The following is a 141,107-nucleotide window of genomic DNA, read 5'->3' on the forward strand; positions in this document are numbered from 1 at the left end:
AGGACTATAAAGATACCCATTTTACAGATGAGGAAGCTGAAGCCTGAGAGGCGAGTGGCCCAGCTCCCACGCAGATGGTGGACCCCTGTGTGGACTTGTTGGTCCCTAAATGGACATTGGTCACAGCAGCCCCCGAGCAGCTGGCACAGCAGGGTGGGGACCCAGATCGCCGTCCTCGTACAAGGGGAGAAAAAGCCCGAAGAATGTGTTCACGCGAACAAGATGTCAGAAAGACCTGGGTTTGTGTTCTAGTTGTGCCACTTCCTGGGTAAGAGACCTCAGGCAAGTCCCTTTACCTCTTGGGGCCTCAGTTTGCTCATCTTTGAAAGGGGAGAGAAACTACCTGCCTTTTAGGCTTGCGTGGCGTGAGCATGTGGTGGACAGAAAAACAACAGGTAAGCTGTAAAGTGCTGCTTACTCGTTCTAGAAATGAGCATCTGTAATGCACCTGCTTCCTGCTAGGCCCCTCTCCAGGGCTTGAGGGGAAGAGCAGTGAGCATGACAGACAAGGTCCTGGTCCCTGGAGGTGACTTTCCAGGGGCCAGAGCGGGACGGTCAGCCAGGAAGCCAGTGAGACAGTTTGGAGGGCGGAGGTGAGGGCGGGCTGTGGGACGCCGGTGTGGCTGGGCCCAAGAAGGCCTTTCTGTGGATGGTGACATCTGGAGAGAGACTGGGACGTGAAAGGTCAGTTGCTGGGGCTCTTTGGGGCACGTGTCATAAATAGATGGACAGCCCCAAAGAAGGGAAGAGCCGGTCTGGCCAGGGAGGCCAGAGCAGAGCAGGGGCGGGAGGCAGGGCCAGAGGGAAGACGGCCGGTGGCTTTTCCAAGGCTGCTGATGTGACTCTCAGTCCCCAACCTGGCCAAGAGTCTGTTGGGTGCTGCCTGCGTGCAAAGTCCCCCCTCAGGGCCAGATGAGGCATCTGCCTGAGCCCCTCATGCCTCTGGCCTGACGGGAAGATGAAGGGGAAGGGTTAATGGGCAGGAACCAGCAAGGGGGCAAGAGGGGCCCTGAGGTCCACAAGTGCCAGGGGTAGGGGGAGGGCGCTGGGGAGGGCACGGACAGGCCAGGCAGGTGCCTGGAGCTGGACCCACAGAGGCTCAGGGACACATTTCCAGAATGGCTCTCGAGGCTGCCCCCACCACCACACAGGCAGGGGTTGGCCTGGTCAACCCAGAAATCCTGCATCCTCAAAAAACCCCCAAAGGTCCAGTGCCCATTCACTGATCATGAGCCTTAGCAAGATGCGTCCTTCTAGAAATGTCATTTTCTCCCCACTGCAATTGGTCTGATTGAAGGTGTTTTTAATTTTAAGCTCCCCAAGTCGTTGGCTTTGTCCTTGTGATTCCGAGCTGGAGCGAGTCCTTTCTGGCTGTGCTGTGTTGGCAAGCGGCACCACCTCTCTGTGCCTCTGTTTCCTTAGCTGTGAAGCAGAGGCGAGCTAGAGGCAGGGGGCGCTGGACAAGGTCTGTGACTACGGTAAGGGATGCTCTGTTCGGGGTGTACACATTCATTCACAGACCAGATGCCTTTCCCCGACAGGGGTCTGGGTCTTGCCCGGAGGGCTGGAACCAGCCTTGCAGGTGCTAGCATGGCTCGGGGACAGAGAGACTCAGTGCTGGCCCCTGGAAACTGCAGTTTCAGTTAACCTCCTTGGTCACAGCGTCAGGGGTAGGGGGTGGGGAGTCTGCAGGGAGGGACAAGGGAGGCAGCAGAGCTTGGACCTCTGTCGGGGCCCAGACAAGGGACAGCTGTTGCAGAGCTCAGAGTGGCCCTGCTCTGTGACAATGAAGTCTGCGAGCTCCAAGACACAGCCATCGTGCTCCTGGTCTAGGAGCACCTCCCATTCCCCGCAAAAGCAAGCACCGGGACTTCACGGCTCCAAGAGGGGATTAGCAGCGTCAGCCTCTCCTGGGAGTGGGTCCAAAATGCCGATCTCCAGGCCCCACTGTCGTCCTATCGAACCAGACTCTGACCTCTCACTAGAGCCACAGGTCGGGCGCCTGGGTGGCTCAGTGGGTTAAGATTCTGCCTTTGGCTCAGGTCATGATCTCAGGGTCCTGGGCTCAAGCCCTGAATCGGTGTCTCTGCTCAGCAAGGAGCCTGCTTCCCCCTCCCCCTATGCCTGCCTCTCTGCCTACTTGTGATCTCTCTTGCTCTGTCAACTAAATAAATAAAATCTTAAAAAAAAAAAAAAAAAAGAGCCACAGGTCATTTGGGAGCAAAGTCTGAGCAGCCCTGGTCTAGGGGAGGGTAGGACAACGTCCAGCACAGCCTTGTCTGTGGCAGGGGTCCCTTGCTGGGGGACGGGGTTGGGGGGAAGCAGGGAGGGCATGCCACAGCTAGAGGCAAGGCAGCCGTGTGCTGCAGGGACACGCAGGGATCTCACTTCCTGGGCCGAGTGGAAGAAGTGGGAATGGGGAAAAGAACCCAAGTATTGGAAACACGCACATGGAAAAATGACAGCACAGGACGGTGTTGGGACAGTTGGTGGAAGGAATGCGGACTGTAATGTCAGGGAACGGATTTGTGCGTGTGAACTTTCCTGAATGCGATCACTGTCCTGGGATATGTAACACAATGTCCTTGTTCTCTGGAGGCACCCAGGACATCTGGGGTTAAGGGTCCTAATGTGTGCGTATGGGCCACCAAAATGAAGTGTAGTAGAGACATAGAGAGAGAGCACATGCAGCAAAATGTTAATAATTGGTGAAAGGGACATGGGAGTTTATTGTGCTTTTCTTGTCACCTTTTTGAGGGCTTCATTTTTTTTTTCTGATTTAAAGTAAGAATATGGAAATGCATGTGTGCTGATTTAAGACAATATGTATTTGATGAGGACAAAGAGAACCAGACAGACTGGCGAAGTGTCTTCTTGGGGAAGGGGAGACGAGTGAGAGGCAGGCCTTGCTGATTTGGGCACCTGCAGCTTAGGAGGGTGATGGGGGTGACACTGAAGGACCTGGTCCCCTGAGCCCTTTCCTCGTCTGTAGAACAGGGGAGCAGGGGCGCCCCGCTCTCGGCCTTGCTGCGAGGCTTGAGGGACCCTTGAGTTTGAAGGACCCTTCGCACAGCGCTGGGCCCATAGTGAGAACTCAGTGAACGGGGCTTTCTGCTGGGTCCTCCTGTCCCAGGATCGACTCTCAGGGTGGAAGGGACTCTGGACGTCAGAGAATCCACCTGTCCATCTGCAATTGAATCACCTCTACGGTGTCCTGCTGGCCAGAGCCCAGCCTCTGCTTGATCTCCTCCAATGACAGGACGCTCACTCTCAAGGCAGTTCATTCCATCTCGGGTTGGTCTATTGGCAGCTCGTTCTTTTATTTCTTTTTTAACTTTTTAAAATTTTACTCAGCATACCACATTATGTTCATTTCAGGTCTACAATGTAATGATTCGATCTTTGTGTAGACTGCAGACGATCACCTCAGTAAGTCTCGTGAGCAGCTGTCACCACACAGAGCCACCACGTTTTTCTTGTCATGAGAACTTTCAAGATCTAGTCTCTTGGCAACTTTCAAATGTGCAATCCTAATTATGCAAATATGCAATCCTAATATGCAAATATGCAATACTAATAATAATACTGCAAATATGCAGTATTATTAACGATAGTTGCCATAATGTACATTACATCCCCATGACTTGGTTATTTTATAACCGGAAGTTTGTCCCTTCTGACTCCCTTTACCCATTTCCCCCACTCCCACCCCCAACCTCTGGCACTGCAAATCTGTTCTCTGTAGATACGGGTTCGGTTGTTTTGGGTTTTGGGGTTTTTTTCTAGATTCCGTATATAAGAGAGATCATACGGTGTTTGTCTTTTTCTCTCTTGTTTATTTCACTTAACCTAATGTCCTCAAGGTCCATCCATGTTGTTGCAAATGGCAAGATTTCCCTCTTTGCTGTGGCTGAATAATATTCCCTTGTATTTAGAATCCACGTTTTCTTTAGCCATTCACCCATGGATGGACACTGGGCTTGTTTCCCATATCTTGGCTATTGTAAATCGTGCTGCAATGGACACGGAGTGCAGATGTCTTTTTAAACTAGCGTTTTCATTTTCTTCAGACAAATACCCAGAAGTGGAATTACTGGATCATGCGGTGGTTGTATTTTTAATTTTTTGAGGAACCTCCATACTGTTTTCCACGGTAACTGCACCAATTTACATTCCCACCAACAATGCACGAAAGTTCCCTTTTCTCCACATCCTCCCCCACACTTGTTATTTCCTGTCTTTTTGATAATAACCGTTCTGACAGGTGTAAAGCCATATCTCACTGTGGTCTTGATTTTGCATGTCCCTGACAATGAGGGACCTTGAGCGTATTTTCAGGAGCCTACTGGCCATCTGGATATCTTCTTTGGGAAAATACCTCTTCAGTTCCTCTGCCCACTTTTTTAAAGTTGGATTGTTTATTTGTTTGTTTTTTGCTATGGAGTTTTATGAGTTCTTTCTGTGATCTGGATATTAACCTCTTATCAGATATATGTTTTGCAAATATTTTCTTCTACTCGGTAGGTTGTCTTTTTATTTTGTTGGTGGTTTCTTATGCCCTACGGAAGCTTTTTAGTTTGATGTGTTCCCCTTGTTTATTTTTGCTCTTGTTGTTGTTGTTATTATGGTTTCAAGTCCAAAATATTACCACCAAGGCCAATGTTAGGGAGCTTCCCGTCTATGTTTTTTTCTAAGCATTTTATAGTTTCAGGTCTTGCATTCAAGCCTTTCATTCACTTGAGTTCATTTTTTTTTTTTAAAGACTTTATTTATTTATTTGTCAGAGAGAGCAAGCACAGGCAGACAGAGAGGCAGGCAGAGGCAGAGGGAGAAGCAGGCTCCCCGCTGAGCAGGGAGCCCAATGTGGGACTCGATCCCAGGACGCCGGGATCATGACCTGAGCCGAAGGCAGCTGCTTAACCCACTGAGCCACCCAGGCGTCCCCACTTGAGTTCATTTTTGTGTCGGGTGTGCGAGAGGGGTCCGGTTAGATTCTCTTGCGGGTGGCTCTCTAGTTTCCCTGCAGCACCACTGGTTGCAGAGCCCGCCCTTGCCCCAGTGTGTGTTCTTGGCTGCTTTGTCATAGATCTACCAACTATATATGTGTGGGTTTATTTCTGGGTTCCCCATTGTGTTCCATTGATCTGTTTTTATACCAATCACACACTGTTTTGATGATGACGGCTTTGAAATCAGTGCACGTGGTGCCTCCAGCTTTGTTGTTCTTTCTTAACAGCCAGTTCTTTCTGATGTGGAGTCTAGCTTCATGCACTGGGGGTCCCCTCCCATGGAGCCCAGTCCTTTCTCTTGGGACCGCATGGAGCACATGGCACATCTAATCCACTACCAAGTTGCAAGCACCTGGGTCTTCTCTTATCTCTCTAGCCATCCCTCAGGATGCTCCAGACCCCCCAGTCTTCTTGGATCCCACCTCCAACCTTCTTATTTGACCTTCCACCCTGCAGGCCTAAACACAGACTCTGGGTGCAGAAAGCAGATAAGACACAAGGGCCCTCACAGCTTCCTTTTGTGGGGTGGACTTAACTGATGACGCGGCCCCCCCTTTATTCTTATCTTTCTTTGGGTGTCCTAAAAGGCCCAGCCTTCTGCAACATAAAGGTAGGGCTCCTAGTTCTACCTCCCTTGCTCCCTCTAAGGCAGAGGAGGGTCAGGCTGAGTCTGCCACATGCCAGGAAGACCACAGGTGACCTCAGCCAACAGTAGGCATTTGTAACTGAAAATGTGATTTTTTTTCCTCTTTTCTTTTAATTACACAATAAAACAAGTTCATTGAAAAAAAAAAAGTGAAACAATTCAGAAGTCTATAAAGTAAAAAGCAGGATCGTTTTCTGCTCTCCCCCTCCCCAAATCTTAAGGTATGTTGACAGTTTGGTGTGGCCCCTTCTGGGCATTCCCCCCCACCTTATGTAAGTAATTTTTTTTTCCTCCCAAAGGGCACACTACACAAGTGATAGCTCATTGATTGGGCCCTGTTTCCACTTGGCACATAAAGCCCAAATCCAATTTTTTCTTATGTTTTAAGTGACATACTAAAGACAATTTTATTAACTATTCTTAGAACAATGGTGCGCCTGTGGCCGGCCCACAAGCAGCACGAAGGGTTTTAAGTGAAAAGCACATTATTCCCAGTGCAGAACCTCCTCTTATCCCAGCACTGACCCTGGCTCAGAGTTCTCTACGCACACCTGATCGTGGGCTCTGATGCAGAAATGCCACAGGCGGAGGTCATTCCGCATGCAGTCTCATGGCTGCCCAGGGACATAAAGGGAGGACAGGCCATGCTTGTGACCCACCTCTTGCTGATGACACTTAGGTCACCCTTAGCTTTTCACTCTCAGACAAGGCTACAGGCATCCCACGGCCCAGATGCCCTTGGGCCCCTGTAGGAAACATCCCCAAAGGGGCTGCTGGACCACAGCAACACCCAGATGAGATCAAGGGGCCACACAGTCTCGGCAGTGACCCCGAGGGCCCCTGTTTCCGAGAGGCAGGCTGGGAGAGGATAACACAGCGGGGGGCATAGAGCTCCGGGCCAGGAGCCCAGACACCTGATTCGTAGCCCCAGCTCCACTGCTCCCCTGCTGGGAATTCAAAAATTTCACTTTCCCTCTCTGGGCCCATTTTATCACCCTCAAATGGGGATGCTGGCCCAGGGCTACTGGAGGCCTTGCCTGCCTTGCAAGCAGGACGCAGTCTCTAAAACTGGAACGAGAAGGGCCCTTCTCCAGCGCTCTATGCAATTCTTCCCTGTGATCTAGAGCTGACTCTCTCCACTCTGGGTAACCATGGAAGGGCTCTTGGACTTTTCCGGTGGTTGGAGTTGGGGCTGGGGTTTGGTTTCTCTTCCAGGACCTGTCTGCATAGGGCTGGCCTGCTTGTGGCCCCATCAGACAGAAGTGGCACTGGGATGAGAGGGGGCCGTGGATGGCTGGGTGAGAGTCTCCTTCCGGATCAGCCTGCCCGCTATCACTTGCGGTCACGTGACCACAGGAGGGCTTCTGTCCTTTAGGGCCCAACAAGAAACAGGAACACTCTAGGTATTTCAGACAGAGACTTAATATAGGGAGTTAGTTACACAGGTCATGGGAGAGCTGAGAGCCTAAGAGGGGATGACGAGTCAGCCCAGAGATTAGCTGATGTGGGAAACCTGTCACTGCCCTGGGGATGGAGGGAGCTGGACAGGTGGCAGTGTCAGCAGAGCCTGGAACCCCGGGCGGAGATGCAGTTGCTGCTGGCGATCTCATCTGGGGAGAAAGATTCCAGCTTCTCTCTCTTTATCCCCTTCTCCTGTCTCCCCAGACTGTGCCTTGCCTGGCCGGAACCCAGCTGGAAACCCACTGGCAAGGGAGTCTGGGACATGCAGCCCACAGATACCGGCTACCCTGCAAAACAGGAAGGAAGGTGTTTGAGGCGAGAGAACTGGGACTGGCCTGGTGATGACTTGTCTTTGAATGCTTCAGGTGTTGGGGAGCTCACTCTCTAACTTTGGAGGGAGCAGCAACAGCCCATTTCATTGCCAGCTGAGTATGAATGTTGGCTCAGAATAAGGGAGAAATTTCCCTGGGTCTCCCCACCTAAACCAAGGGATCTGTCTTCAGAGCGTCAGCCCCTTTGTATAGTAGGACAGTTGGCTGCCTCAAGCCTCCAGGCTTTGCCCACACTCTCATGTCTGCCAGGAATGCCCTTCCCACCCTCCACTGCTTGGCTAATTTACCCATCTGATGAGTTTGAGCTCTTCTGGGAACCTTCGGGCACACCCTGTGCCTTTCTAGAGCACCTCATACTTCGTTCTCTGTTCAGCACTAACCGCGTCACAGTAAACGTGGACTTCCATGCTCGGCCCCCCTGACTCACCAGGGACGCGGAGTTTGATGGCCTTGGGCAGCACCATGTTGCAAAGACGCCTCCAGGATGCCTAGCCTATCAGGGCTTTGTGTACGTGATCTAACTTAATCCTCTCAATGACCCTGAAAGTAGCTTTGATTAATCCCCGGTTTTTGGCAGGAGGATCTGCGCAGAGTTGGGATTTGAACCCAGCTTCTGACTGGGAAGTCCACGTTCCTTAACGGTGGGCCACGTGGTCTTGTCACAGCACAGCTGGGCAGAGGGTGCAACGGCCTCACTGGGACACTTTCAGTTCAGCTTCTGGCGCCTTGGCCCCCACCCTCTGTCCCAGCCTCTACGTCAGCCCCTTACAGACGAGGATGCCGTTCCCATGGCCACTTCTCCATTCTGAGATGACCAAGCGGCCAGGCTGGGACAGCGGCTTTAACCACAGATTGACAGATGTTTCCATGTGTGGAAGTGGGGTTTGAGCCTTGAGGCGCTGTTTTCGCGGTTCCCTTTTTGGCTCTTTTCCTTGGGCGATGTGGCCCGTCCTGGTTTCGTGGCCCTGGTGTGTCTCCCATGTCCATTGCTCACAATCTCTAGAGTGTTCTTAAACGTGTTAGCTCAGTGGATCTTCCCAGCAAACCTAGGACGGGGCTTGTTTGACAGCTGAGGGTTCCGGGAGTCTATGAAATGACAGCAGGAACAGTTTGCAGTCCTTGGCTGAGCCCTTGGTCTGTGTCCCTGAGGCACCACGATGTGGGAGGCAGGTAACATTATTATTCCTATTCTAGAAGTAGGGAACTTGAAGCTCAGAGAGGGTAGCTGACTTGCCCAAGGTCACACAGCAGCAAATCCAGACCCATCTAGCCAACTCTTGAGAACAGCTGTAAAACTGAGCACAAATGCATTGCTCTATCTCAGCAAATCTACGACATGGATGCATATAGACACACTATTATTTTATATGCCATAGGAAACTAAAATGTTGTCAATGAGGCTAAGACCATGCTTTCTTATCACTTAGAATTTTTTAATTTCACACTTAATCAAAGAGCTCCTTCAGACTTAGGTGCATAACATATAGATAGAAGTCTTGTACACACATAAGAGAAAATGAAATGATATGAAATTTACACGAAGATAAACATCACATTCTGAGTCAGAGTGACCAATGCCTATGCTTTTTAAATTTTAATTTTTATTTATTTTTTCAAGATTTTATTTACTTATCAGAGAGAGAGCACAAGTAGGCAGAAAGGCAGGCAGAGGCAGAGAGAGAAGCAAGGAGCCTGATGAGGGACTCGATCCCAGGACCCTGGCATCATGACCTGAGCCGAAGGCAGCTGCTTAACCAACTGAGCCACCCAAGGGTCCCATCCTGTGCTTTTTTAAAAAAAAGATTGTTTATTTATTTGAAAGGGAGAGAGCGCAGAGAAGCAGGGGGAGCGGCAGGGAGAGGGAGAGGCAGACTCCATGTTGAGCAGGGAACCCGACTTGGGACTCGATCCCTGGACCCTGGGATTATGACCTGAGCTGAAGGCAGATGCTTAGCTGACTGAGCCACCCAGGCATCCCTACCTATGCATTTTCAAACAATATTGTCCTCCATGTCAGCAAGTGTTGGTGATTTCTCTCTCTCTCTCTCTTTATGTTTTTAAACGCATTTTATTCAGCAAAAGCTTACATATAATAGAGTGCACAAGTCATAAGTATGCCTGATGAGTTTTTATCCATGTGATATACATCTGGGATCAGTGGTGAGCTGATTGTTAAATACATAGGAATTTTGCAAACCGGCTTTTAAACTATTTATTGTCCAAAATCAGCCATCGTGAGAGTATTTACTCCATGGAAACTGGCAAATGCTACAATTCCTGGCTTTTCTCCCCCCTCGGGGTCCAGTTTACCAGCACAGTACTGAGCTACCACTGGGTTTAGAAGAGAGAGATTTCCAGCACCCCTAGAAGGCTAACATTATGCTCTCCCTATCCTCTTTGCCGCAAGCTATCCATTCGGAAGCAGCATTTCTTCCAAGAATCCATAGGTGGACAGATGGCCACTGGCTCTGGGCCCTCCGCTGGCTCTACATTGGGCGGTTCGCTCCACTTTTGACTCCCACAGGAAGAATGCTGTGAAACACGTCTGCTTGCCCACCTTCCCTGCCCTGTACCCACAGCCTTCTGGTTCCTAGAGGCAAAGAACGCTCCTGTATTGTCTCCAGGATTTTTTTTTTTCCCAAGCCACAGAAACCCACACTAGAGAAATGCCTGACTTAAGAACTCCATCCAGAGGGCCCCTGGCCAACAGCTATGGTAAGACACACCCCAGTTTTCAGAGATATTAAAATGTGAAACATGGAGCCTCTTAGAACAGCTGAAATACATTGCCCTATTACCCTTTTTAATATCTTCCTTTCCGGTTGCCTTTAAGAAGCATCTCGTCTCGGAGATTGAGGCCATAACAGGTGTGCCTGTGTTCCCTCACGGCCAGCGATCTCACGGGGCAGCCCGCCCCTGGATGAGCGGGATCCGCCAGCTTCTCTGGGGTCAGCCGGCTGTTACCGCCTCTGGCCCTGAGCTGGAAAGAGAACCAGAACCAGCCTGCTTTGCCACCAGCCTGCTTCTGGATGTCTCCGGGGATTGCTCCAAGTATCCCTTACGGATCTGCACCTCGGACACACCCCTGTGATGACGGTTTCAGGGTTAGCGTCATCTTCTCCACCTGGCAGTGACCTTCTGAGACTGGCTTTTAATCACCCTTGTGTTCCCACAGAGCCCAGCAGGCCCCTGACAGGGGGCAAGTGCTGGGATATATCTGGATCAATGAGCAGATGACAGAGCAGGGATGGAAACATTTCCTTCTGAAGCCTGCCTGTCTCGCTGTCCCCGAGAAAGCCTCTTCTCTGTCAAATCCCCAGGAGCACCTGAGATTTTGCCCATGCGAAATGGCTTCTTGGGAGCTCTGGGGGGGGGCTTAAGAACATGACTCATGTGAACCTCTTGGAGATGTCAGGACTCACATGCTATTTGGGTTTTTGCTGTGGGGCCAGACACAGAGCACTTGGCATAAATCCATTCACTTCTCAAACTGTGGTCCACAGACCAGCAGTGTCAGCATCCCCTAGGAACTTGCCAGAAATGCAAATTCTTGGGCTCCTGCTGGATCTGAGACCCTGGGGATGTGGCCAGCAGTTTGTCTTTTGAAAAGTTCTCCAGAAGATTCTACTGAAAGCTAACATTTGCAAATCACGGCATGAGTTCAGGAGTCTGCCCACCAGTCCTGTGAGGTAGGTATTGTTATCATAAAGAGAAAAGCCTCAGTCATGCTGGTTGGTCCCCAGCGTGTCCAGACGGGAAGACAATTGTGTTTAAAAAAGGTGTCATTCCTACACCATACAATTAACCCTTTTAAAAAGTGTACCATTCAGTGGTTTTTAGTATAGTCATGAGGTTATGCGACCATTATCACTCACTCCAGGATAAGTTCATTGCCCCCAAAGAAGTGTACCTTTTGTCAGTCACTGCTCATCTCCCCCTTCCTCTCCCTCCCCCTCCGCCAGCCTCTGGCAACCTCTCCACTCCTCTCCTCTCCATCTCTATGGATTTGCCTATTCTGGACATTTCATGTAAATGGAATCATATAATTTGTGATCTTTTGTTTCACTGAGCCTTATATTTGCAAGGTTTATCCATGTGGTGGCGTATCAGTCCTCCATTCCTTTTCGTGCCTGGGTAATTTCCCGCTGTATGGACAGACCACATTTGGTTTACCCATTCCACCATTGACAGGCTGGGGTTGTTTCCACCTTGTGGCTGTTGCAAAGAGTGCTACTGGGATTATTTGCATCCAAGTACTCGTTTGAACACCTATTTTCGATTCTTTTGGATATCTATCTAGGATCAGAATTGCTGGGTCATGTGGTAACTCTGTGTATAACTTTTTGAGGAACTGGCAGACTGATTTCCGAAGTGGTTGCACCATTTTACATTCCCACCAGCAGTGTATGAAGGTTCTAACTCCTTGACACGCTTGCCAACACTTGCTATTTCCTTATTTCTTCTCCTTTAATTGTAGTTGTTCTAGTGGACGTGAAGTGGTATCTCGTTGTACTTTTGATTTGCATTTCCCTCATAATTAGTGATGTTGAACATCTTCATATGCTTGCTGGTCATTTGCATATCACCTTCGGAGAGATGTCTATTTAAGTCCTTTATTTATTTTTGAATTGAATTTTTAATGTTTTTGTTATTGAGTTTAGGAGTTCTCTAAATATTCTGGATATCAATCTTATATATCAAATATATGATTTGCAACTATTTTCTCCCATTCTGTAGGTTGTCTTCAGATTCTGTCAATAGTGTCTTTTGCTGCACAATTTTTTAAAAAATTTTGATGAAATTAAAAAAAATTTTCATTCAACTTATCTCTTTTTTCTTTTGTTGTTTGTGCTTTTGTGTCATATCTAAGAATTCAAGGTCATGAAGATTGAACTCCTATGTTTTCTGTTTTCTTTTTTTAAAGATTTTATTTATGCATTTGAGAGAGAGAGAAAGAGAGCATGAGTGGGGGAAGGAGCAGAGGGAGCAGTACAAGCAGATTCCGTGTGGCGCGTGGAGTCCAGCACAGGGTTCGATGTCATGACCCTGAGATCATGACCTGAGCTGAAATCAAGGGTCGGATTCTCAACTTACTGAGCCACCCAGGTGCCCCAACCCCTTTGTTTTCTTCTGAGAGTTTTATTCCTTCGGTGTTTACATTTAGGTCTTTGATCCGTTTTGAGCTGATTTTTGTATATGGTGTGAGGTAAGGGTTGAAACTCATTTTTCGGCATGTGGATCTCCAATTGTCCCAGCACCATTTGTTGAAGAGACTAGAAAGAGGCAATGTTTTAAAGAAAAATGTCAAGTAAAATACTGGCATAGCTGATATGTACCAGATATGACAAAAAGTGGGAAGGTGGTACTTCAGTGAGATGCTCTTTCTAGGGGGTTCTTGCTCCTTAAGGACTTCCTCTGTCCTTGGGACATGCTCTATTCACTAAAAGATGCTAGCACTAAGGTGATATGGCCACTGGTCTCCTACCCAGAAAGGCAACTTGGCAAGACCCCTGCCAGGTTTCCCCTCCTCTGCTTTTCCTAAACCTATATCTATGAACAAGGGGTCTCTGGGAGCAAAGGGGAGTGATCTCCCTCCCTTGCTCACCCAGTACCCAGCTGCTCCCTCCTTTTCGCCTAACTGGATCTTGGTCCAGCTGCCAGGTCCAGCACCTCTCCTGTCTGGCCAAATGCAGTTCCAAAAACAACCTCAAGGGCATTTGGATATGTTTTCTTGCCTGGACTAATGACACTTCTGTCCACAGCCTGGACCCAAGTTCCCATTGGGTGGGGTGGCAGTCCTCACCTCCTGAAAGGTGGTGGAAGTGTGCGGTTTTTCCTTTTCTCATTTTGCTTTTAGAACCTAAGTACCTTTCCAAGTCTCTCTGGCCAAAAGATGACAAAAGGAGACGTTCTGGCCTCCCTGCCCCAGCCGAGAGACTCCATGTGCTGCCCATCTTCTCATCACCCACACAGTCTAGAAGTATTCGTTTCCTAGGACTATCATAGAAAAGTGCCTGACACTGAGTGGCATAAAATACCAGAAATGTATTCTCTCACAGATGAAAGACTGGAAGTCCAAGACTGAAGTGTCCTCAGAGTTGGTTCCTTCTGAGACTCTGAGGGAAAGTCTCTTCCAAGCCTTTCTCTTGGCTTCTGGTGGCAGCTGGGAATCTTTGGTGTCCCTTGTTTTGTAGAACGTCAGTCCATTCTCTGTCTCTGTATCTTTTCCTCATATAAGGACACCATTGGATTAAAAGCTCGCCTGACTCCCATATGACTTAATCTTAATTATATCTGTAGGGATCCCATTTCCAGATAGGATCACATTCTGAGGTTCCAGGAAGGACATGAATTTTGGAGGGGAGACAATGCCATCTGGGACACCAGGCAATGCCAAGGGCATAACTGGGAAAAGGCTGCAGCTGACACTCCGTTTCTGAGAGCCCCCTGTGTGGTTCTGCTTCTAACAGCCTGGATCTGATCCTGGGAGTTAGTGCCGACAGGAGCACTTCTTCCTCCATACGATGGGGGTGACCAGATGTCTCGCTCATAGTCCTGTGGGCCGGCCCATGAACCAAACCTGTCATTTGCTTCTCTGTCAGTTGACTGTAGGGAACTGTCACCATGAGGTCATAGGTGTATGTCTAGGGATAGAAATAGGGATGACAGAAGCAGGTGACATGGGGAGGGAGGGTCCAACACACCTCTTCACCTGCTTGGTTCCTCTGGATCTGCCCAGTCCCGAGTCCAAGCAGTATACAATTTCTATTCTACACAGGGTTGCTGCTATGCCCTCCTACTATTATGTCCTATGGATGTGATCATCCCTAGCTCCACACTGGAAGCTCAGGTAATAGACTTTCTTCGTGTCCCAAGTGCTCGGTCTTTCTTAGGACCCAGTAGCAGGCCAAACACTGTTTTTCAAAAGGAGAGTTGTTTTCTGCTGCTGACAACCCTAGGGGTCCGCACTAGCACACTTCTACCGGGTTCGCCAATGACTCCGCCCAATTTTCTTCTCTTGCTCTGTGGAATCTTCTCGATTGTGTGGCTTGAAGAGCAAGGCATCGTTGCTTGGACCTTGGCGGAGTTGTCTCTCTCTTTGTCTCAAAGCTGATAGCTTTCTCTAACAAAGGACAGTGAGGATGTGGAGAAGTTGGAAGCCTTGTGCTCTGTTGGTGGGGATGTGAAATGGGGCAGCCGTTGTGGAAAACAGTATGGCGCTCCTCAAACATTAAAAGTAGGACCACCGTATAATCCAGCCATTTCACTTCTGGGTATGTACCCCCGAGGATGAAACACAGGGTTTGAAGAGATATTTGCACACTCATGTTCATAGAAGCGTTACAATATCTAGAGCATGGAAGCAACCCAAGCGTCCACCGAGGGATAAATGAATGAGCCAGATGTAGTGCATCTGAATATAGAATAATATCTGTCCTTAAAGAAGAAGGAGATCCTGTCATATGTTACACCGTGGATGAATCTTTTTTTTTTTTAAGATTTTATTTATTTATTTGAGAGAGAGACAGTGAGAGAGAACATGAGAGGGGAGAAAGTCAGAGGGAGAAGCAGACTCTCCAAGGAGCAGAGAGCCCGATGTGGGACTTGATCCCAGGACTCTGGGATCATGACCTGAGCTGAAGGCAGTCGCTTAGCCAACTGAGCCACCCAGGCGCCGGCGTGGATGAATCTTAAGGACATTATGCTAAGTGAAACCAACCAGTCACAAAAGCACATGCACCGTATGAGTCCACTTAAATGAGGCACTTAGAATAGTCAAGATCACAGAGACAGAAAGTTGACCGCCAGGAGTTGGGTGGTTGTTGTTTAATGGGGATAGAGTTTCATTTGGACAAGATGTAGAGTTCTGGAGGTGAATGATGGCGATGGTTACATGACAGTGTGAATCTGTTTAATGCCACTTAGGATGGCTAATGTAGACTTAAAGTGATAAGATGGTAAATTGTATGTTTTGTGTATTTTAACACAATTAAAAACATCCACTAGTGGGGCACCTGGGTGGCTCAGTGGGTTAAAGAGACCAGAGTGAGGCCCATTTCTAGCCCAAAGACCTCACTGATTAGCTCTCTCCCCTTGCTCTGTCCCCCTGCCCTCATTCCACTCCTGAAAGCCCATGGCCCACAGAGCCCGCCCTCCGGATCTGCCTCTGGAAACGTGAGCTAAGACATTCCCCTGGCCATGATCTGATGGGGAACGGGGCAGGGCCAGGAAGGTGTACTGCGGCCCCTGCCTTATAAGGGTCAATGGCTCTGGCTCCTCGCTGTTGCCAGAAATCACGAAGAAAGTCCTGACTAAATCAGTAGCCGCGTACCCAATTCAGGCCGCTGTGCGTGTCTGCCCGCTGGAGAGACCACAGCAGGCCTGGCAGCTGAGATGGACAGGTCCCGAGCTCCAGGCTTCCTCCAGTTCCCTCTCCTATTTTATGTCTTACAGCCCTTATTACTATCGGAGATCAGGTGACAGATTCGACTGTGGCCTTCCTCTCTACTGAGGGCCGCTGCTGCGTGGGGCTGGGACTAGGGGCCTTCATAGCTGCCTCGTAGGCACCCAACGCTCCCAGGGGTGCTGAATCAGCACCCACCGAATGAATAAAAGAGCAGGCCATGTTCTTTCACTTGAAGTGGACAGAAGGGAAGAATTCGGGTTTTCTGTGGAGATTCTTTTTTTAAAATTTTTTTAAAAAAGATTTTATTTATTTATTTGACAGAGAAAGAGATCACAAGTAGGCAGAGAGGCAGACAGAGACAAGGGGAAAGCAGGCTCTCTGCTGAGCGGAGACCCCGATGCAGGGCTCGATCCCAGCACCCTGAGATCATGACCTGAGCCAAAGGCAGAGGCTTAACCCACTGAACCACCCAGGCACACTTCTGTGGAGATTCTAAATCGAAGACCATTTCTGGGGGTCACTGGGGCGGGAGAAATCAGGTCAAGGTAGGCTGTCTTTCAGGTGCTGAAAATCCCCTTGGCCCCGGCCAGCCCCTCACTGGCTGGTCTTCTTGTTGGGTCTGGCGCAGACCTCAAGGAAACATAACATTTTTAATAAAACCTCAGAGTCAATAAAGCCGAATGGTCTCGGTGCCTCTCTTGCCGGCCCCAGGTGTTGACTTTAGAAGTCAAGAGGTTGGGGTGTTGCCCAATCCCCGCGTAGTCCAGGGAGATATAAGCGAGGAGGGCCTGGCCCATTTTCTGTGAAAAAAACACAAAACAAAACAAAACTCACTGGGCCCTGGAAAGATTCCACCGCCAGCCAGAATCAAAGGTCCATTCAGAGCGACAGAACTCCTCACATTCGCTGCTAATGAAAACCAAATTTCGCGTCCCTCTGAGCATTTCCAGGGGCTGTGACTGGAAGGGGCCGCCATGGAGCTCTCGGCTACCCCTCCTGCCACCAGGAGGGCCCCACGGTGTTAAAATCGTTTTATGATAATATGGGCCTCGTATTTTTTCTAATTTCAGGCATTGGTGATTTAGGACTGAGTTGTTTTCATGGAAAAAGAAATAGAACTTGTGTGAGGCAGGGCGAGACCGCCACCTTGGCAGATAGGCCCCCCTGTGTGCGGATCTGGGGGGAGAGAGCCCTGCGGCCCACCTCCAGGGAAGCCTCGTTCATGGGGCGTCCTCTCAAATGGGGAAGGAGGGCCTGGGGGGTCACCAGAGGGTGCTGAGACACGGATTTCCGTCTTTTGATTTCCTGCTTCGTGACTCTGAGAATCACGACCCAGAAAGGCAGACACATCCCTCTCAGAAGCAGTGAAAGGGCCATGAAGCCTTGCATCCTTTCTGCTTCTGCTTTTTGTTTTATTTTTTAAGATTTCTTTGAGAGAGAGAGCACAAGCAGGGGGAGCAGCAGAGGGAGAGGGAGAAGCAGACTCCTTGCTGAGTAAGGAACCCGATGCGGGACTCCATCCCAGGAGCGAGGGTTCATGACCTGAGCCAGAGGCAGAGGCTTAACCAAGCCACCCAGGTGTCCCATCTGCTCCCAGTTTTTAAAACAAAAGATAAAAAATTAGAAAGCGATTTCTTTTTCCTTTTTTGACTTTTCCTTTTGACTTCTTTTGCCTTTTTCCTTTTCCAATTTAATGATCAGTCTTTATGCAAGTATGAGCCCTGGGGCACGAACTCACATGTGCAGGAAATAATGCCTTTTCCCTGAAGTCAGTTCTTACTTTTGAGTCCCTAATACCTTCAGCTGATGGGAAGCAAACAAACTTTTCAGGTATTGCTCCGCCCTCACTAGGATTGGGAGGGAATTTTGTTCTTGGTCCTCAGTTTCCTGATCTGTAAAATGGGGATAGTGATAGCATAAACCTCAAGGAGCTCAGTTAAAAATGACAAAATGTTGACAACAGTGCTTGGCAGGCAGTATCAGTTATTGCTGTGGTTGTTGTTCTTATTTCAAAGATAAATGCCCAGAGAAAGCATGGAGTTATCAAGGAAGGCTTCCTGGAAGAGGTGATGCCTCAGCTATTGTCAAAAGCATTGGTCCAAATCTGATCTTGAACTCCTCTGCTTGGATATTTATCAAGGTCTAGAAGTTTAGTATGTGATCTCACTGACAAATGTGCTCATTTTGGAGAACTTTGGAAAACACCAAAAAATGAAGAATATAGAAAACAGCTATAACCCCATCCTTCCAGTGAGTTCATTCTAGATTACTTTTGTTTCTATCTTTAAAATACATTATTTGATATACTGTTACACAATGTATATAAGGCTAAAAAATGGTTATCCCTAGAAAAGTGTTTAAATATTTAGAGAAAAGAGAGTTCTAGATGGGGGAAAAAACACTGAAAATATTAACAATGATTATCTTTGAAGGGGTGGAATTGTGGTAAATTTTTCTTGTGTTCTCCCATTACTATGTATTGTTTAGTGTGATTTTTTAAATTTTATTTTTATTTTTTTCGAGAGAGAATCTGAAGCAGTTTCCACACCTAGCACAGAGGCTGACACAGGGCTCGATCTCAGGACCGAGACCATGACCTGACCTGAAACCAAGAGTCAGATGCTTAACCGACTGAGCTACCCAGGTGCCCCATTATTTAGCGTAATTTTAAAATGTGATTTTACAATTTGTAATACAGAGAACTTGGGAACCTCAAACTCAGGGTCTTATAACTATTACATGTTCAGGTTTGGCGGAGAGTAGGATGGCTGGACGAGCCTCTGAACCTGAAAGCTTTAGTCTGAGAGGCTGCCTGTGGCCTTGGGTGTCATGGTCAGGGGGCTGTCACGAGGCAGGACAACTTGCGGAGTGGGAGGTCAGGGAGAGGTCAGGGCTGTTGTTTTTGCACAGGTGGTAATAACTAAAACTCTTATTGCAAACTATTATTGCAACCTTGTCTCCGGCGGCTCCATCAGCTGCTACAAACCCTGAGAAACCCAGAAAGACAGAGCTGAGGTTTGGGGCATGGGGTCCTTCCTGTGACTTCAGTGCTAAAAGTGCCTTCGGAACGCTTTCCTCCTCCTCCCGCCATTTTGCACAGGCTTTGCCCTCCTTTGCCTTGACTATTGCAGTAGTCTGTGAACAGGTCTCTTCACCAGCATGCAGCCCACATTCCATGCCACCACAGTGCTATCCCCTCCAACACACACCTATCTGCATGTGCCCCACACCTCAGATTGGCTCCCCAGTCCCTGCATAACCAAATCCCCTCCAACTGGCCTCAGGCCTCTGGGACCCAGGCCCACCTGTCTCCCCATCCTGTCGCTGTTACTCCACCTTTCCCACCGCCATGGTCCTGTCCTTCGGGCCTGTGTGCCGGCGATGCCCTCTGCTTAGAAGGCCCAGCTGCCACATCTCTGCTGGGTGAACTTCCCGATCTTTCCATCTTGTCTCATCCACTCACGTATTCCATGGGTTAGCACACCTGTTCTCCTGTCAGCCCTATGTGCTCCTCAAGAGCATGGCTGTGACTTATTTGCCTTTTCTTCTTGCTGTGTGGCAACTGGTGGTATGGTGGGGCTTGGGGCTCTGTTTGGCGAAAGAGTGAACAACCCTGGCCAAGGCCTTGCAGACATTAGGCCAAAAGAGCAGAGTGGCGTGGTGTGGCCCAGACAGCTGCCATCCATTAGGACGCCAGCGAGGCCACAACTGTTTCCAGCAGCCCGTGTGGGCACAAAGGAAGGGTGGCTCCAGAAAACTGGCTCTGGGGCCGCTCCACTCCCCTTCCCCTGGAGCCTTCCTCCCTGCCCGGCCTCAGGGCAGGCTTTCTCTGCGGGTGAATATAAATATATAAAACAGCACGAGTTTAGCTGCAAAACTAAAAATAGGAAGCCTGGAATCCGGCCCCCCAGGCTCCTCTAGCTGCTGGACCACACAGGTGTGGGTGCGGATGTTGGGGGGTGCGCCCCTCCCCCTTCCAACTCCCCGGCCCTCATGGGGGAGGAATGGGGGCACTCCGGGTTTCCGCAAGGAACAGTTCATTCTTTCACTCTGGCTGCCCCCACTCCCATTTGTTTGACAGCTCATTTCATTTACGACCCCAAAATGAACCGACCTGCTGAGGTGCCATTCCCTGCTCACGTGGCCAAGCGGGTGTCTGGTGTGGCTGAGAGCTGTCCCCTGGGCCATGCTGGGGGGAGGGGGGAGACCTGGGTGCCTGTGTTTATGGGGTCTGTGTCCAGCCCTGACCCTCCCCAGGATACCCCCTGCTGACCCCCCAGGAGTCTTCTAAGACCCTCACAATTTTCCCCTCGGGCACGTGTCACTATCTCGGGCCATAAAACCCCCTCCAGGATGTCCCTCTCAGAATAAAAGCCAGAGCCATGCCCATGGCCCGAAGCCCTGCATTTGCAGGCCTGCTGGGGGGGGGGGCAGTCCTCTGTCTGGGACCCACATCCCTTCTCAGGGGGTGCCAAGCACAGCCCCATGCCCAGGAGGCCACCCCTGGGAGTCCAAAAGCCTGCACTGCCACGCTCAGCCTGTGGCCAGGCCAGCACAGAGGCTGTGGGGCAGGCGTGGGGTTTGGTGACACTGTAGACACTCCTCAGCCCAGAGCAACTCCTGGAGCCTCCGAAATTGAATTCTGGAGGCCAAGGGGCTCCCAGACTCTGGGACAAAGTGACCTCCTCATCCTGAACGGGCTGCTTCCTGTCCTGAGCTCCTGATGGCTGCTCTGGGGACGTGGGGGCAACTGGCCAGGGCTCCAGGACTCGGGCTTGCTGAACTAGGGCTGTCAACCTCTCCTTCAAGCTGTGTACACCGGGCCTTTAGCCATCACAGACCTGTGATTCCACACGCCCACTGGGGCTCGGCAGTGTGTGCTCAGGTACTATTTGAATAGAAAAGGAAGTTCAGACAAGGCCAGGGACCACCCATTGCTGCACAGCTGAAGCGGGGAAAGCCAATTCTTCCAACCAAGACATTTTTCAGGCCCTTCTGAGGACGAACCTCCCAAGATTAGGAAGTCCCCGCAACAACTGCCCTGAGGAACCCCCGCAGGCTCCCTGTCTGCTGCCACCTGCAGGCCACTGTGGTTACTGCAGCGCTGCCCCCACAGCCCTCAAGCTCTTGGACTGCGCCCCTGCACCCCCCTCAACGAACCGCAAAGTCCCAGGACTTCTTCCTGCCTCAGTTTTCCCCCTTGGAAGCGCTGGGCGTGCTGGTCTGTGCCTGCTGGGGGAAGGCGATGGAGATTTGAGTCAGGGGCTCTAGAAGCCACAGCTCCTCTCCCATCAGCTGTGGCACCAAAGTGTGGTGGGGGTGGGGTGGGGTGGGCTTGAACTGTGGTCCCCTCCTAATGTCCAAGATTGCCTACAAAGTGGCCCCAGCTCAACGCACTCATGGAAGCAGAGTGTTGGCCTGTTCGGGACCAGCGGTGCTCATCCCTGGCAGACACCACCCGGAGCGCCCTCGCAGAAAAATTCTGCAGCTGTGGCTGGGGGCTTGCTGGGACACAACCTGCCGTCCCTTGGGCCCAAGGGGTGCCTTGGGGGCAGGGGCCTGGATCAAGGTTTTAGGCCAAAGAAATGGAAACTTCCTGTTGGGTGTTGGGTTTCAGGTAGACCAACCTAACGGAAAGGGGCAAAGTCTTGGGATTAGTGTTGAAGTATTCTCATTAGAGAATAAGGTCTGTTCTATGAAAATTCCCCTCGTCGGGTCCCACCTGGACAGGTACGGGGGGGGGCAAGGGCAGGTCTCTTTGGTGTCAGGGACCAGGCAGGTCCCCATGTAGTCACACACACAGTGCCTGCCGCCAACCACAAACAACTCTGGGGAGATGTGAAGCCAGGTGACACCCCCCTCTTTGCACCTTAACTGTCTCATCTGCAAACTGGGGGAGTTGACAGAGCTGCCTGCTTTGTAGTTCAGACCGCTGCTAAACTGTCCCTGTTCCAGTGAACACAGGCCCCAGAGGGGGCCCCTAGGCTGCACACCCTCCACCCGCCTCTGCCCCTGCCGCCCTTCGAGCTGGGGGAAAAACATGGGGTACACTGCTCCTCCGGTCTACTTATGAATAGTCACAGGCCACTTGCAAGGGGTAGTGGCACCCTGAAGACCTGTTCGAAACATGGGGTACCCTGCTCCTCCGGTCTACTTATGAATAGTCACAGGCCACTTGCAAGGGGCAGTGGCACCCTGAAGACCTGTTTGATGTTCCTCCGTTTTGGCCACACCAGGAGGGGGCCTCGCTTGCCCGGAGCGGTCGGAGCGGTCTCCGTGGGCATCACTGATGGAGCTGGATGCAGGGAGGCCGGGGTGCTGGAGGTCTCCTAAGCAGTGGGTTTAGTCCGATTCCTGTCCCCAGAGGCTGCCCTGTCCTTGGCCACGGTGGGAGGTCTCCCTGCCCCTCCCACCCCCCACACAGCTCTGAAGTCTGGCATTGGGATCCTTCAACACATCTCAGAGTTATATTATTGTAACAAATCAGTCAAAATTCCATTTTACAGTTAAATAGTACAGAGGACGGACAGTTTACCATACAGCAAGTTGTGCATCAAAAACAAACACCGTAAGCAAATTATAGTGCAAAGCAGTTCCCACCCCCCCCCCCCCCCCCCCAGCTCTGGGACGGTTTTACCGAAGATGTGCATGTGGCAGGTGTTAACACCTCGACATGACAATATGTCACCAAGGGTCTGTACCCGCCACCACCAAGTTTACAGTAATATGGTTATCAAAACTCCTCCATTTCCTTGTGCTTTCTAAATCAGTGTGTTCGCCTAAGACAACTTTAAAGCAGCCTTGTAAATAAGGACCCATTTCTAGCAGCCCGAGCTGTCTGCACCCACTATGGGCCTTAAAACCAGACTCGGCATGGCTGTCATCACTTTTAGTTGGGGGGGGCGGGCACGTGGGAGGAGGGATCCATTTATTTCCTGTCTCTGCCCCTACCAGGGCTTGGCTCTCAGGAAGGGCTAGTAATCTGGAGTGGGGCTACAAAGTGCTGGGCACTGGGAACCCCAGGGCACCTCCCATGCAGGCCTGGGGCCAGTCTGCAACCACGGAGAAGAGGCATGGCGGCGGGGGGGTGGGGGGCCAGGGCAATGGATTTGCAGCTGCTTCCTGAGAAGGGGTGGGGAGCCCCCCTGGGTGCGGGGAGTCAGCAGGACACCCCAGCAGCTATCTTGAGATGGAGACTGTTTTTTTCCAGTGAGGACAGGCCCAGAGAAACTGCAGTGGGCGGGGTGTGAGACCACCAGGACTTCCTAACTCGCCAGAGTGCATAGCCGCGCACATCACCTGCCCTCTGTTACAGGTTGGGGGCGGGGGTGGGATATGGCGTGGCTGGCAGAGAGCTCTCACAGAGATGACAATGGAGGAGGGAAGGTTGTCATATCCACAGAGGATGTGGCTGAAACAATGACTGAAAACCACACGCGACACGCTGTCTAGCCCTGACAGGTTTTCTTGTCCTTTTCGACTTGTGCCTTTTTTGAACTAAACTCAAGACTCGAGTATCTGTGTAGCCTGAAGGCCTGGGCAAGTCCTGCTTTCCTGTCTGCAAATTAAAGGGGCAACACTTTCCTCCCTGAGGCCAGGGGGTGTGCCGTGCTGAGGTGCTGGCCGGCCCTTCTGCCCAGCACCCCGGCACCCCACCTCTCTACTTCCTCTTGGATGGATATCTGAGAGCCGCAGATGTGAGTTCTAGTGTCACCTGGGGTTCCCTTGGGTCCCCACCAACCGTGGGCCCTTGGGTGGGAGTAGGTGGGATGCCGGAGGGCCTGACAATGCCACTCCCAGAAGGCAGACAGGATGCTGTTCGCTACGGCAGGGCTTTACCTCTAAGAGACCGTGGGTTTGAAAATATTTGATGTTTCTTATTCTAAAATCAGCTTTAAAAACTGGTTTTTGTTCAAGCCTGCTTTTGGAGCCCAGACCGGTTCAAGATAGAACGCTGTCAGAGGCTAGAAGATCTGGCCGGGCTGGCCCACAAGGCTGGGGTTTGGGAGTGTGCACAGCTTGGCGGGACCAAGGTGGGACAGGGATGCTGAAATCTGACCCCGTGACCTCTCACCAATGTCTTCTGCTAGGACCTCTCTGGGACCCACGCTCTTTCCACAAATGGTAATTCTGAGACCAGCCTGGGGGCAAGGGTGGGGGGGGATCTTTGGCCCTCCACCAAGAGAACAGAGGGCAAACGCCTTGGGCTGGTAAAGTGCACGGAGGACCTGTCTGCAGGTGTTTTTCCTGGTTTTAGGGACCTGCTCCCATTGGCTAGTCTCCTCTGGGGCCTGGGACCGGCAGACAGCTGGGACAGGGTGGGAGTTTTCGGCTGTTAGGAACTCTAGGGAAGCAGAGCTGGTGGGGGCGGGGGGTAGGTAGCGGGGCAGCGGGTTGGGAGCGGGGGCGGGGCGGGGGGAGACTGGCTTGAGGGTGTTCTCAACCCATCTCTGCCAGTTGACTTCCAGGAGCCCTTGGATGGACCCTGTCCCCATCTATACAATGAAGGGAAACCCTTTCAGGGGTGGAGAGACCTTCCAGTTCTGATTCAATTTGCATAAATGCTAAGGAAGGGCTGGGCCCATGGGTACAGGGTCTCTGAGGAAGGGGAGCGGGTGGGGGAGGTCTTTCCAGGGCCCCGTGGGTCAGAGGCCAAGCCGTGTGGGCAAAAGCCACCTCTCTCTGGAACAGAGATGGTCTCTGCCCCAGGGGACCTGGGCCCTGTGATAGCACCGGGCATGGCTGGGGACAGCCAGGTCATTCCGGGGGCGCAGCAGGAGGATAACCTTTCCCACAGGAACGTGGGATGAGATGACGAGGGTCTGGGCTAGGGGCAGCGTCCTGAGGGAGGTCCCTACCTATCTGTACAATGACGTGGCTGGACTGGATGCTCTCAGAGCCGCCCACCAGCTCTAGGCCCCAGGCCTTGTGGCCTCTGGGCCCATGGACTGGCCTGAGCGTAAGTCCCACTCCTGCCCGGAGCTTCGGAGCCGGGCCAGCCACTTGTCCGGAAGGTTCGTGGGGTCCCTGCCTCCGCCGGGAGCTGTCTGCTTGGACCCCGGGGGGGTCAGTAGGGCCGCCACACGGCCTCGTCCATGCGGCCCGGCGTGCTCAGGGCGGTAGGGGAGTTGCTGTGGCTGCCGTCCGCCTCCACACTGTCGCTCTGGCCGGCCAGGCTGGGGTTCATGAGGTTGCCCGTGGCGACAGAGGCGCTGCTGGTGCAGGAGGCCAGCATGCGGGTCGGGGAGCGCTCGCCCCCGCTGCTGCTGCTGCCCGCCACCATGGAGAACTGGTAGGAGCCGGAGGATGCGCCGTAGTACAGGTGGTAGGGGGATGGGTTGGCCTGGAAAGGCCCGCTCTGGTTCTGCGGGGCCCCCGGGTAGGGCGGCGGGAGGTAGGTGTGGTGGAAGCGGCCGGTGGCGGGCATGCTGGCCACGCTGAGGCTGCCCGAGGGCGTGGCGCTGTAGGGGAAGGCGGCCGGCATGGCCCCGGGGTAATGCATCCTGGGGTCGGGGAAGCGGCTCTCTGTGAACGTCTGCAGCGCTGGGAAGGAGCGGTCAAACTGGCGGGGGTCGGAGAACGGGTTCAAGTCCGAGGTGCCTGGGGGACAAGAAGGGGGACAGTCCGTCATGGCCTGGCAGCACCCCAGGAGGGCCTCTCAACGAAATGACCTGTGGAGGGGCGCCTGGGTGGTCCTGCTGGTGGGGTGCCTGACTCCGTTTCGGCGCAGGTTGTGATCTCAGGGCTGTGAGATTGAGCCCTGCGCGGGGCTCCGAGTTCAGCGGGGAATCTGCTTCAGACCCTCTCGCTGCCCCCTGCGCTGAGCACATGTGCTTCTTTCTCTCTCTCACATAAATAAGGAAATCTTAAGTGGGGGGGGGGGGGGACTGACCTCAGGGCTCTGGTTCACAGGCCATTTGCGGGACTCCCTGCTTCTACATCTGCCTCGGCTCTTCCCGCCCTGGGCTGCTGGTGCGCTGGAACCTGCCTGACCCGGAATCCGGCCCCACATGGGAGGCAGGTGGGAGCAGGTACCTGGGCCGTGGGTGGCCATGGGGATCTCCCCGGACAGGTGGAGAAGGGGGAGGACTTTTCTTTCTCCTCGTGGAGTCCTCTTTACAGCCCAGCAGCTCAGAGGCTGTCTAGGGCATGAAGGTGGGTGCCCCACCGGGGCTGCTGGGGGTGTGAAGAGCCACTTCCGCCTTCCTCCCTCCCCATTAATAGCTGGTAAGACCTCGGGTTATGAAGACAGTCTCCAATGGTGCTCTGAGCTCGGGAGCTGCAGCTTGCTTTTACAGATAAGGCAACTGAGGCCCAGAGAGAAGGAATGGTTTTTCCTAATGTTGCCCAGGAAGGACTGGAGCTCATCGTGGGGCCTCTGCTTTCCACTCCCTGCTGCTGGGTGCACGCACCTCCCCTGTCCGGGCGGGGCTCAGGCAGCTTCCCTCACCCCGGGCCTGAGCCTCGCCCCGGGCCTGGGCCTCCAGGTCTGTCCTGTAGACTGGGGCCGACTGGTGGCCCGACAGAGAAGAGACGCCACCTTCGCTTGCCTCAGCAACAGAGTGAGATGGTAGCCAGAGGGGCCTGGTGGCCCGGAGCCTGCCTTCACACGGAGGGACCCAGTGTTCAGCCCCAGTCCTGCCCTACCGTCCGCAGGTATGGCTCCTCTCTGGACTCCCAGACAAGGGTCTCTCTGCTTCTGCCCCCTACTCTTGCAGTTGCAGAACCCCCCCGCCCCCAAACCTCAGCATTCAAAGGGGCTTTAGGATTGAGTCTAACCCCTTCGGCAGGAAAACTCAGGCCCAGAGAGGGTGAGGCACTTGCCTCAGGGTTACACGGCACACTGGACCTGGCACAAAATCCCAGGGCTCCTGTTCTGAGCCCTGACATGTGCCTGATAGGTTGCTGTCCCGTCTCTGAGGCAGCCCAGTCCAGCATTTGTCTTGGGTCTGATACTTACTGGGCAAGTCACTTAAGCTGCTCTGTGCCTCAGTCTTCCCACATGAAAAATACAGGCAGTGACAGTGCTAGGGATTAAGCGAGTTACTACATGGAAAGTGCTTAGACCCGCACACAACAGAGGCCACTGAAGGTTTGCCCTGTGCACCGTCTGGGACACCTCTTGCTCCGGGCACTCAGGAGAACTTCCCCACGCAGGGCCCTGCGAGGAGGAGTCCCTGACCCTCCTGCCTTGTGGCCTGGCCGAGGGGTGACTCTGGGCAGCAGCAGAGAGGTGGAGGAACCCTCAGCAGAGGTCCTGAGGGCAAGTTCGTCTGGTCCCCATCCCTCGTGCTGCCCCCACAGAGCAGGACGCAGAGGGAGACCATCCCTGTCGCGTGGGCAGCTCCTGGTGGGCGCCGCCTGCTCTGACCATGGCTTGGCTGGGGGCAGCGAGCTGCAGGGACCCTCAGGCCTCTAGTTTCCCCAGCTCTGCCCAAGGTGCTGTGGGGCCTCAGGTGACACCTGTAACTTCTCAGGGCTTTGGGCTCTTCCTGACTCCACTGGGGGTGTTGCCTTAGCAGTGGGCTCTGGGTCTGGTCCCGACCGTGAATCAGAACAGAGCAATGCTCCCAGGCTACAGGTGGGTGGATGTAGGGTCAAGGGGCCAGATGACCGGGGCCTTCTGGAACATCTAGTATTCTCTGTAACAGTGCCCCTGGCCGTTCCATGCTGCCCTGGAGTGCAAGAGATCAGAGAGGTGCTTGGCTCCCCACTGTCATCTCAGTATGACAGGGCAGAAGGCCTTGGGGGCAGGGGCTGGCTCCCCGAGCTGAGCCAAGCATGAGGCTGATACACCCACTCAGAACCGAGGAAGTGAGTGCCGCCCACGCCATGGGAGTGCCATTCTCCAAACAAAGGAAACCCAAGCAAGGAACCCAGAACACAACAGTAGGCCTGCAGCCCAGGAAACACAGGGCTCAGGAAGCTCAGGGTTGTGCAAAGTGGACCCGGGCCTGGTGTGTGTGGCCCCTGGAGTTCCCATGGGCTGTGGGCTCTGAGCTGGGCTCACCCGGACTGCCAATGTCCTCTCCTGCCTTGCTGCCAGGCTGGGGTGGGGAGGGGGAAGTATCTGCCCTCAGCACCCCTGTGGGTACGGCCCCCATTCCCCCAGCCCAGTAGCCCCGGGAAACCCGAGCTGGTCGGCTGAGGAGCAGCCAGTCCCAACACTGGAAGGAAATGTTTATTTTCTTCTCCAAATTGCCCCAGCTGCTGCATAGTGCCTGAATGAGGCCTTTGAGCCATGAGAAGCCCCCACCGTGGGCAGCCACAGCTGAGGGGGCTGGGGGCTGGCGTCTGGAGGGGTCGGGGCCTCAGCACTGTTTACTAGTGACCAAAGCCAGGGGGTCAAAGCTATTAAGGGGCGTCGAGACTAGTGACGGTGGGGTGCCCTGAGGGGGATCCCCAGGACAGAGTCTGAGGGCAGGGGCTCATCCCACCACAGGGGCAACACCAATGAGAGGGCCCCAAACTCAGCCCTGCCAACACCCCTCGTCTCCCCACATTACAGATGGGAACACTGAGGTTCAGCAAGGTGAGGTTACCTGCCTGAGATCACAGCTGGTGCCTGACACAGACATCAGGTCTACCTGATGGCAGGTTCACTCCAGAGAGCACAGGTCTGGGGAGGGGGAGAGCTGGCTGGGGCAGAGGGCCACATAGGCTCCCATGGGGGTGTGTGTGTGTAGGGAGGGGCCACAGGATGCCACGGAAGGGGAAGGACTGGCTCAGCCATGCCCCATACAGGCTCAGCCTCCTCTCCCCCCAGCCCCAGGTAGGGGCAGGGGCTCTGGCCTGCCCTTCTGGACAGGGGGTGGGGAGGCTTGCCTCAGGCTCTTGTAGGCACCGATTTCAAAGCCATGTCCATGCAACTGTGGCCAGGGAAAGGTAGGTTTTCCTTCCATGAGAGCTGCTCCTCAGGAAGCCACTGTTCACCCTCACCTTCTAGATTCTGGGGTTCCCTGGCTGGGCTCCAATATGCACTGGGTCCCAGCTCTGCACATGGCAGGGAAAGGCCTGGAGTGTTAGGCTACTGTACCTTGACAAGGGCTGGCCTATGGGACATGGAAGCAAGGACCGCTTTCGGGCAGGGGGTGGGCAGGAACCTGGAGAGGAGATAACCTCTCCCGGTCTCTTGAGGTCAGACCCCCATGCGGTAAGCCCCCCTCATTGGGCTCTAGAACCACTAACTGTCTCAAACTCACTAGCCCATGGGTCTCTCCTCACCTGAGGGGCTCAGCAGGACCAAGAATAGAAGCTTCCTGTCCCAGAAAAGAAGGGGCTGTACCAAGGCCCGGCCACTGTATCATGCCTGGCACACAAGGGCCGGGGGCAAGGCCTCCCTTAGTGGAGAGCCCCAGCAAGCCCCAAGCTTGGCCTGGAGTCAGCTCGCAGCCCTACCCCGGGCTCTTCCTGCGGGGGGCCCCCTCGTCTGCACCCTCAGCAGTGCAGGAAGTTCCTGGGAGTAGGTGCTATGGGGACTTTGGACATGGTCATCGATGGGCTCTGGGCCCCACAAGTGGCTCTTCATCTCTTAGGCCTCAGTTCACTCATCTGTCAGATGGGTCGTAAGCAGGCCCCACACGACCGGGGAAGAATGGCCACTACGGGATGTGACTCTGTCTGGCACTGTGGACCAGAGCTCTCTGCCCCCACCCAGTCCAAGGGCCCAGAGAACAGCCAATCCTCCTCACCCGGCCGTGTATGGACCTGCCCCGTGCCAGGCACCCGTCTACTCTGCAAGGCCTCAGTGTGCCTGCCACCTCCATCTGGGCAATGGGGACACAGACGCTGTCTGGGGCCCCAGCTGAGAAGCCTCCCTCGTCTTTCCTGTTTGGAAGAAGTCTCTGGGCCAAGAGGGGACTTTTCCTAGGTGATGCTGGGTGTCCCCAGGGCTGCGACATCACTTTGACATTTACAAAGTTTACCTGAGTGCAGTCATGGCATTGGAATGTCGCCCCAGCCCCGGGCAGAGGCACCCACCACTGCCCCTCCCTCAGATAGGGGACACGTGGGCTCTTCGGCAGGGACAGGTCTGTCACAGGCTCCTTAGACAAGTCATGCCCCAATTTTAACGGGTACACTGGGGAATTAATGCCCATGTCACTCAGGAGACGGTGAGCTCCCGAAGGCAGGGCCTGTGTCTATCCGTGCGGGTCCCTGGGGACCGGCACTGCGCGTCGCATGTAGAGGGTGTCCATACGTGGTTGCTGAGTGACTGAATGAAGGGCCTATCCCAGGTCTGGGCAGAGTATCCCTGGAAATCATCTGTAGGAGGCCATGAGCAGGACTGTCCTCCTTCATAAAACAAGGAAGTGCAGTGAATGACCTCCAAAGGAGCCTTTGTTCTGGGGAAGCAGGGCCATGCCCAGGGCCCCCTCCACCGTCCCCCCCGCCCCCCGGCTCCCCCTGTGCCGTACCTTGGATGGGGGTCTGGGCCTGGCTGCTATAGTGGCTGGTGGTGCTGATCGAGCCACGGGGACTGGGCGTGCTCGGCGTCACTCGCATGCGCAGCCGTTCCAGGTCCCCGAAGCGGTCAGGGAATGGCTTGGTCTGGTCCTCCAGCTTCTGCCGGTGCCCTGCAGAGCATGGGGAGCCCATCAGTGCTAGGTCCCGAGAGTCTCAGGGGGACACCACGGCCTCACTCTGCTGGGAAGTTCTCCCCGAGGTCCAACCTGAGACATCCGTAGGACAATCCTCAGGTGACTATCAACCCCTCTGCTGAGGTTCCCCACGGGGTTTCTGGATAGAGAATGACCATGACATGCTGCCTTGGGGCTGCCGTGATGGTCTGTCTCACCCCTGCCTGCCTGCTTGAGTAGGAGTACACGTGCTTCTATCTGAACCTCTAGAACCCACTGTGCAGAAGGGGAAACCGAGGCAGCAGGCCTGTGTAAGTGGCTCAAGGGGGCTCCTGTGGGACTCGGGCTGTCACCCTCTGCCTCCCAGTGTCCCAGATCCCCCACCCCACCACCGCCCATATCTACAAGAGTAACGGGACATGGCCCTGCAGTGGGACCACCAGCTGCACCAGCCCTGAGCCTCCCTGGGACACCTAGGGCGCACCTCTCCTGTCCCCGCCTTAGACAGAAGGGAAAATCCAGGGGGATGAGAAAAGACATGGGGCACTTCCGGGCGGGGCTGAGCTCCCACCTCTGACTAGAAGCTGTGTGCAGGGGACCAGTGCCCCTGGCTGGGGGCATCACACCTGGAGAAACTGTTAGCATTCCCCATGACTTCCCTCCCAGGGCCCACTCAGGAAGGGGCCCAGCTTCGTCTCCCAGGCCCCGGGGGTGTGGGTCAGGTCAGGTGCTCATGCCCCTGCCTCTGTACAGCTAGCTGAGGCTCCCCTCACGGCTTCCTGAATGACGTCAAGCTTGCGGGGATGCCCCCCCCCGCACTTTTTCAATTATTCATTTTACATTTCACAAGCGACACACGAACTTCTACAAAAATGAAAGCATGACAGAATTACAGGTCAGGCTAATGGCCCCTTTGACCCACCCTAACTTCTGGGCAGGCCCCCACATGATCGGTTTGGTGGTCTCTCTTTCCAGCCTCGGAAAGATGTGTTTTCCAGCAAGGAAAACACAGAGCAAGCTTCTCACAGACCCTCTTGAACGGTCTCAGCCTGGTCTGTCATTCTCCAGCTCGCTTTTCCAGTAGCCAGAGCCCCGCCTCCGTTTCCCGATCTGTGAGATGGGGGGAGTAACCCAGCCCCACGAAAACAACAGAGCTCCTGCTCTACCTTGGAAGCCCTCCCTGGCGCAGAGGGAGAGCTCAGCGAGGAGGAGGATAGAACACTCAACACTCGCCAGCAGATGTCCCTTGTCCTGCCCGTCCGGGCCCTGGAGGCTGTAGCTCACTCAGCCCGCCATGCCCTAGGATGGGTGATCACGTGGTTTTCCCATTTCTTCCGTTATTCACATGCGGCCCTCCCAGGAACTATACGTGTACGGGCCCTCTTCACTGATCAGCCAAACCCCAGCCGTTAGCCTCCTCTCCACCTGCCCCAGACCAGGATCCCAACCCCGACCCTGAGGCAGGAGGCCAGGCAGGCAGGGCGGCCAGGTTCTCCTTTCACAAAGAGAACTGCAGCTCAGAGAGGTGAAGAGGCTTGCCCTCAGTCACACAGCAAGGAAGGGAGAAGTATGTCCTGTATCTGGGGTCCCTCGGAGAAGAAACATGGGGAGCGGCTAAGGGAGAGGGAAGGCTTGCCTGAGTCCTCGGGTCTGCGGTGACATGCCAAGTTTTCTAGACTGACAAGGAGGGAAGAAGAGGGAAGTTGGTGGGAAGGAAGACAGAAGCCCTCACTGTCCGTCCTGAGGCCTGGAAACATGCTGGGGGCCTGGAAAAGCACGAAATGACTAGTGACCGCCCTTGGGAATGAGGAAACCGAGCTGGAGGCTTCAGAATGGGTTTGATTCCTGATTTTCAAAATGGAGATGTGATGGATTCTGGCATCAGAGACGCCCATGCTCCCTACCCATCCCTGCCTCAGACAGGCATCTGAGGGCTCTCAGAGATGAGCATGTAGTCCTGGGAGGGCTCAGCAAGTCATCAAGAAGCAGGGAACCCACTCTCTCCTCGGAGGATGCCCCAGACCTGGAGCCCAAGGGACACTGTCAACTGGGATGAGACAGCTTGGCTTCTAGGACAGCTGCTCCCAGTACCGTTGCGAAGGGGCCAAATGGAGGCTGGGGGTGATTTTAGCTGGAGCTGGGGCTGTAGGCTCTGATGCTTGTGGAGACCCGGCAAGTCACGTAAGTGAGGCACATGGGACTGGTGGGGAGTTGGGGTGGACTGGAGAGGGTGTGCCTTGCGGAAGGGCCAAGTGCCACCTGGTCCAGCTGGCCGGTGCCCTGATGGGGGTGGGGCCAGTGTGGCCAGAACTTCCAGTTTACCAGAAGAAACCTGCTTTGATGTGAAATGTTTATATGTTGGCAATTCATTCTAATACTGAGAAAAAAAAAAAAAAACCCAAACCCCCAAACCAACTTGTAGGATGCGTCCTGCTCACAGGCTGCCAGGTTGCAACCTCAAAGTTCGAGATTTCATTTTCTGGAGGGTTGGGTAAGCTTAGCCGCTGAGGACTGCTTAACGGATACCCCTCAAGGGGTGATCACTAGGGGAGTGTCGCGGGGCCTGGGAAGCCGTGTTGTCGACACGGCTGTGGCGGCCACCGAAAATGGCAGGGCCATGTGGACAAGCTGGAGGACAAATGAATTCGGAACAATCTCAACAGGCAGGAAGTCGGCCGGATAGACGTGGGGACTGCAGACTGACCTGAGTGCAGCTCGGGTGCAAAGATTCTGGGTGTCTCAGTCAACCACAAGCTTGACGTGAGCCAATGGGGCTCCACGAAAACTGGTGCAAAACCTCAGGCCTTGTCATTATCGTCACTGTGGGGCAAAGTCGTGTCTCTGAGTCACACTGTGTACCAAGTGTTTACAGTTACTCCTGCGGCCGGAGGAAGGAGGGCAGGGCTCACGGCCCACGCGGGTTCGAGGACGGGCCTGCTGCCTGTGCGGCCTGGTGGCCTCACTCGAGTCCCACTCCCTCCCCACCGCAACCCGAAGCTGTAGTGTCCCCTCTACGGCCAAACAAGGTCTATGAGCGCGCTCCCTCCATGCGGGTCACGTCTACCCCAGCACATGCCACGGGAGGCAGGGCCACATCGGCGACAGGGAGTTGGGGACACACAGCCAGGCCGGCGGAGCCAACCCCGACGCAGGGCCCCCGAGGCCGAGTCCGGGGAGCGTTCTTTCTCCTGACAGTCTCCTCTTAGCTCCCACTGTCCAGGTGGGGCTGCAGAGGCCTCCGGATGCGACCTAGGTGAAGCGGCTGGTCTGGGACAGAAATCCGGTCGTCTGGCGGGAGGCCGCTCTGCCTTCACCAAGGACATGCTTCCCGGAGTGGGGCCCGTCCTCACAGGGTTCTGGGACTCACTTCCTCGCTGCCGTGGAACTCTGCGGCCACTGGCAGGGAGGGGCGGCGGGAAGCTGACGTGGCTCCACGTGGCCAGGGCGCCAGAGAGTCTCGGAGCCACGGGGCCCGGCCGCCACATTTGGAGCAGAGCGGAACTTCCCGTGCCCGAGGGAAGATGGCCCTACAGAACAGAACTCTTTGATTCGGCCGCCCACCGCGGGAGCTGGGGGGAGCTCTGGCCTCGCTCCCTCAGTCACCTGGGGCCCAGCCCTGTCACTCCATGCCTCAGTTTCCCCCCGCACAGATGGCTCACGGAGGCCCCTCCAGCTTTGCAAGTCTCTGGCTGGAGATTACGAAGCTCAGCCACCGGCCCCGCCAGGGCCTCCAGGAGGGAAGAAGGCTCAGCCTTCTTTCCACCCTCCTCTCGGGCCGCCGTGCCCGGCGCTTCTCGAGTGTCTCCTGCCTCTCACACCTCAGAGCCACAGCGCAGTCGCAGCCCCTGCCAGAACGCTTCCCTGCCCTTCGGGGCTCACGCCAAGAGCCCCTCCCGTGCAGGCAGACCCCCTGCCCCTGCCCTGAGCCCTTGCAGCACCTCTGCAGGCTCTGAGCAGCAGCTAGCATGACCGGAGATTAAAGCAACAGCCAGAGCTCGCAGGATGCTTCCTCCGCTCCAGCATCTTCGTCACTGACAGGCCCTGCCTGGTTCCACCCTGCATGGTCCCCACTGTCCCTGTCCTGCAGGTGAGGAAACGGAGGCTGGCTGAGGGTCAGGGACGTGCTGAGGTCACAGAGATGGCTTGAGGCCATCTCTTCTTCCTGGAGGCCATTCTGCTAGAAGGGGGCCTCGGTTCTGATCATCAGGGGCACCAGACAACGGATTCTAAGGCCTAGCCTGGCCCAGGGCCCAGCCTGGCTCTCTGCAGGGTGGGCCTGGGGAGAAGAGGAGAGGGTCTCAGTGGACTCCAGCAGGAGCCCTGTCCTACTCTGAGACTCAGGGCCGAGAGTCCTGCTCTCTAACCACACTTTGCTCTGACCGACCTCCTCCTCTGGGCCACAGCTGCCACACCTGTACTGTGGTTTCATACTGTCCAGCCCCCAATGTGTGGGTGAGCTGCAGGACAGACCCCCAGGGTTTAAAAGTAAAGCACTTTGCAGGGAGGATGGGGGACCACCTAAGTAAGACCCCACCGTGGCCCACTACGCCGGGCCTACTGCCGGCCTCCCACAGCTGGGCTCAAATCACTGCAGCCCCTACAACACGGCCTCCCTTAGAGCTGTGACCCCCATTTGTGGAAGGGTGGGTCCCAGTGGCCCAGGCCTGTACGAGTCAGGTCTCACCCACTGGTGATCGGCGGGAGATCACTTCCCCCCTCGAAGCTTCAGCGGTCTCCTCTGTAAAATGGGAGATCTCATTCTCACTCCCCAGGGTGTGGGCGTGCTGCAGGAATTAAACAGGCAGTCTGGCCTTGGCCCTGGAGGAAGGCATTCTGGGCTCCACAGTTCTTCCACAGCCCTCCTGGGGTGCCCAGCCTCGCACATGTATGAGGAGGGTCAGAAGGAGGGGAGCGGGCACTGGGGTCCAGCCAGACTGAGTGGTTCACCCAGGGTCACGCAGCGTTGGAGGCAGACGACAAGGGCTGGGTTCTGGGTTGGGGGCTCCCTAACCACCAGTCCCGGACATCCTTCATCACCACCGGCTGGGCCAACATGGGGTCCTCGCGCCTCCCAGGAACCCGGTGCTTCTGGGGGAACCATCGGGGCATGGCCCTGCCTTCACGCTGGCCCACCGCCAGCCCCCGCGATGAGAGTTGTACAGGCATCTACCATGGGCCACTGTGCTAGGTGGGCCGTGCCTGTCTTCTACAAGGGTCACAACCCTCTGAGAGGCTGTGACTATTGCCCCATTTTAAGGATGGGAAAGTGGAGACACGAGGTCAAGGTCAAACCTGTAACTGTCAGCATGTTGCATGAAGCTTGGCTTCCCAAGTCCTCCAGGAGAGGAGTGCTATGTTGACGGGCGGTGAGGCTCTCACTAGCAGGAGGCCAGCTCAGCATTCTGCCTCCACTGGGTGGGAAAGGGACAGGAGGCAAAGGGGGCAGGCAACAGGGAGAACCAGAGTTGGGCAGGGACCGGGAACAGGATGGGCTGCAGGGAACAATGTGGGCCCCAGTGACGGGGCCTTCACCCATCTGAAGACACTCGGCTGCCTCCTCGGCTGCCTGGCCCAGCCCTGGTGCGGTCACAACCCAGACACAGCAGCCACTGTCCGCTCAGCCGCGGGGTGGGGCACCCGGGCCCAAGGCCCGCTCTGTGGCCTGTCAGGAGATTTACACCCGACTCTTAACAACCGCGCGGAATCGCGGGCGGGTGCTGGGCCCCGGGTGGTCTGCCTTGAATCGGCCCCCTGTGAGCAGATGAAAGCTGGTCGGTGGCTGGGCAGGGAAATGGGCTGGCGGGGGGCCAGCGGGCAGGGCGGCAAGCGGCTCCCTCCCAGGGCTGCAACTGGGGCTTCCAGCAGGCCTGGGGTTGATTAGGGGAAGCTGGGAGGTCTGAGGTTAACCCCTTCTCTCCTGCTGGGTGCACTCCCCTGGGGATTTAGGGGATCCTGGGAGCCGGGGCCAGAAACTGTTGCCTCTCCACGACTTGGATGTCCCTCTGCCTCCCCACACCTGGAGCTGAGAACAAAACTGTGGCAACTTCAGGACCCTTAAAGGCCCAGAGACAGGCTTAGTTAGGGTCACTTCCCCTGCCCATGCTGTCTGGGGCCCCCAGCAACCACTGGCTCTGGGCTTCCTTCCTTCAGACCTCTCTGGTCCAATGTCACCTCCACTCCCTGCCCACATCCCATCCCTGCCCTCTCCACCGCTCCCCCCAGCTCTGTTTTTCTTCCTAAAATCTCTCACTACCTGAAATTAAGTCAGTTAATCATTTATTTATTTCATTTATTCAACAAAGAGTTACTGAGTACCTCCTAAGCGCTCATGTCTGTATTTTGGGGTCTAGGTCAGTACCTGGCAAAGCAGAGGAAAGAAACTCTGCCCCGTGGAGCATATACACTGGTCAGGGGAGATAAGAAAGAAACAGAATGAGTGAACTCTATAGCATCTTGGAAGGTAATCGGGGCTCTAAGTTAAATCGAGGCTGGTAAGTATGGGTGGGGTGTGCATGATTTGAAACGACATGTCAGGGGAGAGTTCGCTGAGAAGTTAGAGTAAAGCCTTCATTCAGGGTGGGAAAGAGCAAGCCATGCGTCCAGAGGCATCTGGGGAGGAGTGCTCCAGGGAAAGAGAAGAGCAGTGCAAAGGCCCTGAGGCAGGGATGTGGCTGCCCAGTTGGAAGACCAGCCAGGAGGCTGGGGTGGCCAGAGTAGGGTAAGCAAGGAGGAGGATGGCAGGGAGGAAGGCAGGGGGTAATGGACACAGAGCAGGTGGGGCCCTGGGGGCCACGGTGACTAGAATACTGTTCACCATCTTTCCCTACCTCCAGTGTCTAAGACCCAAGAGGGACGGAGCCTGTCTCCTGGGTTCACTGAGCATGCCCAGCTCCTAGAACAGTGCCAGACACATGAAAGGTGCCCAGGAAAATATTTGTTGAAGTCATTCCATGTACATTTTTGGGAAGAAAGGGCCCACAGGCAAGGTGCCTGAAGCACCCGGCTCTGCCTCAGGCAGGATTAAGAACTTGGGTCCTACCCTTTCAGGTACCAGCACCTGCTAAGCCAGGAAGATGGGGGGAGCGGTTCTTAAACCACGGTCCTTGCCAGAAGTGCCAGGCCCTGAGCTGCCTCCTGCCTGAATCCTGGATCCTGCTCAGCCACCTGTTTTTTTAACCAGCCCCTGGTGACTGTGAGGGACACCAGCACTGAGAACCTCAGAAACCAAGGCCACACAGGCAGGAAGCCACCAAGCCAGCCTTCAAACCCAGCCAGCCACCTGGCTACAGATCGGGCATGCTCAGCAGGGCACCAGAGGGGAACGACCCAGCCACAGAACCCACAGCTGGGCCTCAGGGATAGGTAGACTCCCACTCCTTGCCTCCCAGGACCAGCCCCTACTCCCACCCCACCCCACCCCACAGAAGGCTCAGCCCTCACATGGGGTTGGGAGTCACCAAACGGGAGAAAAGCCCAGAAAGGAAATCCTGTGATCATCCATGAGGGTTTGGGTACTTCCTGCGCGGCTGGGCAGCTGCAAGCTCCTTTCATGCCCAGGACACCTCCCCAGAGCAGATGTTAATATCATCCCCATTTTACAGATGAGCACAGGGAGGTGGGAAGGCCCTTCTAAGGGGCCCTCACTTCCCTGAGTCCTAGATTGGAGCCCCTGGGTGGGGGGCACTGAAGTTCACCCTTGAGCAAGGGGCTCTGTATCCTGCCCTGTCCCCTCCTGGTGTGACTGAGGACCCATGAGCAGGGATTTTGCACTAGGCCTGGTGCATGGGGAACGTCTGGCGACCAGCAGTGCCGAGCTGGTCTCTTACCTCGTATAGGTGGGGAAAGAGAGGCCCAGAAAGGAAGAGGATTTGTCCAAGGTCACACACTAAAGGCCAGGTCAGGGTCAGAAGCCAGGGTGCTGGTGAGACCTGACCTGCGGGCCTGAGTGGGCAGTGAGGGGCAGAAGAAACGCAGGGCCTCGGGATGGGCGGCCTGGAGAACTGCCCCCTCCCACGGCGGCTCTTTTCTAGAAATCTGCTTCTGCTAAGATTTTGTTGAACAAGTCTCTTTAAACCCATGGGTCTGGCCCGTGCCCAGGCCGAGAGGGGCACCACCCACCTCAGCACACAGAGCCAGCCTAACCTCCGACTCCAGGCTATCTCCTGGCCCAGCTTCCTTTCCCTCCTCTTGCTGCCTCATCTCCCTTAAGCCTCTGCTGCTTTGTCTTGTGTCACCCCTTCCTTCCTCAGCTCACTGCCCAGAAGGGCTGTCTCAGGTCTGGGGGACCCCGGGAGAGAAAAGCAGGCAGAGGATTTGAACTAGGGGCTCCCAAAGGCAGAGCTGAGCCTCTCTCCTCATCCAGGGGCCTCTAGGGGGAGGGTGGGCAGCTCTCGGCTGAGCAGGGCTGGACGTGGACCCCCAGCTCGCAGGCCTCCATGGACCAGCTGCTTTGTGGAGTGGCTGCTAAGGGCGGCATCAACACACGGAGCCCAACCGTGGCTCCCATCCGCCCCGATTCTGCCCCTGGAGACAGAGTGGCATGTTACCTCCGTTACCCCTCTAAGGCCATGGCTTAGGTTTCTCAGCAGCCACGCTGCTGCTGACCCAGAGAGGGTCACCGTCCCCGAATGGCGGTGGTGGTGGTGGGAATGCATGGCCGCGGTCAGGTACTGGGGATAACAGGACACCGTAGATCCAGTGACTCACCCGGATCCTCCCTCTGCCACAGCCAGATGCTAGCCACATGCTGTCACTGATCTCTAGGCCCGCAGCGTGGGGGTATCACCCCACTTCTGGGAGGAGGGGCGGAGGCCCAGAGATGCCAGTAACTTGTCTGGGGTCCTTCAGCCAGGCCGGCTGACTCAGAACTTGTTCTCTGTGCCATGGAGGCCTATAGCTCACAAGGGCTTCCCAACCATCACCACCTGAGACTCTTGGGATCACTGACCCAGTTCACAGATAACAAAACTGAGGCCAAAAAGAGCACATGGGTTGTCAAAGTCTATAGAGCCCAAGGCCAGGGGTGTGGATCCAACCAAGGCCAATCCCAACAGGAATACGGCCAGAGCAGATACCAGCCTGCGAGCCTCATGGCCAGATGCAGGAGCTCAGGAGGATGGAGGGTGTGCCCTAAGAGCCTACAGGGAGTCATCCCGGGCCACTAGGCCCAGCATTATGCCTTTCCTAGGTGGCCAGTCCCTGGAATAGGACCAGGAATTGGATAGATGGGGAGCCAAGCCAGTCCGATTCCCAAGAAGGAAGGGGCCAGCCCACAGGGCAGGCCTGGGTGGCCCTCACTGATGACACCCTGGCATAGCCACACCCCTGTTCAGAGCTTCCTGGGCTCAGGTCCCCATTCTGTCTTCCTGCCCCAAGTCCACCCAGCTTAGAATGGAAATGCAAGACTGTCTCTGGGAAGACAGGGCACCTCTCAGCAGATCGTGGGAGGCCCTGGCAGGTTCTCAACATCCCCTGGCCTAGATTCTCTCCTCACTGGAACTGGGGTGACCGTTTGGCTTTGCTCTCACAAGGATCCCACAAGATAATGAATGCGAGAGGGTTTTCTGAACTGCAAAGGGCCACTATCACAAAGAGAAAGTCAGGGCCACTCTCCATACCCCACACTGAGCACGCTGCAAATCCGGGGGCGGTCCAGGCGAACGCTGGTCAGGACGCTGGTTGGAAAGCAGCCAGTCCAGAGAGGACCAGCTGGTTCTCAGTTTCATTCATTCATTCATTCATTCATGCATGGAACGCAAGCCTCTGGCCCACTCTGCGGCAACCGCCCCACCCTCCAATTTCCCTGATCTAAATCTGCAAACTCCAGGCCCTTCAGCAGGCAGAAGCAATGAAACACAACTCTCTCTGATGCTAAAACACACACATCAGGACTCCCTGCACATAGTAGGTGCTCAAAAAATATTTGCAGAATCAATTTGCATTCCTGAGTGTGGGTTTTGGGGTCAGAGTGCTTGGGCTCTGTGTGACTTAAGTCAGGTAACAGATCCAGAGAAAGTTTCCAAGGAGGGGATCCGGCCTCGCAGCCAGACCAGCTCCTGTTTTTGATGGCTCCCTCCCTCAGCCGCTGGCAGAGGAAGCTGGAGTGGAGCAGCGCAAACCTGGCCTGGCCCCCCTCCCCTCACAAATACCCTATCTGAAGCCTGTTCCTTCCCTGAACCCTTTCCTCAACAGACGCAAACTGCAAGTCCATACTCCCTTAGCTGCCCTTTTGCCCACCCTTCCACGGGCAGGTGTTCCTCAGGGAAGGGCGTCAGGCTAATTCTGTCTTTCGCCCTCCTAGCACCCTTGCTGGCCTCCAGGAGTCCAGAGCTAAGCACAGAGGGTCAGGTGTTGCTGGTGTGTTTTGGGATGTGGAGCCCAGGACTGCAATCCCACACAAAAATTCTCCAGGCATCCAGTGCCATCTATCTGACCTTGGCTGCTGCTCTCCCCGCGCCCCCCACTCCCACCCACACTGGGCTCTTCTCCCCCACCCAGGGGGCTCAGTGACTTTGGCACTTACGTCTGGGTTCTCGGGGTCCATCCACGGTCACCTTGATGGCTCGGTGGTAGGTGGCCACTTGGGTGGGGTTGGTGAACACGGTGATGGTCAGTGTGAAACTCTTCCCTGGGGGGAGTGGAGAATAAAGGCAGAAGGTTGGCACCTGGAGCGATTAACAATACTCTGTTGTCCCTTCAAGAAGGGGCAGATCTCTTTCCTTTGAACCTGGCAGCAGATGGGGCTCTAGGTGAAGGTCTAGCTGTTGGCCTTGGCATTCAAGGCCTTGGAGGTCTGGCATCATCCTCCCCCACCCCATGCTCTGGGTACCCTGCTATTTCCTCCCTGCTTCCCTGCCTTTGTGCCATTCCTTCCACCCGGAGACCCTCATGATTTTGGAGTGGGGAGCACCCAAGTGTATTTATTAAAAAACGCATAAAAATACAGATTTGGGGGGGCACCTGGGTGGCTCAGTCTGTTAAAAATCTGTCTTTGGCTCAGATCATGATCCGGGGGTCCTGGGTTAGGCTCCCTGCTCAGCGGGGAGTCTGCTTCTCCCTCTCCCTCCGTCTGTCCCCCAACTCCTGCTCATGCTTTCTTGCTTTCCAACAAATAAATAAAATCTTTTAAAAAAATACTATTTTCTTTTCCTGAAAGTAATTATGACTTTATAAAAACTGGGGGGGTCACAGAAAAATCACCTACAGTTCCACTAACCCAGAGATAAACACTGTTAACATTTGGGTGTTTTTGGCTCTAGTCCCTTTTGGGTGGGTATGTATGTTTACAGAGTGGCAAGGATTCCAAAATACGTATATTTATACCCTGGTTGTGTTTTTCTTCATTTAACCTCACATCGTAAGCACTTTCTGGTGTCATTAAAAACCCTTCATAAACTTCATTTTAATGCTGCAAAATACTTCAACCCACAGAAGCCTCGTCTTTTCTTTATCTGCCTCCTTCCTCCCGGGTGCGCGGGCCCTGCAGCCTCCTCCTGGCTGACTCCTGGTTGGGGGTTTGGGGGCTGGGAGAGAGCTGAGTGGGGAGCTGCCGGCATTTCATTTGTAGACGCAACTGTTATTTCCAGAGCTCTGTTCTATTTTTAGATAGACATTTGGCTCCAAAGTCTCCATTCAAAATTCCTGAGAGGAAAAACTTTTAAAATAATAATTTTCTTTTTTTTACCATTTAAAATAAAACGAAAATGACCTTTTGTTTACAAAAAATCTTTGTCTCCATCTCTGCTTATTTCCTCAGGATAGATTCCAAGAAGTGGTGAGTGATTTCGTTGCATCAGAGGGCTGGGATGCATTCAGGGGCATTGATCTCTCCCGTGCACAGACAGAGCCCCGGATTGTCACTGTGACTGTGACCGCAGGGAGCCCCCCACCCCCTACACAGCAGCACAGCCACCTATCACACTTCTGACTTCAGTCTGCCTCTCTGCCGTGCCTAGGGAGACTGAAACTTTTTATCTGCTCATGGTCTGTCCCAAACCCAACACAAATGATCACTTCAGGTTCCTTCATGCTTTCCTCATTCGCGTTTTATTTATTTATTATTAATTAATTAATTAATTTTTTTCCTCATTTGCGTTTTAGTTCCGTTTAGAAATCAGCCTGTGTTAACCGGTTAGCAACCAGCTTCTCAGCTCAGTGGCCTTCACATTCTGCCTTCTGACACTGAGCTGTATGGCATTTTCAGCTCTTTCCCCTGTTGGTGATTTCTCCTAGTGTTTCATGTTCGGGCAGCGCTCCGTTCCCCACCTGAACTGTAACAAGCCAATAAAGGTTTACCTTCAATAAACAGCGTTCTTGCTACCTTCTACCTTTAATTCCTTGATTCTTCTGGGGGTTTAACTGGTGGGTTTGGTAGAAGGTAAAGATAAGGGCAACCCAATTCTCCCATCACCTTCATTGAAGGAGGAGTCGTCCCTCTTTCCGGCCCTCTTCTCTGTCAGCATCGAGTCCCCCACACTGTATGAGACTGGGGAGGCTGGGGTGAGGGCTTCACCCATCTCCTCTAAGCTTGGCCTCCTCCTTCTCTGCCTCCGAGCATCCCCATCTCTGGACCTCAGTTATCAATCAGGGACTCCCTAAGGGTAGGGGCCTGCGGCCCGGTGCACCTGTGTCCACCAGGGCTGGCCCAGGGTGGGCAACTGAGGGAGGCTACCCACAAAGGGACAGCACAGGAGTCCAGTCCCTGCAACTCTCCAAGGCAGGCAGGCAGTCTTGCTACCCCCCTTCACCAGCGGGAGATGAAAACTCAGGGGAGGGAAGGATAGCTTGTGGTTCTCCTTGCCAGGCTGGATCTGGTCATCATGTGAAAACTCGAGCCCCAGAAACAGGAAAATCCAGAATGAAAGTAAACCAGCCAGGCTTCCAGGGCCGCACCACGGAACCCCAGGGGTTCTTCTGAGACACCAAAGAACTGGTGTATAAACGGGGTGGTTTAAATTGAGGCATGATTCAAACTGGGCCAGAGTGGGGCCTTTCTGGAAGAATCTTCCTGAGCCAGCCCACTGAAGGCAGGGATGGAAATGTACAGCCCCTGCCCGTGGAGTCCTGGATCAGAGGAGATCGAACCCCTCACTCTCAGACTACAGGGGCACTTCCCATGGTTTCTGGAAACCAAAGTGTATAAGGTCTAGGGAAATGCTAGGCAGGGCCCACCTCCCCTTCCTGGAATCTGCCTTCCTCCCTCTTTGGTCATTTTTCTCCTGGACTTTTTCCTCCCCCGCCAGACTCCCTATCACTGTGTAGACACTGCAGGGTGCCAACTCAGATGGGCCCCAATTACTTAAGTGCTCCTGTGTCTCCCTCATTTCCCTCAGGTCTCTACTGAAAAGTCACCTCCTCGGTGAAGCCCTCCCTGGCCACTTTATCTAAAGCAGGCATTTTAAACTTGGCATCTGGGGCTCCTTCTTAGGATTAAGTTGGCCCTGTGAACAGGGACAGGAAAGAAAAAGAGAAGGCTGTATTGTCTCTAACCTCTGGCTGCCATTTAGTATCTCCTTCAAGTATAGCCATGGGCAACAAACCACAGAGGTATTACAGAAGTCCCTGTGACCTTGTCACCAACAGACGTCACAGATATTTACATATCACATTACAGACATTGCAAATTTCTCTAAATATCTTTTATGCTCGTCACAACTTCAAAATCATGGTCGTCATCAGACCCATTGCCACATCTTATTATTTAATACACTAATAAAAGAGCACATTTATCCCAATTTTTTTAGACATTTTGCTAACTGTGTTTTATTATAATTGGTTTCCATTGTAATCCTTTGTATTTCATTTTATTCTTTAAAACACATTATTCTGAAACTGTCAAGTTGACCCATGGGGTAAAAAAAAAGGTTAAGAAGCTCAATGTGAAACATCAGGGACCCTCCTGCTCCCTCCCTACTTGCTCAAACTTCCCCCATCATGCTTATTATTTTTGGCAATTCCTCTACTTATTTTCTGTCTCCCTCTACTAGATGGTAAACTCCCTGGGCACCAGAACTTCTGTCTTGTTCACTGCTGTGTCCTAACCCCTAGGACAGCATCTGGCACATAGTAGGTGCTCAAGAAATGTTTGTTAAAATCATTAAGGGAGAGACAACCGTTTCCATTTTACAGATGAGAACACAGACTCACAGAGGGGCAATGAGTCATCCAGGTCAACAGTATCTAGGCAGGACCAGAAAGGTTAGAATGTGCTGGAGTCGCCCGCCACCCCCTTGGCCCCCCCGCCCCAGCCCCATACTAAGGACCTGCTCCTGGGCAGTGAGAGGCCTCCACTCTCACCAGGCAGCAAACCACAAACTACCCCTGAGGTCATCAGCCCTCCCCCACAGCCTCCTCCTGCTTTCCAGGCCTGGCACCACCCCTCCCCGGTGCCCAAAGAGAGGGAGGGAGGAGGACAAAAGGCAGGGGCTGGGACCTGGGAACAAGAGTGGAAGGGAGGGGTGTATATCAGGTACCATGAGAAGCAGGGGTCTCCAGAACGAGTTGGGGGGAAGCTGTCTTCCTGAGAGCCCCTCAGCTCTCTCTCTCTGCCTGCTGGTGAACGCCTCCTCCCACCTCACCCCGTCTCAGGGCAGGAAGCTGCGATAACAGAGAAGGTAGAGGACTTCGTGCAGGAACCTCAGGCAGACCTGCCATCAGCCAGAAGTCCAGGAACTGCTAACCAAGGCACTCCAGGGACTGGCCCTGGCCAGAGGGGAGAAGTCCCAGTCTGGAAACAACTACCCCTCGGGGACCTGGGTGACTCCAGACAAGCTCATGGGACCCTGGACCAATCAGCACCTACAACCGGGTCTGGCAGTGTGGCTCTGGGCCAGTCCCTGTTCCCCTCAGCCCGGGTTCTCATGTCATAAAACCCCATCATGGGGGCCTCAAGGACAGCAGGAACACATCTCAGGGGACCTCTGGGTTTTCTGGACGTTGGTCAAGAAACCTATAAGCCACACCCACACATCTCTCCTCAAATCTCGCTCTACCTACTAGGATTTCTTTTCAAACAGCTAATGACTGTTCAGGAGCTCCCGCTGTTTTCATTTTCACCTAGGCTGCCTCCTAGAAGACATTTTGGGAATTTGTGGCCTGTGGTCCTCCAGAGGGGTGTAGGGGGTGTGGGGGGGGGTGGAGAGGAGCGGAGGAGGCTTCGGTCCAGCTGGGTACAGGGCACCCAGGCAGTCATTCCTCCTGTGTGTGAAACACTTGTTACAAAGATACTCTGAGCCATGAGCCTAACTCAGTTTTACATAACATAAAACCAAGTTTTTTGCACACTTTTAGTATCTGTTGAATTTTCCAGGATGGAATACCGTTTTTTTTTTTCCCCCTGAAATTTTGTTCAGAACTTTGCCAAGCATTGTTCGCCCCTTCAGAAAACCATGTCGTCGACGGCAGTGGACTCTTGAGTCCTGCACGCCCGGGCTGGTGGTCTGCCGCGGTGCTCCCGGGGCTTCTGCCGGCTGGCCAAGCTCCCACTCACCACAGGGCGATCTCACCCCACATTTATATACCCAGATGGATATTTTATCATAAATAACTTTCTTTTTTTTTTTCTCCATGAAAGCTATGAACTTCTATGGATTTTGAAACTGCACATAAGTAGGTAGGTTCTATTAGTTACACATTTCATTGTAGGACAATGAAAAGTGTGTTATATAGTATTTGTTGTAAGAAGGGTGGGAACCTCGGCCCTAATCACTGCAGGACACACCAGTGACTTGGTTTCTTTCCCTCCCTTGTTTCTTTCCCATCTTCAGGCTTATCATGAGGGCTCTGTGGTGGTGGTGTCTATGTCCTCCATGGAAACCTATCTTCCTGGAATTGAGACAGCATCAAGGAATAAAAGGCAAGGAAACAAACAGAAGTTTCCATCTGGTTTCTTGATCTTGGCAGAAGTCAGAGGGCCAGGGAATGGTTCCGGGTCCCAAACTCCAATCTGTCTCAACTCTCGAAGTGCCCCACTGTCCGGGTCAATCACTGATTTGTCCTCTCGGTGGGAATTTCCCAATGGGCAGCAGGGGCACAGCGGACGGGCTGCTGCAGGCCAGAGGACCCCTGTGCCCTCCTCACTGCCAGCCGCCTCCACTTCTCCCACTCCACAATTCACACCTTCTGGGTTTCCCCCGCCCCCGCCCAAACCGCACCATAATCACAGAATCAGTGACTATACCACTCAAAGGGACTTCTAAGATCTCCAGTCACAGGCATTCGATGTAACAAAATCTGTAACCCATGTCGAACTCTCAATGCGTGCCAAGTGATACACCAGGGCTGATTTCCTTAATCCTTGTAAAACCTCGGGAGAGAGGGGTCCTTATTGTCCCCTTATACAGCTGGGGAAACTGAGGCACAGACAGGTTAAACCATTTGCCCCATGTCATCCAGCAAGTCACTGGCGGAGTTAGGAATGAAACCAGCTGGGCTGGTTGTCGAGTCCACGTTGTTCAATACCATGAGACTCTGAGGTCTGAGAGTCTGGTCAAGTCCCCAGGTACTGGAACTCCCGCTCAGGCCCCTTCCTGCCCCCGCCCAGGACCAGGGAGACTGATGGGAGAAGGGCTGTGAGAATGATTTATAAACTCGGCCTCCTGCGTCCTCCAGAGCCACAACCCCAGCCTCAGCCTCGCCTGCTTCAAGCGCACCAGCTAAAGAGTGATTTGCAAACCCACTTCTCTCCCCCAAAGTCCTGCAGGGTGAGTGCAGGTCCGTGGGCATAAATGCCACGAAGAAATCACTTTATGCAGCAAAAAGGCCAGCCAGCCAGCCAGCCATGCCCTTGGTCACTTGGGATCACCGTGTCTTCTCTTTCTCAATCTCACCTCCCAGGACAGGGAATAAGGTTCCATGTTCCTGATGCTTTGCTGGGTTCCTGGGATGGACCTCCCCTTCTGCCTGCTCTTTCAGGGGCTGCAGCTACGGCGGGCCGGCTGCATATCTTCATGCCACGTGGCCTGCACACCTGGCCACCGCCCCAAATTCAAGCTGCATCCCTGCCAGCCACCAACCGGTGGCCAATAACTCTCCACACAGGGTTGCAGCTGGGATTAAGTTGCAAAAGGCTGGAGAGATTGGGGATGACAAAAGGGGCTTGGAGACTAATTAGGAGCAGCAATGAAAGCTTAATTCATAAAAGCAAACATTTTCCATCCATCAACCTGCAACCAGTTAAGGGCAACGTTTGAAAGAAATCTGTGCGTGGGGAAGGGAGCCAACAGGAACAGGAAATGTTTGAAAGAATGTAAACTATTTCAGTTTCATAAAAAGTAACAAGTAAACAGTTATTACATGCAAATAATGCCCTGGTTTTAATTAATGCTGAAAAGCCAAAATATGTTTGACATTTGTATGTATACATTGAACGGCTGGAGAGGAAAAAATGGTGCCCAGATGCCCATTGCTGAGCAGGGCTGTCGGCTGGGAGCAAACGAAAACCTTGAGAAGGTCTTGTTTATTGGTGATGAAAAGTACAATTCTGCCTCAGCCTCTGTGGAGACTGCGGGCAGAGGGAGCCTATCGTACTTTCTTAACCCAACTGGAGGGGCAGGCTGGGTCTTGCGACTGGCACTTTTCAGCAGGCTGGTCTTAAAGGGCCAGCGAGTCCTTGAGCCTCCATTTCGCTGGGGCAGGGTTTCTAGGGCTTCACCACCCAGAAGTGATGATGGGTTTCAGGTCCCAGCAGCCTCCCACCCGAGAGCCCTGGGGCGGGAGCCACAGCAAGCGGGCTGGTCCTGCCTTCCTTCCTATTGTCAGAGGCCAATCACACAGGCTGGGGGGCACACGGGCTTCAGCTTCGATTCTGGGCAGGGTGGGGGGGGGGTGGCAGCCTGCAGGCTTTCCTGCTTTGCTTTCCCGCATTGCATTCGTGTCTCTCCTAAACCACCTTAAGGCTCACAGGGCTGGGGAAACTGTGGCTTGAGGAGACCACAGCTGGGGAGAGGCAGCCTCAGCTTGCTCAAAGCTTGAAGCTTGGGGAGATCCCAGCCCCGTGGGGAGAGTGGCTGGGGTGCTTGGGCCCCCCCGCAGACCAGCCATTCATCTAAGCCCGCTGCTAAGCCCACTTGCCACAGAAGACCTACGAGGTCCCCTTTTGAGCTCCTTAATCCGTGATCTCTTCCTAGTGTCTTTTATGAAGCCAGAACACTCAACCACCGGGAAAGGGGGTAACACGGACAGCTACATGAGTTAGTAAACCCCAGAAGCTGGAAGCCAATTGTGTCTTTTTCTGGCCAAGGACCCGCATCCTCAAAGGGTTTTGTGACACTCCCATGGGGCTCCAAACCGCTGTCTGAGACCAAGCCGGGCCTGGGCACTTGTTTCTGGGGCTCTCATTTGGGACCCCAAGGGCTTGCTCTCAGCTTCCTTCCTAGACCTCTGCCATTGCTGGTGTCAGGGTACGCAGACTCCCTGCAGCTCACCTCGCCCACTGCGGCCCACGAAGCGAAGGTCGTTGAACCTGGCCACCTGGTTCTTCATGACCGCCGAGGCATTACGCAACTCCGCAGAGTAATTCTCATCATTGCCAGCCATCACGGTCACCACTGTTCCGTCGGGCACGTCCCCCAGCGCCACCACCTGAAGGCACAGGGGCAGGGGGACAGCTTAGGAGAGGCGGGGAGGGGCCAGGCAGCTCCCCTAGGTCCCAGGCACACTGCAGGATTTCTCAAAGGCAGAGCGGAGAAAAGGCGAAACCCCAACGGACACCTTCCCCCCCAAAAAAACAAAAACAAGAAGCCGAAATCTCCACCTTCCACACCCAAATCCTAGCTCAACTGGTTAAGTCATGTCCTAAGAAATTATCCTTGCAATGAAATCAGTGAATGAGCTCGATCACTATGGCGTGGGGTGTAGTTCCCCTCTTTCCTTGGGCCTGAGCAAAAGAGGAATCAACGTGCTCCTAGCAACCACGTCCCTAAATAAAAATAATATCAACAACAATAATAACAGGACGGCTCCCCACGCTGAATTAAAGCTAGAGCCATTTGGGGTATAAAATTCGGCCCTGAAATGTGGCCCGGGCCCAGTCTGCCGGCCTCTGCCGAGACTGAATTCGTTATGCAGGGAAAATGCAAAATGCAAAACAAACCGGTGTTTTGAGAGGGGTTGTACAGAAAACCCATTTAAAGTGAGAGAGGGGCTTTCAATAGGAGAATGCACCTGCTGGGAACTGCACCATGGGGGAGGAGATGCCCCCCTAATATGGTCTCCCCCACCCGCCACCCCAAGCAGCGGGCAGAGGCAGATGCCTTTTGAAAAGGAATCATGCTGCAAATGTAGTCACAGCCATTTAAACGTGGCCACCGTGTGCAGGGACTAGGGATCCAGATGGTAAAAATTTCAAGGAGAAAATGTTTGGGGTCTGATTAAAAAGGCCAGATTTCCTGTCAACATCCTGTCTTCTTTTAATTTCAAAGATTCCTTTTAAGCTCCAAGTGACAGTAAAACCTCCGATCTGAGGATTAAAGTCACACGGGCCTCCCCCTCCCCCTCCTCCCCGGGAGATTTTCCCCACTGGCATTTTAAGATGTCACCGAGGAGACCTCCAAGAGCCACTCATCCTTTTTTTTTTTTCTTTCCAATTTGGAGTCGTCTTAATGGGAGCAAGGATGGCCTCAGCTGCCAGGAGCCGCTGTTTCCAGCCACCTCGGGCACCCGCCACCCCCAGCCGCTGGCCCTTCCTGCCCTGCCCTTTCTCACGGCAGCTGTGAGAGGTTTAGGGGAAAACCAAGGCGTTTTCGTTTCATCTCGCTGCCCCCTTAAAAAAATGAAAATGAAACAGTCGCCTACTCCCTAGCAAAGAGAAAAAGATCCTCTGAATGACTGGGGGCTGCCAGGGGTGGGAGCGCCCCCCCCATTTCTGCTCGGCGTTCGGGATTCCTGCCGCAAACGTTTAGGGTTCGGTGCCCCCCTTCTCAGTCCTAGAGTCGCCCGGTGTAAAATTTCAGAAGCCAGAGGTGGAGGGTGTGAGCAGGAAGTGTTTCTGAAGCGGTGCAGGAGGAGGGGTGCTGGCAGGGGAGGTTAGGCCCTATCCACCCTCCGCACCCCACCTCCGGGGCCTCGCCCTGGTCCCGGGGCTCTTCTTCCCCTTTGCCCGCAAGGCTGTGTCGGAGGGATCCCGACTGGGGAGGAGCGAAGCCCCATCCGCCCGTTGCCTCATCAGCGTCTTTCAGCCGGGCTCCCCGAAGGTGGAGGGGGCAACCCCCGACCCCCGCCCCGAAAAGCCATCCATGCCGGGTGCATCTGAGGGGGAACGCCGAAGTCCCCTGGCGGAGCGCGCAGGGAGACCGAAAGCGCTCTGGGCCCAGCCGCTGGGTTCTCGCGGCGAGGCAGCGGGCACGTTCCCCTACGTTCCCCTGCCTTCCCCGGCCGGGGCCCCGGGGTCCTGCGGCTGAGACGCCCGGATCGCCAGGGCCGGCGTCCGCCCGCCCCGGGCCCCGCACTCACCTTGAACGCGACGGGCAGCGTCTTGTTGCAGCGCCAGTGCGAGGGCAGCACGGAGCAGAGGAAGTTGGGGCTGTCGGTGCGCACGAGCTCGCCCGCGTGGTCCGCCAGCACGTCCACCATCGAGCGCACCTCCGGCCGGGCGCGCCCGCCGGGCCCCACCGCCGCCTGCGCGCTCAGCGCGCCGCTGTTCTCGCCCATCTTGCCGCCGCCGCTGCCGCCGCCGCCGCCGCCGCCGCCGCCGCAGGGGAAGGCCGTGGAGGGAGGTGTGAAGCGGCGGCTGGTGCTCGGGTCTACAGGAATACGCATAACAGCGGCCGTCAGGGCGCCGGGCGGGCGGCGGCGGCGCGGCTCCCCCGGGGGCGGCCGGCGCGGGCGCCTCCTCGGCCGCCTCTGCCGCGAGAAGCGGGAAAGCAGAAGCAGCCGGGCCGCGGCCTCAGGGCGCAGGGGGCGGCGCCCGGGGACGCCCCGCCGGGGGCCCGCCCGCAGAGAGAGGCCTCGCAGCCCCGACGGCCGCGCGCAGCCCTGCCCGCTAGTCCCGCATCCTGGGCTCGCGGCCCGGCTTGCGGCCGCCCCTCGCGCCGGGACGTCTGCCTCGGCCGCCGCGGGGCCCGCGCGGGCTGTGCCGCCGCCGCCTCCCGCCCCCGCAGCCCGCTCTCGCGGCCGCCCCACCGACTGCGCGGCCGCAGCCCCAGAACAAATCCTCGAGAATTGAGTGGCGACGCCGGGCCGACCCGCGCGGGGTTAGTAACCGGGGGCCCGCGGGGGCGGGGCCGGCCCGAGCGACGCGTCGCGCAGCCAATCGGAGCCCCATCGCCGGCACCTCGGCAGCGCTCGTGGGGGAGGAACGGGGACCGCCGAAGGCCGCCCAGCGGGGAGGGGCGGAAGGCCCCGCCCCGGGGAGGACGCCCGGGTCGGGGGGCCCGGCGCGTTAGCCCAGAGCTCCTCGAAAGTTCGGGGGCCCCGGGGTTAATGCTAAAAATTTGGTTAAAACGCCCGGGCCCTCCAGAGGGCTCCTGGGCGGCTGCCTCCTGGGCGGCGGCTCCCTGACTCGGGGGCCGCAGCTTCCCTTCTCGCGCCCTTTCCCCGCTGCCGGTAGCTGGGCCTTCCCGGCTCCGGCTGCTTTCGGCCTCTGATGCCTGTACTCTCTGCTGCGGGACGTGGGGGCTCCAAGGCCGGTGACATCGAGCGGGGAGCCGACCCCAAGCGGTTTTTCACCCCGCGCCCGGCGTCCCCCGCAGTCCCGCAAATTATCTCGGCCCAAGGGCTTCCACCGCACACGAGATTCCACGACCACCAGCCGCCTCTGCAGCTCCCAGCGCAGCGCGGCTTTGGGCCCGGCCTCGTTGGCCCGGTTGCCGACCAGGGACAGACGGGTGTCCTGGCGGGGGGTGGCGGGGGGGCTGGAATCTGGCTTGGCGGTGACAAACCCCGTTCCTCTCCGCTCCCCCAAAGCAACTTTCAGGACCGCGCAGGCCTCGCTTCGTCGTCCTTCGTTGTGGCGGCCCGTGATTCTTTGAAAAACACGACGGAGCCTGGAAAACGCGAGTGTTCCCCCCCTGATTTTTGCCCCGTGCATATAGCCACGGTCTCGCATCGCGCAAGAAGACGCGAGTCCACGGCAGGAAGACAAGCGTGCGGAGAACGAGGGGATGGCTGCCAAGCCAAGGGCCCCAGCTTCCAGAGGAGGCAATCTTCTTCCTCCGCGTGGATGCGCACCGGCCCCCCGAGGGCCCGCGCCTCCGTCTTACCGGGCTGTGTGCTCCGGCCGCGCCACAGGGACGCAGACCGCTTTCCCTCCCGCCCGCGCGGCCCATCGACTCCTGTGGCTTCACGGCAGGCAACCCTGGCCTCTCCCGCCTCGTAGGCCAAACGAGCGGGCCTAAGGACAAGCTACAGCGGGGAGGGGAACTGCAAAGATCAAGCCCCCATTCATTTTGGATTATCGCCCCAGAGGTGCTCCCTCGTGTGTAGGGAACCGACGAAGGCGTACCGAGTCTCTGCCGTCTGGAGACTGGGCTGAGTATTCGTTGTTCTCGGCGCTTGACAGGTGCAGTGCAACAAATTCCAAACCTCGGAAGCGAAGAAGGATAGAATTCGAAAGTGGCCGCCAGATCGCGGCCGGGATCTGACCCCGGCCCAGTGCGCGCCGTTTCGTCGTTGCGGAACGAATTCAAGACCCGTGTGCGCTTCAGGGCGGAGAGGTTCCCGCGCAACCTCGACCACCTGGAGAGCTGGTCCCTGACCCTGTTGTCGCCTCACGTCAGCCCCTCGGGCCATTTCGAAGGCGGGGACAGCGAAGGACCCTACGGGATCTATTTAGAGAGCCTGCATCTCGGAGTTGCAGATCGCCGGGGCCAAGGCCCTTGCACTCTCCCAAACGGGGGTGCAGTAGCGGCGGAACCAGAAGAAAACGAGGTACCGGGGCCTTGGCGCGTTGGACCTCTGGGAGCTTCCCGCCAAAAGGCCCACCAAGTTGTGGCCAGGTACGGCCCAGGGCCGGGGGGGGGGGGGGGGGGGAAGCGACGCGTGTGGCCCTGGAGCGGCTGTGGGGCCAGGACCCGCTGTATCAGGGGTTTGTAAATTCGATTCATCTAGTGGTTTCAGTTTGCACCCGTGCCCTTACTTGCCCCTCCGCCTGATTTCTCCCTCATCCTACGGCGGGTTCACAAACGGACATCCTGAAAATGCGGTTCCTGTGGGTCTCGGCACCTGGCACAGGATCCGGCGTGGCTCCAGCCCTCGGGAGGGTACTCACTGCGTGTGGGCGTGTGGGCGTGTGGGCGTGTGGGCGCGGGAACCCGGGGACGCTTGGGGCTCCAGACTGCGGTCGCCCGGGCCCGCCGGGCGGGGAGCAGTTTCGGGAGCCACCGCTAGTTGGCGCCTGCACTCTGCCCGCCGCGGAGTTGCCCGGCCAGGCCCTGCCCACAGATGTGTGCCAGCTTCGGTCGCGTGTCCAGGAGCAAGGGCCCGCCTCCTAGGAACTATGCTTTCTGGGCTGACGTTCTGGACAATTCCTCACCATCTATGCGGCCAGAATAAACCTATAGCTTTGTGTCAGACCAAAGGCTGCCCTACCTGCCCTGATGGACACGGATGCTTCTCTGGCACCCCACGGTCCCTGTGGCACTGGACCCACAGAGCGTTCTCCCCGTCAGAAATGCACAGTCCTCTCTCTCCTGCCCCGTCCTGAGGGGCCGGAGGAGGACACACAGAAGAACAGGCCAGCCCATTCCCAATTTCTACCAATGGCTAACTTACATCCTCCCCATCCCTGACCAACAGACCTAGGGCCACCTCTCTGTTTTTCTTTTTACCATTTCGAGAGACAGTTGGACAGCTCCCACTCCCTTACATGGGACACGTGGATACCCTCTTCCTTCCCGTTTTCTATGGCTAGACACATCCTTTCCCTCTTCCAGTGGACTGGTGCACCAATCTCCCACTTTCTCTTGAATGGCTCCCAGCTAAGAGCAGCTCAAATTGTCCACAGCAGCGTGAGGAAGTCAGGAGGTCTGGGCGTACTTTGGCGCAGAGTTGGGTAAGCAGGGACCCAAACTGGGGCCCACAGATCTCAGGACCTGGGGGCCACTCCTCCCACCAGCATCCTTTGCCCCTGGGAGTGAGATCATGGCCTCAAAACGACCCTGCATCAGGGCGCCTTCCTCTGGCTGCCTGTGACCCCTAGGGGTGCACTCTAAAAGCATTGGTGGTAGCAGGGTGCCTGCATATGTCTCCCCACAGGCCAGAGAGCTTACAAGGGCAGGTCTGATTCGTCAAGAATCTGGTGCCTGGGATGGGGTGAGGATCCCCCAAGTGTGCCAGACACAGGACATATGTGACATGGAAAACCTTCTAGGAAGTTCACTGGTTGTGGAAGGGGCCTGGGATCTGCAGTTCCACTACCTGTTTTCTTTTTTCCACCACCTACTGTGAGCTAGGGGACATTGCTTAAAACCTCTCTGGCTCTTGTTGATTTCATCTGTAAAGTAGGGCTAAGGTTTGTGGCCTCCTCACAGAAATGTGTGTAAGGTGCTTAGCACCCCCTGGCATACAGGGGGTGCTCCATCCATGCGAGCTATTGCTGCTGTCACACTGAAAAATTAAGGCCTGGGCACCCCTCATTGGGGGCCCTTGGCAAGTCTCTTCCGATTTGTGGGCCTCACACTTGCCATCTGTGAAATATTCAAGTCTCAGGTTCAAAGCTTGCCAGGACTTGGAGCCTAGTCCATGGCTATCCTGCCCCACCTTGGTTCACCTAGGGGCTGCCTGGGAGAGGTCAGGACTGTCTGTGACCTGCCTCCAGGCAGAGCCAGCTTGCAGGAGGGTTTTCCAGCTACCATCACAGGGCTGCCTGAGCCTGGATCTTAAGAAGACTCAACTTCTTTCCGCTAGGCTCTTAGACCCTCACTCTGGAAACCCACTGACCCCCACCCCCTATCCCCCTACAGGCATACACTCTCTTGACTAGGAACTGGGCCTCAGCTGACACCATTAGCCACCACCCCATCCCCAAGGAGGTTCGTGTTCCCTCCATCCCAAGTCTCATGGGAGCCCCAGTCCAGTTACTAGCAGAGGACTGTCTTCTAGAAGTTAATGATTTCTTCCAGTCTGGCCTCCACACCCTCAGTCTGGTGAAGCCCTCCTGCGCCCAGTGGCTTGGAACTTAAGGTGGGACGTTTCTGTCCCTCCGTGGAGCCTCAGTTTCCCCTTCCGTGAATGGAGGTGGTTCTGATGGCTCTGTTTCACAATCCAGATGATTAAAGACTCCCTCCAGGAGGGCAGGAACATTGTGTTTCCCCACATCTAATGCCATCAATCATTCCATGGGAAAGTAAATACTGCTAGTCAAACCTAGACTTGCTTGCATCCCGATTTCAAGTATGTAAGTCTATACATACGTATTATCACACACACACACACGCACACAAATTAGTGAGAAAAGGTCATGAAGAACAACATTAATATGGTCAAGGGGTTGTTGTTGGCAGGGTTGGGGGCCCTTACCCCAAAGAACTCCTTCGGGCAGCCTCTCTGGAAGGCTTCTGAAAGTGCAGAAGGACAAGTGTGCTTCTCAAATTACAGGGTGGCTCTTTTTTTTTCCCCTCTTTTTCTTTTTCTTTCTTTCTTTCTTTTCTTTCTTTTCTCTCTCTCTCTCTCTCTTTTTTTTTTTTTTTTTTTGGAAAGGACCAGACTGTGAAGGGAGGGAGGGGGAGCTGGAGAGAGCCCTGTGGTTAAGGACACAGCTACTGGCTCTGCCACTGCCTGTGGCACTTCTGCACCTCCCTGAGCCTCTGTCCCCTGGCGGGGGAAAGGGGAAGAACAGCTACAGCGAGGACTGCTGAAGTGTTCCAGTGCCCAGGCCCCGTGTTCTGGCTTTAGTACACTCTTTCATTTCACCGCGGCAATTGTGGGGTAGGCCTTATGCCCATTGAAACAAAGAGAAATGTTGCTCAATATTTTCTGGGTTCGGGAGAACCAGAGTGGGGTTAAAAGGCTGATCTGATGCAAAATTTAGGGATCAGAGGCACCACCCGATTGTGCACCCCTGCACTGGTTGAACAAAATATTGGGGAGAACTGTTGTCTAGATATTGAAAGTGCTTAATAAACGTTCGCGATCACGATGGTGGTGGAGCCAGGTGGAGGGAGGGGGTGCGCAATAGACACAGTGAAATAGCTATCAGTGTGGAAATTAGCAGACCCTTCCAGCCCAGACTGGGAAGCAGAAAGGGGCTGCATGGGTCATCTGCGGAGGCTTACCTGCCTCATGCTCACCTCCGGCCTCAGAACCTACCTGTGAGGAGGTAGACTCGGCTGTGGTCCCTAGTATACAGATGGGCACACTGAGGCCAAGAAAGTGGGAGAGGCTTGACCAGTTTCGCTAAGGAAGAGCTCTAAGGGAGCTCTAAGGGACTAAGCCCTCGCAAGGCCAGTGGACTACATGGCGCAACCAAAAGCACGGTGAGCTGACAGCCACCCACAGCCTCCACCCACCCTGCCTCAGCCCGCAGGTGGGCTGGGCCAGGACCCACCTGATGGTGCCTCACAGCCAGATGGGACCTTGAGCACCCATTTCTCTGGGGAGATGCCAGAGTCTGTGTGTCTCCCTCAGGTCCTCAGCATCCCTATCAGAACAGCGAGAGTGAGCTTCCATGGTCCCTAAAAGCACCCAGCTGGCTTCCTGTGGACCCCCAGGTAAGTTTTACTGTGACTTTGGGGCCAAGCCCATGGGGCCCCTTTCCCCACCTCCCACCTCCTCAGGTGGCACTGGGTCCCTGTTTTGTGCAGCCCTGGACCTCTACTCCAACTCACCTGTAGAGCCTCCTGAGAGGGCACTCAGCTTGGGGAATTAGAGAGACAGGAGGGAAGGATGGAGAGAGGTGGTCTCATCGTGGGCCTAGCCAGGGGAGAGGAGGCAGGCCCCATAGTAGCCAGGGAAGTGGACTCTGGTTGTCCATTTGTCCTCCCTGTTCCTCCCTTTCATCATTTATGAAACAGGGAAATAATTCTGGTAGAGCCCTTTGGTTTATGACTAATAATTACCCTAATTAGTTGGAGTCCTGTCGTATGCTGGGACTTTTATTTTAATTATTGTTAATGCTCTTGGAGCTTCTGCAGGATATTTAATTCTCTCCATTTTACAGATGGAGAAATTGAGGCTCAGAGAGTGAAGAGCTTCCCCACTCTGGGCCTCAGAACTGGAGGGCCTTAATTTCAACAGGATTCCTTGATCCAGACTCTGTCTCTGCTCTGCTGGCTGGTCAGAGTACCTTAACCTCTCTCTCTCTACGTCAATGGGGGGCAGGGTTGCAGAGCGCTCTGCTGGCAGAGTCCTCAAATCTGGGGATTTTTCGTTGGGAGGGACAGAGGCTGGTGAGAGGGCCCTGGGTAGCTCGAAGCCCAGGAGAGTTCTGGAAAGGGCAGAATTTCCCAGGCCCAGGAAGGGGCTTTAGCTCTGGCAGGGAGGGAAAGAGCTCCTCTGAGTGGCTGGCGCTTCTCACACTTCCTATTGTGGAGGAAAGACAGGAGGATTTTCAGGTTCAAAACATCTCCAAGCCTTAATCAGATGGTAAGAATAGCTTCCAGTCAGAAACCAATGTTTGGAACTGAATTGGAACCATGGGATTAGAATCTTGAGCTCTATTAATCGTTACTGACAACAGTGAAGCTTCCAGCATGCTGGCCCTAATCCCACACTCTGTGCTCATTTGTGCCTCACAGGACCCTTATTGGGGAGGTCCAGCATCCCCCCCCCCCGATCAAAATCCTATAGGTGAAGATGTAAACTTGCCCAAGGTCACACAGCTGAGCATCTGTGGAGCCGGGATTCCAACCAGGCAGCCTGGCCCCACGGTCTGTTCTCATGGACCAGAATCAGATGCTTGAAGTTCTAGTCATGGAAGAGAATTAGAATCCTGGCATGAGAATTGTGGGCAGGATTCAGAATTTTAAAATGGGCTCTGAGATACCATATCCAAAATCTCCCATTTGTCAAGCGGAAGAACTGAGGGCCAGGGAGGGAAAGGGTCTCCTTCAAAGTCACCGCCTAGGCCAGGGGCAGAGTCTGGAACCCCCTCCTGCCCCCTCCCGGGACTCTGGTCCAGGATGCCTTTCTCTCTGTGGCAGGCCCTCCTCACCCCACCGCCCACCCAGTGGCTCCCCAGCCCAGCCAGTCCCATTAGGGATTTTCCACCCCCCCCAAAAAAGGTCCTAATGACTGTCAGTCCTTGTGAAGCCTTAATTAATCTCAGAGGCTGATGGCTCTGAGGAGACCGGGGGCTTTGGCCTTACGCAGATGAAGATTACGGCTCCATTTCATGTGGTGGTGAAGGAACGCCTCAGACATTCCTGCCAGCAATAAAAGCCACATGGCTTTCCAGCGTCGCCCTTGGAAAAGAAAAAAAGCGCAGCCCTTTGCGGAAAGAAATCAACTATGTGCTGTATGCATGGCATGAGATAAAAACGGGGCATAACGAGGTGGAGAACAGTCAGTCTCTTATGCTGCTTCCCGAGGCCACCGAGAGTGGCAGGGCCCAGCGGTCGAGAGCCCAGCAGCAGCCCCGGGGAGGGGCAGTGGGAGCCACGGTGGAAGGGCCTCTGCCCCTGCACCTGAGCCGGCCTTCAGATGCCCTCCATGCCCCACTGGCCGGGCTGGCCCCCGGGGCCAGTGAGCCCAGCAGTGACGCAGCATCCTACTTGCAGAGGGTCCCGTGCCCGCCCCCCTGCTCTGCCGTCACTGCCTCGAAGTCCTTCAGACTCTTTGAACCAAGGGTCAGTGTTTTCATCCTGCCGCCGAGCATCCCTAGATTAGGTAAGCGGTCCCGGCCCACAAGTCACCCCGTCAGCTGACGGCGACATCTTCCAGGCCTGGGGAGTCATGTTCTTTTGAGCACCTACTTTGCCGACATCATCTGAGACGAACTCCGGAACAATCGTATGGCTTGTGCAGATGGAGCGGCCGAGGCTCCGAGAGGCTTCCACGTGGCAAGGAAGCTGGATGTGGAGTCGGGTCCCTCTCCCTCCAAAGCAAGCGTCTTAACCACTCCACATGCTGCAATACTTCATCTTCACCATGCTCCATGGGGGCGGCGATGGGCAGGGTCAAGCTTTTTTTTTTTTTTTTTTCCAAATAACAGAAGGGATAACAGAGGCCAGAGAGGTGAGGTTGCTCAGGGGCATGTCCAGTGGCTAGTAGAGCATTCAGTACCAGGCTGCATGGTAGGGATGGGGGCCTGCATCCAGATGGCTGGGGTGGGGGTAGGGGGGTGTCCCGGTTTTAGAGTTGTTTGTTCTGCTCCTAAATGTGCTAACTCTCTGTGTGGGTCACTGTCTTCAGTCTGGCTGGGATGTAGCAGGAGTCCTGACCTCCCCCACCCCTCGCCAGTGCTGGGTTCTAAACACCTGGAAGTTCTTCTTTGTGGCTTCCTGCACTCTTTCATGCCCTGGTTTCCCTCTGCCACCCTCCCTGGTTGGGGAAGCAGTTGCACCCTGTGTCTTGATCAACTTAAAGCAGTCCCAGTTCTCAGTGAATCCTAGAAAACTGTGGATGAAGGGATCCTAAAGATGGTCATGACCTATAACATGGGCTAGGCCCAAGGCTCATGGACCTGGCTGCTGGCTCCAGGACAGCCGTCCCCTTATTTCTTGGTGGGTGACCCTGGACAAGTCCCTTCCCTCTCTGGGCATCAGACACCTCATCAGGGAGCTAAATGCCTTGGTCCACACTTGATCCTCAGGAGGACTGTCCATCTTCAGTGTTCTAGAATTCCATGTTAATCCAGGACAGTTCTGGAGCTACTGAGGTCCAGGAGAGGTCAGAGGCATGCTCAGGGTCATGTAGGAGGCTCACTGGCTGCTGGACTTGACTCTGAGGTCCCTGTGCTGGCCCAGCTCTGCCTTACACAAGACTTTGGAAGGCCCAGCCTTGGTCTTGTCCCCCCTCTCCTGCTCCCCAGTCCACCTCAGCCTGTCAGGTGCTGTAAGGGTCCAGGTCTGGAAGCCACAGCTAAGTGGCTTCTGTTTTTTTATTTATTCTGGGTGTCTGTTTTATTTTTTGTGCTTTAAACATATTTATGTTTTATATACTCTTCTGTTACTATATTTTACAATAAAATATTTAGAAAGAAAGGCAAAGGGAGGAAAATAGAAAAAGACATACCCCTGACCCAAAGCTCTAAAGAAATGGACAAAAATGCTTACATTTTTATACAGTTGCAAAACTGCCTATAGTGTGTCAAAACTGGGGAGTGTTTGTTCTCGACCAGATCACTGTTTCAACCAGATTGTCCTGTCTACAAACTCAATCTCAGCCGAATGATCTGGTGGTCTCTGAAGCCATCCTCCTCATGGCAACACCTCCATATAGGGCATTGCTGGGCGCTCAGCCCCCACTGAGCATGCTCCCTACTGAGCTTCTTAAATCTTACCAGTTGTCCTCCAGATCCGGGTCATTGGGCTTCCTCTATGGAACTAAACGGAACTAAATGTCACTGAGGAACTGAATGTCACTGAGGAAGCCTGCTGGACCTAGCCAGGAAGGGGCAGAGCTGGGGTTTGACCCAAGCTTCATAGATGCTGCAATTGTGCTTTGCTCACCCCAGGAGCTTCATCCCATGGCCCAGGCCCCTCAGTTACAATAATGAATGCTATCTACACTTTACAGGTATTATTTTGTTTAATTCTCATGGCCACCTTATGGGTTGAGCCCCCTGTCAACATCCCCATGATAACACTGAAAAACCAGGGCCCAGGAAGCTTGTAACTTGCTCCAGTTCACCCAACAGGTAAACGTGGGAGCTGAACTTGGTAGCCTGGCAGCCTGAGCTGCCTGGCTTGGCTGCATGGGGAGCGCAGACACCATGGAAGACAGAGCAGTGGCCCAGGGTCCACAGGTGACCCCGAGAGACCAAAGGCCAGCAGGGCTGGGTGGCTGGGATGGGGGTGTCCAGCAAGGGAGATCTGCTCCTGGAGTGATGTCAGCCTACCTACCCCTCCTTGCCTACCAGGACCATGGCTCTCAGGGAGGGGCTCAGGATGTGGGCAGAGCCGAATAGTGACCTGAGCAGGCCCATTAATCCCTGCCTGGCATGTCTAGGCCATAGGCTCAGACTCGGGGCACTCTTTGTCACTGTCTGTTGGCCTGCATTTGTCACGGGCAAGGATGTGATGTTTAGCACCTGTGTGTCTCTGACTGTACCTGAGGGGGCTTCTGGAAGGGAATCCTAGAAGGTGCTCAGACCTAGGGTGGGGGCTGGGCCTTCTAACTGCCCCATCTTTGAGGCTCAGTCAAATCAGGGCTGGCCTTGATGATGTGACATTCCTTCAGCTCCCAGAGGCCCGGCCCCATCCCTAGGGGCGCAAGTGGAAATGTTCCCAGGCCTGTCCTCGGGGAGCCCTGCACCCGATGCAGGGAGCTAGGACGGACAGGAAGAGGAGAAATGGGAAGCAGATGCAGAGGAAGTTCTAGATCCGCTCGGTCGGCAAACACTCATTGAGCACCTTCAGCCCACGTGCAGGGGGCTGTCTTAGGTGCCAGGGGTACTGCTGTGGACGACAGGCAGTTGCCCCACGCAGCTTTGATTCGGCGGGCAAGGCAGAAGATAAACCAGGAGGTAAACAGACAAACGCGCCAATATTTGATAGCGTCTTGGGATGCTGGAGAAAATGATGAAGGCCAAGGGACAGAAGATGACTGGGTGGGGGTGCTGGGCGAGGAGGTGGTCTCCCTTACTTTAGAGCAGGTGCTCAGTGAGGGTCTCTCAGAGGAGGTGACATCTGAGCTGAGGCTGGAGGCTGAGAAGGACCCAGATGGAAGAAGGAAGAATTGCCTTCTCCCACCTGCTTTCTCCCACCCCCCTCTGGACCGGGCATGTCCACAGTTCCTAAAACATTTTCCGCCTTCTATCTCTTCTGCTTTTCTCACAATGGCCCTGAAAACCAGATGGGGAGACTTGAAGTACCCAATGTGCAGCTGAGGAAACCGAGGCTGGAGGTGAGAGGGGTTTGTAAAGTTTGATGCTTGAATGCCAGGACCAGACCCCGCCCCCTCCCTGGGGCCTGGGGCTCCTCCAGCCACCCCATCGGCCAGCTGGTTCCTCAATGCCCAGGTCTGGGCAGGCTGCAGCCAGAGGGGAGTCAGGCAGTGGGCATCGTTTCTCTGGGGTCACGGGGCTGGAAACGTGGGCTGCTGGGCAGAGCCCGGGAAGGGCAGCAGCTAGGGGCTGGGCTGGGGTCCGGAGCGGAAGGCGCCCAGCCCTGATTGGAACAAGGTGGCTGCACTGGGAGCCCAGCCTGGCGTCATTGATCTTGCCCGGTGTTCCAGCCACCAGGCGGGGCCAGCGCCGGGCAGGCTGCCGGGTTTCCCAGGTGTGGGGACACCCTGGGGGAATGGCTTTTCATGTGGTCATGGGGTAGGCAAGCCACCCAGCACGTGGGGGAAGCCAGGGCGTTGGGGGCACGCTGGCAGTTGGGCGGGGGGGGCGTCCTGGAGACTTAAAATCCCACAGCCAGCAAATGTCAGGCTCTGGAGACAGGGTCACAGACTTGAGGCGCTGAGACTGACAACGTTAGAACCCCCGTCCCTGGAACTCACATTAATTGAGTGCTCCCCGTGTGCTTGGCACTGTCACCATCACTGCACCCGAGGAGGTGGGCTCTGGTGTCACCCCCACATGGTACGCAGACTGAGGCTCAGCGGGCTAGAGGAACCTGCCTGCGGTTACACAGTTACAAGGCTTTTGTCCTAGAATATACGATCCCTAGGATCAGAGAGTCTTAGGGGGTGGGAATCACAACTGGTCAACACTGGGAGGACCGTGAAGATCCTTGAGTCCAAGTCCCTTATGCCAGAGAAACAGGTCGGAGGAGGGGACGTGGTTTACTGAGGTCACAGCATGGCCAGTGGCCAAAGTCAGGACTCACCACTCACCTTGGGAGCTTGGCTGGGCCCTGAATGTGGGATCCGGGGGGCACACTTGGCCCCTTTGACCCTTAGTTAAGACCTATTCTCTCTCATGTTACCGAACTTTCTGGTAGGTAACTGACCGTTTCCTGCTAGCCCACAGGGAGTTCTTTGAAATATTTAATTGAATACCTCCTGTTGCAGGGAACCTTTCCTTCTAATCTTGCAATCCTTGTGGGAGGAGTTTGGTCATTGATGCAAGTCCTCTTGGAGCGACTGTCAGTTTAGCAGAGCAGGATGGGCTTAGGGATAGGGTTTGTAGAACTGAGGGCCTGGAACAGGGGAGGGATTAGCTCTTTGGGATTCTGCACGGCCAACACCCCCATCTCTCTGTCCTCATCTCCTTCTACCTACCCCCTTCCTATATGCAGCCACACTAGCTTTCCTTGCTGGTCCTTAAATACCAATCCTACCCCTACTGCTGGGCGTTTGCCATAGGGTTCCCTTTCCCTGGAGAGCCCCTCACATTCTGTTTGCATGGCTCCACTCACCACCTCAATCAGGTCCCTGTCACCCTCTATGAAAGACCTTCTCTGAAGCCCTGTGCTTCGATAATGGCAGAATAATGGTGCCCAAAGGTGTCCACATCCTATCCCCTCTAACCAATAACATGTGACCTTACACAGCGAAAGGGAGTTTACAGGTGTGATGAAGGTTAACGACTTCAAGATGGGGAGCTTATTCTGGACTATCTAGGTGGCTCTAATTTTTCACAAGGGTCCTTGTAGAAGTGGAAGAGGGAGGCAGGAGAGACCAGTCAGTGGGTGATGTGACATGGAAAACTGAAAGGGTCACCATGCAAGGGAAGTGGGTGGCTTTTAAAAGCCCAACGAGGTGAGGAAATGGATTCTCCCAGAGCCTCCAGAAAGAAACATAGCCTTGCTTATACCTTGATCTTAGTCCAATGAGACTCACATAGGACTTTTGACCCCCCTCCAGAACTGTAAGATGGTACATGTGTCTTGTTTGAAGCCACGAAAATTTGTGGTAATTTGTTATAACAGCCCTAAGGAAATCAATACAGCCCTGTTCCTTGATTTATACTTCTTCAGCCCCTTTATCCTTGCCTGAGAGATTATGTCTCTACTCATGAACTATCTCTTCTCCCCCGTAGAATGTCAACTCCAGGCGGGAAGAGTTTTGTCTTTTCACCTGGTGTTGTCTTCTCAGTTAGAGTTGCCAGATTGAGCAAATAAAAATACAGAGAATCCAGTTAAGTTGGATTTTGGACCAATGACAGGCACTTTTCTCGTATAAAGTTATCACAAATATTGCAATTCTTTATACGTCTGAAACTCAGATAATCTGGGTGTTCTGTATTTGGTCTGGCACCTCTATCCCCAGTGCCTAAAAACATGCTTGGGTACCTGCAAGGGTCTCAGTAAACATCTGTCCAATGAATGAAGTACATAAATTAATGAATGAATGTTAATTTCTAGTTTAGGAATCTGTTTGGTTTTTAGAATGCCTTCTGGATAAAGTGTATTTAATAGCAAATAATGGAGGCAAACCGTGTTCCAACCCTGGCTCCACACCTGGTGCTGTTCTGAGTGCATTACAGTTGTTGCCTTGTTTGGTTCTTACAGTAACCCGATGAGGTTATTAGCTCATTTTCCAGGAGAGGATACTGAGGCTCAGGACGTTTCCCACCTTGCTCAGATTCTAGCAATCATTGAGTAGCTCAGCCAGGCGACTCAAAGCCTTTGAAGAACTTGGCCTGAAGAACATTCTAGGTTCATGTCCTGACACACTTCCCCACACACAGTAGATCCTCTCTAACAGCCCATGATGCCTTTGCAGGCAGTACCCTCCCTCATTCTGGGACTCCAGAACTCCTGCGTGTGCACCAAAGCCCCATCCAAATTTCCCTTCATTATGAGACCATGCTCCCAGGGTGCCTCGGCCCCTCTCTTTGCTACTCTTGTGGCCCCTCCCCCTGACACTGACCTCCCTGAGATCAGAGAGGGGTCACTTTCAGCTCTTTGGCTACGAAGGGTAGAGCCTGGCTCCCGGGAGGTGTCTAGAAACATTTGAAAATAGATGGATGGATGGATGGATGGATGGACGGATGGACGGATGGATGAATGAATGAGTGAATGACTGAATGAGGGAATGAATGGATGGAAGAGGGAATGAATGAACATTCATCTATTTCACACTGGGCTTTAGTTTTAGAGTCTATTAAAGGACAAGAAGAGTCTCTCATCCTCCCACCCCATCTCTCAAAACACATTTTTTTTTGATTATAAGAATAATACACATTCATTAAAGAAAAATTGGAAAATAATAAAATTACGAAGAAGAAAATTAAAACCACCCATAATCCTGCCACCCAGAACAATTGTTAACATTTTGGTTTTTAGCCCTCTGGTGCTCCTACTGTACGTATAGATTTAATTTCTTCTCTCCTCCCCCGACCTCCTTCTTTTCTTTTCTAACACTGGGAACATATATTGCATACTGTTTTCAACCTGCTTTTGAAACGTACCAACATATTGTGTATGTTTCCTGCCCTGCTCATCAAATCCTCTCCCCCTTGGCAGGGCAAGCGTCTGTTCTGTAGGGCATGGGGGTGGGGCGGCGGGGCGGTGGGCGGGGGGTGGGGGGAGATGTGTGAAGACACCCTGCTTCTCCTGCTGGACCACCGTAGTGTTCCCTTGTGGCTGTCCCTTTCGGGTGTTTGTGTTTGTTATGAAGGCACTGCCGGGAACACCCTGGTATACACGTCTTAGCCCCATTCCAGATTCCTCCCTTAGGACCAGCTCTGCGCCAGCCAGTTCCACTGGGCTGAAAATACCCATTTATTCAGCCATTTGTCCACATTATGGTCTAAGGCTTATGGTTTCCATCCCAGATACTTAGATCCAACCAGAAGAGCCTCACAGATGACTGCAATCTGAGGGTGCTTGTGACCTCAGGCATGTGTAGACCTCATACTTGTTAATAATTCTCTACCTGAGCTCCCCACATCTCCAAGTGTCCTCACAAGCACTCTCCAGGAGCCGGCATAGCTGTCTCCCGTCTTACAGATGAGGATCCTGAGGGTCTGAGAACTAAGTGGCCTGGCTGAGGTCTCAGAGCGGAGACACAGGGCACCTGGGATCCGCCTCAGGTCAGCCTGATTCCAGGGGAGGATGACTGCCCCACCCTCCTGGGGCCACACCCCGGTAGACCACTGATTCTGCTCCACGGAACTCTGGGCTTTCTAATCTAGGGCAGCAAAGACCCTGCCCCACTATTCCTGCTGGCTGCTCCCCAAGGGGTCAGAGTCCAACATCCCTGGGAAGCAAGGGCAGGGCTTTGATCTAAAAGCTGGTGGCCAGATCCTGACCTATGTCCTGATGACACCATGCCTCACCTCACCCTCCCATCTGTAAAATGGGCGGGCAGATACTCAGGCGACAGCCCCCTGGGCTTGCGGCTGCTTCAGCAGAGTAGTGGCGATACTCAGTGCTGAGTCAAAGGGAGAAAGAACTGGTCAGATGCGCCACCTTGCCACAGACAGCCAAGCCTGGTCCTGGGGGCGGGGTGGGGGCGATACTGGAGTGAGGAGGTCTGAGTACTAGGCTGGGCATGGGGAACCTGACAGCCCCAGATGGAGCCTGACCCCCACCCCCCAGCCCTAGCAGATGGGAGGCTATTTTTTAACTGACCCCACAGGAAGAAGAGGCCAGAAATGAGTTCAGGGGGTTAACCCAGGGCCCCAGGGCCCCTTCCTATTTGCATCCTCTTCCTCCACTACCCAGGGAGCTGTGTGGACTTCATCTGGAGCTCCCTGAAGCCTTCCAGAGCTCCCAGGTCAGACCGCTAGAGCTAGAAAGCCCCCATATGGCCCCAGAGAGATGTGTGGGGAATCTGAAACACCCAGAGCCTGCCTGCCTTCCTGCCACCGGGTTAGGTCACCTCCTCCCCTGCCACGTTCCTGGGGATCCTCGGCAGCCCCTCCCTGTCTCAGCCTCAGTTTCCCCACCTATCAGATGATGGGTCCCCTGGAGGCATCTCTGAGGCCTCTCCTAGCTGGGAAACATAGTTCTCGGTTGAGGCCTCTACTCTGTGCCATCAGTCCGGGATTCCCGTGAAGCCTTGTCCCTCAAGCTCCAGCCCAGTGGACAGGGGCCACTGGCAGGTGTCTGGGGACTCCCAGGAAGAGGAGGGACTTCCTGGCCAGAGAAGCAGGACCAGCCTGGGTAGGGGTAAAGCAGCTTCCCCTTGCGGCCTCCCTCAGACCACATCACCAGGTGTCCCTTGGTCCCCACGGGCAGGGGTTCCTGAAAAGTCCGGGCATCTGTTGTAGTGGGTGTGGCCGCTCATGCGTGTTTGCCTGTGCGAGCGTGTGCGTGCTCCTAGGCGCATGGAGGGGGTGGGGATAGGGCGGGGCCTAAGGTGGAGGCGGGGCTTTGCTGAGCTGCGACAGAGGCCCCTGAGCTACGATTGAGGCCCCGCCCCACCACACCCACAGGTCCTACCCAGAAGCCCTTGCTGGTGCTGGTCTGACTCTTACGCTAAATGCGTGGGGGGGCAGGGGTTGCATGTCCAGGAGGGTAGGGGGCCCCCAAATAATGTCTGGGCCCCAGAAGGCTGGGGCCCCAGGGGATCCGTAGCAGAAGCTGACTCTGACTTGCCTCCTTTTATTTACTGTGTGTTTAAAACAATGCTGTTAATACACAACATCACTGGGTCTCTCACACAGCACACCCCGACGCCTGTGATACAGCTGGTTTTGACCCTGGAACAATGTGAGTGTGGGGGTGCTGACTACGGTGCAGCATATAAAAACCTGCCTGTAAACTTCGGCTCTCCCCAAAACTTAGTTACTCTTCACTGGAAACCTTACTGATAGCATAAACTGTCAATTAACTTGTTGTATGTCCCATGTATTCAGTACCATAAAGTAAGCTGGAGAAAAGGAAACGTTACCAAGAACATCAGAAGGAAGAGAAAATATTTTAACAGTGCTGTGCTGTATTTATGGTGAAAAATAATCCACCTATAAGTGGATCCTTGAAGGTCAAAGCCGTGTTGTTTAAGGGTCAGCTCTAACACGAGCACGCTGGAAAAAATTGGAAACTATAGAAAAACACTCCAAAAATGCTGAAGCCCGAAATCTGAGAGCCGGAGTAAAAACTCTGAGCCTTAATAGAATCGTATCCATTCTCACACGCTGAGCATTTCACATGGGCTGCAGGGCGGAGCTGAGCACTTGTAATACTGTCTCAGGAAGTTCTCTGGATTATCATTCTCCCCATTGTGCAGATGAAGAAACTGAGCCAAAGAGAGGGCAACTAGCCATAGGGGAGGGAGTGGCAGAGCAAAGATGCCAGGTCTGGCTAATTGGAAAGCGCAGATGCTCTCCAGGCCCAGAGCTGGGCTCCCTGAGCTGACTGTGTTTACTCATTCATTCCTCCCCCTGTATTTCCTGAGCCCCTCCTCTGACTTACATCCAACTCAGCACAGGGGGCTCGGTTGTGAACAAGACAGCCAAGGCCCTCATTTGAGCCCCCTGAATGGGCACAGGCTGAGCCCCAACCTTGAGCAACAGCTTGATCGCAAGTTCCGGTTGGCACTGACTGAGCCATAGTCCTGTCTCCCCCAGTCAGTAGGGGCCACTGTGAGCTTTTCTTCAGCCGTGATGTATCTTAAAGCCCAGGTCGGAGGCCTGACGGGCCCACTGTCCGTGTGGGGAGGAAAGCCATCAAGAGCCTACCTGCCACCTCCGGCCTACTCTTCTGAGACAAGCCTCCCTGGGGCAGGGGACTGAGTGTTGGCCTGGGCCCTGGCCCAGCTGGGGAAGGCAGAGAAGTCCAGATCCCCTCTTGCGCTTGGCTGGGAGGCAAGTCTCTGCTCAAAGTATGGGGCTGCCCTGGGAGTCTGAGCTTGTGTGTACCACTGAGCACCCCCAGGCAGCCCTGCCCAGTTCGGGTCAGCCACTGGAAGGGCTTGTATGTCCCCAGATCCTTGAACTGGGTCCAAGGACACCCAGCAGACCACCCGAGTGTTTGTCACTCCTCTCACGTGGAAAAAAAGCAACACGGGTCTGGGCTCCCTTGCCACCTGTGCTATATTTTTGGGGTCCGGCCATGTTCCCCCTCTCCTCAGACAGGGCCAACTACCCAATCTGTGGCATTCAGTACAAAATGAAAATATAGGTTCCCTGTTGAAAAGGCAGGAAAAAAGCTCCTAGCTTTCCTCCATAGTATATCTTGGCTTGTATTCTATATTCTCTATTTAATGTTACATTCCCTTGGACATGGGGACAGTGTGTGGTGAGTGCAGACCCTCAAAGACACTCCCCTCGACCAAACCTTGGCATATGGGTCATGTGCCCCTGTCCTTCCCATGCCCACACTCACATCCGGCCCTGCCTGTGTGGGCCGGACTAAGCCCAGGCCCCAAGTCCCTACATTCTCCTCTGTCTCATCCGACTTCACTTACAAAGCACAAATCCAAAGACGAAATTATTAAGAATTTCAAGATGGCAGCTGCAGAGCATTAACCCAAGCATAGGGGACGCTTTTGAGCTCAGAGCCCTGGGGTCGCCCCTGGGGTTGTAGCCAGAGAAGCCGCCCCTGCTTGAGGGAGAGTGCCAGCTCAGGTATGAGTGTCACCCCACCCAACTCCTATCACAGCCCCTGACATGCAAGGTGCGGGGGTAGGAAGTGTGGAGCAGACCACATGCATTCGGGAACTGTCTTTTGTGCACTGGGCTGTGCCTGTGGAAGGGGTGGGCAGAGCCTGGCCTTGAACCCCCACTACACTGCTTCTAAATGACGTGATCTTAGACAAGGGCCTTCGTTTCTCATGTTCCTCCTCTGCCAAATGCGGACGAAAATATTGACCCTGTAGGGTTGTGAATCTTAGTGGTGATGTGTGTAAAGTGTCAGCCCAGTACTGGCGGAGTGAATTTCAGAGGTGAGTCAGGGCAGAGAAATGACCACCAGGCAAGGGTGGTGGGCCCTAAAACAGGGGCAGAGGCATGTGTGAGTGTGTGCCCCTCACACTGCATGGGGCAACCTGAGAGGGGAATTCCAGGGGACTTCTGCGAGATGTCTCCAGGCCAGTAGACTAGGGCAGGATGCTGGTGCACTCGGTGGGAGGGACCCCTAGGAGAGCTAGGGGGTCAGGGAGAGGAACCCAGAGGGAGAGGCCCCCGCCAAAGTGCTCACAGTGCCATTATGAGAAGGATAACACAGGCCCCGCCCGGATGAGAAAGAAGCCCTTTGCTTGGGCCATGTATGGACCTGAGCTAGCCAAGGGATTTTGGCCTGCCTTTCTCGGAGCACTTTCCAAGCTGAGTTCTGGCCATGTTGTTCCATGCCCTCTCTAGGCCTTAGTTTCCCATCTACACCCTGGTGAAGAAGGGCCACCATACATCATGTGTCTTCTGAACGGACCATACACTGTGCTCTACACATCTCCCTTCTTTGGTCCTGAAATGACAACAGGCCCATTTCTCAGATGAGAAAACTTGAAGCCCAGTGTTGACTCACCCAGAAAGAAAGGGGTTCTGATCGGCCAGGCTTGCGGAAGTGCTACCGGCTCTTCCTGGGAAGGGGACCAGTGGAAGCGAAGGAATGTTTCTCCAGGGAGAAGACCTCGATGAGCTCCTAGCCACGGTGCTGTGTTGAGGCGCACAGGCTCCAGATGCGGGCTGCGTGGGGTAGAACCCCAGCTGGGAGACCTCGGGCAGGTTAACCTCTCTGGTTTTCAGTTTTTTCATCTATAAAACTGACTTAATACTAGCATGTGTCTCATAGGGTCGTGAGGATTCAGGGAGCAGAGGTGTGGAAAGCGCATCGCGCCTGGCACTAGTAAGAGCTATATGTCAGTGTTTGCTGCTAATATCCTAACCATTTCAGAGCTGAGTTGTTATAATTGTTTCCTAGACAATTATGCATTTAGGAATTCCAATTTTGTACTTTTCCCTTTTGCACTGAGCATCCAGCTAATTTCTCTTTCAAGTCTTGAACAATTTCCTCTGTCCTTGAAAAAATAACTCCCTGCCCCCACGGGGCCTATAGCCTGGGTGGACTGAACACAGCTCCCTGGAGCAGCTTTTCCCAAAGAGGGTTCCTTGGCACACCAGCCCGAGGAGGAGCCCATGTTCCTCAGCATTTTAAAGCCTCTGAGAAATCCTTCAGCAAAATACTCTGTCGAACATGGTTAGATACACTCTTCCCCAGTCTTGTTTGGTCACAGAGCCCCTTTATTTCTGCTCAGCACCTGACACCATCTGCCGAACACACGGTGGGAGATGCCCCCCTCATTTCCTGGTTTCTAGGAAATGGCAGAGCCGAGCGAGCGAGAACTGTGAATAATGCCCCTCACAGAGAGGCTTGGTTCCACCCCTGCAGAAATCATGTGCACTAAAGCTCTTCCCTCACTCCTCTGCGCGGGTACCCTGTGCTCTCCCCTTCACTGTCTGGTTCAGTCCCCACAGCAGCCTGGGGAGGTCAGTAGTGTCGCTATCCCCATCTCACAGATGAGGAAGTTGAGGCTCCGGGAGGTTAAGCGACCACACAGCCTACTGGCTGATCTGGGAGACAAACCCACAGCTTCTGATTCTGAACCCCACATTCTTTTTCTGAACATTGATAGGAAAAGCACAAATAGATTTCATTCTGCCAGGATCAATCTTCCCCAGTGATTTGCTTTTTAAAAATCTAAAGTGTTCCCCCCACCAACTACACACTGAATGTATTAGAAACTTAAAATCTTTAGTAACTTTTCACCTGATGACAAAGGCAATCCATGCTTGCTGTGTATAAGATTTTTCAAACATTTTGAGTTGGAAACGGAAAAAGGCCATAATCTCATTCCAAGAGATAAAGCTGGGTGAGCATTCGGGCTGACACTCTCCTTGATCTGCATGGCCCAACAAGGTAGCTGTCATGTCCAGGAGACTGTTTAAATTAAAATAATGAAAATGAAATAAGATTAAAAATTTGGTCCCTCAGTTGTGCTAGTTGTGGACTGGGGGGGCACATTTTTAGGGACATGTGGCAAGGAGCTACAGCATGGAGCAGCACAGACCTGGGACGTTTCCTTCATCCCAGAGAGTTCGGTTGGACAGAGCTGCTCTAGTCTCTTCCTAGACGTAGCCCGATGTACATGCATCGTGATTATTAACATTCCTGATGAGTTTCCTGGATATGTTGTATGTCTCTGCCTGGCCTCACCCACGGAGGGAAGAGACGCTCCAGAGACGAACACCAGACACAGGAAAAAACGGTCTCAAAGGAAATAGACCGAATGATAGCGCTTTTCTCTTGGGTGTTGCGATTGCAGCTTATTTTCAAATTTCCTAGATCCTTCAGGAGGTTACAACATAAAATGCAGGTGGGGTGGGGATGTTGATGGATTTGTTTTTTTTCCCTCATTAGTTCTCGCTGCTTCTAAAAGCTTCAAGGTATGATCTTACCCGAGGCTTAACTTAGTAGTAGTAGTGTTTCTTAGATTGTCGACTCATGAAGAGTGGGAGCCTGCACTAATTTGGTGTTTTATTCCAAGGAATAAAACACCAAATTAGGAAAGGCAGACAGTGTTTTTTTTCTCAGGCCCAGGGCCCCCCAGCCTAGGGCTGTTCTAGGTAGGGCTGGCTTCCTGGGCACCCAAGCCACGCAGTAGTTCACGGTGTCTTGCTTAGAAAAACCCCACGCTTAGTTTAATGCTCTGGGCTTGCCATCCTGAAATTCCTAATGATTTTTGTACAGGGGGCCCTGCATTTTCCTTTTGCGCTATGCCTTGCAAAGTGTGTCGCCAGCACCAGTGCTGGGATTCTCCCCAGGATGGGTCGCATTTTGACTCGGAATCATTGCCTTTGTCCTCCTCAGACCACAGATGTGCCCATCTGTGGAGCACTCACTCTACGTGCCTGAGAACAAGTATGCTTCAGTCTCTCAGACATGTGCCTAGAGAGTGACAAAAATAGGGCTTGCAAGTGGGCGCGGGAGGGCCCTGTGGTCTCTGTTCACACACATACCCATGCTCAAGGTGCACGTCTACGCTGGCCTATTTCAGAGGCGGCCCGGTGCATCATGGGATGTTCTGTCCCACATCACTGCCCAGCTTAGATCCTGCCTGGATTCCCTGCCCTGAACTCCATGCCCAACCTCTAGGCCTGGCCCACCTCTCCTCTGGCCTCTTCTTCCTCAACTTTCCCACAAGACCCACAAGCTCTCCGATCTCTAAGAAACCTGTTCTATGTGGCGTAGATCCACCCCTTAACCCATACCATTAATTCTGCCTGGATCACCAATGTTCCTTCCTTCCCAGACCTACTCATCTCAGACTCTACCCTTCCTGGGAAGCCTTCTGGAAGTGTTTGAGAAGAGCCTAGAGGTGTGTTGGTTGAGTAGAGGAGGCTATAAATCACTTTGGCACCTGGGGGTGTCAGGGAGGGCTCCAAGAAGTGGTAAGTTCCCAGGCCTTCAGGAAGAAGAGATGTCTGCTAGGTAGAAGGAAGAGTTTTGCTGGGCGGGCTTTGATGACAGACAGATTCTCACATGCATTTGGGCTTCACCAGCTACCAGCTGCATGACCTTGGGTGAGTCCCGTCCCTTTGCTGAGCCTCAGTTTCCCCATCTATAATAACAATAACTCCTAGTGCATGGATTACTGTAGAGATGAAGTGAAATGAGATACTCGTGCAAAGACCACACAGGGCCTAGCATACAGTAAGTCATCAGCAAATGCGGCTCCCATATCCCTTCCTCATTGCCTTTCTTCTCCTAAATAACTACTTTCGGCCAGTCATACTGTCACTGAGTCTGTTCATGTATTCATTTCTGCAACACAGGTAGGGAGAGCTGTGATGAAGATTTAATGAGGTCATGGGAGCATTTATGGAAGTCTCAGAAGGCTGAGATTTTACATGGATAGGGAGGGCATAGACCAGAGGGATGCTGGCCTATCTCCCTGGGGCATTTTCCAGAGGCAAACTCTTTCCACTTATCTCTAGAACTTTGGCTCTGGTGGTGGTGGGGGGGGGTGGGCTGGGGTTAGGGATCTTTGCCTTTCATTTGCTCCTATATCCCCAGTTCCCAGAACAATGTGTGGCATGCGTATAGTCGATGTTCAATAAATATCCATTGGAAGATCAGCGACACCAACTGGACCTCATCGCGTCCCAAGTCCTGGGCATGCCAAGAATACTGTCTCCAGATTAGGATCACAATGTAAGCCGCACGCATTTCTGAGTACCTGCTGTGTACATGGTTCTGCCCAGCCCAGGGCAGACCCTTCCTCTACATCCTAAAGAGGTAGGCCCAGGATGAAGATGACAGACACGGTGATTTGGCAAGAGGAAGAGAGAAGAGAGGTAACCAGCAGGTCCTGGGCTGGCAGTTCAGTGTTTAAAGATTTAGAAAACACCAATCACCAAATAATTAGGGACAAAAGCTCCTGCCATGATTGCACCATGTAGCATTAACTACAATGTTTGAGTGTTTTCCTTCCAGTCTTTTTTCTAAAGCTGCCTTGCACTCAGAGCTGGCTTCCTCTCCTCCTTGGGAAGGTAATGGCTGCTCCATAGAGGACCTCTGGGGCCCCTACCACTCCTAACATGAGGCTTCTCACTCCAACCTTCCTGGACCAGATAGATCTATCTAAAATAGGAGGGTGTGCAGAACCCTGGCAGGGGCTTTGCAACAACCCCCTTCCTCCATGGGCAGGGACCAGGATTCAGGTCCACTGAGGGGGGACTGCAGGGAAATTCTCAGCATGGGGGCCACTTTCTGGGACTGTGGGGGTTTTGGTGCCCAGGCAAACTAAGTTTCAGGCAGGGGCATGACCAAAATGGCCCTTTCCTCTCCTCTCCACCCCCCTACATTTCACCCTGTTTTCCATCTGAGGGCTCCGAGTTTCCCCTTCCCTTAATACCTTCTGCTAGCTCTGTACCCAACCGCCTCTCTCATCTCAACTAAGGTGAGCACCTGGCTGGCTCAGTCCGTGGAGCATGAGACTCTTGATCTCAGGGTCATGAGTTCGAGCCCCACGTTGGGTGCAGAGATTATCTAAATAATTAAAAACTTGAAAAAAACAAAAAGGTGAGCAGACCAGCAGACCCACTGATTCCAAAGTATCATGACTACAGGGACCCAGATGGGCGCCTTAGAGCAGCCAAGTGCTCCAAGTGAAATTGTGGTCACCAGGTCACAGAGTGAAGGACGTTTTTGGTGGGGGGCGATTTTGGTCACCCCTACAAATCGTAAGTTATGGGCATCCACCCTTTCCGCCCACATGTAAGTCTGAACCTTTTGCCAAAAACACTTCCCAGACGCAAAAGAAAACCCCAAAGAGGAACCTAAACCTTCATGCCTGCAGTGCCGATTGGATGGGAGCACTTGGGCTCCCACCAGCAAGCGTTTCAAAGAATGAGCCAGCCGGCAAAGGGGGAAGTGAGGCGCCCTGCTGGAAACTTCCCAGGCTGGTCAGTCCTGGTTCATTCAATCGCTTGCCCATTCATCCTCCCTTTCCTCTACCCATTTAGCAAAAAAACCCTGGGTGGTCCTTCTCGACACACACAAGGGGGGGGCGGTGATGGTGAGTGACGGTGGGGCAGGGCATTCCCAAGGCCTGGAGGGGACAGGGGAAGGACTCAGGGAGGCACCCCAGGGTGGCGGCCAGTAATCTGGGCCTTGAGAGGAGACAGGCAGCTGTCTCACTTTCCCTATCCCGCTCAGAGTCAGACAGGCTCCTGCCCAGGAGGCAGGGGAGGGGACATTAAATAGCCACAGTCCCAGCATTTATGGACGGCTTGGCTCTGCACCAGACCCCCATTAAGCACATAATATAAATTCTCTTTGAATCCATCCAACAAGTTTTGAATTGGCTACTGTTTGTTCTCCCCATTTTAAAGATGAGGAAACTGGGCTCAGAGAGGTGATGTTCTTTGTCTAAGGCCACACAGCGGGGAAGTGGCAGTGCCCGGCTACAGCTTGGGCTTGTAACCACATTTTACATTGCCTTATCCCCAAAGAACACCCTCTTCTCTACCACCCTCCCAGAGAGCCCTTGACAAGGGGCCCCACAGTCTCTCTACAGTCTCCTCCATGCTTACCCTTCTCCGGCCCTGAGAAAAGCAGACGTGGGAACATCTGCCATGGCATGTGATGAAACTGGAGATGCAGAGCGTGGCCCCAGTCCAGCCGGAGACAAGACAGTGAGCCCTTGCTGCCTGCCAGCCCACGCACGGGGCTCCAGGGCAGGTCCCATTCACTACGGGAAAGCTCTCTTGGAGGTCCGTGCTCCCAGCCCTATCGCACAGAGGAGGAAACTGAGCTCAGAGAGGTGAATTAACATGTTGCCTGCTAAACAGCTCTGACCTGGTCAGCCTGACTCCTACACTGTGTGCCAGGTGGAAGGTTGTCTCTGGGTAGACAAGAAAACTTGCCACTGATTCAACCTGAGACAAGACCAGACTCCTCTTCGGACCTCCGTCTCCCCATCTATTTAGTGAGGAGGTGGCACTCTCTGTCTGCCTGGTCCAGTATTTTCCTGCATTGGCTCACTGTTTCTGGTTCTTGTGACTTCTCAAGGTACGACCGGGTCTCACTCCCACCCCAGGCCCACAGTTCCTAGAGTCACCCGCGCCCGCCCCTTGCACAGGGCGGGTTGGGGGCTGCCTTTGGGAGGGACTACTTCAAGGCCAATGACAGAGGGCCCAGGCCTCACTGGGGGCTAAAGCCCTTCCTTCCTTCCTTCCTTCCTTCCTTCCTTCCTTCCTTCCTTCCTCCCTCCCTCCCTCCCTCCCTCCTCTTACTTCCACCAAGTAAGGCGGGATACAGGGCATTAGGTGGGCACCAAGGCTGGCCCTGGGACTGAGAGCTTGGAGGAGGCCAGGGCCCCTTGGTGGTGGCAGGTGGTCCTGGGGAAGATTCCTGGCAGAGGGGGTGTTTGAGCTCAGTTTTGAAGATGGGATAAGACTCCTCAGCTACCAAGAGGGCACACTCTGGGTGACGGATTTGAGGATGGGCCTGCAGATAAGGCGTTTCCAGGAGACAGGAATAAAGACTGGTGTTTCTGCTGCCTGGCCCTCCCCTGCCCCCAGCCAAACTCTGAGGCCAGGCCTCAGTTTCCCCTCCTACTGAGCAGTCTGGACTGGCTCAGAAGCAAGGCTGGGATCAGAGGATGCTGCTCCCCTCTGCCTCTCAGAGCCTTCTGGAAGGTCAGGTTTTCAGGCCCTATTGCTCAGGGGCATCCTTCTCCCAGCTCCCCTCCCCTCCGTAACCTCCCCCACTCCCTCAGGCAACCAAGTAAGCCTCAGCTTTGATGCGGCCACCTCAAGCCTCAAGGCCCAGGCGTCAATGGGCCCTCTATGTGACCAGTGGGGCCGCTGGGGGCCGCCAGCTGCCGTCGTGGGCGTGGGTAAGGCCTGGATACACAGTCCCACTGTGTGGGGCTGGTTCATGTCCGCCCAAACCCTGTGGCCGGTGGGGGGGCTCCCAGGAATGTCTCCCTGGGGGGCACTTTGGACAGACAGGGTGGTCTGGGGAGATGGGGTTGTGCAGGGCGGCCTCGGGAGCCCCCGGCAAAGGGGCCCAAAAGACGTGGCGCCAGGTAAGCACCATAGTGGGCGTGGGGTGACTGGCGGTCTGTCTGGTCAGTCCGCTCATCTCCCAGGGTTGGCGGGGGAGGGGGAGGCTGCCATGGGCACACCACTGAGGGTGACCCACTGTCCTGCGGTGCCTGGGGTCTGGGACTTTCAGGGCAAAAACCAAGAGAGTCCCCTGTTGGCTTAGGAAAGGATAGTGACTGACCTCCTTAGTCTGGACAGTTTCCTCCCTGTCCGGTGACCTCTGAGTCAGACCATGGGGGCTAGAGCTGCCCAGTGCCATTTTGTCCACCCCCTGCCTCCACCCAGGCCTGCCTCATGCCTGAGAGGCCATTTTCCGTCTCTCCCAGGCGTCTTAACAGGAGGAGCTGCCAGCCGACTACCCAGCCACTGCTGAGAGGATCTTGGCGGGATGGGTGGCCCAACACACCGGCTGTCCGTCCACTTCCGCGGGCTCCAGCCACCCTGGGGGTGCCCAGAGTCAGCTCATCCCCGTCTCCACACCTTTACCCCAGGCTGTTCTCTCTCCTGGAATTCCTTTCCCCCTCTGTCACTTCTTCACCCAACCAAGACCAGCCTGAATGTCATTTCACCAGGGGAATTGTTCTCCTTATCCCCGGGTGGGCTAGTCTAGTCCCCTTCGTTGAACTTCTATACTCCCCATTCTTCCCTCCTCATGATATCGATCACACCCCAGCGCAATTTTTCAGTTTCCTCATCTCTTTCCACACCTGACTTTGAGCTCTTTAAGGGCAGAGAGCCTGACCCAGTCACCCTTATATCTGAGATCCCAGCACAAGGCCAGCCTCACGGAAATTGTAAGAATGAGGGTGTTTATTTGCGATGTCCTCTGTGCCAGGCACCCTGCTCATTGAATTCTCTCCAGAGCCCCTTGAGTTCGGTATAATCATCATCCCCATTTTATTTATGGGGAAACAGGTACAGAGAGGTGAAGTGACTTGCCCCAGGCTACACAATTAGCAAGGGGCAGAGTCAGATTCTGGAGCCGGGACTCGAATACCCGTGCTCCACTCCCTGAGAAGTTTTTCTGTAATTACTGGATAAGTGGAAACCTTTGCCTCCCCTGGTTCTCCTAAATGCTACATGTTGCAGTTCAGACCCGTTTCCTCCAGTTTCCTCCCCAGAAGGGTACCCCAGAGGGGACAGCTATTGCCTGCATGGGTGTGGTTAAGGGGTGTGCTGTGAGGGGGACGCCCCAGAGAAGGGCCTCACGGGTAGTTTAGGACAAGGGTGCCGGCCTTCCACGGAACTGTGGATGGGCCCTTGGTCATCCCCAGGGCCATTGCCTGTGTTATCAGATGGGGAAACTGAGGCCCAAAGAGAGGAATGGACTTGCCCGTAATCATGCAGTACGTTTGAGTGAGAGCCATCAGCATCTCCATTTTTCAAAAAAAGGAATAAATACCCTTTGCCAGGGGCTAGTCCCGGCAGAGGAAGAGGGGGAAGAATGGAGAATTGCTGGGGGCCTAGGGGTGCTCCAGGAGGTCCCTGTGCCCTCTCTCTCCTTCCATTTTGGTGCCTGGAACTCTACTGTCAGTCTGCCAGCTTCCTGGGTTGAGTCTTGTCCTCTTTCCTCCTCACCCTCTACTTCACGGCCTCCGCCCTCTTCCTAGTCCTCTTCTCCCTAGGGAACTGAGGTGCGTTTGGGAGTTGGGGATCTACGAGCTTGGAGTCCCAAGGACGCCCCCCCCCCCCCCCCCCCCCCCCCCCCCCCCCGGCCGCCCTCCTGCTGAGGGGCTTGCATGGAATTCGGGATGTCTGCGTGCTGGGGTGGGAACGCGGGACAGCTTTCCTGTCACGAACCTCCAACTAAAATGCAGCGTCTCCTTCCCCAATGATTTTGTCCCCAGTGGAAATCACAGATGTTCTTCCGTGTCATGAGGGCTGAGGCGGAGGATCTGGAAATGCCATTTTTGCTTGTCACCGCCATGTGGTGGCCATTGCTAGAGCTCCTGAGCTCTCTGCGTGTCACGACAGAGGCACAAGGTCACAGTCTTATCACTTAACTTCTTTTACAGCTTGATAATTGTATTTCCACAGATCTGGTCTGCATAGTCCTTCAGATTTGGTTTCATGCCCTTAAAAAGTGTGACTCTGAGAAGGCGTCTATAGGCTTTCTGAGGCTCCAGAAAGATCTGTGGCTCAGAACGGGTTAACGACCCAGCGTGGCTCAGTGCGGAGCCCAGCATTTTACCACCCAGAGGTTAGCTCTCTCTGGGGACAGACTCGGCAGCGGCAGCCCTGTGACTTTTGGGGGACAGATCACCCAAGTAAGCATGCTGTAAGCAGGACATGGGGAATGGAGCTGGGCAGGAGAGACGGGGCCAGCCAGTGTGGACCAACGCCTCAGACCCCAGACCTGGAACCATCCACATGGACCCTGGCTTACAGAGCACATCTATGTCCCTGCCCACCAGGAATCAGCCTCTTGTCTCTGGGCACACATGGGGCCCAAAGCCACCAGCTCTCCTCTCGCTTGCCCTCCGAGCTGCTCTCTGCCCTCTCCACGGCCTCAGGAACCCATCTTAGGCGGCAGCTCCCTTAGTCCAGTCTCCCTAGATTCCTTTGTTTTAAACCCTACATTTCTCCATCTTGCTCATGGAGAGAGAAACACAGATTACAAAGACCCAGCAAATGGTTTTTATAAACTCTTATTTTCTTGCCACAGACTGCCTTTAATTAGCTCTGGGAACTACAAAGGGAATAGCGTTATAATAGGAGCAGCTTGAAGGAAGGAGCCACGGCTGTCAGCTCCCAGACCTGAGGCTGTTGCTTGTCACCAGCCACAACCAGGTTTGGCGGGAGTGCATCCGCCTCAGGGATGGCAGCCCCCCCCCTCGCCCCCCCCACCCCCAGCCCCCATCTGCAGCCATACAGCCTGCCTCAGCTTCTCTCCAGAGAGGAGGAAAGGTTCCCACCTCAGATAAGCCCTTGAAGAAACCTTTAAACAATAAGAACCCAAATGTGCCTCTGCCCCTGCCCCTGCCCAGAACTGGCCTCCCAGGGACTGGCTCTGAGTCACTCTGTTAGCCCGCAGCAGGACAGTCTGACAGGCAAAAAGGCAGACAGTCAGACCATCTTCTGTATCTCAGCTGACAACCTCAGCTGAAGAAAGGCAACACCAGTGCCCCCCCCCAGTCCTTGGAGTTTTAGATTCCATTCAGCCCCTCTATTCTGGAGGAGAGCCTCTCTCTGTGTACAATCCCGAGGCACTACCCTCATCCCCAGCCCATCCCCAGCCTCAGACGACCAGAATGCCACAGCCAGAGCTTCTCCGTTTGGGACCATGACAGGTTACCTTCCTTGCCTAAGGCCACTGAGCAAGGTAGTCGAGACCTGGGGACTCAAGCTCAGAGCCTCTGGACCCCCAGTCTCAGGTGTCACAGCCCCATCTGGACTCCTGCTGGGGGGCAAGGGGGAGGACGGTAGCCGGCCGATGTCTGAGGTCAAGGCTCACCAGCCCTAAGAGCCAGGCAGAGGCAGGAAAAGTCTCCCCCCGAGTTCCAGCCTCCATCAGAGCTTCCAAGTGGGGGATCCTGGAACCCTATCCATTTTGAAAGACAGAGCCCAAAGCTCTGGGTCGCTTTAGGCCACGAATAGAGGCAAGAGCCACCTAGAAACACTTTCTTCTCCCCTGCGGCAGAGTCTGTAAACCTTCCCCAGGCCTGCTTCCCCGACGCTCAGCCAGTTTCTTGCGTCCCAGAGCTATGCAAGTTCTCCACAAACGCCTGTAGCCTCCTTCTCCTCCCTCTGCTTCCCGCCGCCCAGGATGACTTGGAAAGCCTGGGAGAGATCCTCAGAAAGATCTCCAGATTCATGGCTCTTGACAGAAGCTGGCCTGGCTCTAGGAGACCTGAGTGTGTCCCTGAGCCTGCGTCTGCCTGAGCTCAGGTGGAGGGTCCAAGCTCCCCGGGTGGGCCAGGGGCTAGGGCTGCAGGGTCCCAGAGCCCCGTCAGTAAGGCAGGAAGCCTCAGGTCACAGGAACACCTTCCATGTCCTCACCACCTCAGGACCCTTCGAGGTTGGCCGCTGAGGTCTTGCGGTGTCCATTTCCCCCACTACTTACTGTCCCCACCAGCTGAGGATAAAAGTCCCACAAAAGTCCACTCCAGGAGACCACGGAGGCCACCAACCCCTCTTCCCACCTCAGGCTTTCAGGAGTCAGCCGACATAGGTAGGCAGGCCATGCACTTGAAGGCAGCCTGGGTGGTCGGTGGAGGGACGCGGTCCGGGACCTGGCCACAGCTCCCCACCCAAAAGGATCAACCCAGGGCCCTGGGCAATCGTTACTCACCGCGGATGAAGGTTGGCGAGTAGGTCGGGAAGGAATCGAAGATGCTGTTCGATGCCATGCCCCTCTCTGAGGAAGGCGAGAAATCAGACCTTCCGGGGGTTGGCTTGGGATTGACTTGGTTGGCTGTTGTTTTATTTTTTCCTTGTTACTTTTTGAAAATAAAAGGGGGGGTAGTGGTGTCGCTTTTTGTTTGTTTTTTTGTTTTGTCTCTTTTTTTCCCCTATTGCTACGAAAAAGAAAAAAGGAAAGAACGCGAGAGTGTGTGTGTGAGCGAGAGAGAGAAAAAAAAATCCCCAAGGAAAGTAAGTTTCTGTTTGTACCCAAGAATTTGGATTCCCAGTCCCACAGGAATGTCTAGCCACAAATTTTCAACAGAAGCGTATGCAGAGTGTATCATTAGATGGCGGGAAGGAGCCTTCAGCAGCCAGGGCGGAGGAGCTTGCTGGGCAGCGAGAGCAGAGCCAGGCCCAGCATCAGCGCCACGGGGAATGAATGAATGAGGCTCGCCCCTGACAGAGCCCGGGCTCCAGTGGGTGCGAGGGCGGCCCAGGGGTGGGGAGGACCAGGAGCCAACCAGCTCCCGCGCAGGGCCTTGAAGGCGGCTGAGGGCCTGGCCCTGTGGTTCTGTGGTTGAGGGACTAGGCCTTCACAGTGTCAACCCAACCTCAGCTCACAGGATGCAAGAAGCCAGCTCGCGGCCTTGGCCCATTGGCTGGGCTGGGGTCACCTGGGCTGTGATGTCATGGCCTCTTAGAAAATTCTGTGGCTGCCTCTCTCTCTTTTTGGGAAAAAAGAAAAGAGAGAGAGAGAGAGAGAAGGAAAGAGAAAGAGAAGGGGAAAAAAAGTGATGGCTTTTATTTGTGGCCTCAGCACGCGGCCCAGGAGCAGAACTGAAAGCAGGCAGAGGGGGTGGCTGGGCGGTGGTTTGGATCCTGTAAAGGAGACTCATTTTTAATTAAGGCCAGTGTTGGCCTGGGCGGGCTGGGAGCCCCTAGGGCCCTCACCAGACCCACCAGCGGGTGGTAGGGCTCCCCGCCATGCCCTCCACCCCGGGGCTGCGGCTGACACCCGGCCTCGGTCCACCACCACTGCTGCCAGGGAACAGTCCACATGTGTGGCACTTCGGGGGGATTTCACGGCAGCTGGGATTAAACACAAAGGGAAACACTCGAAGTGGCATCACCCCAGTGCGGCCTGCCCGCAGAGGCCTCCCTCGTGAAAGCTGGCAGCAGGGCCATCTGTGCCAAGGAGCCCGCTGTGGAGCTCAGATTCCGAGCCCTGAGCTTGGCGTTCAAGGCCCTTTGCTCACGTTGCCCACTTTCATCTCCTCGGGGTTCTCCATTTTAACCGACTGTGCCTGGGCTTTCCTGCCTCCATGGCTGTCTCCTCCTTCCCCCACAACAAACACACCCCCACCATTTCCCTTTATTAGGGCACTTTTGGAATCTTCATGTCCCAGAAGGTTCAAGGCTCAGAGGGACTCCGAAGTAGAAAAGACATGGGAAATGATTCAATCCTACACTCTGTCCCCAGAAGCCTGGGCAGGTGGGGGCCAGAGTGTGGGGGGGCATGCAGGATGGTGGCTTTCCCGGTTTCCCTTGTAAACTCTACTGGCCCATTTCGTAGGTCAGACACTGAGGCCCAGGATGCTGAAGTCAGCTTGTGCAAGGCCACAGAGTATTGTGAGTGGGATTAGAACACCGGCCTCTGATTTACCAGCTTGGCCTCTGCGGTAACACCACAGCACCCTGCCGTGCCCTCTGGGCTCAGTCCTGAGACTTCGGGAAGCCCTCTGCCCCCCGGGGGCTGCCTCTTGGCCTCTCTCAGGGTGCCTGAGCTTGGAGCCAGGGTCCAGCACCCATCCTTGCACTTGTGGGGGTCTCTGAAGACCAACAGAGTGCCCCTGTTGGATGGGCACGCAGAAGGAGGAAAGGCTGTCCACAGCCCCCCAGAGACCAGTTTCCGCCCGCAGCCACACTGGTCACCAGGGAGCAGTACACCCTTGGAAACTTGCCGTCTGTTCCTCCTTGGGAACCCTGTGAAGGCTCAGTCTTTTGTTCCTCAATGGCGAGTGGGCGGTGGTAGTGGTGATGGGTTGTCATCTGTCTGGGGAGGAAGCAGGTTTATGGTAAGAGCCACAGGGTTCTGGAGTCAGAGTTGAGTTCCACTGTCAGCTCTGCTGAATCCCAGCTACAAGACTTAGGGCAAGTCACTTCCCCTCTCTGGGCCTCAGTTTCCTTCCCTGTCAAATGGGGATTACACATTTCTCGGAGGGACAGGCAACCGGGTGATGGCACCGTAGACACTATTTCCTTGCCAGAGTCTCCGTGACGCAGTTTGGGGTCTGTTATGAGTAGGCACAGGTAAAGAAGCATCGGTCACATAGGACGACAGACAACCCCCACTGTGAGCCAACCAGCTGGCCCAGCCTGGGCAGGGCTGTCTGAGTCAGTGGCACATGGCACCTGCTGAGGGGCCTTGACCTCCTGGTTCCATTTGGAGTCTATGTGAAACAGATCAGAGACAGACATGGCAGGAAAGACCCTCTTTGACAGAAGTGGAAACTGAGGTTCCCCCGAGGGGCACCCTGTGAGTCAGTGGAACCATGGCCCCCTGCTTCCCAGCCCAGGAGCTGTTTCCGATCCACCAATACCACCTCCAGTTTCTAACAGCCCACCCTATCACACTTCGTTGTTTTTTCCGTGTGTCAAAGTGGGTCCCCCTAGAATAATCAGTAATTTGGTCCGCCTTAGGGACGTCCCCTCAGCTTCCCCGGGAAGCTGAGTCCAGGCCCAGGAACAGGAGGAGGCACAGGGGGCTTTTCTGGGCCTGGGAGCACATCTACACAGCAGGTGGCTTAATGTGTTCCTAGGGCAAGGCAGCGAATGTTGACTGGGTGCCTGGTTGGGTCCATCCTTCAGGAGGCTTCTGATCCCCGCATGCCCCCTCAGAAGCATGTGCCAGCCTGAATGAACCCCTGGAGGCTGCTGGAGAAGCAGAAAGGACATTTCTGAGGCTTGACTTTGGAATACTCCTGAAACTGTGAGATTGTGGGCCAGAGGATTTATTTTTCTGAGCCGGCTTCCTTGCCTATAAGATGGGGCCAATGGCAGCACCTGCTTCTCGCAATTGCAAAAAGGGATTAAGTGAGAAAATATTAGGAGTGTACCTGGCATATAGTAGTTGCCCAGTTCTTGGAATTCCCTTCCTTTAGCTCAGACTGTGCTCTCTCCCAGCATGCAGGGGGCTGCTGGGTTTTCTCTTGTTCTCCACGGAAAAAAATGTCTGATACCACAGTGGCCTCTGAACCAATCAGATCAGGTTATTCTAGAAATTTGGTTGAGGAAGGGAATCATTAAAAAATAGTATTTATGGGTGCCTGGGTGGCTCAGTGGGTTAAAGCCTCCGCCTTCTGCTCAGGTCATGATCCCAGGGTCCTGGGATTGAGCTCCCAATCGGGCTCTCTGCTCAGTGGGGAGCCTGCTCCCCCCGCCCCGCCCCGCCTAAATAAAAAATAGTATTTACGTGCCATAAACCTTTTATTTTAACTTTAAACTTATAAATGTGCATTCAATGGTCTTCATCTTGGTCTTCTGGCTTAAGCCAGCCCTGAAGGCATCTCCTGCCATTTCCGGTTTGGGCTTCTTTGAAGTTGCTTGTGAGTATAAAGATACTGAGGAAACAATCCGCATCGAGGAGAATCTAGATTTTACTATTTCCCCCAATCTTTTACCATGTCCCACCCATACCAAATTCAATTTATTCTTAGCACCTTGCCTTGGCCAAGTCTTTCCAAGGTGTTCAACCTAGTTTCCTAGAAAGAGACACTCCTGTTTTACATTGTATCATTGGTAACATTGTCTTGCTATCAGTAAGGGTCCAATCAGGGAAACAGAAGCCACTTTGAGTATTGGAAACAGAGGAAAGTTAATTGGTGGGTTATTGGCAGCACGGGCGATAGAAGGGCTGAGAAGCGAAACCATGATGGTGGAGGATCCCGGAGATCAGCCACGGCAGGAAGCCACTGCCACCCTTTGGTGAGAGACACAGGGAGAGGCGGTGTTGCCAGCATGCCCTCCCCCACCTGCAAAGCAGAAGCGGAGTAGAACAAAGTAGCATTTGCTGGAGACACAGAGGGGAGTCAGCCACTATGGCAATGCCCTGAGACAAACAACAAAGGGACTCTCTCTTCCTCCCATCATTTAACCTCCTCCCAGTGCCTCCCAGCTGACTTAATAGAACCAGAGCCCAGCATTACAGAGCCTAATGGGGAAGGGGGTAGAATGGAACTGAGGGCAAAATGGACCCACACTGGCGTAATATCCAATGAAGTTTTGTAACCATGGAAACCCAACTGGCATCAATGGGTTTGAGAACAAACCCAACCGATGTTTGCGAAGTTGACAGCTCAGCGGGTTGGTGGGAGCAGAAGGGTAGATTCCAGCAAGGGATCTGCTAGCCAAGGGGATCGATTGGTCTACAACACCAGTAATACCAGTGAACCACACTAGTTGGTTACATGGAGATTAGTTAAGAAAGTACCTACTATGAGTGGTGATAAAATCTGTTTTCTCAACCAGTGTGCAGTGCTGAAACTTTCACTATAACCTTGGGTTACAGTGACTGGGGAGAGATGTCACCGATCATGAGAACTGGCTGCTGGGTCCATCTAGGAACTTCAGAAAGATGGCACACTCCGGCGCTCACAGGGCGTTCCCAATATCCTGCAGGACAGGGCTGGCTCTCTTCGATTTTCTGATGAGGAAAAGGCTAATTCCAGGGATTAATCCCCAAGTTCTAGCCTCTAGGCGTCAGCTTGAATGAAAAGGGCAGCAGAATTGAGGCAGGCAGTGGTCATAGAGTTCAAATTCTGCCTTTCCACCGGCAAATCACAGTGCTGGGCTCAGGAAAGGTGCTGGAGTGTGACACAGTGTGACACAGGCCCACGGCTCTCCACCTTCAGGCTCCCGCATGGAGATATCAAGATAAGGTTCCCCTGGTCCCCTCCCCAATTCCCTCCAACCCCAGCCAGGTCTACACCCTGCTCTAGCGTAGGCCCATGTTCAGAGTAGAGGGTGAGGCCTTCAGGCCACGCAGCCCACCCAGGAGCCAGGATACTCAGGCTAAAGTCAAAGTATCTGCAGCTAAGAGCCTACCACTCAGGAGGCACATATGCCGAGAGCTTTATGCACAGTGTCTCCAATGGTGGCCTTTCAGACTAGCCAACCACGCCCAGTTTCCAGGGGACCAGTTAAAGAGGTGAAGAGACCTTCCACGGTCACCACTTTGCAGGTGGAGGAAGCAGGATCAACCCCAGCCTGCCCACCACTTGCTTTCTGGGCTCCTTTTCCCCTCCCCGCCCTCAGCCTCTCTCTTTCCTGTTGTTTGTTTAAAAAAACTGCTCATGGTGCCCCCTTCAGCACCAAACCTCCCTCCTCCTCCCCCTTTCTGCATTAGCCCCTGTCTCCCGGGCCCCCCTGTGCTGGACCCCTCAGGGCCCCGCCAGGGCAGCTGTGTGGTCACATAGGTTTGGTGTCACCGAGGACTTTATGACTGTCCTTAGCCACAGCATCTGCCTCACCAAGGACCCAGCAGCTCTACTCAAAGCTTTTCCTTCTGCCTGAAATTCCACCACGGGTGCCCCTCTGGATCCAGAAACGGGTTAGTCCTAAGTCCTGTGTTACAAAGGCAGACATGACTGGGCACGGGAGCAGTGGAGCCCCGCAGCGGGGTTGGCCACCTGTGGGAGAAGAATGGGGGCTGAATTCCACCCCAGACGGGGCTATCACCTCTCTTTCTGGGGAGAACATCCCCCACCTCAACTAAAGGATCTCCGCTGCTCCTCCATCCCCCATCCCACTACCACATTCGCACAAAGCCAACCAGGCAGATCCCTCAGAGGTGGTTCTCCCCATTTCACAGCCGGGGACACCAAGGCTCCCGAAGGAAAGGCCTCACACAGTCATGTGATGAGAAGGGGACTCAACTGCACACGTGCTATTGCTATGTCCCCCGAACTCCTTGACCTCCCTTCTCTCCCTCAAGTCCGCTTGGGGGAGGTCCACGTGCTGGGGACTTGGAGGCAGAAGAGCCAATTTGGACCCCGGCTTTGGGTTTCTAAGTCATCATGTGGGATGTCCGTTGGTCCTATCAGCACCTCACCACCCTCACCTGTAAAATGGAGAAACTCCAAAGCCCCTCTTTCCCCGGGTGTGGGCACATGCCAGGCACTTGGCAGGGGAAGCTGCTAAGGGTCTGAGAGCCCTGGGTGGCCACAGGGGTGGGGGTGGGATAAGGAGAGGAGGAGGGCAGAGCTGGTGGCCCGAGGGGGCACGGGACTGACTCACAGCCTTCCCCTGGTTCTTGGGGCCCCCAGCAGATTCCCACCACCCAGTCTCACCAAGGCCCCTCTGGGAGAGGCCCTGACTCTCCCGGCAGCTAGGGGCTGTCCCCAGCAGAGGGCTGCCTGAGCCTCAGTCCCAGGCCGCAGGATAGGGCATGCTGGAGAGGTCACTCCGGCCACAGCACATCCTCCCTGAGACGCTGGTCAGCCCCGCGGCCTCTTGTGTTCCTTCGAGACCTGGAAAATCTTGCCAATAAGACGCTGTCCCCACTCAGTGTCCCGGGCCCCTCAAAGGAAGAAAGAAAACCCCAAACTGCAGCCCCTTTTGGCTCATAAAACCATCTTTCTCTGAGTCTTTCGGTGGAAAAATCTATTTTTAGCATCAAAGAGTTCTGCCAGGGGCCTAGACCTGCTGAGGGACAGCTCTGCGTGACCACAAAGGGGCGGGAGGTGGGCACTCCTCAACGGGTGGGGTAGGGGGGTGGCAAGAAGGGTGCCCCCACTCGCAGGGCTGGCTGAGGGAGACCTCGGAGGGCCACAGGTTGGGCACTCCTGCCCGGGGCTCCTCCCTTCCCACTCAGTGAGCTTATCTGGGCCAGTCCTATGCCCCACCCCATTCCCCCGTTCCCTCTTGCACAGTATCCCCACAAACCCGATAATAACAACCGTGACAATAATCATAAACTAGGGCTTACCATGGTCCAGGCATTCTTCCAAGAAGCTTCTGACAATTGATTCACTTAACTCTCATGGTAATCTGACCATCGAACAGATAAGGATCTTGAGACTCAGAGAGGTTCCCTGACTTGCTCAGGTTCGGCTCAGAGGCGTGGAACAGGATTTGAACCCCACAGCCCCATTTCACCATGCTTTAGTTAGTCTCATTTTACAGCTGAGAAGAAGAGTCTCAGAAAAACATCAACTTGCTCCAAATAACCTGGATACGAAATGGTAAGGTCAGGGTTCATGACCAGGCTCTCTAACCGTGGGCCCCTGCCTCCGGACACCTGGGACCTTGGTTACTCCGATAAGTGGGGTGTGGGGGTGGGGAAGGGAGGTACTCTCATTGTACTGAGAAGGAAACTGAGGTCCAGAGATGAAGGGACTCCTTTGTGCTTGTGGAGTTAGAAGACGTGGAGTTGGAATTCCCGAAGCCTTTTCTGCCCCTTCCTACCTCCCACCCTACCCCCAGCCCCCAACTCCAAACCCCCGAGGGCTGGGCCCCAGGGGAAGCCACATCAGGTTGTAACGTTTAAAAACTGATCTGGTCTTAAATGTTATCCCCCCCCCCCATCTAGCTCCCCCCTCTCTCCCTTTCTCGATCATAATGACCCCATTTGCAGGGGTGTGCCGGCCAGCAAATTTGCTGACCTAGGCAAAAGGAAGGGGGGGGATGTCATTATGTGGTTGGGAAATGGTGGGGCATTTCATATGCCACCGATCCAGCATCCCAGGAATTTCAGTAACCCTCAAGGAAATGAGAGAATTAGCTACCATCCAGGCCTGTGGCTTCCTTGTCGCTGTGTGTGTGCATTTTCTTGTCTTTAAACTAGGGCGCTTTAAGCGTCTATACATAAGAGGTAGCATTGCAGGAAGAGGGGCTTTCTGAGGCGAGGAGAAAGCCCCTGTAGTCAGTGAGGTTACAGGCTGAGGCTGACACCTAGGGAAACCAGGCTCAGAGAGGGACAGGAACTTGCCCTAGGCCACGCAGCTAAGGCCAAGATCTATATCCAGTGACTCATCGCCTGATGCTCTTTCTGTGATATCAGACTCTGCAAGAGACTTGCTGTGTAAAATCAGACAAATTCCTTTCCTTTCCTGGGTAATTTCTCCTCATCGGTGGAGGGAGGGGGTGAGATCATTGTCCTCGTTTCAGTTCCCCTATAGACAGACCCCAAATCTCAGGAATATGTGTAAGCAGTGAATCTGGGAAGTGACCCCAGGAAGCAGGGATGAGGAAGGGGAGGGTGACACAGAAAGGGGAGGTAGCCCATCCATAGAAGGTACCAGAAATAAGCAGCCATTCTGGGCACCTGGAGCTCTGCCCTTGGGGATGCCCTGAGGACTTAGCCACAATACCGTGAGGAACCGCTCTGCAGGGGAGGGGGAGCCAGGGTATGAATCCACCAAGTCTCCTCTCTCCTTGGTTGAGGGTTGTTCTACGAATGATGACTCCCCAACAGTTCTCACTTTTTCCCCTGGGCAAAGTTGACTCAAGGCCAGAAAACACCCTCAGGCCAATCTGTCCTGTAGGGGAACTGTCTATTCAGGCTGGATAGATTATTTCTAAGGCATCTCTTGGTGCTTGTAGGCAAGGAGTCACTGTTTCACACAGCTGTACCTTCATCTGTATCTGCTCTCAACCCTTCTAAACTACCAGGACATCAGGAAACTGATGTGTTGGCACAGTTGGTAGGGTTCAAGATCACTCCCCCACCACTTGTCCCAGGGCCTGAGATTCCCTTGTCCATGCTTCCGCTGTTAGCCCTTGGTTTTTAAATAGTGTCTGGTGGAACCCCTGGTAGGCAATACCTTGGGGTGGCCCCGAGGAGGGATGTACCAAGGATTAGGCTGAATGGAGGAGGGGGGAGTCTGTTCTCTCCATCATTTCCACCAGAGAAGACTGCTTTGTCTGTCTTTTTATTTTTATTTTAGCTTTTATTTTTTTCAAAGTTATAAATGCTCATAGTTTAAATAGTCAAATGTTTCTAAAATACTTCCCTTTCCACTCCTTAGAGAAACCATTTCCAATTCCTTTAACTGCTCCTTTTAGTATTTACTCTATCTCTCCAAAAAACATGCTTATCAAGCTCATTGTGATTCTTCATTTCTAGGCATTACCTGTTGACCTTCCACCAGGGAAGGGGCTTTGGCTCCCATCTGTCTGGCCCTCTCTTTACCATGCGCCCTTTCCATCCTCCCAGGACAGTTATTTTACTTAGGTTAATTGTTACTATTTGCCTTCTTACAACTGGGTAAATGCTTTTTTCACAGCAAAATGTTTTGATTACATTTTGATTACATTTCCTTGCTTGCACAGCTTTTCGTTTTCCCTGGAGTTGTAGTTTGTTTAGTTTTTCATTTGCATAATTTTCTGTGTACTTATCACTGATTCATCCCAAACTCTCCATGAGTTGTCCAAACCTCCTACTAGGAAATTCAATAACAACAGGTACTTTATTTATTTTAATTTTTGAAGTCCTCTTTCCTGGAAGCCCCTACCTTCTCCAGTCTGGACGGGTTGCTCTCTAGCCTGTTGCTCAGCTGTCAACCTGGGATCTTCTTTCACTCTCAGTTGATCTTCTTTCACTTTCATTCTCTTTGCCCCTCTTGCACTGGAGTCTTCCTTTCCTGGATTCTTTCTCTTTCTTGGTTTACTTGGTAGCTTCCTGAGAAAGGGTACATTTATTTGTGAGCTTGTTACATCGATGATAATTTCAATCATACTTTATGGGTAGTTTGAAATAACTTTTCCTTTTCAGAGATCTTTTTCCATTGTCTTTTTGTTTTTTGTGCTGCTATTCTTAAGTCTGATGACATTCTAATCTCCAAGAACAGCCTGTTTTTTGTCTCTCTGAAAACTTTGGAGATATTCTCTTTGTCCTAGGTGTTCTGAAATTCTACAATGAGGTGCCTTTCTGTGATTCTATTTTCATCCACTGTTGCGGACATTCAATCAGCCCTGTGATCTGAACATTCACAGTGATCATTCCCAGGTAGTTTGTATGGATTATTTTTGGGTCATTTTCTCTCTTTCTTTTTCACTGTTCTCTCTTTTTGTTGAACTTTCTAAAATCCTAAATTATTTAAGATTCTAATATCTTTTACAATTCTTTTTTTAATTTAATTTTATTTTTTCAGTGTTCCAAGATTCATTGTTTATGCACCACACCCAGTGCTCCATGCAATATGTGCCCTCTTTAATACCCACCACCAGGCTCACGCATCACCCCACTCCCCTCCCTTCCATAACCCTCAGTTTGTTTCTCAGAGTCCCCAGTCTCTCATGGTTCATCTCCTCCCCCGATTTCCCCCAATTCACTTTTCCTTTCCTTCTCCTACTGTCCTCCATGTTATTCCTTATGCTCCACAAGTAAGTGAAACCATATGATAATTGACTTTCTCTGGTTGACTTATTTCACTCAGCATAATCTCCTCCAGATCTGTTCATGTTGATACAAAAGTTGGGTATGCATCTTTTCTGATGGAGGCATAATATCCTTGTATATATGTATATATATGGTTGTATATATATGGTTCATATATTGTATATATGAACCATATTTCCTCCATCCATTCATCTGTTGAAGGGCATCTTGGCTCTTTCCATGGTTTGGCAATTATGGCCATTGCTGCTATGAACATTGGGGTACATATGGCCCTTCTTTTCACTGTATCTGTACCTTTGGGGTAAATACCCAGTAGTGCAATGCAGTGTCATAGGGTAGCTCTATTTTTAATTTCTTAAGGAATCTCCACACTGTTTTCCAAAGTGACTGCACCAACTTGCATTCTCACCAAAAATGTAAGAGTGTTCCCCTTTCTCCACATCCTCTCCAACACTTGTTGTTTCTTGTCTGTTAGTTTTGGCCATTCTAACTGGTGTAAGGTGGTATCTCAATGTGGTTTTGATTTGAACCTCCCTGATGGCTAATGATGATGAACACTTTTTCATATGTCTGTTAGCCATTTGTATGTCTTCTTTGGAGAAGTGTGTGTTCATGTCTTCTGCCCATTTTTTGATGTGATTGTCTGTTTTTTGGGTGTTGAGTTTGAGGAGTTCTTTATAGATCTTGGATATCGGCCCTTTGTCTGTAGTGTCATTTGTGAGTATCTTCTCCCATTCCGTGGGTTGCCTCTTTGTTTTGTTGACTGTTTCCTTTGCTGTGCAGAAGATTTTTATCTTGATGAAGTCCCAAAAGTTCATTTTCGCTTTTGTTTCCTTTGTCTTTGGAGACATGTCTTGAAAGAAGTTGCTGTGGCCGATGTCAAAGAGGTTACTGCCTATGTTATCCTCTAGGATTTTGATAGATTCCTGCCTCACATTCTATCTTTTAAAATTCTTATTCTTTCTTATTTCCTATTGCTTAGTGTTGTGTTTTTTTAGTCTTTTGGGGGAAGATATCTTTTTCTTTCAGCGTTTCTGTTGAGTTTCTCATTTCTGTTAGCGTAATTTGAATTTGTACTTTTTGGGTTCTAATGATCACATTTCATATCTGTTTGTTCTTATTGTGTAGTTGCAGTACCTTCTCTTATCTCTCTGAGGATATTAATGATAGAATTTTCAAAAAAGATTTCATCTCCCTGCCTGATGTGCTTCCTTTAAGTTACTTTTTTTTTTCATTTTATTTTGCCTTGTCTTTCCTAGTAGAGGTTTTCTTCATATGGCTGATGATCCTTCTCTGTATGCTTTATTTAGTAGTGGGGAAACTCTAATGAGAAGCTCTTTATAATTGTGTGGGACTGCCTGATTCTGGATTTCATATATTCTGGATCAGTCATTTCCTTGTTTCGTAGTTTTGGATCCTTCCCCTTAGTCTGCTGGGATTCCCTGGAGTAGACTCTTCTTAGAGGATATTGAAGGGACTGCCAGTGTTCGGGGGCAAAAGGGTCTTGAATGCATGTATATTATTTTTCACTTGATCCTTCATTTTCGGTGTGGTAGCTTCTGCCTTTTATGTGGCCAGTCCCCTCCTACCCAGACACCCTCTGTTTTTTTCTCTCTCCAAAAAATAAGCTTCAACTATTCCACCGGGGTGAGGGAGAGGATCTGAGGGTCTAACTACTTCCTACAGATTTTCAAATAGTCCTGCTGTTCTCAGTCCCTTCCTTACACATGTTTTGTGCCCAGTCCCTGGTTCTTTGGCTGTTTTGCCATGTAGGAAGCTGAGCGGCTCCCTGGCTTTCCCCACAGCTCTGTCTGTGGGGAATTCATGTCTCTTGGGTCTGCCTAGTCAGTGACTTCTTACACAAATGCTTTCCAGATTCCTACACCCTGTTGTTCTCTTTTTTTCCTGTTCTCTTTGACCTTGTAGGCTCAGGATTAAAAAACCTTCAAAACCAAAAAGGACATAACCACCAACCAACTAACATCGACACTCTATAGATAGGAAGCAAAGGTAAATGCATGCTTTTCATCCACTCCCTTCTGTTTTCTAAGTTGTGGGGAAGATTTTGTTTGGAATATCTTGTTTGTGTTTGGGGAGACTCAATTTTTTTTTTAAAGCTGCAAATACTCCCCAAATTAACTTATAAATTATATTAACAAACCCAATCCAAACCCCTAAAAGATTTTTTTTTTTTTTACAGAACTTGAAAAACGGTTTCTAGAGCTTGTGTAGAAAAATAAATGGCCAAGAAGAGCCAAAATGACTCTGTAAAGAGGAGCAAGAAGGGGAAGGTCGCTCTGCCAAACACCAGGATCTGGGATGTCATGGTCATGAAGTCAGAGACGTACTGCACAACTGGCCAATGAGTCAAAATAAAGAACCCAGAAACTGATGCCTTCTAAGAGCGCATTTGTCAGGATCCTGCAGGAAATGGATGGTACCCTCAAAGGTCTAACCGAGGGGACTCAGCGAAGCAACTTTTTAGGGACATGTGGGTGGGGTTAAGGAAGCTGGCCTGGGATGCTGATACCCCCCCTTGATGCCAGCAGCTGTGGGAAGCTATCTCCCAGCCCGAAGGGACCAGGAACTGAACATCCTTAGTAGAGGGGTTGACTCAGGGAAGGAATGCAGATATAGGGCGAAGGAATGCCTCCTGCCGATGCCTCCTACTGGCTGAGCCCCCACCTCCAACCCTGGGCTGGGAAGCCAGAGGGCATAGAGCCAGAAGCCAGAGGGCACAGAGCCCAGATGAGGCAGGCCGTTGGCGTCAGCCCCCAGGTGTGCAGAACAGGTAGAGAGAGGTGGAGAGCAGCTCTGAGGGAGGGATGGAGTAGAACCAATACATGTGGAAGTGACCACCTACCTACCAGAGTCTCTGTCCAGAGTTCCCACGGACAATGCAAATGTCACAGCTCCCAAAGTGACTTCATCAGATGCCATCCCCCCTTCTGTGAATGGCACTGCCATCCATGCTGTCCCCACCCTGGATCCTCACTCACTCTCCACTCTGCATTTACTGGTGACTTTACCCTTGAAAGAATCCTCATACCACCTCTGGGCCCTCCACCTGCCAGCCAGGTAAGTGGGACACCTGTCCATATCCTATCTGAGCTTTTACTGCCTTCCCACTATGAACAGGCAGCCCCAGGATTCCCTGCATATGTTCCTCCCACCCTTGCCTTCCAGACCTCAAAAGATGTTTCTAGAACTCCTGCTGCTTCCCATCTCAGTGACTTTGCCCCCTGCCGTAACCTCCCCTGGGAGGCCTGCCTCCTCCCTGCAGCAGCTCCTTGTCCTTGGAGAAGTCTCTCCTTATCTGGGCTCCTTGCCCTCTCCATACTTCTAGCTGTGTCTGTTCCGTGTGTCCAGCCCCCTCCACTGGTGTGAGTTTTGGAAGATAGGAAGTGAGTCCCCGGCTCCCAGCACAGGCATCCACCCATGTTTGTTGAATGAATGCATGAGTGAATGAATGTCTCCGCTTTGCTGAAGAAGAGGGAGCTTGGATACTTGGGCCAAAAATTCATTTCATTTACTAATACCTACGTCTTGTGCACCTACTGTGTGTTACACTGGAAGCTTGGGGCTGGGGATACAACAGTGAACACAACAGGTCTGATCTCACGCCTCACAGGACTTAGAGTCTGATGGAGCAACAAGAAACTTCACAGAGCATCATTTCATTTTAGTTATAAAAGCTTCATGGGGTCAGTGACAGTTGTATTTGCGGGGGTGGGCCCACATGTCGGGGGGCAAGTTCTGGGCGGGTAGGCCTGCTGGAGGCTCTGCATGGGCCAAGAACAGAGGAGGGCAAGATGTTGACTTGGTTCAGGAGGTGATGGAAGGTGCTGGCTGGCCGGGAGGAGAAGAGAGGCTGAACAGGCAGGCAGGGGTTGTCTCGGTGGGAGTGGGGTTTGAAAGCAATCCCAGGTGAGGACAGTGTTGACAAGTCTTGGGGTGAGGGTGTGACATGATCAGAGTTGCATTTGTATAGTTTTCTCTAAAGAACTAGTTCATGGGGGGTGGGGAGGCCAGGGTCAGGGATGCATGAGATCTTCAGCTCCTGTCACTGAGGACAGGCTGGCATGGTGATTCCCCACCTCCACTCCCTTCACCAGCCTCTGCGGGTGGCTTCCTGTTAAGGTTAGCCCTGGGGTTCCGGTCCCAACCACCCTAGAGATGAGCCTGTCTCCTCTGAATCTGTCCCCGTTCCCGGTACCACTCACAGGGGCTTCCCTGGAGGGCCCGCCACTTTGGAGAAACGGGCACTCTCCCAGCTACCCACCCAGGCCAACCTGGCTCTTGTGGGTTGTTTGGTGACTCCCCAAAACATATGTCCACATCCTAATCTCCGGAACCTTCTAGGGCAGAAGGGTGATTATTACCTTATATGGAAACAGATGGGATTTAAATTAAGGATTTTGAGATGAGACAATTCTCTGGAATCATCCAGGTGGCCCTAACTGCTGTCATATGTGTCCTTAGAAGAACGAGGCAAGGGCAGGTAACCCAGAAAAGAAGCAGCAGAGGTTGGAGGGATGTGGGCCCAAGTCAAGGAATGCTGTTGGCTGCCTTGGACGAGGCACGGAAGGCCTCTCTAGAGCCTCTGGGGATGCATGGCCCTGTCAGCACTCGTCTTGGACTTCTGGCCTTCAGAACCATGAAAGAATACATTTCTGTTGTTTTAAGCCCCGCAGTTTGTGGTCGTTTCAGTGGCCCCAGAAAGCTGACACGCAGCTGAGACCCCTTGCTGGCTGGAATCCTGGACGGGCTACTCGGTGTTCTGCCCAGGGCCCAACAGCAGGGACCTCCCTTCCAGAAGGCCCAGCACAGGGCTCACCGCACCGCGGCTGCTCCACACAGACTCAATGAGCTGAACTGAGGTGAATTCACCAGTAGAAAGGCATGGCCTTGTTCACCCGGGTTCAATCTCCATTCTGTCACCTCCTTAAGCTGTGTGTGTGTGTGTGTGTGTGTGTGTGTGTGTGTGTGTGTGTGCGCGCCCTCCCACGTGTGGCCCAACTCTCGCTTCTGTGAAACGGGTGATGGCGTCCACCTCACAGGGCAGCGTGGATTCAGATGAAGCAGTGGATGGAAAGAGCCTGGGCCCTGGAAATGCTGCCTGTGCTGCCAGGGTCAGAAGGCCCTGTGGCAGCCGACGGCGCCAGATTTAACCTACAGCTCTGCCGCAGGCTGGCGGTACCCTTTGGGCCAGTGCCTTCACCTCTCTGAACTTTTATTATCAGCTGAGGGTTGGGAAGGCATCAGGGGATTGGATTGGGGTGGCTGACTGGCAGACTGTTTGTTTCAGCAGGTCCCGTCTGCCCCAGGGACCAGGCCCACAGGCTCAGCGGTGCCCCTCAGGCCTCCCCAGGGGAGGGGGGCTCCCTTGGAGTTCTTGCAGGGTCCCCGCACCAAAGTCCCTCAGCAAAGGGTCCTGTCCCCGGAGTGGAAGGTGCCCTCCAGGTTTCTTAAGGGGGCTGAAGGGAAGTTCCCTCCACCCCCATTCCCAGCTTCCAGCTCCCACTCTACCCCTGCCCCTCATGCAAAGACGTCCGATTTCTCCTTTTCTTTCTTTCTTTTTTTTTTAAAGATTTTATTTATTTATTGGACAGAGAGAGAGAGAGATCACAAGTAGGCAGAGAGGCAGGAAGAGAGAGAGGGGGAAGCAGGCTCCCCACCGAGCAGAGAGCCTGATGTGGGGCTCGATCCCAGGACCCTGAGATCATGACCTGAGCTGAAGGCAGAGGCTTAACCCACTGAGCCACCCAGGTGTCCCTGATTTCTCCTTTTCAAGGGAGCAGATCACAGACCATTGAAATGCCTCTTCCAAAACCTGGGGCAGGCGGGGAGCGCTGGCGGGTGGGGTGTTGAGCTCCCCTCTCTGTGTACCTTCCCCTTGTTATCCTCCCTCCTCTGTCACCCTCCTCTGCTGACTGAGGTGTCACCATCCATCCCCACTTAATGGGTGGAATCACAGAGGCTCAGATCGGGCAGGTCAATGGCCCCAAGGACAGGGGCCACAGCAAAGCCGACTCCCCACTCAGGCCTAGTTATGCTCCTTTCTCCTCCCTGACTACAGAAGTCTTCAGAGTTCAACGCTGAGCAGTTGGAAAGACCAAAGAAAATAATGTGTAATTGCCCTCGTCCTATTACCCAGAATTAAACACTGTCAGAATTTGGGGGCACAGCTTTCTCTTGAGTCAGTGTCTTTTCCTCTCTCCTTTCTGTCCCCAAATGTCATCACCCTGCCTAAGTGTTCATCAGTTTTCTCCCACATGGATAGATCCTATCCTACAAAAGGCATTCTTTCCCTGAGTACAGAAGCTTTGGGGGGGTCCTGAAAACCACAAACAAAGTCATGGAAAATGTGAATTTTCCACGGAGAGGGTCTCTAGTTCTCATAAAATTCCCGAGGGATCCTGGGAGGATGGCCCCACTCACAGACAGGAGCTATCCTGTGAGGAGCAAACCATTTGGGCCTGAATTGGGGGATGACCGCCCCAGAAATGTGGTCTCAAGGTGCTGGAGACGCCACTGCGGTAACAGTCTCCATTATACATGGGTGTTTGGGGGCAGATGTCTGTGACCCACATGCATCTGGGGTTTGTGGAAACACGGATTCCCAAATTTGTAGCCCAGCATCCACTTATCCTTGAGTGACAACTCTCCAAAGATCCCTCTGGCCCCACCCATCCCGTGCTTCCAATTGTCTGGCAAGTGCCCACTGCTCCATGAGGTGCCCTTTGTTTCAGGGAGCCTGGGAGGCGTGTCCTGCCACCTCCTGTGTGGCTCCTGGGGGCAGTGAGCCGGATGTCTTCCATGTCCCATAGACCTATGATGAACCAGGCACAAACCTTAGTTCTGAGATTGACCGTGAACGGTGAGCTGGGTCACCATTGGTCAACAGCAGCAAAGGTAAGTGAACTCTGGGCCAGGTGGGGTCCCACTTCTGGGAGACCAGCGCAGGAAAAGAAACAGAGAGCGAGTGAGGGGCTGGTTTAGGTAGGCGGTCAGGGAGATGACATGTGGAAGCAGGGGTGGAGAGTGGTAGGGGGTGAGAAGGGGAGGGGGCTGCCAAAGGCACGTGGCCACAGAGACATGGGCTCCAGGCTGAGGCAGTGGCCAGGTTGAGATTGTGCCTTTAGAAGGCTCCCGTCTCCCTGCCCTCTCCCTAGTAGGCTGGCTCTGGCACACCGAGGGTCAATCTAGGCAGCCCTTAGTCAAGGCCATTGGTAGGCAGGGGAGGTCGAGAACTTGTGCTGGCTCCGAGCCCATGGTTGCCAGATCTGGCAAATAAAAATACAGGGTGCAAAATACTGCATGGGATATACTAAAACATGATTTGTTGTTTATCTGAAATTCAAATTTGACTGGGTGTCCTGTATTTTATCTGGCAATCCTCTCTGGGCCTGGGTCATGGAAGGTGGTCTTCACCGCAGCAAGGGTCCATTCTTTTTTTAATGTTTTATTTTATTTTATTTTATTTTATTTTATTTTATTTTATTTTATTTTATTTGAGAGAGAGAGAGAGTACAAGTGGTGGGGAGGGGCAGAGGGAGAGGGAGGAGCAGACACCCCTCTGAGCAGGGAGCCTGCTGTGGGGTTCCATCCAAGGACTCCAAGATTATGACCTGAGCCTAAGGCAGCTGCTTAACTGACTGAGCCGCCCAGATGCCCCGGCAAGAGTCCATTCTGAAGACATGGCTGGCGTGCCTTGCGATTAGCCTTGGGCTAGCAATGGGGAGCCATGAAGGGTACTGAGCAAGGGAAGGGAGGCTCTGATTTGCATTTGAGAAGAGTTACTTGGGTGGGAGGAGGGGTTTGGGTGGGAGAGGGAGAGGTGAGGGGGCACCTGGAGGCAGGGGGATGTCCAACAGGGGGCACCCAGGCCAGAAACAGGACGTTGGCTATGTGGGAGTGCGGGGTGGGAGATGGAGTCAAGAGGCATTTAGGAAGCTGGGTTGAATGAATGGAGAAATGCCTCTGAGTCTGCGGTGGGGAGCCTGGCTGAATGATGGTAGGGGCACCAGGCGGAGCCTGTGGAGTCCAGCCTTGTGAGGGTCCGGGTTGGTCCTGCCATGTCTGAGCAGGTCTCCTGCTGGAAGGGTCCAGCAGACAGGTAGATGCGTACGTAGCTCTGGAGCCAGCAAGAGAAGACTGAGGACTTTGGTCATCACCTGCCTGCACATGGCCACAGAGATGTTGGGTGTGAAGAGATCCAGACTGAGAGCAGGAAGCTGGGTGCTGAGGGACAGGGAGGAAGGGGAGATCAAAAAGGTGACTGGGAATACAGAGGGTGTCCAGGGGAGGTTTGGAAGGAAGGTGTCATCAATGCTGGTAAATGCTATAGGGAGAGAATCTGAGATGTGACCATTGGATTTGGGGGCCGGGATGCTGGGTCACATCAGCTACAATTTCAGGTGAGTAGGGTTGAGGTAAAGCAGGAGAGGCAGCAGAAGCCAGCAGAAGCCAGCCACATTCACATATTCAGTCATCCCCTCATGGACTCATTCATCCTTTTACGCTTGGAGCAGAGAGGAAAATGGCCCTCTGGGATCCAAGGGCTGGAAGGCTGGAAGGTGTGACCAGGGGACGGGGGAGGGGGAACAAGACGGGGGACGACTTAGAGGAGCAGAGAGTTCAGCAGGAGACAAGAGGGGAACTGTCTGGGGCAGCACCTGGAAGCAGCCTTGATAGTGGGAGTGGACAGAGGGGCAGGCTCTCCTGGAGGGCTGCAGGGAGGAGGTGTCTTCTTGGGATACCCAGATTCAGAGCAGGTGGGGAAAGAAAGTCCCTGAAGATCTTGAATCTTCAGAGAACTGGTGAGCCATGGCCGGAGAGACCCAGGGGCTCTGTGGCAAAGTTTGGAGCGGTAGGAAGAGGGTTGGAAGCTTGGGAAGCTCAGTGACCCGCAGAGGAACTCTGGGCCAAAGAAGGCAGAGATTGGCTGCAAAAGTCCCAGGGCCGCAGTCTTCGCCATACCCTGCCCACTTCTTCCTGACCCCATCCTTCCGAATCCCTATGCTTTCTCATCCTCTCCCCAGAAGAATCTGTGCCCCGTAAGTAGTAGGAATGACCCCTTGGAGGCCTGGACCACAGAATAATCTTCCCAGCCTCCCCCTCCCCACAGCCCCATGCCTCCAACCCCAACCCATGGCATTCCACCCCACATTCTGGTGAGCGGACAAAACAGGCCAAAGCGGGGGAGCTGAGATGGTGGGATTTCGGGTCATGGGGTGCAGAGGAGAGAGAAAGATCTTTCCAGCATCTCAGAGCCAGCTACTCTGATGGTGTGAGTGGACGCGGCCCCGAGTCCTTCCCGGACCTGCCACTCTGGGGGGAATGATGACAGCCTGATACCCATCCCTGCCCACCAACGAGGCTAGAGTAGTATTTCCAAGGCAGAGCCATCAGAAGCAAGAGAGAAATCAAGACACTTCCCTCGCCCGCTCTGTCAGCGCTGCACATGAAGGCACATCAGATAAGCTTCTTGTCTTGTATGTGGTCGAGGTGTCAGACGGCCCGGGTGCTGTCTGCTTCCCTCCGTGGTTCTCACTGCTCAGCTGGGCCTCTGGGAAGCCTGGGGAGGGTGTGGGCAGCAGCCACTCACTTTTGGAACCAGGGCTGGGGTGGCATCCTCTGGCCCACTGGAGGCAAAATGCCTGGTCCTCTCCTGATCTATAGTCTCCCGTAGCTCCCTGGGACTGGTAGTATCACCTCCGCACTCCTCAGCCTGGAGGTGGAGGGAGGCCTTCCAGGCAACCCTCATGCTGTTTCTCATCACACATGTTGTCCTGGCCCAGACAAAATAGGTTCTCTGTCTTTCAACCTCAAGCTCATGGTTCATGGCCCTGCTTCAGCACCCCTCCTCCAGGAAATCCCCAGCTGCCAGCCTCATTCTTCTACTCTTCTGTGCTTTCCATCACTGAGATGTCAGCTTCCATTTCCTTGTGTCTCCTTAGTGCCAGGCACAGAGTGCTGTGTGGCATGGGTCAGTAAATCCGTTCAGTGGCTTTTCTACTTTGCTCAGATTTGGCTTGTATACATTAAGCACTTACTATATACAGGCCTTAAATTTCACATCCTTGCCTCCTTAATATTTGCATGAGAATGTAGCATCTTCATTTTCCATGTCAGGAAACAGGGCTCAGAAAGGCTAAGGAATAATCTGTAGTCACACAGACAACAAGTGTCAGAGTTGGGATTACTCTGCGTGGTTCCCAAGGTCAGAATCTGGAGGTTCCTACTCTGGGCTTTGTGCTTCCAGGTAGAACACCCAATGGGGTGTTGGAGGAAGCAGACATGAGTGGTTTGCTGTTTCCACACTGACTTTGATTGCAACCTGCTCTTTCTTTTTCATTATTTTTTTTTCTTAGAACAGAAGAAATTTGTGTTCAGGTCTGGTTCTTCAATCCAGTGCTCTTTCCAAGACATTCCATTCACTGCCTCTGTTCCAGGTGGAGTGCCTGAGATAAAGAGAAGCACAGAAAGGTCATCTGGTCCCCCGTGCCTCCAGTCAGGACTCTTGGTCATTTCAAGTGAGAGAAACCCAGCTGTGTTGGTTAATACTATGTGCCAACTTGGCTAGGCCATAGGACCCAGATATTTGGCCAAACACTAGTCAAGATGTTGCTGGGGAGTTAGTTTTTAGATGACACTAATATCTAAATGAGTAGCCTTTGAGTAAAGTGGGTCACTCTCCATAATGTGGTGGGCCTCACCTAATTAGTTGAAAGCCTTAAGAGAAAAAAGACCGACTTCCCTGAAGAAGAGAGAATTCTGCCAGCGGTCTGCCTTTGGACTTGAAGCTGCAACATCAGCTCATCCCTGGGTCTCAGGCTGCTGGTCTGAGGCTGGCAGGTCTGGGACTTACCAGCCTTTACAATAAAGTGAGCCAATTCCTTAAAATCTCTCCGCACCCTCTCTATTCTGCCTTCCTCTGTGTTGGCTTCATTTGTGAGCAAGCTCTCCTCAGGAAATGCAAAGAAAGATGCCAGAAGTTCTAACATTGTTAAGTGTAGCGAACCACAGAAAGGGAAGGCTTCCTTTTTAATAATTCCTGCAAAAGTTCTGGGATTGACATTCATTGGCTTGGCTCAGGTGACTATCCCTGAGCCAGCTGCTGAGAGTCTGCCTGGGCCAGGAGGCCAGGTGTCCCTACTTTCTATGGCCTGACAATGGTTCCTACATATTTGTTTCCTCCCTGCCTTGAGGCAGATCCAAGGAACTGAATTGGCCTGAATTTGGAACTGCAGATCTGAAGAAAAAGCACACTAGCGTGATGAAGCCTAGGGATTCCTTTGAAGGGGGTTGGAGCTGGAACCAGAGTTTAAACATTCCTTTGGAAAGCAGTTTGGCTAAAAACTGAAGTCTGGTTCATGACTCCTCCTCACCCCTCATAGAACTCAGGAACCCTTTGCCCAATGCTTGAATCCCTTCTATAGCATTTCCAAGTGGTTGAATACCTCTAGTGACAGGGAGATCATTACCTATCAGGGCAGTCCATGCCATTTTTAGCTACCTTTGACTAGGAGGAAGTTCTTCATCATGCTGAACTGAAGTCTGCCTCTATACTTTACTCATCAGCCCCCTTCTGCCCTCTAGCCACCCCCACCACTTCCTGCCCCAGTCCAGCACTATGCCAATCCCTCATCCACTCTGAGCCCCTCCAGGCCTCTAAGTCAGCTCTTCTATCAGCTACTCTCCAGATGCTGAGCCAAGCACATTACTCATGTTATCTTATGTCTGCCTCTTTCATGTAGACACTGTTATTGTGCCCATTTTAAAGAGGTGGAACCTGAGTCTTAGAGATGTGAAGAGGCTTGCTTAAGGTTACCTACGGAATATGAGCTGAGTAGAAGACCTGCACTGATGCCAAAACCCACGTACTTTGCCACCAGGTTATAGCACCTTCAACTTTTTCTCAAATGACGTGGTTTTAAGAAGAACCCAACCCCCCACAACACACACACACTGTCTTTGCCTTTTTCTGGTTGTGATCTGGTAGACCAACTGTTCCCCAAGTGGGTTTTCTGGGGTTGAACTGTATTGGTAAAGACTCATGTAGTTCCATATCATGGAACTCTCTCTCAAACTGGCTTCATTATGGGCTCATATAACTGAAAAATTCCAGGGGATTATGGCTTCAGGCATGGCTGGATCCAGAAGTTCAAACAATATTATCAGGGCTCAGGCTCTCTTACTCTCCTTCTACAGCTTTCCATAAAGCTATTCTCTGTCTTGGCCTCATTTTCAGGCAGGCCTTTTCCCTTAGAGGCCTTCAGCAACAAAAGTTTTACATTTTATCAGTTTAGCAATCCCAGAGTTCTAGGCAAAGTCCCAGAATTGAGTCTCATTGGCTTGGCGTGGGTAATGTGCTCTCCCTTAAGCCAATAGCTAGAGGTGGGATCCAGTGCTCTGACAGGTCAGACTTGGGTCACATGTTTATCTCCGGAGCTGGGGAATGGTGTCAATTCCACCCAGATCACATGGACCGAAAGTATGTATGTATTTGTTGGGGGAGAGTGTGTTGGGGAGTTCTCGAGAGAGAGAATAAAGGTGGCATTTACAGAAGATGCAAGAGTGGGTGGCAGCAGGTACAGACACAGAGGTCCTCTCGTGAGCCAGACCTTCCCTATTGCTGGGGGATGGGGGGTGTGTATGAGCCTTATAGGGGAGAAGGAGACTTTAACCTCCTTCTTCTGGGTGCCCCACCTTTAGTAATGCAGCTAAGAATCCCAGTGTCAATTTTAGCAGTCACCCAGTTGGTGCATCTCCAAGGCCTGGGCCCCTGCCCCGTGTGCCACAGCTCAGACCAGACTCTTCCTGCAATACTTTGGACCCATGTCCGGCCCTGGCACAAGGGCCATACAAACATACATACATTCATACATACATACAAACATACGTACAAACAAAAGCTTTACAGAGGCTGGGGTCTTTGCCTGTCTTGTTCTTTGTTGTGTCCCCAGCACCCAGAACAGTGTCCAGCCCATACAGATACTCAGTGAGCATTTGTTGGATGAATGTGTAAGACTGCCCATCGCTCCAGCCAGCCGAGACCCCATGGCAAGCCCCTAACCAGCCACTGCAGGTGTCTGTAAGCTTGGGTACTCTCTGTTGGGTTGGACATCACAGCTGACGATGGGTACCTCCCACGTGTTGAGCATAGGCCACGGGCTTCATGTCCACCCTCCCTCTAAACCTTCTATCCTGATAAGAGCCTGGTGAGGTGGATGCTACTTCCTTCTCTGGCAGGTGAGGAACCCGGGGACTCGGAGGGGTCACTCCTCCAACGTCACATATCCAGCGTGTGCAGAGCTGAGGCTGGAACCCACACCGGAGGACAAGGCTGGAGCCTTATTCCAAGTAGCTGCTGGTAATAACCACGGCAAACCCAGACCGAGGAACTGTCACGTGTCAAGCGTCCTACAAGGGTTTCACTTGTACGGTCTCATGTCATTCTGTCTTTACAGCAACTCGGCAGGGTGGAGGCAATTGTATCCCTTTTCACTGGTCAGGGAAATGGGGTGCAGGGAGGTTAAGTGACGTGTCCAAGGTGACACCCTAGTGAGTGGCTAGGCTGGGATCTGAAGGTGGGATGGGTGCCGAGTTTTTCACTGCCACCCCCAGGGTCCCCTGCTGGCCCTTGTGTGATGACTCTGCCAGGCGCTGGGGGTGCAGCTGAACAGAATGCATGAAGGGAAGGGTCCTGGCCCCCCAGTCGGCACTCCAGTGGAGGCGTCAGAGAGAAATAATAAACCACAAAGCGAAAGGGAAGGTGGGACATGTCAGATAGCAGAGAGCATTACAGAGGAAGCAGCATGTAGGATAAGTGGACGGAAAGTCATGCAGGGATCAGGAAGCCCTTCCTAATGAGGGGACATCGAGCAGAGACCTGAATGAACCAAGTGTGTGCACTGTGCCCTGACTGCCTCTCAGGCCGAGGAACAGCATGAGCAAAGGCCCTGAGGTGGGAGCAGGCTGGCATGATCCAGGAGCCACGCAAGGACCAGCGTGACTGGAGCTGGTGACTGGGGGCCACGGGTGGGAAAAGGGCAGCTGGAGAGTAACCCAGGCCAGACCCTGTAGGGCCTGAAGCTTGCTCTGGGGAGCTGGCCTTCTCTTGCCAGGGAGGGGGATTTTGAGCAGAGGAGTGACCCGGTCTGACTTGTGATGAGGTGAGGCAGAACCATCCAGAGGGAGCACGGAGGAGAGGCCGTGCCTCACAAGAAAGCCCGGGTGTTGTTTCCAGAAGAAAGGAGGACGGATGAGGGCACATCCACTGCCAAGGGAGGCAGCTCCCTAGCTCTGCAGAAGAGAAGGCCGAGGCTTCCGAGGCTGCCGAGAAGGCCGTCTGGTGTGGGGCAGCCTGATCTCCAGGACCCTCCTCCCACCTCCTTTCCTTATCCCGCCGGTCCCTGGAGCCACTCCTGCGGGATGACAAGGAGGTGTCCTGCCTCAGGTGCTCGAGGGCCTGACTTCCCTTTCCAGCTCCTGTGCCCCTGTGGCCACTCAGCCTCCTCAGGACCTTTGAACACGCTCTGCTTAGTCCAGCCTCCCTGCCTCTGCTCCCTGGACTGTCCTCCTCACCATCCCCATGGTCCCAATCCCACTGGCCTGTAAAGGGGACCATACCACACGGCAAGAAGCTGCCTGTGGGTTTGTCTTCCCCACTTGCCTGGGAGCCCCTGGAGGCTGGTGAGGGGCGGGAGGCGCATGTTATTTCGCTATGTCCTCATCACCTAGCCTGGGCTGAATGGTGAATGATGGATGAATAAGTTATGATTAAATGATGAAAGGGAGGGGTGAAGGATGGAGGGAGAGGAGAAGGAAGGGAGGAAAGAAAGAAGGAAAGAAAGGAGGGAGAAAAGAAGGGAGGAAGGGAGGGAGGGAGGGAGGGAGGAAAGGAAAGAAGGGAAGGAAGGAAGGAAAGAAGGAAGGAAGGAAGGAAGGAAGGAAGGAAGAAACGAAGGGAAGGAGAGACGGAGGGAGGGAAGAAAGGGCAGGAGGGAGGGAAGGAGGGAAGGAATGGAAGAAGGAAGAGAGGGAGGAAGGGAGGGGAAGAAGGAAGGAAAGGAGGAAAGGAAGGACCACCCAGTTCAAATGTGACCTTTCCTAGGAGCCTCTCCTGATTTCCATGTTTCAAAGCCACATGTCATTGGTTTCTTAGTGCCAGTCATTTCTGGACGTGCCACCCCCTCTTGCATTCCTGTGACTCCAGGAAATCTATCTTAATCATCTCTATCTTTTCCTCTGGCCTCCCCATCCCTTCCCATGCCGTCCCTGCCATGCTGTGCTCACAGAGAACTCAAGAACTACACACTGAATTAAAATGACAAGAGCCTGGGGCACCTGGGTGGCTCAGTGGGTTAAGCCTCTGCCTTCAGCTCAGGTCATCATCTCAGGGTCCTGGGATCGAGCCCCGAATCGGGCTGTCTGCTCAGCAGGGAGCCTACTTCCTCCCTCTCTCTGCCTGCCTCTCTGCCTACTTGTGATTTCTCTCTGTGACAAATAAATAAATAAAATCTTAAAAAAAAAAAAAAAAAGACAAGGGCCTTAGAAACATAGGAGTGTCCCCGGCAGGAGGATCAGTGCTTTCTTACCGAATGGAGGGTGAGGCTTAAATCCCTTTTTCTCTGGCAGGGAAACCTCAGCTGGCAAGGGGAAGTAAAGAAGACCAAGGGGACAGGCTTCAGAGCTGTCCCAGGGACGAAGGGGCCATGTAATAGTGTCCATGTGTGGGCACTTCAGGCAGACTGAGCTTGGTTCCCCAACAGCCCTGTGGGATGGGGATTAGCCTTCTGATAGCACAGATGGGGAAACTGAGGACCGCAGAGTGCTACAAGACCAAGGCCACACAACTATTAAGAGACAGGGCTGGAATGAATCCCTGGGCAGTGGTGTGCTGGTGGTAAGCGGGCTCTTCAGAAAAGATAAAGGGAAGAAAAAAAGAAAGGAAAGAGAAGAAAAAGAAGGAAGTCCTGATTTGTCGTGTCAACCAGTTTCCATGGTGTCAATATTCCCGCAGAGGCCAATTTCCAGCTGCCAGTACCAGGCCCAAGAAATTCCCAGATACATCACGGTGGCCTCCCACAAGCAGCATGCAGCCACCGCCACCACTGTCTGTCCACTCGCCCAGCAGGTCTCCTCTATCTGCCCCGGCCTGGCCCAAGGTTGGGGGGTAGCTGGAGGCCAGGGGACCCCCACTGGCTACAGGTTTTCCCCAGGGCCATTCCCGAAGCTTTCCATGTTGGTTCCCTCCCAGAAGCCCCTTATCCTGTCTCTCTCTCTCTCTCATTCTTTGTCCTTCTGACATGGTTTCCCTCCCACTTCTATCTTCTCTATCTCTCCTTTTCTTGAGCTCTCCCTCCCTCTCAGGAAACATTTCAAAGTCTGTTTAAAAAACAACACAGTGACTGACTTTACAGGTTTTTTTCCTCTCTTCTTGAGAACAGGACGTGAGAAGGCCAGGTTGAATTTCCTGTGTGAAATGATGTGTGGGGTTTCTGAGCAAAACAAGGGTCAGGCTGTGGACCTGGAGGAGCTGATGCCAAGGTCAGCTGGAATCAGGCCTCAGATGGGACGGCCCACGGGGCGCCCAGACCCCCGCTGCCCTCCCTGGGGACAGGTTTTCTGGACATGTGCTGGGAGAGAGCTGGGACGGGCCCAGAACATTCCACCGCACACCGCGGTTGTGCCTCATTCATCCAGGCCCTCACCACAGAGCGAGGGGGGGCCCCCCCACCAGTCCGGGCCCCGCTCCAACTCTTCCCACTGTGGGCGCGACTCAGTGAGAGTCAGACTGCCTCTCCGAGCCTCAGTGTCTTCGTCTGTAAAATGGGGATGAGGAGGCTGACATTGGGGTCTGGCCAGTGAGACTAAATGTAGGTAACACTCCCGGCGGAATCCCTGGCAAGCAGGTGGCTGGGAGGTACCGTCAGCTCTCTGTCCCAGCGGGAGGAAGCAGAGGGAGGTGTTCTGTAGAAATACCAAGTGTCATCTACCCTGTTGTATGGCAAAACTGTGAGGGCTTGACATTCTCTTGAGGCCTCCAATAATTGGCTGTGGGGCCTTAAGCACGTTACTTAATCTATTTGTGCCTCAGTTTCCTAATCCATAAAGTAGGGCTTATGGTAGGACCTAGTAAGTAGGAGTACTGCATGGATTCAATGAGTTAATATGTAAAAAGGTTTAAAATAATGCCAGGTCTATAGTAGATGCTAAATCAGCGCCCGCTGTCATTACCAATTTACACGTCTCGAATGGGCATCAAACAGGAGAACATTGTGACATTTCCCGGTTAGATTCAAGGAAGCTCCTGGTCGGGACACTCTCCATACCGTGTCCTCCCGGACATCATCATTAAGAGGCTCTCAGCCTCCCCGTGCTCTGCTGGCGTCCTCATCCGAGACTTGGGGTTCTAACAGTCCCCACCTGATAGAAGGGGTGTAAGCACACCTCGAGCAGCGTTTGGAAACCATGGAAATGGTTATTATTCTTTCTCTTCGTGGTGACTGAGAGTCCACATGCTGTGGACAGAAGGATGTTGCCTCTGTGCCACATTGTGACCTGGGGGGGTCCCATTCCTGGGGCTCAGGTGGACCTGGGCACGCCCTCAGCAGCCCCCGACCCAGACCTAGCCACCCAGGGCCTCCCTGATTGGATTGGGGGCAGGCATATGACTCACGCTGGGCGGCAGAGAGCCCAGTCCAGGCAGAGGGATCACAGCAAGCGTGATGTCTGCCTTGATGTCTGTTGGGGGCTTGTCGCTATTCCAAACAAGTTTGTGCATGAATTCCTTGACCCTTCTCAGCATATTTCTCCTCCTTTTACGTAAGGAAACAAGGAGTCAAAAAGCCTGACTTTTGGTCCTGGTTCTGCCACTGACTCCCTCTGTGAGCTTGTGGAGGTTGTCTGATTTATTTACTCAACAGTCACATTAAGTGTCAAGTGTTGAGAAGTTGTTATACCCGCTAACATTTCCCGAGTCCTCATTATCCACCCAGGGCCACTCTAAACACTTTGCATCTGAGAGAAACACTCTTATTCCCATTTTACAGGTAGGAAAACTGAGGCCCCCCAAAGTTCACACAGCTGATACATGATCGAGCTGCAATTTGAACCCAAGCGTCTGATTCGCTGGCCATGCCCTTAGACTACTAGCTCTACCATCTCTACAGAGCCAGAGGGTAGAGTGTCTCTGTCCTCATGGAGTGAGGCTGGGAGCTCATGGCCCTCTTTACGGTTTTCTGGTTGGCTCTGATTTTAAGGAGGCAAAATGTGCTGTGTCCCTGATCTGGGAGTCCCAGTTCCGACCTCACTGACACGTGGCCCTGGGCAGGTGGGCAGATGGCCCGATGGCCTTTGGCTCCTCTCTGAGACTCGGTTTTCCTCTATCAATGAGCTATGTTTTCAAAGATGCTCTGGGCCCTTCCCACATTCTGGGAACAGTTAGACTCTTAGCACACCTCCGCAGCCGATCCCTTCCCATGCTGTCCATTCCTTTCACCCCCAAAGCCTGGCCACTCCTCTAGGGACTCACTTTCCAAACCAGTAGGCTGTGTATCTCCTGGTCACCCTTCCCTAATGGTGGGAGGGAAGCAGACGGCCAAGGTAGGCGAGATCGAAAGGCTCTGGGTTGGTATGGATGCCCTGCCCCCACGCCTGTCTGGCGTGGTGAGGGGCAGGGCTGTTTTTATTGACCAGTGCTGTCAGCATGGGTCACAACAGCAGCTGTTTTCCTACAAATTTGAAATCGATGGGACTCAGCCTAACAGATACGTGCGGGTGGAGAGTTTGGAGCCAAGAATAGTTCCCTTAGAGTTTCAGAAACACTTTGTTGGGAGGATCAGCTGGTGTATGGCAGGACTGCAGAGCATGCTGGGAAGCCCTGGCCTGTGGGGAGGAAGAGCCAGGGGCCAAGGGGCACCTTCTGGGCTCAGGCCCAACCCCCATGCTTTGGCAACTCTGTGCTTCTACTCATTGTTCTCCCCCTCTGGTGAATAGCCCGGTGGCACTGGTCTGACAGTTCTGGGCTAGGGTTATCAAGCTGGTTCTAGTCCCCGTCTGACGTTGACCTGCCATATGGCCTTGGGCAAGTCTCTGTATCTCTCTGGGCCTCAGTTTCCCCAGGGGTCAAAGGAGGAGGTCAGAACAATGATCAGTTAAGGCAGTCCACTTTGTTTTCAGTGATGGTGGTAACAATATTCCCTCCTATCTGGGCACGTTGCACTTTCCAGGGAGGGCTCATGGAGTGGACATAGCCCTTGTGGGGGCCTAACTGGTCTGTTTCACACCCAGAGTGTCAGTTATTGTCCCCTATCCACACATTCCTACCCCCTCCTGGAAACTCCCCTTCCAAAGGCCTCATGATACCCAACCCCCATCCCTGGGGCCTGCCCTGGCCTCCTAAGAAGGCTGGGGCTCTGCACTGGGTCAGGGACTGGGGCCTGGGTCATTAGCTATTTCTATGTGGATAAGACTGACTTCCAGAAAAGAGACCTCAGGAGCTGGGCCTTCAGATAGAGTCCTTATGATCGCCCCTAGAACTGGGCTCTAGTATTTGCTGGGCATGGAACACAGGGCTGATGGTGTGGGCTGGGTCCCAAGCTCTGGACACACTCTGGTTTCTGGCCTTCAGCGTCCCCATCTGCAAAAGGAGTGTGCTCAGCCGATAGGCTTTAAGAGCCTTCCAAGCTGATGTCCTCACATGCATGCTCTCTCTCTGTTTTCACCACATTTCCTTGCCTCCCTCCCTCCCCCACCTTTCTCCCCCTCTTCCCTCTCCGTTACTGTTCCCCTCTTGGGATCCCTTCATCCATTCTACCTGCAGCAACCTCAGGCCTCCTGAACCAGCCTAGCCCTTCCCTCCCCTCTTCCCCTCTACTCTTTAAGAAGAAACTTCAGGGGCACCTGGCTGGTTCAGTCAGTAGAACATGTGACTCTTGATCTTGGGGTTGTAAGTTCAAGCCCCATGGACTTGGAGCCTACTTAAAATTGAGGAAGAAGAAGAAGAAGAGAAGACGACGATGAAGAAGAAGAAGAAGAAGAGAAGACGACGACGAAGAAGAAGAAGAGAAGACGACGACAACGAAGAAGAAGAAGATGACGATGAAGAAGGAGGAGAGAAGAAGAAGAAGAAGAGGAGGAGGAAGAGGAAGAAAGAAGAAGAAGAAGAAGAAAAGGAAGGAAGGAAGGAAGGAAGGAAGGAAGGAAGGAAGGAAGGGAGAGATGGAGAAGAAGAAAGAAGAAGGAGAAGGAGGAGGAGGAAGAGGAGGAGGAGTAGGAGGAGAAGAAGAAGGAGAAGAAGGAGGAGGAGGAGGAGAGCCCTCCAAATCACAGGTATGATTACCTGTGTGATCATACCCTACCCTGCTCAATAGCCTCCCTGGCTCCCTATTGCCCAAGACATAGAGATCCAATCCTCCAGGCAACACTTGAGGCCCTCTGTGCTCTGCTCCCAGCCCACACTTCCATTCCCGTCCCCACCCTCCCCACGTGGAGCTCCCCAGTCACAGCAGGCTGCTCTCCCTCCTCAAGCAGGGACCCAGGCTTCCCCACCTCTTGGCCTTTGCTCTGGTCCTCCATCTGCCCGTGATGCCTTCCCTCCTTTCCCCTTCTGTCTAACCCTGCTTCTTCAGGACCCAGGGCACGTCAGCCATAGTTTCTGGTGATCAGAGCTCCCACAGCCCTGACTGCAGCCTCCTCCACGCTGCAAGCCTGGGTCAGATTCGAGGAGGCCCCCACAGTGGGGGGATCATTCCATAGTAGGGGGTCTGCCAACTCCTCCCAAACTCCAAGAGACCGTGTGCTCCCTAAGGGCAGGACCTAGGTCTTCTTCATGTCACTCCTCAGGGCCTTGCTCAGTAGGCAAGGAAAGCACCTGCTTCCCTGAGCTGGTCTGCCCTTCCATCAAGAGCACGAGTAGTATGTTTAGAAGGGGGTTGGGTTAAATGGGAATGAGCTGGAATCAGAGCCTTTATCCTAAACCAGGTGGATTTGAGTCAGATGGGCCCGCCACCCATGTTGGGTTCAGCTAGGTTATCTGGCCTCAGTTGGATTAGTTAAACTGAATTAATTGTATTGGGCTAGTTAGTAGAGTTGGCTTAGTTGCAAATGTTCAGTTCACAGCAAGTTGGGTTGGATGACTTGGAATGGGTCAGTTGAGTTTGGCTAAGTGGGCTGGATCAGGTGGGTAGGGTAGGGCTTCTTGAGTTGGTCTGGTTGGTTGAATTAGGCTTGGTTAGATGGGCTGAGCTCATTACTTGGGTTGGACTAGTTAGGGAAAATCATTTGTTGAGTTGAATAGAGTTGGATTCCTTGGACTGGGAGAGTTGGATGGGCTGGAGATGGGTAAAGGGAGTTGGATTGCGATAGCTGAGCTAGGATATTGGGCTGGCTTTATCTAGCTAAGTTTATTCATCTGGGTTGGGTGAGTTGGGTTGGTTTGGACTCCTTTAGATGGATCTGGCTGGTTAATTGGCTTCAGTTAGGTTAGTTGTGTTCGGCTTCTGAGTTGTGTCTTAGGCTATAAGAGAACACCATAGACAGGGTGCCTAAAAGACAAACATTTATTTCTCACAGTGCTGGAGGCTGAAAGTCCAAGATCAAGGTGCCGGCACAGCGAGGTTCTTGATGGAGACCCTCTTCCTTGTTTATAGATGGCCATCTACTTGTTATATCCTCACAAGGTGGAGAGAGAAAGTTCTGCTCTCTTCTTCCCTTTATTTATTTTTATTTATTTTTAAAAAATATTTTTATTTATTTATTTGACACAGAGAGAGAGAGTGAGCACACAAGCAGAGGAGCTACAGGCAGAGGGAGAGGGAGAAGCAGGTTCCCCGCCAATCAGGAAGCCTGACACGGGGCTTGATCCCAGGACTCTGGGATCATGACCTGAGCCGAAGGCAAACACTCAACTGACTGAGCCACCTAGGCACCCCCTTCATCCCTTTATAAAAGCACTAACACCATCATAAGAGTTCCACCCTTAGGACCTAATTATGTCCCAGAGCCCCCACCTCCACATACCAACACACTGATGATTTAGGCTTCAACATATAAATTCAGAGGGCACGCAAATGTTCAGTTCATAGCAAGTTGGGTTGGATGACTTGGAATGGGTCAGTTGAGTTTGGCTAAGTGGGCTGGATCAGGTGGGTAAGGTAGGGCTTCTTGAGTTGGTCTGGTGGGTTGAATTAGGCTTCGTTAGATGGGTTGAGCTCATTACTTGGGTTGGGTTAGTTGGTTGGGTGATTGGTTTGGGTTGGCGTGGGCAGGGTTAGTTGGGTAGAGCTAGTGGGATGGGATGGGTCACTTGGGTTTGTAAAATTAGGCTAGTTTAGACAGGTTGAGTTGGTTGGTCTGGCTTAGGATAAGCTGGCTTGGTGGGCTGAGTTCCGGGCTGGCTGGTTCTGGCCTGGGTTCAGGGCTGGCTGGGGGATAGCCACAGCACTCTGAGCTCTGCTCAGTCTCCAGCTCTGAGCCAGGGTGTGTAGGGGGTGGTGGGCGCCTTGGCCACAAATAGCTGTGGGGAACACAAACAGTTTGGTCTTCAAAGACCTCAGTGGTGGTGGCTGTAACTTTCCACACGGCCCCAGTAAGCACATCTCTAAGCCTCGTGTTTGGGCCCAGCTGCTGCTTCCTCTGCAAGCAAACCACAAGGTGGGGGGCGGGAGAGGTGGGGAGCATGGGGGTTCTGAGCCCCTCCTCGTCAGGCATCCCCCAGCTTAGACACCCTGTGTTCTCTGCCAGAAAAGGAGAGAATGACCCCCATGAAAGGGAGCAAACTCTGCAGAGGCCCCCATGTGCCAGGGCCGACGGTGGGGAGGATGAGACCGTGGGGGAGGCAGGAGCATAGTGGGGGTGATGGTTAATCAACAGGCTTGAGAGAGCTGGGGGGTCCCAGGGACTTTGGTTTCTGCACAGCTGTGGTGGGAGCTGGGCTGGACATTCGTTCATTCGTTCATTCATTCATTATTCATTCCAAACACGATTTCTTGAGTACTCACCAAGTGCAAAGAGCTAGCAGGTAGGAGTCAAAGAAAGGAATGATGATGATGGCTACGAAGACAGCTGCGGGAACCCTGCCAGCCCCTGTCTTCTTGCTCCCACTGCTCAGACCCCTCTGCTCTTTCTGAAGGAACCCACTGTAAACAGCTCAGAGCCCTCCTGGGCCCAGACATGCTATGCCACGTGTCCAGAGGTACCACAGTGGCTCAGCCCAGACATCAGGGCCTGGCACTCGCCCTCACCCAGGCACCCCCTTTCCTGTCTCTGACCTCGTGCAGTCCCACACCTTCCCACCCATGCCAGCCGAGCTGCCTCTTCCCAGGTCCCTGGGAAGGCAGAGCCTCTAAACCCCAGGGGCCTCATAGATTGTCAGATTGAAGCCTGCACTTCAGAGATGAGGAAATGGGAGCCCAGAGTGGAGGGGTGCCTTGCCTTTGACACACAGCACGTCAGAGGCAGAGTCACAGCTCTTTCCAGATGTCCCGATCCACATGCCAGAAGCAGTCACGTGGCTCAGTGGAAAGTCCGTGTATTTATGATTCAAATGACCCTAGGCTTGCTGTTTACACCTCTGTGGACTTGGATGGGGCCATGCAGCCTCAGTTTTCTCTAGAGGGACTGTTCTGAGGCTGGACAATTTGCTCATCGGGGGACATTTGGAAATACCTAGAGACAGTTCTGGTTGTCACAAGGAGGGGTGCCACAGGCACCCCATGGGCAGATAGGTTTCTAAACATGGCACAGAGCACAGGACAGCCCCTCACAACCACGATGAGCTGGTCCCAAATGTCCGTAGTGCTGAGGTTGAGCACTTCTGTTCTATGATGACCAGCCATCCCAGTTTTTCCAGAATGAAGGGGTTTCCTGGGACATGGGACTTCCTGTGCTAAAACCGGGACAGTCCCAGGAATCCAGGGCAACTGGGCACGCTAGCCTCCTCCTGAGAATGGGCCCATCGTGAGTTGCCCCCACCGCACTGTCGTAAAGCTTGTGTGAGATTCTGCAGGTCGGGGGCACTGCACGGTGCCAGGTCAGGCTGGGCCCGCCATCAACCACATAGGTATCCTGCTCACTGCGCAGGGCTTCCCAGACTCTGCCCTCCTGACGTATCCGCTTCGAATGTTCCCTCCTTTGTGCCTGGCCCTCCTCCCAAGACTCCCAGAGGGAGCTCCTTTGGGAAGCTGTCTTTGACTGGTCCGTCTTAGGGGGCCTCTGACTCCTGGGGCTTCCTGCCACCCCGTCTGTCCCATGTGGTGTTCCTGTCAGCTCTCAGGTATTAGGAGGGTTAAGGGTCTTTCTTCTTCCCGGGTAGCTGAACTCACTGTCCTGGAGTTATCTGACTCCCTGCTGCCCATGCCCCAGCTTGACCGAGAGCTCTCAGAGCATGGGAGCCATGTCAGGTGTCTGTGCCCCGATGCCTAGCCCAGGGCCTGGCACAGAGGAGCCGAGAGCAAACTGGTTAAACCCCCTGAGCCCTCACCAGGTGGCAGGTGCTGCTATCCTCAGCTCCTAGAGACCTGGTCCTCTCTGCCAGCCAGCCCATCCCCCTAACATGCTGGTGGCAGGTCAGGGCTCCCTGCAGAGGCTCAGCCCCGACCTTTGCAGCCTTGAATGTCAGGATTGAAGTCAGGAAGCTGGCATGAGGTTCACAATGCACGGAGTGAAGAGCTGGTTTCAGTGCGGTACGCGGCTGTGAGCGCATCTTGGTCAATTACGTTCACACGAAGGATGCTTTTTCTCGGTGTACAAATGTACATTGACCCCTGAGGGCAGAGGTGACAGCTCGACCTGGGCTGGGCCTGGATGCTTCCCTGCTGTGTAAGTGGGTTAGTGCTCTGGCTTCTTGGAGAGACCAACCCAGAAGCCCCCTCCCATCTGCTCTGGTGCCCCCGAGCGCCAGCACCCCTCTCCCCCTGCCAGCTGGCGCAGGCCGGGAAGGGTGGATTTATTTACTCTTTGCCGATGCTGGTTTTTCTGTCCCTGAGGTGAAGGCTTGCTGGTTGCCCATGTTTCCTGCCTGGGTGTTCCCTGCCTGGTGCCGGGTGGACATGTCTTCCAGCCGCCCCACCCTGGCCCCCCTTTGCCCTTGCCACAAGCTTTCTTTCCCTCTGGTCCCCTCCCCAGGCACCAGAAGTCAGACCCAGGAGCCTCCAGGTCCCCTCAGGTCTTTTAAAGCAGGAAGTTGGGCCCCACCAGCTCTGGCCAGGTCGCCCTTTGGCCCCGTTGGGGATGGCCGCAGAGGACACCCCGGTCAGCTCCACTGAGTACAGCAGGGCCACTGTCCTGCCCACTCCAGCCAGGCAACTGGACTGACAGAGATGCTTTCTGCTTCTCTGCCTCTGCCCATTGTTAAAGAAGAGCACCCCGAACTCGGCGGGTGGAGGTGGGTGGGGAGGGGGGGGTGAGACAGGGACCCGTCTTAAACTCCTTGACTTTGGGCTTGATGACTCAGGAAGAAACCGAGCCGCACCCCACAGTCGGGCGGCAGGCCACTCTGTGGTGAACTGTCCTCCCAAAGATGCCTTTTTTTTTTTTTTTTCCAAATTTCAGTCATTCCGGTAACAACCTCATGACTTTTCTTACTCTAAATTCATATCACACATAATATTCCTTATTTAATATATCATTTATATGTATGAATTCTTTTTACTTCACTAAACTCAGCCTCATCCTTAGAAATCTTACCTGTGGAACCACAGATTTGATTCGCTGGAGATTTTCTCCCTAAAGCAGAGGAAATAACCATGAAATGAGCAAATGCTGGACCGTGTGCCATCTCTAACATAGTCATGGGGAGGCAACAAGGGGGTTATTCCTGGGGGAGGACCCCAGGGCCCACTGCTTCTCAGACCCCTGAGATGACAAGCCTGGTGCCTTGGGAGCCACGTCCAGCTACAGGAGGCCTGAAAGCTGCCTAATGTTATGAGGGCTGCAGGGCTTCAGGGCTCTGTCTGTCCCACTGCTGGGCACAGCTGGATGAGTTCTGTAGTCTAGGCCTCATCATAATGACCCCAATATATTAGCACAGCCCTTCAGGGTTTGCAGAGCCCATTCCCAAACCCTAGGCTCACTGGGACCAGCCTAAGTTCACATGAGCAGAGAGTATAGAGCTGAGACAGATGGTGAAGGTCCCGGAATACGACAGCTGGAAAGCCCAGCTTGTCTGGTCTCATGCTTCCCAGAAGCTGGTCTGTGAGGTGGTTTGAGGGGACTTTAAGGGGCCTTGACTCACAGAACGACAATGGAGTGCGCCTCCTGTTCTCTCACGCTTTGGTTACCAACAGGACAGAAGCCTCAGTTAGGGGTTAGGGAATTTTTGACACACCTCTCTTTTCCTTGCTGGCGTCCCACCCAGACATAGAGTCTCAGAGCCAGAGGCTTTGGCAGGAGGGTCTCTAGCTGGGGCTTTGTAACTGTTGCGGTAGGAGGCATTCTAAGATGGCCCCAGGATCTCCGCCCCCAACCTGTGTACATGCCTGTCCTCTTGACTGTGCACAGAACCTGGTGAATGTGACTTAGTTAATCAAGGAGTGTTTATTCTGAGTGGGCCTGGACTAATCAGAGGAAGCTTTACAAGAAGGCTAAGTGTCAAGAGGTGCGTTCCTGGGAGCCTGGAAAATACCAAACAGTGACTCTGTGAACTGCCTGTGGGCGGCCACATAGGAAGGAGTGGTGGGCAGCTCGGAGTGCTGGGAGATGAGGGTGGCTAGCAAGAACATGGATGCTGCCACACGGCTACCACATGCTGAATTCTGCTACCACCAGTGAGCTTGCGAGAGGAGCCTCAGCCCCAGGGAGGATTCGGCTCTTCCAACAGGCTGGAATCAGTGACCCCATGCCTGGACTCCTGACCTATGGGAGCAGTGAGGTAATACGTCCGTGTTGATTTAAGCTGATAAATTTGTTCCATGACAATTTTTGCTTTCCTTGCATTTACTTTCATAGTTACTTGATACTGGTTTTCTATTTAGTGCAGAGATAATCAGGTTTCCTTAAATCTTTAAAAAGGGAAAATTATTAGAATTCTCTGATATTCATACCATCCAGAGGTATATTACATCCCCTCTCCTTGAATCTGGGGCTGGGGGAGTGGGGACCGTGTCTGCTTCTAACATTAGAGTGAGATGCAAGTGACAGGATGTGACTTTCATGTTAGGTCATCAAAGGCCACGGGGCGTCTGCTTGGTTCTCTTGAGACAACTGTGCTCGAGAAGCCAGCTTTCACGTGAGACCTCAGACTACCCTGAGGCCACCATGCTGGAGAGCCGTGTGTCAGTACTCCACCACCAGCCCCACCGACCACCTAGCCGCCAGCTCTGGGAGTGAGTCAGCTTGGACGTCCGGCCCCGTCAAGCCTTCAGATGAATGCGGCCCCAGCCAGCATCTGACTGTACCTGCCTACAAGGCGCCAAAGAATAAGCACCCTGCCAAGCCCCTCCTGAATTCCTGACAACATTGCCAACAAAAATCAAATGGTTGTTTAAAGCTGTTGCATTTTAGGGTAATTTGTTAAGCAGTAGGAACAACTGGACAATTAGTAGACACGTCCAAGTGATTAAAAAATCAAACAGTCTGAGAGTCTGGGATCAGCAGGCCTGCCCAGAGGCTGGGCATTGATGGGTGGCTACAGCATCTTGGTCACAGCCTCCCCAGTGACGAGCGTTTGCCGAGTGCCTACTGCATGCCATGCCTTGTGGGCAGTGTGGGCATGTGTACCAGAGGCATAAGGGAGGTGGGGGGGTGGCAGCCTAATTTGAAGGAGGGGACACAGATGAAGCTGCCGGCTCCCAGCACTGTAGGTGCTCAGTCAATGTTTCTTGCAATGAACCACCTCCACCGTCAGAGCGGCCATGCTGCATACTCATTCATTCATTCATTCATTCACCCGCAGACACTGACCAGGCACTGTGTGTCCAGTGGCTGGGAGACCTGCTCTTGCCCCCCTGGTACTTGGCTCCCAGCATCGTATGGAAGGTCAGTCTTGCCAAGTAACGAAGGAGGCAGGAGCATGGTGGGCTGGGTTGTCAGCAAAGGCATGCCGGAGCGCTTATGGACCTTCTCGTTATTTAAACTTAGGCACACACCCTTCTATGCATGTTAAAATATTTTTACACCTATTTAAAGCCAATGGATGACATTCTTACTATCTCTATTTTCAGGTAGGACATTGACGCTCCGAGAGGTGAATTAACTCGAAGGAAGGAGACAGAGGAAGGACTGGAACCCACGCCTTTCCAAGCCCAGAGCCCAACTCCATCATCTGTCATGCCCCCCAACGCACCGTAAGACTGAGCAGACAGAGAGGGTACTCCACGCAGGGAGAGTGCAGGAGCAAAGGCTTAGAGGCAGGAATCTGCTTCCTGCAGCTAGGGAAGACGGAGAAGAGTGGGAGGTGGAGGGTTTGGAAGCCCACTCAGGATGTCTGCATGCAGCTGTGCTGTTTATGGCCCTGCCCAAATCACTGGCGCTCAGTTCTCCTCTCTCCATTGCCCCCCTCTTCCCCTGCCTCTCTTTCTCTTTCCTTCAAGGAATTTTTTTCTTTTTCTTTTTCTTTTCTTTTTTTTTTTTTTTTTTTTTTTACAATGTAATGAGTCTAAATACCCATGTGGGTATTTGTGTGTGTATAAATATTTTTAACAAGGTGAATGTCTTTAATCAAAGCTGGCCCCCCTCAAAGGTATTTCAGTTTGCCAAATGCACAGAAAAGATGGAGCCTTCTTCTGGTTTCCAGCTCACAGATCACTTTGGCCCAGGAAAGCTTTGTGACAGTTGGGTTTATGAGAAACAGTTTCCCTGGCAGCCCGAGACACGTGGCCCCAGAGGAGGGGGCTCGAGTGTGGGGCCAAGAGGCCAGGCTCTCGGGACACAGAGGGGTGGGGCCCCTTCTCCACCCCCAGAACACAGTCCTAGGCCTCCTCCTCTCCTGGGAGGCAGGAATGAGCCGCGTCTGCTAGACCTGGAGGGGTCCTTTTCTTTCCTGTGCAGGTGAGGCCCAGGGGGGGTAGCAGACTTGCCCAAGGTCATGCAGTCAGACCCTGTGACAGACCCCCAGCGCAGGGGTTTTTCCTCTACACTGGACTCATTCATCCTCAGGGTAAAGGAGCATCAGAGTGTCCTCAGGTCCCCATCTCCACCCCGCTGGAAGGAGAGAGAAATGTGTGGAGAGATTAACGTCCTGAGCCAAAGGGCTGGGGAGAAAATGGGTTTTTGACATGGTTTTCTCTGTTTTTTGGCTGCCCCACCAGGTCCCAATCAGGCCAGCCCTAAGTCGGGTCCTCCTGATGCCTCTTAGGGGATGGGAGAATGAAAGGAAGGCTAGCTGGCCATGGTAAAGCCAGGAGAGAGCTGAGGTGGTAGAGCCAGACTTTGAGAAGGACACCTGGGGCTCTGAGGAGAGCACTGCACAAGGAGTCCAGCGGTCCAGCGTGAGGAAGACACTGCTTTCTCTGTGAGCGCAGACATTCCTGTCATCCACTCAGGGAGTATTTGCTGAGGGTCCATATGCCTGGCTCTGTGCTAGAAAGGGGGAGAGGATGAAAACAGCCGACTCGGTTAGTCCCAGGAACTCCCTGTTCAGCAGGGGAGAGAACACATGGGAATATTGTTACGGTGTACAGTTTGGCCAGGACCAGGAGGGAAAACAGAGAGGACGGGTTGTGCGGGTTGGGCTAGAAGGGGTGGGAGAGGAAGCTGATCAGGGAGGCAAGAGAAGGGCATCCCAGGCATAGGCACAGCACAGACAAAGACCTGGAGAGCGGGGAATGAGGGGTGTGAGCAGTCCTGCCCAGTCGGAACAGTCCTCGGGAGGGAAATGAAGTTTGGAAAGTGTGCTTGGAACCAGGTCAGGCTGCTTCTTGAGTGACCACGGAAAGATTCTGGACTTTTTTCTTTTAGGCTTGAAGGGTTTCCAGGCAGGACCTGTCAATAAGCATGTGAAGTGGGAAGAGTCACCTTTGGAAAGTCTAATGCCCCTCTAATTCTTCAGGGCTCAGCTTCCTTCTCCTCCGGTAGAGGGGACTGACCTTGATTGGGGCTAGCAAACAGGCGGCACACGTGGCGCCCAGCATCCATAACAGCATCACTAGTCGCTCCCCGCTCCCACTGAGCTCAGCCTCAGCTCCACAGCCCCCCAGCCAGTCTCTACCACCACACGGAGATGGCCGGAAGGCTGGTGCTGATTGGCCATTTCTCAAAAAGGTGATGTTGGTGATCTAACTGCAGTGAAGACAGCAGTAGACAGAAGACAGAAGAGCTTCTGTCTCATCTTGCCTTCTGATCAGCTCACCACTCAGGGCACTAATCCTGGCTGCGGAGAGATGGAGAAGTTCAACGAGGCCTTTCTGCAAAAAGCTTGCATCCCAGCACCAAGGGCTTGACTCCACCTTTCTGCTAAATCCCACCGTCCTTCCAGTCCAGATCAAAGGGGCTGATTTAGGGAGTACCCTCCAGCCTTGCCTCTGTCCCCAGAGCTGCTAAGGGCTCTCTCTCATCCCTGGCCGCAGCCCTGGTGGTCCTAAACACGGAGTGTGTGGAGCTCCTGGTTTTGTTGGCACAACACAGATACCCAGTTAGTTAGAAAAACATGTGGCTTACTCTTCCCTCTCTGGGTCCTCCAGCCACCAACTTCTAATTCAATTTCCCTTGAAAAACAATGGTTTCAGTGGAGGGAGAAACAAAATTTTCCGAAACTTTGTACAGCTTTGCAAAATAATTACCCCCGAAACTGGCAGACTCCCCGCCAGCTGGATTTGCCCCCTTGTTTTCCCCTGGAGTCGCCCTCCCAGATCGGATCCTGGGCATCCTCTGGGCATGGGGTACCTGGAGGTCACTGCTCTCCCTCTTGGTTGCTCATCTCCTCTTCCAGTGAGGACTGGTCTGGGAGGCAAGAGGGGAGGAGAAGGTGGTCTCTTTGTCCCCCATGCCTGGCCAGGCAGGGACCAGATTTTGATGGAAGCTCCTTGAGCTGGTTTCACCTTTGTGGTGCCCTGGCTGCTTCCACAGATGGGACTGAGCCCCGGGGAGGGTGTCTGACTGCAACCCCACCGAAGAGTGGGGGCCGGAAGTAGGCACCGAAATGCTCCCCAAGTCCTGACCCACAGAAATTACAACATAATAAGTGTTTATTGTTTTAAGCCATTCAATTCGGGGATAGTCTTCTTTTTTCCTCATTATTTTATTTTATTTTATTTTTTCAGTGTTCCAAGATTCCTAAGGTACTGTACCAGCCCAGCCCTCTGTTGACAGAGCTCCCTGCTCACTCAAAGCAGCCATTCACCTCACTTTGTTAAGAAAAATCATGGAACACTTGGAAATAGGCAAGGAGTGGGCAGCAGGTCTCTTCATTGTCACATCAGGGCTCCGTTTAACAGGCCTGCCTTGGGTGCTTAATAATCTGGAGGGATGTACCTTTGGCTTAGTGTATGCTGTTAGAAGGTATGACTTTAAAAATTATATGTTAACTTACGGATTTCTGTCTAACAGAGAACCCCCAAAGGTTATGGATTGTTGGCCTTTAGGACATTAACCAGTTTTGTATCTAACTGGGCCATTTTATTCTAACATTCTTTCTCTAGTATTCTTTAATGGTTCCCCTAGTATCCTTTGAAAGAGCATTGCCATCTTACTGCTGCTCCTACTCATGAATTAAACAAACTTTTACATTTGTTCAATCTGTATTTGCATGGGAGTCCTGCTTTAATATATACATATCTATATATACATTGACAGGTTACATACCTCCAGGAATGGGGAACTCACTACCTCTCAAGGACCTCAAGAGTCTTAGGACAGCTCCTAGAACAGGTTTAGGAGTTGTTCCTTATCCTTCTAGCTACATCCTCTAGCTCTGCTATTGTTCTTCACTGAAGGACAGCCTTAGGAAGGGAGCTGAATCCCTAATCCCTATGGTATCAATTCACCCCACAGAGTACAAGTACTGGATGCAGAGAGATGAAGAGACTTCCACAGGGCTGGCCATCATTCTGCAAAAGCCTTTCCCAGGCTTACACCCCAGCATCAAGGGCTTTTCACTATAGAGTACATATTTTGTAACCAGAAAAAGAAGTTATTAAATTAAATTAAATTTTTAAAAGAATTAAATTATTTTTAGAATTTAATTGCTATCTATAGTCTTAGAATGCTATCTAAATGTTGTGTCTGTGAGTGAATGGAGAATGGGTAAGTGAATGGGCAAGAGCTATTTCTGATGCTGCTCTGTGCACAGGCCTACGCAGTTTAAGGAACTGGAGACTGGCAGGGGTCCACTCTGACCCTCTACCTAATCTCTTGTCTTTAGGATTTGGAGGGCTATCACCAGGTAAGATCTCACTGGTTTCCTTTCTGGCCTTGTGGCTTTGGGGATGAAGGCCAAATCCCCACTTCAACCCTCTCTGTATGGCCCACCCCTGCACCCCACCCTCTTTTGTCTCATGCCAACCTCTCCTTTGCCCTCTTCGTTCCAGGCACACTTTCTCTCCCTTAGGTCCACTATGATCCTCTGCACCACCTGGTCTTTGCCCATGCTGTCCTCTGTCTCTGTGATGCATCCTTCATCTGCTCCTGGCCTGGGCCTCTTCCTGCCTTCGTAGAGGCTCTCAGAGTACCTCTACCCTGCTCCTCCCCCCTGCACTCATTAGGTGGCAATTTAATATTTCTTTGTGAATGACTTGCTAGTGCTGGCCTCCCCTGCTGGACTGTGGGTCACAGGAAGATAGGGGCCACCTCTGCCTTGTCCTGTGCTTTGTGCTCCAGGGCTCACACTGGGCCTGGTGAACAACGGACACTCAGTGCCGGCAAAGAAATAAAGATTTCATGACAAGTGGTGGCAAAGTGGGAGGCTAGCACCGAAGTTGCTGGGCTTGAGGTCCAGTGCTCCCTTTGCAGCCAAGTGTCGGGGGGCAAGCTTGATTCTTGTTAAACTGGATGAGGGTGCGTTGGCCTTTCACATACCCACAAGCCGTGACTCAGGTTATATGAAGTACAATCAAATGGTCCCTCTTTTTTTCTCCAAAGACAGCAGTTTACTAGCCACAAGAGGCCTCTTGCCACCTACTCACACCTCAGCTCAGCCAGAGGGTTTTATTTAAAAAAAAATATGTATAACACAATGGAGGTAAATGCTCATTGAAAAAAATGCAAAATGCTACCAAAGTGTGGTGAGAACAAAGTGGAAGGCCTCCCGCCGTCACACTCCCAGAGGTAACCACTGCGCTGTCTACACTGTGAAATAACCATAACTGTGATCACAGCTGACTTACCTGGGCCTACTCGAAGCCAGGCTACTTTACATCCGAGGTGCCACAGGAGCCCAGAAGGTGGGTACTTGGTTTTCATTCCCATGTCCTCCACAGAGAACTGAAATGTGCAGTGAGCTTGAACAAGTTGCCCAAAGTCATACAGGCAGGAAGTGGCAGAGCCGGACTGAATTCCAGGAAGAGTGGGGACAGTGTAGGTGCTTCATCTAGAGACCTCTTTCCTTTTAAGCACGTGTCTACCCTTAACATCTTAGAGCCCCAATGTTCAAGGATGGAGTCGGGACCTAAGCCTTGACGGCTCTTTCCCTGCTCTGTGACCTTGGACAGCTTACTAAACCTCTGTGTCCCAGTTCCTTCAGCTGTTAAATGGAGAGGAGGGTGGTTCCACTTTTGGGCTGGCTGCCAGTTAGGGGACAGAAAGTGACCGGAGCACAGGTCGGCAGGCAGCAGGAGGTGCTCAGGTTGTGCTGCAGGTGTTACTGTCATCCACACCAGGTGCGAGCTGTGCTGGGGGCACTGGGAGGCAGGCTTCTGCTCCCCTGCAGCGAGCCCCAGTCCAGAGCAAGCAATGACACCTGCCCCCACTCTTCTCTCTACTGGCAGCTCAGGGGCTGAGCCCAGGCTTTCTGAATTGTAGCAGGTGTCACTGCGACACAGGACAACAGCTGCCACCGTACGGCACCCGCGGCGAGCCGGGAGCCCTGCAAAGACCTTTCTGCCCATTTCAGTCCACCAGGGCTGCCTTGGTTGGGAGCTTGGGAGCTGGACGGTTCTGAGTTCAAGTCTGTCCTCTGTTGCTTCCTGCCGCGGTGCTGTGGGCAAGAGGATTTGCGGTTCCACCTCAAGCGGGGCACAGAGCGAACGTGCAGCAGGAGAAGCGGGTGGGCTGACCCCCCTCCTGCTGGAATCAAGAGGAGAAACAGAAGACGCATGCGCACGCCGCGACCTACGTGCACCTCGTGATTCGTGAGGCGTCATCTGCGAGCGTGACGTCACGGACCCTTCACCATCGTGTCCCGGTTAGACCCGAGCAGTCAGTATGCTGGTGAGGGAACAGAGGCTCACCAGAGGCAGTGACTTGTCCAAAGCCGCATTTCTGGCATTTAATGAGCTCTGTTTCCTCCGAGGGGACCACCCCGAGCCCCAGGGGAGCCAGCAGCCTCCTCTGCACCCCAGGACAGGCCCCTGGCCGCTGCCTCCACTCCCCCCTCCTCCCGTCACACCAGGTCCCCCTGCCGCAACTGTAACACCTCTGACCCCCACGACCCTGGGGAGGGGGCCCTGGAGAGGGAGGGGGAGCCAGAGGCTGCAGCTGCCAAGAAGGAGAGGCCAAGAACTGACCAAAGGAATTCTAGACTCCAGGTTTGGAATGAGAGAAGCAGACATTCTTGAGACAGTTGGGCCCCCATGTCTGTCCCACCTTTTTCGAATAAGCCCGAAGCAGCTTGCCCCCTGGTCAGCCAAGCAGTAGTCCAGCCTCTGCTTACACACCCACTGGTAGGGAGCCTCCTGCCTCCTGAGGCCCCCGCTGCACCCCGGGCAGTGCTGGCTCTTGGGGGCGCATGGGAAGGCGGCCATGGGGGCGCCCATGGGCTGATGGAAACGCATCCGTTTGGAGAAAGCCCTGGGTCAGAGCTCACTGTATCCTCCCCGCCGATCCAGGGGCATGTGACCAGGGGAGATCACTTCCCAGGACTGCCAACCCTACTATTTCCACACCAGCTTGTCCAGACCTTCCTTGGCAAATGGCGGAACTTCACATAACTTCACACAATCAGGTTAATCCTCCCAACACCCTCGTGCAGGGAAGGCTAGGATTATCTACGGATGGAGAAAATGAGGCACAAGACAGGGCAGCACCATGTCCAAGTGCACATGGCAGTAAGTGGTAGAGGTGGGCACTGATCCTACCCTTGGTAAAATGCCCAAGCCAGAAGGCTCCAGACACAGGATCATCAGTTCAGGGACTTTCAACTGACTGCTCAGTGGAATCACCTGGGATGGGGACCCCCCCAAGCCTTAGTTATGTGTTCTAAAAGACCTCCCCACCAGTGTAGCCAGGGTTGGGAATCACTGATGGACCCAAGCCCCTCATTTTTTAGGTAAGGCAACAAAGTCCCAGAGAGGCCAAGTTGCTTGTCCAAGGTCACACAGTAACTCAGTGGTATTAGAACTGGGTCTTGGAGTCCCTCAAACCAGCAGGACTCTGACACTTCTCAGGGTTGATGCAGAATAAACTAATTGTATTTGGTTGGTCCTGTGCTGCCCATCCCCACCGTGTCCACACCCACCCCTGGCTGCAGCTGCCCAGCCCCCAGGCCGATTTCTCCTCTGGATTGGCTGGCTCCTCCCCATTTGAAGCAGAGGGAAAATCCACCAGCGGAAACAGTGGCAGGCGTGGGGTCCTTTTGCCTCAGTCTGTGGGTTTGTCTTCCTCTTACCTCTCATGAGAGGTAAGGATAAACAGAGCGCAGTGTTCCTTGTAAAATGAAGAGGGGCCATACTTCTGCAAAGACGCTGGGGTGGGGGGGTGGGTGTGAGGGGAGCCCATTTCGGGACCCCCTGGGCCTGGGCTCCTGCAAGCAAGGTTGTCAGTATAGTGGGGACACACAGCTCAGTGCCCTGCAGCCAGGCTCCTCTCACCACTTCCGTTTTGCTGGTCAAGTGAATATAGCCTCAAACTGCCCCCGAGCTGGCACCCCTCAGCGGGATGGGGCCAGTGGTCGTATGGTCCTGGCAAGATTAGATGAGATGAGACATGTTGGGGGGCTTCCTGCAGGCAAGTGTAAGCACCTGTTGTTATCACAGGCCTCTCTCCTGGGGCTGGGCGTGAGCGTGTCCATCTCTGTGCGGCCCTAAGTGCTTTTCTACCCTAAAACCTCAGTTGTCTCTTCTGTGAAATGGGAGGAGGGTGATTTCTGGCGTCCTTTCCTGCCCAGCTGTTCAGAGTTGAGTTTTTACTGCTTTCAGACCATGTTGCAGTCACACGTTTGGAGCAGACAAGGTCAAGAGCCACACCTGGCATCTGACCCTGATCCTTTCGGCACTGTCAAGGCAGGCAATGCTGACTATTCCCCACGCGGGATGGGACACAACTTGGAGGCCCAGGCTAGCCCTCCTGCCTCAGCTGTGCAGTATCTTCCTGGCCTGGAGGCTGGTTCTGAAAACCTACCATTTGACCACACCTTCTGAAGCTCCCGTTTGTTGACCACCTTCTATGTGTCAGGCCCTGTGACATGGTGTGACTTGGTCAGAGTCTCAGTGGGAGGAATGAGCCCAGGACTGAGGCCTGTGTGGCTCCGAGTTTCTGCGCTTGGCCCCACACTGCTTTATTTTGCTAAAATAGTGCTCATGGTACATTTATAAATGTCTCACTACACTCCTGAGAGTTAATGGCAGTTGGTCAGAAGAAGGGTCCCAGAAGCCAAACTGCCCGGGTTCAGATCCTGGCTCTTGCCTTTGCTGTGTGACCTGGGGCAAGTTACTTAACCTCTCTGTGCCTCAGGTTTTACACCTGTAAAATGGGTTACTGACTTTCTTCTAAGGAGAACCGTATAGAAAGGGAGGGGGTCTGAGGGTGAGGAGAGTAAACTGACAGCTTAGAGTTCTAACACACTACGTTAGCTAGTGGTCAAGGTCAATATCAACAATGACAATGACGGGTTATGGGGATAAGTATGTGCCTTTTATATGATGTGATGAAATGGCACTTTACCTCTGTGTTCTCCTTCCTCAAGTCCTGTAACTCCAGGCTAATCATGGGAAAAACACAAGAGAAATTCCAATAAAAGGACATTCTACACAGTACTTGACCAGCACTTCCTGAAACTGTCAAGGTCATTTAAAAAAAAAAAAAAAAAAAAAAAAAAGAAAGTCTAAGAACCTGTCTGAGCCAAGAGGTGACTAAGGAGACAGGACAGTTAAGTGTAGTGTGGTATCCTGGGTGGGATCCTGAGCCAGAAAAATGACATCAGGTAAAAACTACAGAAATCTGAATAAGGTATGGATGTTAACATCAACTCATTAGTTGTAACAAATGCTCCATAGAATGTCAGGTATTAATCAAAGGGGGACCTGGGTGTGTGTTGGGGGTGGGTGTATGGGAACTCTGTATTATCCTCTCAATTTTTTCTGTAAATCTGAAACTTTTAAACACTAAAGCTTATCTTTTTTTTTTTTTTTTTTTTTTTTTTTTTTTTTTTTATTGGGAAGAATGAGAGTCCCTGTCTCCTAGGGTAGTTGGAAGGATAAAAGGAGCAAGTGCATGGAAATTGCTTTGAACAGACTCTGGTCCAGACTAAGCACTCCAGGATGGCTGACGGTCATTATCATCACTGGGTGGGGGTGGGCCACCAAGTGTGTGCACCAGAGGGTCCCGTGGTTCACTCCCCACCTCAGGGAAACCATTTCTCCTATGATTCTGAGAGGGCGGGTCCAGCTTTCTCAGGATTTAGTCACCCACCCTGTCGCAGTCAGCCTATGTGTCCTCCCCTGGGGCCTGGGATGGGCAGAGGAGTGGAGGGGTCCGTGCAAGGAGCCGGTACGGCCCCAGTCTCAGAGCCAGCAAGCCCGGGGGGACTCCGATCCCTGCCAGCTGTGACCTAGAGCAAGCGAAGGCATGGGTTTGAGCCTCCGCTTCCTCTCTCGTGAAGTGGGGGTATTGGCCTCAACCTCGTGCGGCCTGGCTGGGGAATAAGTGCTCAGATACAGGAAGAGTTCCGGATGGGGGCAGGGGTGGGGCTAGCATTTCGAGGAGTGTCCTGGATTGGAACGATGCCCACGATTGTCCTTTGCTTAGCATCCCCATCCCCAACCCTGCAGAACGACTTTTCTCCTGGCCTCCAGATGGTTCCTCTCCTGCTCACATGGGACGAGATGGGACCTGAGCACAGGTGGACTAGAACCAGGGGGCGGATGGCTTTTCGGTCCTGCAGGAGGCAAGTCCAGAGAGAGGCAGGGCCTGAAGGCCATCTGCTTCTCCCCAGAGGAGAGGGGTGGGGTTGTCCTGGGGGCAAGGAGGAGAGCTGAGTGTTGGCACTCTCCAGGCTTGCTGGAGCCAGACAGTGGGGATGTGGAGGATGGCTGTATGGCGCGGGGAGTCCCCAGCTCCTGCCTCCAGAGACTCCAGAGCCCCGGTCTGGAGACTTGCAGCCCCATCCATGTCCCAGCCCGTCCTACCTCCCGCAGCCACACCACTGCAACGCTGGTCTACAGGCTTGAAATCCATTTGGTCCTCTATAGGCAAATTCATCGCCTTGGAGTCCTCAGCCTTGACCCCGGCCACAGACCAAGCCCTGATTCATCTTGGCACATCGCCCTGGCCAAACCGAGCCCTGACCCTGCTCTCACATGGACCCATAACCACAGTCCTGACCCTAAGCAGCCATGTCAGAGATGTAGATGTGACTTCTGGAAGTGCCCATGCCACTCACTCCCTGGGGCTGGCCTGCGGGGCCAACAGCATCATCCCCGAATGTGAAGGCCATCCACACAGCTCTATGACAACCCAGACACGCACTGCAAAGCCCTTGGCTATCCCTTGGGGGACATGGGCCCCGTACCACCTTCTTGTGACCTGGACATGCCCAACCCTCCTTGGCCTCAGTTTCCCCTCTACCCTCTGAGGGATGAATGTATGACCTTTGAGGACCTTCCCAGTTCTGACAGCTGGTGATTCAGGACACATGAAATGTTCTTGTGGGCATGTTTCCAGACTTTTCCTGCCTCTTACTTCCCTAGTCTGAATCCCTTCCACTCATCTCTCCTGGCCTCAGGCTCACAGCCAAGTGGTTAGAAATAGCCTTTGGGACCACACAGACCTGGCCTCAAGACCCAGTGAGGGACCTCAGCAAGTTTCTTTGCCTCTCAGAGCCTCTCTGCTCATCTGTGAAATGGGCATTTTGAATTTTGGGAAGTCTCATGTGTGTGTTGGGAAGCGTTTAGCACAGAGCCTGGCATGAACAAAGGGTCAGAATGTCAGAGCCAAACGTACTGCTCCTGTGTGGATTCCTGGGTTTTACTCAGGTTCTTCCCTTTCTCAGTGGGGAAACTGAGGCCTAGAGAGGTCAAGCTCCTTGTTGACAGAGTGGGACCAGCAAATCCTATGGTCCACCCCCAACCCTCTCCCTCTGCATGCCATGGAAACCATCACAACCCTGGGCATGTCGCCGCTGCTCTCTGAGACTCAGTTTCCTTCTCTGTGAGAGAAGGATGTGGGACCAGTGGGACCTCCCGCTCCAGCTCCCAGAGCTTCTCTGGCTCAGCTACTGAAGAAGACAGGAGCGTGCTGGGGTAGGAGGTTATGGTTGGATGGCAGGCCTTGAGAAACCTCTGGAATGTGGGTTTGAAAGTTTGGGGCCCATTTTTGCTACAACAGCTCCCCCTTCTCCCCTCCTTTCTTTTCATGACTTTTCACCAACTGTTTCTTCCCTTAATCCAAACCATTGTTTTTCCAGGGTGAAATTTAAATCAAAGCCACATGGTTCCCCCAACACACGCACACCCTTGCCAAATGGAAGCGTGTTCTGGGGGAACAGTAACACCCCTTGAAGAGGACTCTGATCTCTTTGTGGGGATCACCAGGCAATGGGAAGATTTGGGGGGCTTTGAGTTGGCCTGACAATAGTGGGCTCAGAAGTTTCTAGACCCTAACGTGACTCAGACCAGGAGCAGGGGACAGGAGGTCAAGAGCCCTTTCCTGAGCCTAGGGTCTCCATCTTATAAGCCACAGCACATGGGATGGTGCCCGGAGCCCTGAGCCCCCATCTGGGGGTGGGTGGGTTCACAAGTCAGCACAGCGGGGCTTGGACTTCCAGGTGACGTGAAGCATGGCGGAAGTGTGATCCCTGGTTTGTGTCTGACTCTCACTTGCTGTGTGAGCCCAGGCAAACTCGTTAACTTCTCTGAGCTTCAGTTCCCTGATTGGTAAAATGGACGTCTTGCCAGACCTCTCTCTTGGGGCTTCGGGGAGAGGATGCAGGCAAGTGGTCAGCAGGACAGAGCCGAAGGACCAGGCATCGGCTGCACAGTGCGGCTCCGGCTCCCGAAAGCAGCTTGGGAAGCTGAAGGGGGTTCTCTGAGAAGAGGGAGGGAGATGCCACACGGTACCAGGAGAGGAGAGAGAGAGAGAGAGAGAGCAGGAGGGGCAGGGACATCTGGACACATGAGGGCCCTGGAGCAGAGGATCACAGGGCTCTGAAGGGGGCAAGCTGCGCTCCTTCAGGGAGGGGAGGTGGAGGGACCCAGGGAGGTGGGGGAGGAGCCCCCGCCAATCTTCAGGGACCCCTCTCAAGGGGCTTCCCCAGGCCTCGCCTCTGCTTTGCATAGTCTAGCACTCCCAGCTGTGCCCCTGGGGTGGGGTGAGGTCAGGACAGCAGGGGCAACCTCCCCCACCCCCCTGCACACACAAGAGTTAGCCACCTGCCCCCAGGCGCATGTCTCCAGAAGGCCTGGCCACCTGCGGGGTGAGCACACCCATACACATAGGTCCCCACGTCCAGGCACACAGACTGAGACATGCATGCAAATTTACACACGCTAGACTCCTATGCAAAATACAGACCCAGACAGGCCCTGGCCCAGAGACACAGCCCCACACCGGGTCAGACCCACCTGCGGGAGTGCACAGGCGTGCGCATGCGTGCACACACTCTGCAAAATGAGAGCTAGGAAGGCCTCTGGCAGCGCAGGCTCTGAGAGGACAGCCTTTCCGCTCCTTTCTCCTCTCCACAAATGAACAGCACCTCTCCGGTGTGGGGCCCCGAGTCAGGCCCCAGACACAAAACAGACACAGTCCCCACTCCTGGAACTTACATTCTAGTGAGAAAAAAGAAATCGATAATACTTGTTGAAATAATTATTACTCTTCATATAGTCACGTGATTTTATTCCTTTAATCCTCACAACAACCTTCTGGAGTTGAGGGTATCTGTGTGACAGATTAGGACACGGGGGCCAGGAGAGCTGGCGTGGCCTGCTGGAGGCCCCTGAGCTGACAAGAAGCAGCCCCACTCAGAGGGGTGGGGACAGGACTCTGCTTCCCCCTGCGGTGACCTCCACATAGGCCAGAGCGACTCTGGGGACCGTACCCCACCTCGGGGGAGATCTACTTGCGGAAAGGCCTGGCCGCTGCTGTTAGCTCACCTGTGACGCTGGACCAGCCACTGTCTCCCCACTTTGTCTACATCCACTGGACAAAATTATTCTGTTCCTCTTACCGAAGGGGACACAGCGTCTCCGTGAGGACAGGCGGCCTTATGAGATGCAGAGCTGGACACTGTGTGCAGAACCAAGGGCCTCCTCCACCAGGGGTCAGAGAGAACCAACTCCAGCACCCCAGACCCCTCCATCAAGCAGTCAAGGAGACCTCCCTGACCCTGGGTTCAGTTGGACACGGTGCTAGGCACAGGGGTGGGGTAAGTGGCAGACCCAGGGGGCCAGCCAGCCCCATCGGCTCTAGGCTCAGCCCTTAAAATCCAGCCAGGCCCGCCTGTGGGCTCACACTGCCTCCCAAAGTATCTTGAGAGTCACCACCGAGGACTGCCAGGCGGAAAGAACCCTGTTCCTTGAGGGCCAGGGCAAGAGGAAACAAACATTTAGTGCCATGGCGGCTGACCCCCCTTTCCCTGCAGCAGGGAGGTGCGGGGGGCACCCTTCATTCAGCCCCGCCCCAAGTGCTGCATCATTTCTGGGGGCCTCTTGGAAATCACCCTCTTCTGGGGCAGCACCTGCCCGCTAGCCACTCACAGTCTGTCCTGGAGCTGCTTAGTCACTTGATGAAGCTGGGGAATCTTATAAAATGCATATTCCTGGGCCTCTCCAAATTTACTAAATCATAATCTCAGGGCTGGAGTCCCAGAATCTGTATTTTCTCAAAGCCCAGAGATCTAGAGACCTGAAGAAGCCAGCACCAAGAACCCCTAGCCCAGCGCCCTGAGAACCAGGGTCTCCTGACTTATTAGTCAAAATTATTAGTCTTATTTAATGCTGGATCACTCCTCAAATGATCTAGTAGGTACTCGGGAAATGTTTGGTAGTGATACCGGCCGGGGCTGTGTGGCAGAGAGGTCCATCTGGACAGCCACTGGCCTGCTGTGTGACCTTGGGCAAGCCACTACCCTCTCTGGGCCTTGGCTCAGATAGTTTCTAAGGGCTGGGTTGACAGTGAAGCACCTGGGAGGTGATCTTAGTCCCAGCCGGGGAAGGACAGGACTGATTTCCCAGGCATCTCTGGGAGTTCCCTAGGTTACCCTCTGAAAAATGGGCCCAGGACATTGAGTCACCCTGAACTAAACTGGGCACAGCCTGGACGTAGAGGGCGCTATTCCACACCTAAAGGGAGCACCCTTGGCCAGCCCCTGAAACCCAGCTTGGGCCCAAGGGCTGATCTTGAGAGAAGTGACGACCCTCCTACCCCTCCCCCCACCACACACACACCATGGGGAGGCCAAGGTGGTGGGCGAGGAGCAGGTGCTCAGGCTTCCACTTCTTAGAATCCCTGCAAGGCCTGGGTGGGTGAGCTCATTTACGGGAAAGGGGGATGGGGGCTCGCTGTTCTCACCTGGCCTGCTTGGAGGGGGCAGCAAGTGCGTCAGCAGCCCCGGGGCCTGGCCTGCCTCCGGAAACGCCGCCCAGGGCTCAGTCACGAACCCAGGCGGGCAGGGGGGGCAGCAGGAGCACTGAGGGGAGTCAGGTGACCTGCGAGGAAGCTTGGCTGGAGGCCTGGAGGCTGCACCGGGGTGCAGAGTGAGGTCAACTTCCCCCTTCCTGGGCTTGTACCCCCACACCCGGCTGTCCAGCTGGATGTCTCTTCAGCTATCTGTCTGTCTGGCCTCTGTCCTCCAGCCCACCAGAGGCTCAGGACCTCTGCTCAGTCCCCCAGTGCCTGAGAAGTCTGAGTTCCCAGCAACAGCCAGCCTCCAGGGGCCTTCAGGTCAGGGTCCCCCATCAGATTAGGGTGCAGACCCCAGCCAGGGCCTGGTGGGGAGAGCCCTGCCTCCCCCAGCCCTCCCTCTCCCTCCCTCCTCCACTTCTGTGCAGCTATTTAAAGCAAGTGGTGGCCGTGGGAAACTTCTTCAGATGTGTGGTTTCGTCTTCTTCAGCACCGGGACTGGGCGTCTGCTCTCTCTTGGTCGGGTGACTCACCCAGAGTGAGAAAAGCCTTTTTGTTGCTTGACGCTCCCTCGAGGCTCTGTGGTCTGAGAACTGATGGGGCCTTCCCTGGCTGGGACTCCTGGAAGGCCTTGGAAGTGCCCGGAGCGGCCCCTTGGTCCTGTCATCAGACCCAGGGAGGCCAGGGGCTGAAACATTCTGCTGGGTGGGTGCTTATCTTCCAAACTCGTCACAGCCACCACCTCCTCCAAGAAGGTGCCCTTGATTCTTCCAAAACCTCTAGCCATCTCCCCCTGAGCAATTCAGTCCTCTGCCCTCAGTCTTCCCATCTGTGAAGTGGGGCAGGGAGTTCAAGCTTACAGATCTGCATGGAGGTTAACTGTAGGATGTGCAGCGTGGTGTCTGACACACAGTAGGGACTTAGTGGTTGTGGTTTATCACCAGTAAGATTCACCAGCGTTGACTGAGCCCTGATTTTGTGCCAAGCCCCAAGTAAATGATCCCATTTACTTCTAACACTTCTAGGAAGTGCTTACTACTATCACTCCCGTTTTACAGATGAGGAAACTGAGGCACAGGGGGTAGAGTATTGTAGACATTATCTCATGGCTAGTAAATGCAAAGTGAGATTCGAAGCTGGGTGATGAGATTCAAACCCCCACAGAGCCCAAGCCACTAACTGCCTGTCTCAGGAGTTTGGCACACGGTAGCCGAGAAAAGTTTGGATTCTAAGAGCTATGAAGAGTATGTTCCTTCTGCCCAGAGCCTTGTACAAGCTGTTCCCTCTACTTGGAGATTGACTCCAGGCTGCTTGCCTGACCATACCCTCCTCAAGCTTGAGACCTCAGCTGGAATGTCACTTCCTCCTGAACCTTCCAGGATTGCCTCTCAGGTGCCCTCATGGCACACGGCCCCTCTCTGCCTGCTTATAATTGCCTTTGGATCGTGACCAGTGCAGTTGTCTGCCTGGGTTCCTACCTAGACTGTGAGTCTTCCTGGCACACAAGCGATTCTCAAGGCTTTGGACTGAGTAAGTGCTACCAGCATGTCCAGCATCTGGGCAAAGCAGGGAGAAGCATTCACCGGGAAAGTTTTCATGGAGCATCTCTCTTGAAATAGAAACCCCTTTGGGAGAAGCAGGCCCTTAGACCTGCTGCTCCATAATGTTGTAGAGGAGACAGGAGGGTTCCAGAGGGGGTTTGAGGAAAACCCGGTTTTTCGGGACAGCACATGGTCACCCCTCCACGGACATGGGCATCCCCAGTCATGTGCTTCTGACCCTGGAACTTCGTGGAAGTGAGACGGAAGGAGTATGTCCTGGGCTCCCAGCACTCTCTGCCACCCTGGGAAGAGGCTGCTGTCCCTTGAGGAAGGAGCCCTCAGCTCTGTCCCTGGGGGTCCAGAGGTCACCAGGGTCAGGCCAGTTGTCCCTAATTATAGGCTAGTCTTGGGGTCAGAGACAGATGCCAGGGAAGAGGTGCGCACAGAGTCTTGGGTCTCCAGCGTCAGAGGGGAGCCGGGCCCCCTGCGGGATGGCGTGGAGAGTGAGGCTGGGTGGCCCGGCCCCATGGAGCCGTAGCTACTGTCTTGTGATGTCTGGTCAGCGCTTCAAGAACTGCCAGGAACACAGAGCGCTGTGGCCTCTGACGTGCCCAGTGACCCTACCTACTGGGTGGGGACAGGCCCAGGTGCTGAGGCCATGGGAGCAGCTGAGCCAACCGAGGGGTACCCCTGTCTCTGTGCTGGGGAAGGGGCTATAGCCACAGCAGCCACATCCGCAGGGACAATGCAGTCGTCAGTGGGCGCAGCCACGCCAGCAAGCCTCCGGGTGCAACCGCGCGGAGGACCAGAGCAGCCACACCAGCAGGAGCTCGGAGGACCGAGAGGAGCGCAGACAGAGAGGAGTGAGGAGGACCACAGAAGCAAGCGATGCTCCGTGTGGTGAGCAGATGCTGGAGCTTTGGCCACTGCTGTTCTCTCCTTCATGCAGCTCCAGCTGCCTCGCAGGCCTCAATGGAGGCGGCGGTCGCCCATGGAGGCATGAGGAGCATGGACATGATGGGACACTGTTGCCAGGAAGCTGGAGGTGGCAGGAGAGAGGCCCCAGGAGCGGGGCAGAGAGCTGGGGAGGACAGGGGCCGGCTTGGACATTGGGCATTGTCCTTCCTAGCCCCAAAGGGCCTCTCGTCCCCCCTCCCGGCTCTGGTCCTCACCCCGCCCAGAACAGGGTCTGTTGCCCTCCCAGTGCACGGAGAACTCGGGGGCTAAGGAAAGTCGGCAAACTTGAACGCTGGGGAGCCAGGACCTGAAACCCCAGGCACAGGCTTGTCACTTGGGTGAGATCGAACCCATCCCTCGGATGCTCCGGGAAGAGGAAGCGGGTAGGGCGTATGGGCAGCAGGAAGCTGCAAGGAGAAACAGGGCGTGAGGCGTGGAGACGGTGGGCCCTGAGCGGACCTCTCCTCTCTCAGGGGGTCTCCGCGTGTCATCTGCAAAACCGCTTGGCCTCGCCATCCCCATGGGCCCTCCCGACTGGGGGCTCTACACCAGGAGGGATCGCATGTGGCTGAAGGAGGGGGAGTGGGTGGCCGGCACCAGCTGCTGCTCGCTGAGACCTTCGCAGCTCTATTACCCCCAGTGGAGGCCAGAGCAACTGCGGGGGGTGGGGAGGGGGGAGACTGTACTTGACTAGGGGCAGGGGTGGGGGGACAAATCCTGGCGGTTCAGGCATGTGGAGATGAACAGAAGCTGTGCAATTGAGCCTCCCCACCCCACACAGGAAGGACAGCCTTCACCCAGGCCACAACTGCCTACCTCTCGCGGAAAGCCACAGATTCACTGAAAACCCAGGCCCCTGTTCTGCCCATTTCCAACTTCCTGTGCTGGCCTCAGAACGATACGTGTCTCCCCATTGCACAGAGGGGAAGGCTGAGGCCAGCAAGGGCGAAGGACTTGTCTGAGCACCCCCACCACCCGCCCCCAGGAGACCATGTCAAGCAGGGACTAGACTCTAGATGTCCTAATTTGTGGTTCCCTGCCCTGTGTCCCCCGACTACCACGACCACCAAAACTAAAGATTTATCAATGGCCCCAGACACCAGGTCTGGTCTGTCCTGAGCTGATCAGACATGGGCCCAGCGGCATCTGATCCCTGCTGTAACACCCCCCCACCTTGCCCTAAAGTTCAGCCTTGTCAACCCCAGGGGCCCGGGAGTCCCCCAGGAGTGCCTGCTTCACTGCCACCCCAGCAGCCTCCAGGAGAGCCCTGGAGAGGCCAGGCCAGAGCTGAGGAGCCAAACTCTGCCGGGCCCCAGCAGGACCAGCAGCTGCCTTCTGAGATCAACCTAGAGATCAGCTTCTTCTCCCCGAGTTCACTGCCTCACACCAGCCCAGGGACAGACAAGAAGCCAGAGATGCCAGCTCGGCTAACACACCCTTTGTTCTCAGTTCTGCTCTTTGGCGCTGGGTTCAGAAGGCTGGGTCCTTTGGAGGCAGAAATGCTTCTGAGAAAGTTCCCTGTGAATCCCAGAAGGGAAGTTCGTGAAGGATTCTTAGACAGTGGGGAGCCGGGGGTCAGGGGATGAGAGACTCATGCAGGGTCACACAGCGAGTATGGGCAGAGCTGAGAGGGGAATCCACCTGCTGTCCCCGAGCCAGCACTGGCTCCGATCAGATAGCTGAGCTGACCTGACACTGGGCTTACGCATGATCCCGGGACAGTCCGGGCCAGCGAGGCTGGGAGCCTCCATCCACAGCTCAGAAGCCCACCAAGTCCACAGCATCCCCACCACGCAAGGGAAATCCAAAAGCCAGATGGTTGTGGAAATGAAGTGCCCACTCCTCATGCACTTACACTCCCCCTGCCCTTTGCATATTACTAGGAACTCCTGACATGGTACCCTGGCCGGATTCTAGTCTGGCCCAGACAAAGAATTTCCGCTGTGGTTTGGAATGGACCATAGCCATCACTTCCTGGGCCCCAGTGGACGTGAGGGTCAAGCAGAGGACTGGAAAAGGGGGTGACCTCACCATCAGGCTCACAGAGACAAGTGGGGGGCATTGGCATGAGAGACTGCCTACTGAGAGTCCAGTCCTGGCTGGACCACAGACTCACCATATGACTTCCAGCAAATTCCTCTCCTCTCTGCTCCTCTAGAATGAATGTTGCCTCTTGGCTCTTCCTGTCAGGGAATCTGTGGCTTTGAATATTTTACTCTCCTAAGAGAATGGAAGGAACACAAGGGAGACTGAGGCAGCAGGTGCTGAGAAGGAGTGGGACTTTGAGCCTGGAGTCCTAAGAGAAAATTCTGGATCTGTCAACTTCTTGCTGTGTGGCCTTGGACAAGTGACTTGGCCTCTCTGAGGCCCCCTCTTTGCACCAGTGAACACTACTATAACACTAATCATCACAGGATTTAAGCCCTTCCTCTCTGCTGCTGTTCTAAGCAATTTCTTGCAAGACACCCCTAACCACCAGTGGGGTAGGGGCTCTTACTACCCCTTGTGGGAGATGAGGGAACAAATCTTGGTGGCCTGGGATCTGAACCCCAACTGTCTGATTCCAAATTCCATGATCTTCAGCACCTGCTATACAAGAGGGGTCATCGTGAAGATTAAAGGAGATCATCTGAGCCAAGTTCCTCGCTCACAGTGCTTAGCACTGGAAGTTACTATCTTATTATTATTACTCTTTCTCATCTCACTGTGCTTTCCTTGGTTAATGCTGTGGGCTTGCTTCCTACGATCCAGTGACCTTCCATGCATCTGCAGAGTGACCCCCTGCCCTCGATCTGGGAGCACCTGCTGCCCTCTCTGCCCTCTGGCCCTCAGAGCTGTGCCCCTCATCGGGCAGGGGGCTGGGAGGAAAGGCCATCTGCCCCAGGCCCCCTTGGCCGCTCTCAGCATGCAGGGCCCCCAGCCCCATTCTTACTACACTGTCAGCTGCCTCCCAACTCTGGGTAGTTGGGGCCCCGGGCACTGCTGGGTACACTCACAGCTTGGACGCGTCTCTGAGGTGGGTTTTGTTTGCGAGTGGAGCAGCTGGTTGCATAGAGGAGATCTCGGGAATGTCT

General features: G+C 53.8%; 1 protein-coding gene across 2 annotated transcripts; it reads right to left on the bottom strand.

The window, feature by feature from the left end:
* Nucleotides 1-24,250: 24,250 nt before the first annotated feature.
* On the bottom strand, nt 24,251-82,365 carry RUNX3 (RUNX family transcription factor 3). 2 transcript variants are annotated; one of them, XM_032863792.1, is made up of 7 exons: nt 82,208-82,365; nt 58,673-58,768; nt 50,883-51,172; nt 48,857-49,013; nt 40,957-41,061; nt 30,273-30,431; nt 24,251-25,455 (listed from the first exon to the last, which is right to left on the bottom strand). In XM_032863792.1, the coding sequence occupies exons 1-7, from the start codon at nt 82,263-82,265 to the stop codon at nt 24,923-24,925; spliced, it is 1,398 nt and encodes a 465-aa protein (XP_032719683.1). In that variant the 5' UTR covers nt 82,266-82,365; the 3' UTR covers nt 24,251-24,922. The 2 variants fall into 2 exon arrangements, with proteins under 2 accessions (XP_032719683.1, XP_032719684.1); XM_032863793.1 differs by lacking the exon at nt 58,673-58,768 and having other exon boundaries at nt 82,208-82,364.
* Between the last annotated feature and the right edge of the window lie 58,742 nt (nt 82,366-141,107).

Source organism: Lontra canadensis, unplaced genomic scaffold (genome assembly GCF_010015895.1).
Source record: "Lontra canadensis isolate GAN:19392208 unplaced genomic scaffold, GSC_riverotter_1.0 scaffold25, whole genome shotgun sequence".
Taxonomy (NCBI): Eukaryota; Metazoa; Chordata; class Mammalia; order Carnivora; family Mustelidae; genus Lontra; species Lontra canadensis.

What these genes read in the sequence shown, in the direction of transcription:
- RUNX3 (XM_032863792.1), bottom strand. Translation starts at nt 82,265, where the DNA reads ATGGCATCGAACAGCATCTTCGATTCCTTCCCGACCTACTCGCCAACC. An exon ending in GAGCCGTAATCTTCATCTGC is followed by an intron (nt 51,173 to 58,672) that starts GTAAGGCCAAAG and finishes GTATTCCTGTAG; the next exon opens with ACCCGAGCACCAGCCGCCGC. An exon ending in CGTGGGCCGCAGTGGGCGAG is followed by an intron (nt 41,062 to 48,856) that starts GTGAGCTGCAGG and finishes CACTCCCCCCAG; the next exon opens with GGAAGAGTTTCACACTGACC.